At 46.4% G+C, this 121,896-nt stretch overlaps 1 protein-coding gene and 2 long non-coding RNA genes across 4 annotated transcripts; all 3 read right to left on the bottom strand.

The window, feature by feature from the left end:
• Positions 1 to 2,811: 2,811 nt before the first annotated feature.
• On the bottom strand, positions 2,812 to 29,536 carry EXTL3 (exostosin like glycosyltransferase 3). Its single transcript, XM_079298192.1, has 5 exons — positions 27,006 to 29,536; positions 9,702 to 9,829; positions 5,780 to 5,924; positions 4,530 to 4,658; positions 2,812 to 3,692 (listed from the first exon to the last, which is right to left on the bottom strand). The coding sequence occupies exons 1-5, from the start codon at positions 29,151 to 29,153 to the stop codon at positions 3,483 to 3,485; spliced, it is 2,760 nt and encodes a 919-aa protein (XP_079154318.1). The 5' UTR covers positions 29,154 to 29,536; the 3' UTR covers positions 2,812 to 3,482.
• Positions 29,537 to 32,904: 3,368 nt separating this feature from the next.
• LOC306798271 lies at positions 32,905 to 112,743 on the bottom strand. Of its 2 annotated transcripts, XR_013773311.1 has the most exons (5): positions 112,475 to 112,743; positions 91,995 to 92,069; positions 50,112 to 50,214; positions 47,857 to 47,917; positions 32,911 to 33,018 (listed from the first exon to the last, which is right to left on the bottom strand). It is a non-coding gene; the product is annotated as an uncharacterized lncRNA (long non-coding RNA). The 2 variants fall into 2 exon arrangements; XR_013773312.1 differs by lacking the exon at positions 47,857 to 47,917 and having other exon boundaries at positions 32,905 to 33,018; positions 112,475 to 112,736.
• LOC306798273 lies at positions 54,468 to 67,874 on the bottom strand. Its single transcript, XR_013773314.1, has 3 exons — positions 67,738 to 67,874; positions 67,178 to 67,256; positions 54,468 to 54,783 (listed from the first exon to the last, which is right to left on the bottom strand). It is a non-coding gene; the product is annotated as an uncharacterized lncRNA (long non-coding RNA).
• Positions 112,744 to 121,896: the final 9,153 nt, after the last annotated feature.

Here is a 121,896-nt window from a genome sequence, read left to right as displayed (position 1 = left end):
ACTTTTCTAGCCAGCCACTAGCCAGCTTTCCCCTCCCCTCTGCTCCTGCCTGCAGGATTGAAGCTGGGGATCTGCTTACCAACCTCAGCCTCCTGCACAGGAGAGGGACCAGGAGCATCCCGAGCCAGCAATGCCACAGGAACTGTCCCCAGAGGATCCTGGCTCTGGATGCCCGGGCAGGGTTGGGCAGGTTTTGCTGCTTTCATTGACAAACACCCAGAACGGGGCTGGGCTGTCCCTCCCCTCCCTGGGCTCTCCGTGAGCTCACCACGGACTCGCTGGGTTTGGCTCCAGGCACTGCCATCCACGAGGAGTCTGCAGCATTCCCCAGCAGCTCGCCTGCCCCGGGGAACAGGATCCCGGGGGTTTTTGGGTTTGGGGTGTCCCCGGAGCAGCCCCGCCCCAGCAAAGAGGCACCGAGACGCTCCCAAGTTAAACTCTCCATTTATTGGAACCTTTTACAAAAAACTCAACATTGTGCTCGTGTCGAAGGAGTGTTCCTTGTCTCTCAGTTCCTGTTGGATTTGAAATCCTGGTGCTCAGGGCACCGCGGGCACAAGGGGAGGGCGGGGGCCGTGGCACCTCAGTCCTATTTACAGTGGGAAAGGCCTCGCTCCGTGCCCGGGGGAAGCAGCAGAAATTCTGCAGGGGGGAAAAGGTGCAGCTGCCAAGAGCCCCTCCCAGCTCCTCAGGGCTGCCCCAGGGGCTGGGATGGATCACACAACCAAACCTGAGCTTCGGGGTGAGCCTGGGATGCCCCAAAAATCCCGGGAGAACGATGGGTGGGAGCAGGGAAGGATGTCTGGGGTGGTGGCACGGGTGGAGCTCTCTGGAAAAGCCCCTCTCCTCCCTGGTGGAGAGCTCAGGTCCTGTGGCTCAGGGCTGTGAATTCCAGCCCTGCACTCCAGGTGATGTTTGGGCTGATTTGGGAACTCGGCAGGATTGGGAGGGCAGCACAGTGCTGTGGGTGGGGAAGGTGTTCCTGCTGGCATTTCATTTCCTCACAGGATTCCATCCCTCCCAAGGCTGCTGCTGCCCAGCTATCTCCCTTTAGGAGCCTTTTCACCTCTTCACCCCCCATCCTTCCCCTTTAGGGACACTCAGCAAGGGGGAATTCATCCCATGACACCCAGAGAGATCCCACAGGGACACAGCACAATGGACAGGGGGATCCTCCCAACAAAAAACCAGCTTGGGAGAAAGGCCAGAGCCTGGAGGAAGAACAGTTGGATTTGCTCTGCTGATCCCTGATCTCAGCTGGCCTCCAATCAAACACAGCAAGGGAAAGCAGAATTCCAGCCTGGGCTCCCACACTGAGCATCCCCACCCCACTGGGCAATGGCAACACTTCCCATCCCCCCCCTGCTCCCCCAGGCTCCCTCTGGAATTTCCCTGTGGATTTTGGGAAGCCTGAGGGCTCTGAGCAGTGCCTGTGCCTGGATAAAGTGCAGTGCATGCCCACACCACTGCAGAGCTGCCCCGGGCCTGGGCTGTACCTGACCATGGCACTGCTGCTAACGAGCCCCTGCTAATGAGGGAGCAATTAAAGCCGTGCAGGAGCTGCTGAGGGCCCCTGGAATGCTGGAGCTGGCACATTTCCACTTCTGCAGGGCACAGAATCCTTCCAGGGCCTTGCAGGATCTCCCATGGCATTTTTAAGGAGCCTGTGACATGTGCTGTGTTTTGGGGATCTGATGTTAAAGCAAAAAGGGAATGGAAAGGGGGAAAAACCATAGGAGAAGATTCCTTGGTCTGTGTTGTGCTGCTGGTGAAGGCACAAACCATGGGCTCTGCTGGGGACTGGCTGCTCCTTCCCTCCCCTTCCCATGGGGAAGTGTCAGTGCTGATGGAAAAACCTGGGGAGGAGTTTGGAGAGACCCCAAAATGTGGTGCAGGAGGGGCTTGGACCTTGGGAATGAGCCCAGGAGCTGCTGCTGGACCATCCCTGCTCCCACACACCAGGGGGGACACCCAGGAAAAGCAGGGACATCGAGGTGACACACAAGTGTCACCTTCCCACCCCCCCAGCAAGAGCTTCTCCAGGCTGCTCACAAACATCTGGGATGTGCTGAGGGAGAGCTGTGCCCTTCCCTGCTGTGCTGCCCTCATGTCCAGCTGCCCTGAAGCAGGATGGAGCAGCTGAGCTCAGGGGTGACAGGTGTGACAGCATTTTGCTGTGGGAGAGAGGAACCAGCTCCTAATCCATGCTGTGAATGTGATCCCAGCAGCATCACACACTGGAAAGCTCCTGTTGGGATCAGACCTGGGACACAGCCTAAAGCCAGGGGGTGAGGCTGGGCTGGGGTTAAGGCAGAGCAGGAACTGCAGCTCTGGCACACCCAGGCTGGGCTGAGCACAGAGAAGGGTCAGAGCACTCTGACAGGTGGATCTTCCCTAAGCCCCAAACACACTCCCTGTCTGTGGAGGATCAGCAGGACAAGGGAAAAAACAGAGAGAGCAGCAACTGAACCCCCCAGGCTGCAGCAGGAGCCAGGAAGGACCATCCAGGCCAACCCTGCCCCTCTGCAGGAGCTCAGGGTGGGGAGCAGAGCAGAGCAAAGGGCTCCTCACCAGTGACACCTGAGAGGCCTCAGCAGTAGCCACAGGGCAAGGGGAGCCAGGGTCTGGTGGGTGGGAAGGGCTGTGCCACGGGAGCAAGGATGGGGACAGCAGTGGTGACAGGAGCTGCACCCAAACACCTCCAGCCTGGCCTGGCTACGGTCCCCTGGGATGGGCTGAGGGGTCCAGAGGGGGAAATGGGCTGGGGACAGGGGAGGGAAAAGAAAAGAAAACAAAAAAGCGCCTCAGGCGGCAAATCTAAACCACTTTCATTTTAAATAACAATAATTAGAATTAAAAAGAATGGCTGCCCTTGGCTAGCAAAGGGGCAGAGCCAGTGTGGCCATTCCTCAGTGTACAATCCATGGGAGTGTCCTTGGGATCCCATTGCCTGGGTGTCCTTGCAGAGCCATGGGATCCCATTCCCTCCATGGGATCCCATTGCCTGGGTGTCCTTGAGAAGCCATGGGATCCCATTCCCTCCATGGGATCCCATTGCCTGGGTGTCCTTGCAGAGCCATGGGATGCCATTCCAGGAGCCATGGGATCCCATTGCCTGGGTGTCCTTGCAGAGCCATGGGATCCCATTGCTTGTGTCCTTGCAAAACCATGGGATCCCATTCCCTCCATGGGATCCCATTGCCTGGGTGTCCCTGCAGAGCCATGGGATCCCATTCCAGGAGCCATGGGATCCCATTGCCTGGGTGTCCTTGCAGAGCCATGGGATGCCATTCCCTGCTGTGGGAGCACAGGGAAGAAGGGCAGTGCCCATCCCAGTCCCGTGTGTGAGGCCAGAGCCCAGAGCAAAGGGCCCCAGACAGCAGCTCCTCCTGCAGGCTGGGCGTGTCCAGCTGCTCCCAGCTGCTCCCAGCTGCTCCCAGCTGCTCCCAGCTTCTCCCAGCTGCTCCTGCTGCCTGCCAGGCCTAGATGAACTTGAAGCATTTGGTCTTGTCGTGGGGCAGGCGGGTTTTGAAGAGGACCGAGTCGACGCGGAACTGCGTGTAGAGCAGGGGCATGTACCCGTACACCTTCACAAAGAAGTTGATGCACTTGTGCCGCTCGTGGAAATGGGAATCGTCGTGGGACAGCGCCTGGGGACAGCCCGGACAGCGGAAGGTCCAGCGGGACGTCACCTGCCAGGACAGGCAGAGGGTCAGTGCCACAGTGCCCAGCCCTGCCAGGGGAGAGGGGACAGAGGGAATCCAGCGTGGATTGAACTGGGTGGGAGCTCAAAGCTCATCCAGTGTCATGGGCAGGGACACCTCCCAGCGTCCCAGATTGCTCCAACCTGGCCTTGGACACTGCCAGGGATCCAGGGGCAGCCACAGCTTCTCTGGGCACCCTGTGCCAGGGCCTCCCCACCCTCCCAGGGAACAATTCCTTCCCAATATCCCATCCAAATCTCCCCTTTTCCAGTTTGAAGCCATTCCCTGTGTCCTGTCCCTCCATCCCTTGTCCCCAGTCCCTCTCCAGCTCTCCTGGAGCCCCTTTAGGCTCTGCAAGGAGCTCTGAGCTCTCCCTGGTTCCTTTTCCTCTCCAGGTGAGCACCCCCAGCTCTCCCAGCCTGGCTCCAGAGCAGAGATCATCTCTGCCATGGGCAGGGAACATTTCACCAATTAGGTATTTCAGTCTGGTTTATCCCTATGTGTTGGGTTGCTGTGTCCAGCAATGTGTGTTCTGCCACCATCTCTTGCAGCCAGCTGGGGCAGTGCCCCTGATCTCCTGGCACATATTCTCTGCTCATGGGCCATCTTTAAACCAGCTGGGCAATCATCTTTATCTTCCCACAGCCCATCCTCCCTCCAGGAGATATCTCCTGTTCATGGCCACTGAGTCCCAGTGCATGGCTGATAAAATTCCATCATCCCATGGGAGATGCTCCAGCCAGGGCAGGAGCCAAGCAGACACCTCTCACTTCCCAACCACTTCTGCAGCAGTGCCAGCCCTGGGCCAGCCCTGGGCAGCTTTACCTTGATGGGAGGTTTCCTGGTGAGGTGGGACACCAGGAAGTTCATGGCGATGTCCTCGCAGTTGATGTACTCGTCCACCATGTCGCGGATGGCCTGGGGCATCACGTAGGAGTACAGGTACGCGTAGTACTGCAACAGGGACAGGCACAGCACAGTCCCCAGTGCTCCACAGGACACACTGGGGACACTTGGGATGTGCCTGACTCAAAACTCAAGGATCCCAATGGAGACATTCCCCATAAGGGAGTTAATCCCAAGATCTGCTGTAGCTGCAGCAGCAGTATCTCTCCCACAGCCCCCACCCTCTCCTGGAACATCAGAAATGAAGGAATGGGGGTCCCAGCCCCTTCAGATCCTGCTCTCTGCTGCTGTGGATTCAGACTGGCAGGAATAGCCCCTGAATATCCCTCCCAGGGCACTCAGCACCAGGTTCTGGCTGTGTTTCAGTTTGGAGAAAGTGAGGGGACAGCATGTGTAGGGTTGCAGTACAGGATGTGTCCAGCAATGTGTATTCTGTCCCCATCTGTTAAACCAGCTGGGGCAGTGCCCCTGATCTCCTGGCACATATTCTCTGCTCATGGGCCATCTTTAAACCAGCTGGGCAATCATCTTTATCTTCCCACAGCCCATCCTCCCTCCAGGAGATATCTCCTGTTCATGGCCACTGAGTCCCAGGGCATGGCTAATAAAATTCCATCATCCCACTGGGAGATGCTCCAGCCAGGGCAGGAGCCAAGCCTTTCCTACCCAGACAAAAACTGAGATTTGGAACACCAGAGCAGCCTTTCCACTGGATTCCAGAGGAAAACTGGACCTTCCCACATCATCCCTGCACCTTCAGAGGAAACTGCACCTTCTCCAGGAGCACTGCTCCAGCTGAACCACATCTGCCCCTGCAGGAGGATGCAGCACCATGGAATGGGACTGTGCCACCACCCTGACTGACTGACTGTGTCAGCTTGGATTCTGACTCTGGCAGGGTTTGGGACTGTTCTTTGTAATACTGTATTTCTATTTTAATTTTCCTAGTAAAGAACTGTAATTTCTAATTCCCATATCTTTGCCTGAGAGTCCCTTAATTTCAAAATGATAATAATTTGTAGGGAGGTTGTTTACACTCTCCATTTCAAAGAGAAATGGCAGACACCTGTCCTTCACACCAGGACACAGCAGCAGAGAGCTCCCCCATTTGTCCATAAAAACCACAACCCCCCAAATCTGCAGTGAGGGGCAGCCCCAGGGAGTCTCACCTTGTGGAAGAAGGCAGCACCAGTGAGCACCATGGAGAGCTCACAGGAGTAGTTGGAGTTGTAGAGCCAGGACTGGTGGGGCAGGTCCCAGGCGTGGTAGCGGCCCGGGAAGCCCACGATGCGATCCCTGGCCTCTCTCCACACCCTGCAAACACAAACTGGCCCTGAGACACACCCCTGGGAGCCACAGGGGCTGCAAGGGATGGAGGGCTCTGCACATAAAGGAGCTTGGCAACTGCTCACCCAAGGAATGCCCAAAGGGTAAAAAGGGAAACTGTTAAAATGTGCTCCTGTCCTAGAGCACAGCTGAGCTGCTTGTGCACAGGGAAAGGGCTCCTAATCCATGGATTAGCCATTTTGTAGCTCATAAGGGCTGTTCTGGAGGGTTAAAAAAAAAAATCAACAAACCAAGGGCAGATCAGCCTGGGAGGAGCCCAACATCTCGTGGCCTCTTCCCCAAATCCCTGGGATTTTCCATGTCCCAGCAGCTCAGTAAAGCCAAGATAACATCAACCTCCTTTAAGGAAAGCTTCAAGGCCAGGCTGGATTGAGCACCCTGGGATAGGGGAAGGTGTCCCTGCCCATGGCAGGGGTGGGACTGGATCAGCTTTGAGGTCCCTTCCCACCCAAACCATTCCAACACTCTGGAAATTCCATAATTCTGTGAAAAGCTGCTGAGGTGCTGAAGGTCTCCAGAGGGAAGAGCTGGATTGCCAAAGCAGCAGCTCCTCATCCCAAACTGCAGCTTCCCAGGCTCTGGCCACACAGGAAAAGCCTCCAGGGCCCTGAGTGCCTCCCTCACCCCACCACATGCTCCCAGTCCTTGGGAATGAAATCCTGAATTCTGCAGCTGCAGCTCAGAGAAATCCCCCAGCAGAGCTGCAACACTGGCAGCAATAATTAAGGAAAAAGTCAGTGCCTGATGCCCAAGGTGGGAAATAAATCCAGCTGCCACAGGCTGGGGTGCTGCCTTCCCTTGGATCTTCAATCCCCCCTCCCTGCTGCTCATCCCCAAGCTGTGACTCCAGACTGCATCAGACAACTCCTTGTGGACACAGAAGGGTTTTCCTGGGCAGAAAGTGTAATTTTGGGGTTTTTTTCCCCTGATTTGGATGAGTTTCTCCCACAAGCCCTGTACTGGCAGAGCTGCAGGAGAGCAGCTGAGGAGACTGAGAGTCCCTGAGTTTTTCTTACACTTATGGAGCACAGACATGTTTGTTGTTCAGTCCTTCACTCCAATTAATGAAACTCCAAGATAATCCCAAGGAATCAACAGCACCAGCAGCTTCCCTGGCTTTGCCTCCCCCCAGCACTTGTTTGCTGCAGCTCCTGTCAATCCAGGATGATTGCTTAGAAAAGCTGAAGTTGAAACCATTTATTCCCTTTCACTTCTCTTTGCTTTCCTATGAACATGATGCTTTTTCCTTCCCAGCTCAACCACAAAAATCAGGATTTCTCTGGAGAATCATTCTGGGGGTGCAGAAAGTGGCAAACAGGGCAAAATGATGCTTTTGGCCCCAAGAATCAAAGCCTGGAGCAAAGTTTTGACAAAGCACAGTTGTTGTGGGCAGAGGTTCACTCCAGTGCCAAGGGAATATGTTAACACAGGGAGTCTTTGTGGGAACAGGGTGTCTGTAAGCAGGGATATGAGTGAGAATAACACAGGGCACTTAAAACCTTCATTTGATGTTCTCCAGGACTAATCAGCAAAACCTCAGACAGGGGAAGGAAAACAGAGACCAAAAAAGGGAGAAAACAGAACAAAAAAAAAGGGGGAAAAAAACAGAACCAAAAAAGGGAGAAAACAGAAAAAAAAAAGGGGAAAAAATAGAACCAAAAAATGGGAGAAAAAAGAGAAAAAAAAAAAAAAAGGGGGAGAAAACAGAGACCAAAAAAAGGGAAGAAAACAGAGATCAAAAAAGGGGAGAAACCAGCCCTGTTTGGATAAAGAGCCTGGAGTGGGCAGGGAAGGGAAGCCAGGAATTCTCCTCCTGCACTTTAATCCCTCTCACACCTCGTTTCTCATCTCTCTGGGGGAGCCTGCTGGGTTTGCAGGTATTTTGTGCCTTTGAATCCTCCTCTCAAGCAGGTTTTGGCCCCCAGAATGGCAGTCCCTGCTCCTGGTGCCATTTCCAGTCCCCAGCAGTTGCTGGCAGGGAGGGAGGTTTGGCTGCAGGAGCAGCTGGAACAAACCTCCCCCAGCAGGACCCCCCCCCCTTCCTGTGATCAGGAAGATTTTGCCAGGGAAAAGTCAGAGGTTCCTCAGAGAGACATCAAAATGCAAGATTTGAATTATAACCTTTGAATGAAGTTTATTTATTATTTTTTATTTATTTTAGTTTTTTATATTTTTATATATATTTTATATATTTTGTTTATTTACTATTATTTATTTATTTTATTATTTTATTATTATTGACGTTTATAAAGCCATTCATACATGATATAGAGGTGGAAGTTTAAGTAAGTTTAAGTAAGTAAGCATATATTTAATGCCTTAAGAAGTAAAAGCCTTAGAATTTTGTATGGAAAACTAGTTTTAATGACAGCTCAAAAACATAGTTTTTAGACATAATAAAAATATAATAAAAATACTGCTTACATTTTTCAGACATAAAGGATAGGCCATATGTGTAGATTATATGTAAACTTTTGTATTATGAAACTGGAATTCTAATAGGTTTAGAACAAATGTTTCAGAATTGTGTTTTTAGCTCACTGGGTAATTTGTAAATAAGAATCTGTGTATTGGAGTGAGAGTTCTCTCACTCTCTTCCTCCACCATCATCACCATCACTAACACCACATGAGGAAGAAGAGGAAGAAAAAGAAGAAAAGAACCAAGGAAGAAAAGACCAGGGAGTCTCTGCCTCTGAGACTCTGTGCAGGATCTGCCTCTGCTCAGGACTCTGTTCCAGGCTGCAGTTCAGCCCTCTCAGGAGCTGCTTCTGCTTCTCATCAGGACTTTTCTTCTGTTTGGGACTTTTCTTCTATTTGGGAATTTTCTTCTATTTGGGACTGTGCTGAAAGCTTTTAGCACAGACTTTAACACTTGGGACTCTTTGTGTTTTGAGACTGATGTGCCTTTGCAATAAACAACTTTATAGCAAGTGCTGAGCTGTTTTGAAGATATGAACCCCTAACAATCAGTATTAGGTTGCAATACAGGATGTGACCAAAAGTCTGTATTCTGTTAAACCAGGAGGGGCAGTGATCCTTGTCTCTATGGGGGATATTCCCTGCTAATGGGCCAGCTGTTAAAAACCAGGTGGAGAAATCATCTTTATCTTCCCACAGCCCATCCTCCCTCCAGGAGATATCTCCTGTTCATGGCCACTGAGTCCCAGTGCATGACTGATAAAATTCCATCATCCCACTGGGAGATGCTCCAGCCAGGGCAGGAGCCAAGCCTTTCCTACCCAGAGAAAAACTGAGATTTGGAACACCAGAGCAGCCTTTCCACTGGATTCCAGAGGAAAACTGGACCTTCCCACATCATCCCTGCACCTTCAGAGGAAACTGCACCTTCTCCAGGAGCACTGCTCCAGCTGAGCCACATCTGCCACTGCAGGAGGATGCAGCACCATGGAATGGGACTGTGCCACCACCCTGACTGACTGACTGTGTCAGCTTGGATTCTGACTCTGGCAGGGTTTGGGATTGTTCTTTGTAATACTGTATTTCTATTTTAATTTTCCTAGTAAAGAACTGTTATTCCTCATTCCCATATCTTTGCCTGAGAGCCCCTTAATTTCAAAATTATAATGATTTGGAGGGAGGGGGGTTTACACTCTCCATTTCAAAGAGCAGCTTCTGCCTTTCTGAGCAGACAGCTGTTCCTCAAAGCAGGACACAGCAGCAGGAGGGCAGGGCAGGGCAGGGGAAGGCAGGGGAAGGCAGGGCAGGGGAAGGCAGGGCTCACCTGAAGCCAAACATGATCTCGTCGTGGCGCAGGTGCGCGTCGTCGTCGATGGACAGGATGGCCTCGGTGTCGATCTGGTCCCAGGGCAGGAACCGGTTGTTCAGGCTGTTCTTCTCCGTGCGCACCACCTGCGGGGCGGGGGATGGTTATGGGGCTGTGGGGTCTGGGTTGGGGGTTTGGGGTTGGGGGTTTGGGGCTGTGCTGCTCCTGGGATGGGGAGGGCTCTGAAGACACAAAGCATCGGCTCGCTCCAGCAGCAGCTCCAGGAATTCCCCTCACCCCCAGCCACAGACCTGTAAAATCCTTCTGAACTTCTCCCTCCTCCAAGAGTCATGAACAGAACCACAGGGTTGGAAGGAACACATCAGGATTAGTGGTCCAATCCCTTACTCTACAAAGACACCCCAACAATCCCACCCTGTGCATCCCTGTTTTGTCCAAATGCTCCTGGAGCTCTGGCAGCTTTGGGAATGTCACCATTCCAGTGCCCAAACACCCTCCAGGGAAGAATCTTTTCCTGATGTCCAGCCTAACCTTCCCTGGCAGTTTCACACCCTGGATCCTTTCCCCTGCTCTTACACTTTCAGCCTCCCCTGGCTGATCCAAAGTCACTCCATCCATCCATCCCACATTTCCCACCCCATTAAATCCCCCCAGCATTTCCCTGCCTCTGCTCTGAATAATCTCCATTTAAAAATTAAGCCCAGCCTGGTGAAAAGACCAAAGCAGCACAGCAATAGAACTCCATTAAATAAGATTACATCTGATCCCACAAAAAAGCCCACGCTGAAACCATTAACAGTGGAAATATTTGTATGGGGATCTGCATGACAGATGGGATGATTAAATTTCCATGGAAAGCCAGTCTTGGAGCTTTCATCTGCTGATAGCTCTGGGGGGATGGAATATTCTGCAGGAATGTTGAATATTTCTCTGAAAAGCCACCAAAAGCACCAACAATTTACTGCAGGTGAGCAACTGGGCTGTAGAAAAGCAGGGTCAGAGCTGAGCCAGCAGCATTCCCACCCCAGGAGCTCTGTGGTTTCATTAGGACATGGAAAAAGCAGGGACAATGTCAGCACAGGAATGTCTGATCCTGCTCCTTCCCGAGGTGGAGAACATCACAAAGCTCAGCTCAGTGTTTGGTTTGGCTGAAGGGTTATCCAGAGCCAGCAGATGCTCCCAGGGGGGGCTTCTCTGCCTGGGAACTGCTGGAAAAGAGGATGCAGGAATCAGGGTGGGAATGGGGGGAGGAGGGAAGCAGGAGAAGGCAACTTCACACTCTGTGTCCAGCTCAGGGGTCCTTGGACAGGATCTGCTGGAAAAAGAAAAGGATCCAGGGAGAGCTCAGAGCCCCTTGCAGAGCCTAAAGGGGCTCCAGCAGAGCTGGAGAGGGACTGGGGACAAGGGATGGAGGGACAGCACACAGGGAATGGCTTCATACTGGAAAAGGGGAGATTTGGGTGAGATATTGGGAAGGAATTTCTGGCTGTGAGGGTGGGGAGGTCCAGAAATGGAATGGAATGGAATGGAATGGAATGGAATGGAATGGAATGGAATGGAATGGAATGGAATAGCTGTGGCTGCCCCTGGATCCCTGGAAATGTCCAAGGCCAGGTTGGATGGGGCTTGCAGCCCCCACCCCCTGCCCTGGGTGGGTCTCACCCCCCAGAAGAGCCCAGAGGTACCATAACCAATCCTCTCTATCCTTTTTCAGACACTGAGGTCTCAATCTTTCCCATCTTTCCATCATTTCAATGACCAATTTTGCCACAATTTTGTTCCTTAATGGTCTCAAGCCAAGAGCTTTGTCAAAACCCAAGGGAAGATGTTCCTTCAGCAGAGCTGAGAGGCTCTGGCAGGATAGGGAGTCAGCAGCTCTCATTCCCAAGGAGATTCACACAGTGAGGAGGACACAAAATCAGCCAGAGAACAGCAAGAGAGCCCAGCCCACCATCAAAACACCAACTCCCCTCCCAGCAAGGGCTCCAAACACTGAGCAGAGCACCAGGGGTGGGACCTGCACAAAACCCAACCCAAAACCCAACTCAGAACTCCCCAGACTGTGCCCTGCTCACCTTATTTTGGTTATTTTTGGCTTTTGTTTGGATTGATTCTCTTTCAAACACTTTGCCATCAGCTAAATGCCCAGTGCTCAAACCATGAACCTCCTGAGCAGTTTGAAAGGTTTGGAGACACCTAAAATGCCTCCAAGCACCCAGCAGACCACATATTTCTCTTTTTAGGAAATCTGTTCCAGGTGATTCCAGGGATTGGTTTGATTCAAGGAACACAAAACCTCACAACTCCCTAACATCCATTTCCTCCCAGTGCTTTGTGTTTTGTTGCTCACAGACAAATAGATCTTAAAAAACCTGAGAGAAAACTAAACCAGAGCATAAATCCAGAGCCTGCTCAGCAATAATGTCCTTTTACCAATACTTTAAAATACATTTTTATACATAAACACAAAAAAAGAGCAGGAAAATCGATACCTTCCAGCAATCTCCTTGCTAGTGAGGCTTCACACTTAAACCTTAAATTAAATGTCACATATAATTTGATGGTGGAAACATGAGGAATGCCCGTGCCCTTGGAGAAGTTTTGACAGCTCAACTTAGAACTGGATTGATTCCTGGGCAAAGAGCAAACTCTGCAAGAAACCATGAGCCTCATTGCTCATGGCAGGTGTCAGGGAGGGGGAAAAAGGCTGAAGGATGCCCTTAGGAGAGCTGGATAATTTGGGGAGACAGTGAATGAGCTCTCCCACATCCTCATTCCCAGCTGAGCTGGTGGCTTCCCATCCTCCTTTCCTTCTGCCAAGGCTTCTCCAGCTCTCCCATGTGCACATGGGGGAAAGAAATCAATTAAAAATCAGCCAATCTAGGCTTAGTAGAGGTCAGGGAGGGCTCTGTTGGAGGACTTTGGGAGATGGCAAACTCCAGGGAAAGGGAACAACGAGTTCCAAGTATTTCTGAAGTCACCCTATCATATATATTTAATTTCAACTCCTGGTTTGGCCAAATCCAGGCATGTTTTGATTAAGAAATTTGCTCAGATCAGTACACAGACTGAGATCCACCAGAATCTCTTCCCTCTACACACCAGGCACAAGTGCTGGGATTATCCACAAGACTCCCTGGAAGGAGGGAAGGGTGTGCAGATCCATGGACAGAATAAATCACATCCTTTATTAATTACCATGGCCAGCTCCATTCCCACTCTCTCAAGCCAAGGTGTGAGATCAGACTGGCACTTGCTGCTCTGCAAATGCAACCAGAGATGGGCATGAGGAAGACAAAACTCTGCCTGGTCCCACCAAACAGGGAAGTGAAGCTTTTTTGGAAGTGAAGCTTTTTTGGAAGTGAAGCTGTCAGAATTTTTGCACTGAGCCAAGGACAAATGTCAGACAGGGACAAAGCACACAAAGCCTCAGGCTGGGGAAAGAGGAGGAATTTCCTCATGGAAAGGGTGGGTGGGCATTGGAAGGGGCTGCCCAGGGAGGTTTGGAGCTCCCATCCCTGGAGGTGTCCAAGGAATGACTGGATGTGGCACTCAGAGCTCTGGGCTGGTGACAAGGTGGGAATCAGTCACAGGTTGGACTCTAAGGACTTTTCCAACTTGATTTTGTGATTCTCTCAATATTCTGGCTGCAGCAGGAATTCTGGCACTGGATAATTACACACCTGAGGTTCCCTTTGATCCTGATGTCCCTGAGTTCTGTCTCATTTCAGGAGAGAAGAGGCTGATCCCAGGCACGTTGGCTCCATGACAAGCAGCCAAGTTCTCTGCCAGGACAGGTGCCAAGGGGCTGCTGTCATCACCAGAAATGCCACCCAAAACCTCTGCAGCCCATTCCCAGTGAGATGACATTGGAGTCAATCCCCCAAGTCCAACCACATTTTAAATTCAATTTTCTCAGTGTTTTACCACTACCTGTTCTGGGCAAGCTGAGCTGCTCCACAAAAGCTGGCAGGATCACTGTGGCTCTGAGCCCAGACCTGAAATCTGCTTGGCTGCCCCTACCAAGGACAAGCATGGAGGTGTTTTTTGAAGATTTCCAGCCTCACACCCAGCAGTGCTGCTGTCCTGCCCTGCCCACACAGAACCTTTTCCCTCCTGCCAAACTCAATCCCCACCATGAGAAAACCCTCAGAGGGCAGAAATCCATCCAGCTCCTACTGGCCAGCATCCTGCTTTTTCCAAAGCCCAAAGCACTGATCCAGGTCTTTGGCTCAGCTAGGAGTTCTTCATTTCATGAGAAATAAAATAACCTGACTTCACACACGAGGCTCCTCCCAGCACATTGCCAGGGAGGAGATGGGATGACAGCATGGCATTTCCACCAGAGCCAAGCCCCTGGGATGATGCCTTTCCTCCCCAAAACCACTCTCTTTTTTCCTAACACAGACCCAAAAACTCGAGGAAATGAGTCTGGCACAAGGGACTCCAGGGTGTTTGTGACAGCTTCCCAAATCCAATGGGAATTGCTGCCCTGCACTTTGATACTGTGTGAGCAGGGTGTCAAAACTCCTTCCAGACAGAGAAGAGCAAGCTGGCATTTTGTAAAAAAAAAAAAAAAAATTGGATTTTTTTGGCAGTGTTTGTGATAATGAATGTTTAAAAAACTTTAGAGGTAAAATCGCAGCTGCACAAAAAGCAGCTTGAGGTGTTTGTTAGGATGATGATATTTGGGTGTTGGAACACTCAGATCCTGATTGTGTTTGGTTGCTGTGTCCAGCAATGTGTGTTTTATCACCAGCTGGGGCAGTGCCCCTGATCTCCTGGCACATATTCTCTGCTAATGGGCCATCTTTAAACCAGCTGGGCAATCATCTTTATCTTCCCACAGCCCATCCTCCCTCCAGGAGATATCTCCTGTTCATGGCCACTGAGTCCCAGTGCATGGCTGATAAAATTCCATCATCCCACTGGGAGATGCTCCAGCCAGGGCAGGAGCCAAGCCTTTCCTACCCAGAGAAAAACTGAGATTTGGAACACCAGAGCAGCCTTTCCACTGGATTCCAGAGGAAAACTGGACCTTCCCACATCATCCCTGGAGCTTCAGAGGAAACTGCACCTTCTCCAGGAGCACTGCTCCAGCTGAGCCACATCTGCCCCTGCAGGAGGATGCAGCACCATGGAATGGGACTGTGCCACCACCCTGACTGACTGACTGTGTCAGCTTGGATTCTGACTCTGGCAGGGTTTGGGATTGTTCTTTGTAATATTGAATTTCTATTTTAATTTTCCTATTAAGGAACTGTTATTCCTATTCCCCTATCTTAGTCTAATTCCCCTATCTTAGGTCTGAGAGCCCCTTAATTTCAAAATTATAATAATCTGGAGGAGGGGTTTACACTCTCCATTTCAAAGAGAAGCTCCTGCCTTTATTGACAGACACCTGTCCTTCACACCAGGACACTGATCTGTCAATAAATGGGAATGGCTGGGACCACAAGCAGAGGGAGATGCCTGGATGCAGGAGGATCCACAGGGGATGTGCTCCTCTCCTGACTGCTCTCTCCTCACCATTTCCAGCTGGTTCCCAGCTTTGTTCCAGGTCTGGGTGAGTCCCAGGATGTGGCTGGAGCTGTGTGTAGCCAAGGGGGATATCAATCCTCACCCACCCCATAGAAATCCTCTGGAATCTGCTCCCTGGTTTGACTTGATGGCACCAGAAATATCCATTTATCTCAGCATCCATCCCAAAGCTGACACTTCCAGCAGGATGTTTCCTCAGTCGTGCATTGCCTGAGGAGCTGTCCCTGATTTTCACACTGGTTTCCCCTGGCAATTCTTCACCTTCTTGTTTTCCCTTTAATCCTGCCTTGTAAAGATGGATCAGGAAGTTGCTGTTATCCCCTTTCTCATGTATTAATTATCCCCTGCTCCTTCCTCTTCACCTTGAAACAGTCTCAGCCCCTCCTTTATGCCCTGAACCTCCAGCTTTGCTACCTCCACCTCAGAGCATTTTTAAAATCTGAATTAAAAGGATTTATAGACTATTTTAAGACTCATCTCCAGAGGTATGAGAAGGGTATTTAGTTCCAAAGCCATCCAAAGGCAGCGCACACTGAATATAAATTGGCAAAACAGATGCATTTTAAAAATACCTGTAATTAAATAATGCAACATAAAACCCAGCATAAATTATCCCCTGCTGAGAACAAAACCACACAGGAAGATACTTTTTTTTTAAACTGGTGCTGTGTCCATGCACAGAAAATGTGCACACACTTGGTCTCCCTTTAAACTCCTCAGCTGAGATCAGTGGATCGCTCATCTCCAAGAGGAGAAAACAGCTTGAGATACAAATAAATCTGATTATTTATTCATTTTCATACAGGAGCAGCTGTCACATCTTCCCAGAGAAACTAAAAGAGAGGGATGCTCCTTTTAACATTAAAGGGATGCAGATACTTATTTTTATTCTCTGTGTGCTGGCTGTGCAATTAGAGATGCACATGGAGCTGGCTGTCCAATTAGATTTATTTTACAATTAATTGTAATTATTTGGCTCAAAGAAGGTCCCTGGGATAACACACTGTCATGTTCCAATACTTCCACTGCTGCAGCTCATTCCTTTCTCAACTTCCTGAAATTCCTGTGTGTGCTTTTCATGAAAGCTCACAGGGAAAACTGCAGAGTGCAAAGCTCATGATCCAACTTCCACTGGCAGGTCTGGGATCACGAGCCAGCTGCTGTTTGCTGGGAAGCCAAGAAAAGTCATTTCAAGAAGAAAGAGAGTTTTGATAATGATAACTCAAATTTTTAGTTTGGTGGGTTTTAGTGGGGGTTTTTTTTGGGTTTTTTTGGTTTTGTTTTTTTTTTTGTTTTTTTTTTCCAGTGGAATAGGCAATTCCCAAAAATATGATCATGGAATCACAGAATTGCTAAGGCTGGAGAAATCAAAGGTGATCAAATCCAGCCATTCACCCATGATCCACACCCAGCACATCCACATGTTTTAAAACCACCTCCAGGGATGGGGACCCCAGCAGTGCCCTGGGCAGTTCCAGTGCCTGAGCACCCTTTCCATGGAGAAATTCCTCCTGAAGTCCAACCTGATGTAATTTGAGGCTGTTTTCTCTCATCTCTGTTCCCTGGAGCAGTCCCTGACCCCCCTGGCTGTCCCCTCCTGTCAGGGAGTTGTGCAGAGCCACAGGGTTCCCCTGAGGCTCCTTTTCTCCAGGCTCAGCCCCTTTCCAGCTCCCTCAGCCTCTCCTGCTGCTCCAGCTCCTTCCCAGCTCTGTTCCAAACTGACCCTGGGACTGGAGGTGGCCCAGCAGTGCCCAGCACGTGCCAGGTGTGATGTCCTCACAGATGTCACAGTTCTTTATCCATGCTCTCTCCAGTTGCAGCTGCATGGACCTGTTTTCACCTGGCAAACCCTGTCTTGGTATTCAAGGACTGAAAATTCCAATGGAATTCTGCCCAGCCTAGAAACAGTCCCAGATGCCAGAGCTGAAATACCTCAAGGAGATGATGGAAGGCAGCAGGAGTGTCCCCAGGATGGATTTATCAACTCTGAACTTCACCCTCTGTGCCACTTCTTCCTCTCCTTGGCTGCTTCAGTGGCAATTTTAACAGCAAAATGTTGTTGTGATGAAATGGGGACACCTTCCTCACACTGCCTGTACCAAACCCACTTTGCTAATATCAGGTAAAACATAGAGATGTCATTTGGGACCACTGTTGAGAAAGAGAACACACAAAGAGACAGAAAGAGGGCAGGCAGCAGCTTCTGACTCCATCCAAAAGGTGGAATGTTACTGCCTGGAGCTCAGGGATGAGGGATTCAAACCATTTGTGGGAAGCAAAAACTTCCCAGACTGGGAAATACCAACAGCTCAGGAATGGATGTGTGCAGCCAGTGGAGCAGATCCCACCCTCCTGCTTCAGATGTGACCCAGCTGAGAGCCAGGAGGCAGCAGGAGTTTGGCTGAGCCAGCTGCAGACCCCTGGAGCAGAGAGAGCCTGGGGAGCAGAGCAGGGTGGAGTGAGCACTGCTCTGAACCAGCTCCCATCTCCTGGATCTGTTCTGGGAATCACAGGGAATGCACCAGGCAGGGCAGAGCTGCTCAAGGAACTGACTGGGAAAGCCTGGCCTTATGTTGGCAAAAATACTCATTTTCCTTGTCTGCCTCAGTTTCCCAGATGTTTCCCAGTGCACTCAGAGCTGTATCAAGTCAGGTACAAATTCCTTGTTATCCTTGGAAGAGCCAAACAAGAGCCCAAGAACAACTCACAGACTGATTTCAATAAACAAGCAAAACCCCAAAATTTCTGAAGTATGAAAGCCCAGATCTCCCTTAGCCATCACCAGCTAACTCCTGCACTTCTGACTCCCTGGGAAAGGCACAGTGCCAGTGCTGACAAATCTGGCAGCAAATGGACTGGGAGCTCAGGGGTGGCTCTGAGAGGGGCTGTCACATCTCATCTGTGAGACAGGAGGTGGCAAAGTCAGGAGGGGGCTCAGCAGCACCCCGAGGTCTCCTCCCCTTGCCAAGCCATGCAGCACCAGGTCATGGCATGGGAGGAAACCCAGCAACTTCCATCCTGGAGACAAAACTGCACAGCAGAGAGGCAGGGAGGAGCCAAGAGCTGGAAATCCAAGGGCTGTGATCCCAGGGGATTATTGGAAAGACCTTTCTGCTCACTGAGTGAGGCAGAGCTTATCTTTCCACACTTTGCTCTTTGGCTGATGGCCCAGCTGCTTTAATTACCCCAGGATTTCATCAGTGCAAATCCTCTGTGTTGTTGTGCAATTACTTCTCTTCAGCAGGTTCCTCCTGGGGATCTGTCAGCCAGGATTTCCACCACAGCAGGAAAACAAAACACCTGGCACAGCAGGTGCCATTATTTGTAAATTTGTTCACATTGGTGCATCTCACTCTTTGGGATGCATCACACCCATGGATGCTCTGAGATGTTTCCAGCATTTAAAAGCTGCTCTGACCCATCCTACAAGAGCTTCAGTGCAAACATTTGTATCTGAGGGCATCCAAATGAACATCACAGCACAACAAAGGGAGCAGGGAATTGGAGTCACACTATAACTCACTGAGCAGCTACTAAAAAACCTGGAATATAAACTCTGATACAAGCAGAGCCAAGAGCCATCAAGTTTGCAGGCAGGTTATTGTTTTGATGGGAAGAGGACAGTGGATTTATTAATGTTTATGTGGCTGGGAGCAGCAACCATAAAGCACTCAGGCTCATAAACTCACTTTTGGCTTCCAGGTTGATTCCAGACCAGAATCCTTCAGGGGACTTCTGAGATGAGAAGGCTGAGATCTCACTGGGGAAGCTCTGGGTGAAATGAAGATAGTTTCCCCAGTGAGAGCTCAGAAGTTGCCAGCAAGCCTGCCCTCAAATCCATCACAGAGGGATGAGAGCTTCTTTATGGAATGTCAGAAGAAAAGAGCTGTCCCAGTACCCACACCATGATCCCCAAATTGCCATTTTATCCCTCATTGTTCCTGTTGTTCCAGGAGCACAACTCACTGAGATCTGCAATTTCCATCAGCTCAAACAGCAGATGGGGTTGGGATGTCCTCCTGAATGTGGCCAAATCAAGGGAGAGGAATCTTCCCCAAACACACAATTTTCCCTCCAGGTGGCAGATCCCAGATGGGTTTCTGAGGAATTTCCCTTTGATTCTAGACTTCAGTTTCTGGATCCTAATTGCTGGAATCCTTTTTTAATCCTAAATCCTGCTTTACCTGGTCCATGCCTCACACCTGCCCAACACTCTACCAGAGGAGCAGAGAACTCAAGCCATGGACAATGCCATGTCCTTCAAAACTTGATTTATCCCAAGGTTTTTAATTGCTTCAACAAAATCCAGGGGGGAAAAATACTTCCATCAAGAGGCAGTTAATAATTAGTGCCAAACACATGGTTGGGATGAATCCAGACTTCCAAAAACACCTCCCACAAGTCACAGTATGGGTTGGGAATTAAGGACCAGCAAGTGTTAGAAATTACAAAGATCACATAAATGAGTCACAATTCCCAACAATTCCTTTTTATAAATTTCCAATAAAATCAACCTCATTAATACCAGCATTTGAAACCAATTTGCTTTGTCACCTGCACTCAGAGCAAGAGGAAAATGAGCCCTGTTGGAAAGAATTATCCAGTTTATGGCTGTTCTGAAGCTTTCCTTATTCCCTCTCAGCTCTGTCCTGTCACAGCCCAAGGTGGGGCTGTCCCTTGTCACAGAGATAAGCCAGGCTCACATAAACCAGGCTCTGGGCAGCTCAGAGATCAAAGCCATGATCAGGCTGGAAATGGAATTTCCCTGCCCCAAATGCTTTCAGTGTTGAGAATAAAACCCATTTCTCCTCCCTTCACAAAGCTCAAACCACTCAGAGTTCTGTTCAGATGAGCATCCAGGAAGCTGAAGATATTTGGATATCTCATCAGTGTTATCTGGGAAAACTGAAGCTTCACCAGATTTCCCATCTTTCTGCTGTTAAAAAATCTGGGAATAGGTGAAAACACCTATTTGGAGACATTTGGATGTTTCAGTGACCAGGTGTGGCTTTCTCTGTGCCTCAGTTTCCCTCTATGCCTTTAGGTGATGGTCCTTTGGCCAATTTCAGGAGAAGGAAAAAAAAATCCTCACTTTTCTTAACAGGACTAACATAGATTTTCATTAATTAACCAAATGATTGAAATACATGGAAGTGTCTGAAAACTACTGATTTCCCCCCTGGTTTTCTCACAGGCTGTGAAATTACATGCCCTCACTGTCAGCAGAAGGAAAAGCTCCATTCTGTCTGGGTGCTTGCAGTGAAACAATTGCAGTGAAACAACTGATTCCAGGGATTGTGGAGACAGGACAAGGGGAAAACAAACTGCAGCCCTTGGTTCTGAATCCAGCTACTCCATCACCTGTTGTTGGCTTTTCACAGGAGATGAACTTTCCCAAAAGTGCAGGGAAAGCCAGGTGGAGAGGAGAACAGTCCATATGCCCATCAGGCTTTAGCACCAACCACTGTTTGATTTTATGAAAATGGGCAAAAAAAGCATCCATGAGTTTGGTAAGAGAGCAGCTTCCTCAGCAGATACAGGTGGGGAAAGGGGAAGGAAATGTGGGGAAAAGGGGCAGGAAACTGCTCAGGAGGTGGCTGCTACTGCCAGCCCATCCCAAAACTTGGGAGTGAATCATCCCCTTCTCCTTGAGAGCTGCAAGGTCCTTGCTGATGGATCCACAGAGCCTGGGGAGGCATCTGGGAGCTACATCAGACCTGCAGCAACAAGTAGTGATTAAAACCTCTCTCTAACCTCATATCCAAGAGGAACCTTCCTCTTTGCAACCTCCTCATGTCCCTCTTTGATGTCCCAAAGCCCCACGAGCTCCCTCCTGTTCCAGCAAACAGAGATTTTCTTTTTTTCCTGTCTATTTCATACCCAATTTCCTGACCTCAGTGAGTCCTGCTTGCTCCTTCCCTCCTGTGCCAGGGGATCCATCCGTGTCTTGTGGCACAGCATCAAGTTATGGCCACCCTGGGAGACAAGGCTGTCTTCACAAATAAGGCAGCCTGTGCAGAATGCACAATCAAATGGCTTTGCACAGCAGAACTGCTCCAGCAGGAGAGATAAAAGCCTGGGAAGAAAGGAAATGCAGATATCCAGGCTCTGGGACTTTATGGGAAGAAGGGCATAGATTGAAGTGAGGTGGATGTCAACAGTCAGTTCCATCATAACAAAGTCACAGAGGATGAAAAGTAGGTGAAAACAAAAGGAAAAAAGAGAGAAAATCTACCCACATCCATTCTCCCCATGCTTGTTCCAGTGTATGGAATAATTTGGGGACATTTGGTATTCTGTTGGTGTTTAAACAGGTCACAATCCAAACCCTGAAAGCAGCAGGAATGCAGCCCTGGACAATCAGTGTGGGTTTTGCTGGAGTCAAGTCCTGTCCTGCTGCTTTTGTCCCCCAGCAGTTGGGACAGGGAGCATGTGAGATGCACAGGCAGCTTTTGAGGTGATGTTTAATGGCTCCAGCACAGGGGATTGGCCCCTGTGACACCTTCAGGCTTTCACATGGGACAAAACCCACCCAATTATGTCCCCAGCAGCACTCAAGGATGCTTCCCTCCCTTGATTTTCCTTTCCAACACCCCAAACACTCTCCCTTCTGCTCACCAACCCCTTTAGCTGCACCCTGAGCCCAGGAGACTTGGAAAGCTGGGGCTACAGGAAGGTTTTCTCTGTGGAAAAGCCACCCCAAACCAGCACAGGACATGGGGAGAGTGAAGGGCTGTGTTTAGGCAGCAGCAGTGAGGGCTGGGAGGGTGCTGGAGTTAATATTCCAAGTGCAAATTCCGAGGAGTCGGCACTGCTTGTTCCATTATCACGCCTCGCTGCACCTCTGCTCAGGCCCTGCAGTGACAAGCAGCTGCATTTTAGGATTCACAGGTAAACTAAGCAGCAAATTTGTTCCTTCCTCTGCTGCTACACAATGGAAAAAAAACCCACCTATGGAGATGGTGAAACTCCCAGGGATTTCAGGACTCAGCACCGGCTCCGTGGGCAGCAGGTGGTGCTGCAAACCCAACAGCAGCACTCAGGCATTTCTATGGAGCATCTCCCTGCCTTCCAAAACTCACAAACCTTGAGCTGACAAACCTGGGATGCACTGGGATAACCCTGGTGCACTGAACACACAGTGTTCAACCCAGGGATGGAGCAAATCTCCCGTGGGAAGGGACTCGGTGCTAAGGAACAGGGATTTTCTCAGCTGATTTTGTGTCAATTGTTCCTTCTGGAATTCTTTCTGGAGCTCAAAGCAAAGTTGTGTTTTTCCTCATTTGGAACACAAGCTTGTGAGGTAAAGTAAGGAAGGAGAAAGCAGGATAAAGCTGGGATTCACCAAAGAGTTTCTGCAGGTGAGTGGGCCCAGAAAAGCACAAGCCACATCACCAAGGAAGAATCTGGTAAATGCTGAATTACCAACTGAACCAGACCCTGAGCTGGTATTTAGGAAGGAAAAGGATTGATTGAAATGGTGGGGTTGATCAGCAGGGAGGTTTTATTCTCTTTTTTAACTCCTGGTCAGTGTGACAATCTCACTTTGGCTCACACACACCTCTGCAGCTTATCTCAAGCTGCTGGTTAGTTTGGAAGGTTGGTGGTGCTTTTATCAGAAAACCAAGCTTGAGGATCCAGCTGCTTGCTGAAGGGCAAGCAGAGAAGCTCATTCTGCCACCATGGCCACCAGCCTGACCAGGTTCTGTCCTCCTCCTCCTCCTCTTAGCCAGAAGCATCACCTGCAGATCCTGCTGTGCTCCTTAAAATGGAGACACAAAAAGCCCTTGGAGTCTTTCTGCTGGAAAGGATGTGCAAAGCCCAGACATCTGAGCTTCAGAGCCAGCTCAGCACAGCACATTTCCACAGCCCAAAGAGAGGGGAAGTCAGGACAGCATTCCCTGCTCCTGATTAATAAATGCCATTCAAGGGACCCATGTGCAGCCCAACAGGTCTGCAGACCCGGATTTGCCATTTTCCACAGATGATCCCTTTTTAAACAAGCAGCTAAATGGAATCAGCCCTCTCAGCCAGCCACCAGGCCAGCAAAAAGGACTTTACACCACTGGAAGTGGCTGCAGGGATCAAAGGCAGGGACTTACTGTGGAACAAAGCTGGAGGAAGGGATTAGTCACTGCTGGCAGCCACAGGAGCTGGCACTGAACCCAGCCTAAGTGCTCAGAGAGCCTCCAGCACTCCCAGCCTAACTCAGCCCTGAGCAGGAGCAGAAACCAAACTGCTGCAGGGCTTTTCCAGCCACTGAGGGCCCTCACAAACCCAGCAGAGGGAGGGGAGCTGGAAGTTCTGGCTGTCATTTCTTAGAATGTGAGCAGAGGTTGTGAAAATAATGCTTTGGGCTAAATAAGGTTTAGCCTCAAATCACAGAATTCCAGAAAGGTTTGGGTGGGAAAAGACCTTAAAGCTCACCCAGTTCCACCTCTGCCATGGGCAGGGGCACCTTCCACCAACCCAGGCTGCTCCAAACCCCAACCAACCTGGCCTGGAACATTTCCAGGGATCCAGGGGCAGCCACAGCTTCTCTGGGCAACAAAGAAATTCAGCAGTGGCTGTCATGTGGCTGCTGGAACTGGAACAGTCACACTCTTCCTATCCTGGGGACTTCTCCTAAGGCAGTGCTGGAGATACAAACACTTGGGAAAAAGTGTGTTTTTGAGCCTGGCAAACAAGATTTCTCATTCACAGCCTTTGGGTTTTGCTGCACTACTGATTAAAGTGAGATGGGAAGAGTTTTTACAGCTTTAAATGTGAGGGTAAAGTGCCTGCATCTGTTCCAGGGGCAGCCCTGAGTGACTACAAACAACTTCACATTACGTAGGATTTCCACCTACTCACTTTGGGCTGGGGACAGGGACAGAATATTTGATCAGATTCTTGTGCAGCTTAGGAATCTTTCTGGCATTTTAGTAAATTATGCCATCTATATTTAAGTCAAAAGGGTTTAAAAAAAAAAAAAATCAAATATATTCTGTAGCCCTGTTTATCTCGTTATCCATGAAAGATTCAAAGTTCCAATGCAGCTTTGAGCTTGGCTCTTGATTAATTCCCAGCCCACCAGGGAAAAGAAATCTGCTTGGGAGGGCAACCCCCAAATCACAGTCAAGCAGTTTGCAAAAGATGTTGCAAGGAATTCATCAATAAATAAAGTTGACACATGGAGTAAGGAGAAGCCCAACCCTCCTTTGGGGAATTCAGCACAGAGCCACACATTTCTTGCCTCCAGCAGGCCCTGGTGGGGTTCAGGACTCTATTTTGCTTCCAAAGGCTCTTAATGTGCTACACACATTGTTTTGTCTCAATAGCTTGTAATTTATATAAAATGATAAAAAGTTTGGGTTGGAAGGGAGCTGAAATCATCCCATGCCATGGGCAGGGACACCTCCCACTATCCCAGATTGATCCAACCCACCCAACCTGGCTTGGACATTTCCAGGGATCCAGGGGCAGCCACAGCTTCTCTGGGAATTCTATTCCAGGGCTTCCCAGTGGCAGTGAAGCCATTCCCTGTGTCCTGTCCCTCCATCCCTTGTCCCCAGTCCCTCTCCAGCTCTCCTGGAGCCCCTTTAGGCTCTGCAAGGAGCTCTGAGCTCTCCCTGGATCCTTCTCCACCCCCAGTTCTCCCAGCCTGGCTCCATGGCCTCCTCTGGACTCACTGCAGTAGCTGCACATCTTTCTGCTGCTGGATTTTCTTCAGTAACCTTCTGGCCTCAGGTGCTTTGATCCTGGATCATGCTGGCACACGTGTGCTGTTCCTGGGAGTCACTTCAGTCACACCCCAAACCCACCCTCATCCCCTTCTCTTCTCCCCTCAAGTGTCCCCACAAAGCTCTGTGCTGAACATGGAGCAATTCCTTGCATCCCAAAGTTACTGGGAGGTATTTGTTACACAGAGATGCAGCACCACTGCCAGATCTGAGAGAATTGGATATTCCTCATCAAAAGAGATTTTTTTTTCCTCATAAGGAAATCAGAACCAGAGCTGCTCACTTTCTTCTGACCCTGGCTTGTGTCTCCTGCCAATCCCACATCCCCACCTGCCTCTTCCACATCTCAGCCAGCAAGGCTCCATCAGAGCCTCCCCTCTGCTCCCAATGCTCTTGTCACCCTTTTTCCAGAGCAGACCTTGGGATTTCTCACTGTCTGATGAAACCCAGGGAGGTTTTCCATCATTTTCACACCAAACTATCCTTGTAGATGAATGGTACAAATTCTCAACAGGATTAAACAGTCAGTCTGGAGACTGGTTTAGCAACAGGTGGATGGATGCCTGGAGGTTGCTCAGCCTTCACCTTGCTGTGAGAAATCCAAGATTTGGGCTCTCCTGAAAACTGGCCACCAGCAGAGTGTCACCATCCACCATCCCAGAGCAGGAACATGACAATTCCCTCCTCTGGAACCACACAGATCCCAATATTCCCCATGGCACATCCCCCCAGAGCATGGCTCAAAGGTGACACAAAGCAACTCCTGTGTGTCAAGTCCCCAAAAAACCAGCAGGGCTCACACACAACAGATGTGCAGATGAGAACCAGGTACAAAAAGCCATTATCTTCCATCAAACAGAAATGTATTTTTCTTTCACAAATAACACCCATTAGCAGCTCCAAGGAGAACAATCCCTGCTCCCAAGGAGGACAGCAGTTTTTTTGGCAGACACAATACCAAGATTTTGTAGAATTCACAGGTTTAAAAGGACTAATGTGAAAGATTATTCTGCAATTAACCAAGCAATTTTCTCTCCTCATTGTTCCCAGACCATAAGGGTTTTTAAATGTGAGCAGAAGGATTTATTCATCACAATAATAATAAAAGGAAATATTAAATCAATGAATCTCTTTGCATGCAGCATAAAGCTCACATTGCTATTAAGCTCAGTAGCATCCTGTCACATAAACCACATGCAGTTTGTGTATTTAAGTGCCATCTCCCTCTTTTATTTTTCCCTTCCCTGATTTGTAAGGCATTATCCTTCCATTTGTCCTCTAAACACAACCAGATTCAGAGCACTCACTGTTAGTTCTCGTTAGTGGCTCTGCTCTCTTGCTCTCTTTATGAGCAGAGATTTATATTTAATTTTAATTAACAAAGGCCAATGAAGAAAATTATGCTGGGATGGCAGGAAAGTCCTAAAATAAATTAAAATCTGGGTATAATACATTCCTTACAAGTCAATGCCCAAGTGAGTACGTTTTCATGGGTCTGAAAATGAATGTTGGTTTTTGAACGTGTCACTTCTTCAGTTTGGCTGAGAAAAAAAGAAAAAATATCAACCCAAATATATGCAAAAAGTCAGCTACAACCTTGGGAGCATGGAAGCTCTCACAGTCACATCAGCTTTGGCTTGTAGTTCCTTCTCTTGTAATATAAAGTGAGAGGTGAGTTTTTGCAGTTGACACTAATTCAGTGGGCCCCTCTTTTGTTTTAATAAAAAATTCATCTGCCAAAGTGCAGAAACTGTTACTACTTAGGTATTTATAAGGTGTCAAGTGTCCTCACAGGGAGGCACTTAAAGAGCCTAAGCAAAGATTTCCAAGGAGCAACAATCTTTTGGCTTTAAGCACCAAAATTCACATTAGTCTCTTCAAAAGCAATTCCCATTCTATGAGTGCTAAATACCTGGCACCTCTTGTTTTCCTCCACTGATACAACATCCAAACGAGGGACAGGCACCTTCAAGCACCCCCTGAGCTGACACAACTCCAAGGTGCAAACCCCACTGAGAACAAGCTCCATCTGTCTTACCATGATTGGGACGCCAATGTCTGGCCACAAGAGATCCTCAGAGGGAAGCTTGGGAGAGTTCCACACCACCACCACTTTATTTAAGTAGGGGAGGCCATTGAGCCTTTCCAGGGAGTTCATCAGCACTTCCTCCCGCTCGTAAGTCAACATCACCACCGTGAACTGCTCCCGAGGGACGTTGCCACCCAGAGCAGCCTGGAACTCCTTGCCAGAGCCACCTGCTCCTCCGCCAATGGGTCGAAATCCAGTCCCAGACCCCAAAAATTTCGCTTCTGATGGTAAAACGGGGTCAAAGGGGGTGTAGGGGAAGAGGTGGAAAGGCCCCGGGGCAGAATTCCAATTCCTGTAGATATCCATGGCGGTGAGAGTGAAATTGCGGAGATACTTGGGAGAGGCGTAGGGTGGCTCTGTTTCCACAGGCCCCAGGTCCAGGTCACCATTGTCTGCCATATTGGGGTCTGTACCAGCAGCTTTGCCAGAGCGGTGGGGGATCTCCACGGCGGGCTCTTCTCGGATAGGAGCAGCCGGGATTTGGATTCGAGTCCTTATGATAGCCAAGACTGTGCTGAAGACGTTGTCGGAGGTGGAGAAGTAGGTCTCCCACAAGAAGCGGCCCTGCCTCCTCATGGCGAGGAGATCGTTGTCAGAAATGCTTCTCAGAAGGAAGTGCACTTCTGTGATGCGTGGCTTTGGTATAATTAAGGCTGCCTCGTTCCACCGGATGACGTCGTTGTAGGGTAGCTGAACCTGCTCTCCGAGAACCACCGGGATGGCCCCGACTTCCAGGGCCTCGAACAGTCTCATGGCACACCCGGCGGAGATCACTAAACGGGTGTCCCCGGGGGTGATGATCAGTGCAAAAGTAGAAAGCTTCAGTAGCTCTAGTCTGTCGTCCCTTTCTCCACACAGAGCCCACTCAGTGGGCAGACTGGCCTTAGGCTGGTTCTTACAGGTGAACTCCACCAGAACAAAGTCCAGCTTGCTGTCCTGAACAGCCTTCAGGGTGGTGATGATCCGGTCGTCGTAGTCGGCCGGGGCGTTGCCTTCGATCTCCTCTTCGAAGGAGCGAACCTCCTGCAGGCTGGAGCGCAGAGACTCGATCTTCTCCCCCTGGAAACTGAACAGGTACTTACGCTTGACCGGCACCTGGGGGGGGATTTCTAGGAAGTTGGGCTCGGACATGGCGTGGACCAGAGGTGACACCACGATGTCAAAGCCCGGCCGATACTGGGCGTCGTAGAAGGTGGACTGGGCGATCATGGCCCGCCCCGTGCTGATGTTGTAAATTAAGTTCTGAGTTTCCGACTTCCTCGACAGATTGATGATGAGATGGTTGTGCCCATCAGTCCTCCAATATGGCAAAGAGTGCAACTGTTGCTCTAGTTCAGTAGGTTTTGGCATTACGGGCTCTTGCATTTCCCCCACTAAAATTATATACACACAAGCAATATTTGCATTTTCAGTAACATAAACGTTAGTTCTGACAGTCGCCTCAAAGGCCTGTTTAATTAAAGGGTCTAAGGAACTACCAAAAGGGTAATCATCACTGTTGTAGACATAGACCGGAAAGCCAGATGTCAGCGGGCAGCGTGAGTAGTCAAAGCAGTTGTGCAGCCTGCAGTTCCTGTTGGACTTTGGCAGGGGCAAGGCGGCATCGTCCTTGTCCGGCAGCAGCCGGATGGGCAAGGAGAGCTTGGGCTGGTTCTGAGCCATCAGCTCCTTGTAGGAATGCTCAGTCTGACTGATGACGTTCTTCAGCTGCAGCAGGTCCTGCTTGGCATTCTCAATGCTCTTCTTGCAGGCCTCGATCTTCAAGTTGAGCTTGGCGATCTCGCTGTTGAGCTCCTGGCGCTTGGCCTCCAGCTGGAGCAGCTCCTCGCTGACCGACTCGCGGATGCGGCACAGGTCCTGCACGTGCTTCACCTCGCACAGCTCGTTGCCGGCGCGCGGGCCGAAGATGCGCTTGCCGGCATCGTCCGCGTCGTCGATGGTGGTCAGGTAGTAGTGGGCGATGAGGGGGAAGAAGACGAGGATGACGAAGAGGGTGAAGCTGAGCCAGGTGAGCCGGATGCGGCTGGACCACCTCAGCACCCAGGGCTGGCCTCCGTTGCCCACTCCCCCATTGCGCAACATCGTATAGCCGCTCATGAGTCCCCGAGCCCCAGTCACGTTGGATCAGTAGCCATAACCAAAGGAGTTCTTACAGCAACGTTACTGTGCCCGCTCCGGGAGAAGCCAACGGAAGGGGAATTTCATCTTCCTGCCGCAGGTGCGACTTCTGATCCCGTCAGACTCCAGCATTGACCTCGCCCACCCCCAGCCCACCCTTGCAACCTCAGCTGGCAGTGTCACAGCGTTGTCATGGTGACTCAGAGTCACCACCAGAAGGAAAAGGCGGCGGGAGCGAGCCGGAGTGGACGGCTGCTGCCGACATGCTGCATTACCATGCCATCAGTGTGCAGAGGCAGCAGCCCTGCTGCAGGAGGAGCCGAGGCAGAATCGCTCATCGCTGCTGGGAGGGTGAAGCTCTGCCATCCTACAAGAGAACAACCCCACAGTCAGGCACACAACCAAAACAACCTGTTAGTGACCTAGGACACGGTCAGATTTAAAAGCAATTGTCCTATGAGGTGTAAGAGCCCAAACATGGGTTCATCTGAAGTCACTCTAGTTCTGGTTACAATGCATTTGATACTTTTTTTTTAGAGCATCTTAAAACATGACAATAATTAATATCTTATCTATAGCCTATTATAACTACTAGCATTATCATATTCATGTTACTATTTTTTTTCATGTTACAGTTTAAGCTAGAAATTGTTTTTCAGGGTTTTTTTTGCAATGGAAAATGTTGAGATTTTTCTTTTTACTTACAACATGGCTTTTTTGTTTACCTGTAAAAATCCTTTTGCTTGGTAAAAAACACCTTTTATTTGAAGTAAATGTATTTCTTTGCTTTCAGTCATAAGAACTCCTTCCAACTCATTTTACCTTTTAGCTTTTTAGTTACCCAGTAAGACTGACTCAACCATTTTTTTCTTTTATATCAAAAATTACAGCTGTGGCTGCCCCTGGAAGTGTCCCAGGTCAGGCTGGATGGGGTTTGGAGCACTATGGGATAGTGGAAGGTGTCCCAGCCCATGGCAGGTGGGACTGGATGAGTTTTAAGGTCCCTCCCCACCCAAACCATTTTATTCTATGAAATTCAGCTCTGACTCAGCTCTAGGCCAACAGATTTAAATCTAGGCCACATCAATCTGCTGTCACTAGAAAAATCTCCCTTTTTATTGACATCCTCCAAGGTACTGAAGTTTCTGGGATAATTCTTTCATCCACTGGACTTCCCACATGACTGATGAATAGAGAGCTGGGCTTAGCACCAGCTCATGCACAGCCTCAAGAGAAGCTCATTCATTTCCGTTTCAATTTTTAATTAGAAGAAAGTCATCCACGCTGGTGATGGTCATTTTTCACTAAATCTATTTAATGCCTTTCATCTACTCATCAAGAATTCCCAGAAAGAAGGTGAGGAAGTAAATCTCAGCTGAAAGAGAGATCTGGAAATGGGCCAAAAGCAAAAAAAAAAAGTTCACCTTAGAGCAGAAGAGAGAAGTCAGGAAGAATTTTTAGTGTTGTACTCAAGTGCACATCAGAGAAAATAAAGGGGAAATTTGATTTTTAGCCATGAAAAATCATCAGAAAGAGAGGAAATATGTGGGGTAATAAAGTACAATCCCCAGGCCTATTGTTACACAGTCATTTGTTGTCACTAACTTAACACCCCATGATTAACTGGGATTTCCATCCCCCCCACCAATGTGACCCACAACCCACAGCAGAATGAACACTTAAAACTAAGGCAGATTTGAAATTCATGACATTGGCAAACAGCAGTGGTGTAAATCTCAGAAAGCCAGGAGGATAAAGGGGCTAAAAAGTCAGCAAAAAGGCTAAATCTGCTTTCTTGGATTTTGGCAGCACATTGCTGTGGGCAGATGGGAGGCTCCAGCCCAGCAGCAGGATTTTAGCAGGCACCAACAACATGCAGCTGAAGACAAAAATAATAATAATATTAATTTCTAAAAAGGTTTTATTTTATTTTTCTTTATTTCCCCTCCTTTTCAGGCCCTCTGCAGTGAAGCTCATGCTGTGTGTATGTGCCAGTCCCTGCAATGATCCTCCAGTTCCCACCAGTTTTCTGCAAACAGCTGGCCAGGAGATGAGCTGCCCTAATCATGCTTTTCTTGAGGGAAATGCCAAAGCACACACTCCCTTGAACACCACAGAATCTAAAAATCAGCTTAACTTCAAGGCACACGTGGGGAAAACAAGCTTTGTTAGTTTTTTTTTTTTTGGGGGGGGGAGCAAACCCTGCAGGGATCAGAAATGTGGACACATGGACACGTTGCTTTGGGCTGGTCACAAAAAAATACAACCCTAAAGGTATGACTGCAACAAAATCTTATCCCTTTGTGGTTACTTTGATGATTTTTTTTTTTTTTTTTTAATGAAATGGCAAACTGGACTCTCTAAAATGGCAACTGGGGTCTTTGAAAAGCCAAATCCATCACCCCACACCTGATCCTCAGCATTTGTTCTTCCACCTAATGCTTCCAGTGGTTCCTCTGCTCCTTCTCCTCCTTGTCACAGAACAAAATTCATCCTCCTCACCTCAAAATGTGGGTTGTGAATTAAAAGTATCTGTATGTTTAAAATTCTGAGGTTGCCAATGGGACTCAGTTGCTCTCTTAGAAAACACCACATGGGAAAGAGCAGAGCAGGCTGAGGAGAGATTTAAAATTTAAAATGCACCACACGTGGCTTGGGATTAGTTAAAAGTGTGGACTGTCAGTATGAAATATGTGCTGGTGATAAAATGAGCACTTTAGACACACTGCTGGACTCTTCTTCACTATTAAGACTTTATTCCTCATCAACTCAATAGAGCCTGAGGTTGTCACACATTGCCATTAGGAGTTATAAAAAAAAGACAAAGTAAAAACCCAATCTGTGTTTTTTTGTCAAGAGAGACTTCAGGGCTGTGTTTATCAACCCAGGGGAAAAAGGCTGCTGATGCCCATCATTCCCAAAAAGAAATCTGGGAGGAGGAGAAGCAGGATAGCTGCTGGGCTTTCCAGTCAACTCATCCTTTCCACTCCCAAATTAAATTCCTCTCCCATTTCATTCTTTAAACTTACCAAGCTCCACACTGAAAACTCTTGTTGATGTTATAGCACAGTGATGCTGCCTGATGGAGCTAATTACACACACACAGAAAGAGGCAGCAAGAGCTCTTAGGAGATCAGAAGATCAATAATTAGCAAATGCCAACCTGACTGAATTCTCAGGTTTTGCACACTGCAGCTCCTTCTCCCAGGAAACTCAGCTGCTCAGAGCACATTATAAAGCTCAGGCTGTGTTCCCAGCTTTGCTCAGCTCCACAGGAGGCACTCCCTGTGCCAGTGAAGTTATGGGAATACCTGAGGTTCTCCCTCATTTTGCATTTCTAGAAATAACCTGGCTGGTCTGATCCATGAGTGTTTGTGGAGTCATTACTCTGCAAATGTTCAAAGATTTGAGCACACCTTCTCTTCCCTGCTTACATCTCTGTTATCCATCTCCCTATAGAATTAGGGAAATATTGCTTCTTTTTCAGCACATTTATGAACAAATCCTGGAAAATTTAAATTTATGGTCCTTCAGAGCTCAGCAGATTAATGCACAACTATGAGGCAGAACATGGTGGCACAGATTTAGCACCTGCTAAATCAGAATTCCCAAATTCTCTGTGTGTATCCATACTCATCCTTACTCTCTTTCCTTAAGAAATGAGGGGTCTACAGTGTTATTACCCACAAAGTTCTGCTGTGCTGCTCTCCTGGAGAACAAACCCACCTGTGCCAGCTCCCTCCTGGCAAATGGACAAGAACCTCAGGGAGGGTGGAAGTGGCTCTCCTGCTTTATCTGGGCTTGGAGAGACACCTTCTATTGCCAAGTCTCTTTTTCATCAGCACTAGGAATGAAATGAAAGAGAGGAAATAAAAATACAGTGTATTCTCCCCTTCAGAACAGGCTGTAGTGGAAGAAAACAAATTCCAAACAACCCTTCAACAATGATAACTTTCTATTGCCTAATGCTCTCAAAGGGAAGGATTACATCCCAAATCTCCCAATCACTTTGGGAACAGCAGCAGTTGAACAAGCAGAATAAATTTATCAGGTGTGTGCTTTAAGGTACAGTTGGTTGAGAGCAGATGGAAAAATCACTCTGAAATGTTTTGCATGCAGCAGCCTTAGGGATCATCCCCAGGGATTTGTAGCATCTCCAGAGCTCCCAGGTACAGAGCAATTCTGAGATCAGTGCTGTTACCTGCACAGGTTAAAGGGTCTGTCATCTGGAAATTCCAGGGATAAACTGCATCCCTGGCTTTAGGCAGTTTGATCCAAACCAAGGAACATTCTGCATGTTTGCAGCTCCATGCAAAGCCAAACCTGCTCCCAGCCCTGCTCCTCATCCACATGGGCCTGTGTGGGGTAAAGGGATCCTGGAAAAATGCTCCTCCATGTGCTCACTCTGGAAAAGCAGGAAAACATGTGCTGAAGAAAGCTTTGGAAGTGGTATTTGAGGAGCTTTGAGTTTTCCACCCAAGTTCTTGAGGATGAAGGGTGCTCAGCCCTGTCATCACAGCACACAAGTCATGATCTCCTCTGTCCTCCCAACTGCAGGGAATGATGAGGGAAAAAGCAGGAACAGATCAACACCTGGCTCTGAGCAGGTGGAATTTTGGGGCTTTGGATTATGGATTGGTTTACACCACAGCAGGTCTGGTGGCAACAGGCAGGGTTCAGCTGTTTCAAAGGGAGAAAAGGATCATCCTGCCAGAGTTTGGAGGGTTTGGGGAAAAAGCTTTAAATAAGATTTGAAGGAGGATATAAAAGGCCAACAGATACCCAAAACTCACTGGACAAGGCCCAGGTTCAGACACAGCTCCTGCAGGAGTTAGCAGGGTTTGGGGAAAGAGCTTTAAATAGAATTTGAAGTAGGATGTAAGAGGTCAACAGACACCCAAAACTCACTGGACAATGCCCAGGTTCACACACATCTCATGGTCCCTTCCCACCTAAATGATTGTGTGGCTCTGTGTCCAGGCTCCCAGGTGGCAGCAACTCAGAAATGAGGAGGAACCCAGAGTTCAGATGTGCTGGGCCTGCCCCCAGCTCTGGCACTGCCTCTCTGCAGCACCAGGGGAGATCAGCACCCTCAGGCCTCCATCTGTCTCTCCACAAAGCAAAGGTGACCTCAAACACTTCAAGGCAGAGTGAAGATCTGGCTCTCAGCTTTGTGTTCTCAGCAGGGCATTGGGGTGAGGTTGTGCTCCAGGAGATGCTCAGTGTTGAGGAAATACAGAAACCTCTCCCCCAGGTGCTCACAGGTACCTGAGCTCTGCCCTCTGCTCCTCAGCCAAGTGCTTCACAAACACTCATTTATTATTCTGATGAAATCCAGGAGACAGGAGAGCCACATCCTCTGTTTTTTAGAGAGCAGGTAATGGAGGTGTGCAGAAACAACTTGCCCAAGGTCACTTGAGAAGCTGTGCCAGCTTGGGATTCACTCCACGTCTCCTCATCCTGTCCACAAGACCATCCATCTCCCAGCCTGCCTTCCTCCAGTGGTTTCCTTCCCCAGTGCCTTTCAGCTTTTTGCATAATGCATTGTGAAATCTACTTTACATATAGAGCTTTTAGCTCTTAAATTTATTATTTAGTGTTGTTTTCTGGTAATAAACCAGTCACAGTGTTTTATTTATTCGTCCAGGCTGTACACAAGCATTTCTGAGCTCAAAGGAACATCCAGCATAGGAGTAAATCCTTCTGGGTTCTGTGGGATGGAGTGGCAAGAAATTCTGGGTGCCAAGTTCACCCCTCTCCTCTCCAAAGTTCAGAGGGCAGAGTTTTCCAAGAAAGCTGGAAAATCCCTACAACCACCACGGGTGATGTTGCAGTGCTCACCACAAAGTGCTGAAGATATTTTGGGACGTGGGAAGCAAACCAAGGATGCTCCAGGATGCAGTGGCACAAGCTTTTACTTGCTTCTAAAAGGGATAAATTAGGTGTGGGAGGAAGCAAAGCATGTCTTTGCTTTTACCTTGAAGTAATTAATGAGCAAGAATTCTCTTGAGGTTAAACCACATCCAAGAGCCCCATCACATGAGAGAAGCATGAGGAGGTCAATTCCAGGCAGGAAGAGAGGGCTGGTTTCCCAAACACTGACTCCCTGAGACAGCTCAAATCCTTGGTATTCTTTGTGGTTTCCAGCCCTAGATAGCTCAGGCACGTTATTTTCCCCAAGGCAAAACCACAAGCCTCTCTCACCTCCCTAAAACACCCTCCTTGCTGCTTCCACAGCAGGAAATAAGCACGTGGCAGGTTCAGGCTCCTGCTCTCTGACAGAAGCTTCAGGTCATAATTAAGCACAAATTTAAAAGTTTCATTGTCCTGGGTAAGTTATAAGGAAAAGTAAATACTGCTTGGAAAGTACAGAAACACAGAGAGTGTTTAACAGCATCACTCAGCAGGGTGGGTCTCTATGGAAAATAATCCATCTGTGTGGGGGTTATGGGAAGTTTGCCCCTTTCCTGAACACAGGGAATAAACCAGTTCTGGAGACTGAGCACCTCCATGGAGGGGCCTCTAACAAACATGAAATCACTCAGATGGTTTTTTGTGCACCTCAGGGGGCACAAGGAGGCAGCTCAGCACTGAGTCCCCACAGCCCAGGGACAGTGAAGTTCACATCCAGGGAAAGCCAACACAGACTGGGAGCCCTGGCTGCTCCATCTGAGGCTCAGTGACAATCATCAGTGCCACGTGGTTTATTGCAAAACAAGCTGAAAATTCAATTCCCAGAATGGTTTGGGAGGGAAGAGACTTTAAAGACCATCCCACTGCACCCCTGCCACAGGCAGGGACACCTTCCACCATCCCAGGTTGATCCAAATTAATCCAACCTGGCCTGGGACACTTCCAGGGATTCCACAGCTTCTCTGGGGCCTCACCACCACAATTCCTTCCCAATATCCCATCCATCCCTGCCCTCTGGCAGTAAAGCCATTCTCTGTGTCCTGTCCCTCCATCCCTTGTCCCCAGTCCCTCTCCAGCTCTCCTGGAGCCCCTTTAGGCTCTGCAAGGGGCTCTGAGCTCTCCCTGGATCCTTCTCTTCTCCAGGTGAGCAGCCCCAGCTCTCCCAGCCTGGCTCAGAGCAGAGGGGCTCTAACACTTGTATTTTCTCTGTATATCTCCATTTCTCCCTCCTGAGCAAAGCTGAACCAGTGCTTGGAGCAACCTGGGACAGTGGGAGGTGTCCCTGTCCATGGCAGGGACAGGGAATGGGATGAGCTTTAAGGTCCTTCCCACCCAAACCATTCTGGGATTCTATAAAACCTAATGAAGGTCCCTGCAGGACACTCCTCTACACAGGACTTGCAGATGTGCACGTGGCCAAACACTTCAAAACACACTGAGAAGGCAGAACAGGGCACCTGAGGTTTGTGTGTGTGTGCCTAACAAAGTCATTAAGCAGCAGCAGAGTGGATGATAGGAGATAAGCAGCAGCACAATCCATGGTAATTAAATTCCTACAAAGCACTGCTGCTGCTTGGATTTGGGATGCTGGATCATGGATCATTCCACACATGCTGTGCTCTGTCTTGTCACTGGTGCTCAGTGCTTCCCTTCCAACACAACAAACAAAGCTTTTCTCAAGCTCTTTCTGGCTGGACAAGACCAACACAGGCAGTCCTTGGAAAAAGCAGGATGGGAGATGGCAAACTCCACTCAGCACCTGCATCCAGCCTGGACACTGCTCCTACTAAAATGGGAAGGTAGAAAATATCCAGAAGCTGCTGCAGGGCAGATGCAGCAATAACAGCAGTTAGGAAGGGCAAAGTGACACTGTTCTGTTTATTGGAGGGCTAAGAGAGAGGTCAGGCAAGGAGGGATCCAAGGAACTTGAGCAGAGCTGGAGGTGAAGGAAGGAATTAACTTTGCAGTTGCACAAGGTGGATTCAATCATGGAGAGAGATGAGATGGGTTCTGCAAAGCCACGGGTTATAAAAGTTAAGCAGAGGGTTAGATTGAGCCTGCTGAGAAATAAATTGATCAATTTAAGACCTACTCACCAAATATTCAATAATGCAGCAGTGGCCAAAGGAGGTCTCTGCTCAGGGGCAGCACCCTCCTGCCCCAGGCCTGTGCTTGTGTTTCACACACATGGCCACTTCTGAGAAATGCTTTAGAATCCTTCCAGTTCAGAGGTGACTCTGCCTGCTCCCAGGGCAGGGGATATTAGGAAGAATACAGCAGGACTCTCAGTTTAAGGGCTGCAAACTTAATGAGCAAACACAGCACTTCTTTTGACCTCAAAAATTACGTTTTAGGATAAAAGAGAGGCCTTAAAATAAAAAATAAAAACCAATGGCACTACTGCATGGAGCATCTTCCTTAGCATCCCAGAGCAGATGTGCTGCACTCAAAATGTCTTTGTCTATTAAAACTGTGTCAGCTTCAGAGACTCCAAAACTCCCTGTGGCATAAACAGAATTTCTAATGAACAGCTGCAGGATACAGGAGTGGCCACACAAAATGCAGCTGCTGAGATCGTTTTCTTTGCCCCCCTCTCTCACCAGCTTTTTTCCTGCTGTCCAAATCTCATTTCCACCCATCTGGGTCTCTCTTGTCCTCCCTCTCCCACAGCTCTGCTGCATCATTTTTTTCCTTCTGCACCCTCCACATATCTCCAGGTCCCAAAGAACCCTCCACCTCTCTCCTGCTGGAGTTTTGCTGCTGCTCACACCAAGGAACTGCAAAAGGGACAATTAAGGAGAAAAATGTTATCATGCCAAAGCCTGTAATTCCAGAGAACAAGAGCAATCCTCAGGGAAGGATTTATCCTGTGTAAATTGAAACTCACTAATAGATTTTTTAGTTTCCACACCAAAGTTTGTGTGAGCTGGGGGAGCACTTTGAAAATGCCTTTGAAACCCAAAACCTGCCAAGCTTAAAGCTTGGTCCAAATGCACTTTTCAGCTACTCTCCCAAACCTAATGGTGTCCTCTTAGCTGGAGAAAGAGCTGGAATGATTATTAATTTTATCAAGTGCTTGTAATGGCCCTGCAATTCTCAGCATGGTATTTGGAGAAAAATATCTGCGCTGTCAACGTGCCCCCATGAGTTCTGGGAACAGCAGCACAAATGAAGCTGAATTTTTACTGTTTGATGCTTCAGTTTTCCATGGGGTTCTCCAGTACCCCATAAAGAGCCTCAGTTCCCTATTTTCAGATCATTTATACATTTGGTGAGCTCCATCTCTCAAATTTGAGTGCAAACAGCTGATGGATTCCACAGTTATTGGAAGTCTAACAGGTAAGAGCAGATGCCAAAGCCTTGTTTTATTAGAACCCTCTAAGAACATTAAAGAACATCTAATGTTAAGCAGTGTGTCTTTTTAAGGAATTTTTTATTAACTGGTATTGAAGATGAAAGCCAATTAATACCTTGTGGCTTTGAGACAATCTGTCTGCTGCAATCACAGCAAGTCCAAATGCTTCAGCCACCAGTGGTGCTGTCACTGAGCACCTGAAAGCAGCCAAGTTTATGCAGAGTTAATGGTTTAACAGCTTCCCTGGACTGGCAGCAGGATGTTCAGGACAGAGCTTGGGAGGGCTTTGAATAGTTCACATCAGAAACTGGATTCCATGGCCAGGAGGGAAAATTCCCAGAGAAACCATGGGAATTGTGGATCACCCAAATAACCCTCACCCTGCCCAGCACAGGGTGGAGGGATTCCAAATGTCAGCACAGAGGGCACATTTGGGAAGGCTGGAGCTCCTTTGGCTCCCAAATGCTCCAGGCAGGAATCTCCAACATACAGCAGCTATTTTTGTAGGGAAGAGAGGCCAAATGTCCTCAGAGCAGCTCAAAAAATGGGTCACAGTGCCAGCACAAGGCTCATGCAGATGAAGGAACTGCTTCCAACACAAGCTGCTGTCTCCCAGCCATCATCCCAAAGATCAGGCTGCTTCCAACTCACAGAGCTGGTTCCAGCTCACTTCAGGGACACTTTGGAAAATCGATGCTGAGAGGTGCTAATGGATGAGCAATCCACAAATGCCTCTTCTGGCCATTCACAGCAGTTATCATGGACAAAGAGGCAGCCCCAGCATCTCAAGCTGTGCCATCTCACTCTCATCTCAGCGATTTTTTTTTTTTTTTCTGCCAGTTGCCTGAATTAGCCTGGGAAACTTTTCTGCTGTTAAATATCAGAGCTCAATGGAATGTTTTGTGTTGTCCAAATGTCTGCTGGACTTTGGCATCTCCTTAATGGCACTTGGAATGGAGTGCCAGGAATGCTTTCCTGGATCTGAGCTTGTGTTGCTCTGTCTCCATCAACCTGGCCTTCAGGTGAGGTTGGAGCATCCCAGCAATGATTTCTTGGGTATATTTCAGTATGAGGTTGCAATATTTGTTCTGCCTTAGTGCAGGAGAGTGAGCTTAAATAAGTGTACTGAAACCAAATTTCAGATTGGCAGTGGCACCTCTGACAGTGGGGAAAATAATGGTGGAAGCCACCAATGGTTCTGATTACACAAAATTTCCCTTTCAGCCTCAAACCATCCCAGAGTGGGAATTTTCTTTTGCCACCCACAGCACAAAGGCTGCTGGTGGGCAGAGTAAACACCTGATGGGCAGCCAGGAAAAAGGGGAGCCATTCCCAGAGGCTGGGAAAGCTGCTGGCAAACCCAGCTCCACTGTGAACGTGCCACACCAAGGCATCAGCCTGGAACAAAGTCATTAGCATGGGCACAAAATTCACAACTCAATTTGGCCTCTGCAGAGAATCCAAAAAAAAATATTAGGGAAGCACTAGGATGGCTGTATTAGATCAAGCCAATGATCCATTCACTTCAACCCCTCACTCCTCATTTCCAGCTGCTTTGGTGTAAAATAACCATAAATCAGTCATGGAATAATTTATTCAGGACAATTTCCCCCAAACCATTAACAAACAGGAGTTGTAGGAGCCCTTGAAGAACAGCAGCTGTCCACTAAAATACATTTTTTCTAAGCCATCAGGAGAGCCTGAACTGTTAAAAAAAGGGAGGGAAAAGGAAAGGAAAAACACACCAAGCACTCAGTGTCACAGCTTCCTGCAGCAGCAACTTCCACAGATGAGCTCTGCAAGTTGCCCAGAGCAGCTGTGGCTGTCCCTGGATCCCTGGCAGTGTCCAAGGCCAGGCTGGATGGGGCTTGGAGCAGCCTGGGACAGTGGAGGTGTCCCTGGTCATGGCAGAGGATAGAATGGGATGAGCTTTAAGGTCCCTTCCCATAAAACCATTCTGGGATTTAAAGGGATTTCCTTTCACCAGCTTCAAGCCCAACCCCTCCTGGTTCAGTCCCTTCTCCTTTCTCCAGCATTACACACATCCACAGGGATGGGGATGACAGAACTCACACCCAAATCACAGCAGAGCCAAAGGAACAACAAAGTCCTAAAGCCACCAACAAGAACGAGAAGTGCCACCTTACCTTCTCCCAGCTGCCTGACATCCCACCACATGCTCCTCTCTGCACCAGGCAGGACAAATCTCTTCAATCCTGGCAGCCAGCAGAGTTGGCAGGGAAGCAGAAATACAAGGATCTTACTGCCAAGGGATAATTTCAGCACAAATCTGCACTTCTGTTATTGTCTCTCCCTTCCTGATGGACACCCTGATTCTCTAGCACACTCCTTTTGTGGAGCAGCCCTCCCTCTCTTTTATCCAGCATCCTCTCTAACATCTTTGTTCTGTTCTCATTCCACTCATTTCCCAAATTTGTGCCTAGTTTCCTTTTTTTTTTTTTTTTAATTGCTCTCAATATGTCACTCTATATTAGTCAACAGCAGATTTATTTAAACGTGTCAATGCTGTTGCTTAGCAGATCTGACTGTGCTTTACCATTTCAGCCTCCTTCAGAGTCACATGTTCCCCTTCCCAGAGCTCCCCAGCATGTTTGGATCACCAGAAAGTTTGAAGAAAACAAAAATAAGTCTGATTCTAAAGACAAGCCACTGGTCTGCCTGGGAAAGCTTCAGGAAAACAAAAAAAAAATCACTCCAAAAACAACCAAGAAAAGAGATTCTGCCCAAAAACCCACAAGATTTTACTTCTCAGGAAGCACCATCAGGTTCTGGTTTTCTTCCATTTTTCTACCTTTTACCCATAGGAACCCATCAAGTAAATGATCATCCAGAGCTTTGGAAAGGCTCTGATATGGAGCCAGTATCAGCTTTCCCCTGCAGCAGCTAATTTTAGGAAATGGCCTTCAACAACTCTATAAAAGGCTGGGAACACCCAGGTGAGAGCAGTTTCTGACATTTGAAATGAGATTTGGGTCTTTGCTGAGGCAGACAGAGAAGATAATCCTGCACAGGAGGTTTTCTGCTGAGGCTTTCTGAGCTCTCAGATTTGGTCACTGCCCCCAGATTCCAACTTGCACATTCACAGCTGAGTAACTGGAGAGCCCAGTGGCTCCAAGCAGCATCAGCTTCTCACATAAACTGTGGCACAGCTGTCCCAAAATGCTGATGGAATCATAGAATCATTAAGGTTGGAAAAGTCCTCTAAGATCACTGAGTCCAACTGACAACCCAGTGCTGCCAAGCCCACCCTAAACCCCACAGGACAAAATTCTTTACAAAAAGGACTGAGCAAAACCAAGAAAACATCACCCTTCTGCAATCCACTGAAGCAGAACTGTCCCAAACTCCCAAAGACCCCAGAACCTGTTGTGTGACCACTGGCAGTGCCAAGTCTGCACATTCACAGAGGGCTCCAAGTGTGAGAGCATCTCCAGGGCTTGGCTCCACTCCAACTGCATTTCCCACATTGCCCTAAGCCAACCTCATCTTCTGCCCCAGAATTTCCACTCAACCACCACCCTGCATTCCTCCTGGTTTAGAATCCCAGCCTGGTTTGGGTTGGAAAAGACCTTAAGGCTCCTCTCATTCCAGCCCCTGCCACCCCCTAGATCAGGTTGCTCAGGGCCCCATCCAACCTGGTTTAGGGGGAATTAAATCCCAGAAACTGATGCCATCAACAGGATCTCCAGCAGCTGCTATTTCCACACTCAGAGTGCAGATCACATCCAAGAAACCAGGTTCACAACCTTGGGAACTGATACCACAACCTGAGACAGCCCAGCCACAGATAAATCCCACAGCAGGACCTGCCAGAAGGGCTGCTGATGGGTTTCCAAAAATAACCCAGTCCCCTTGCCATGGTGCCTGATGTCCATTTACTTACAGCCAGCTAAAAATAGCCCTCCCCATTCAGGATGGATGACAGAAGTGAAAGGAGCTCATCACTCCACAAACACAGGACTAAAGGAGATAAAATACTTTGGAAATGCAGCACAGGGAACAATCCCACTCTGGCCCTGAGACAGCCAGCTGGATGGGCCTAATGATTCTTCTGCAGCACCAGCTGTGATTGAATTTATTTCCATTTGGTGTGATTAAAAAGAAAGAGACAGATAAAAGGGAGAACAAAAAGTCCAAGATTTCAAAAGACACTAAAAATAAAATAGTTTGTGTGTGCTTGGCACCTTACCTTGACAATTTTTATGTGTCAGCCAAGCTCAATAACCCAAAAGGAAGGCACAAGTAATTTATAGGTGGGGAAACAAAGGCATGGAAATGTTAAAATACCAATTCAATCATCAATAAAATCAACAGCAGGACCAGGATTAAAGGGCAGGTGTTCCTGAGGCCCTAAGATCCCTCTGTATTTAGTCTTCATGGAGCCATTTTAATTGTTTCCAGTGCCTGGCAAGTGCAGATCGATGCTGAGCAGTTCAGTGGCTCCTCAGGACAGTTCCAGTCCATTTATCTGATCAAAGGGAGCCCCTTTGCACCTCACAGGGAAAAGGCACTTCCTCAAAATTCAAATGTACAAGTTCAGCAGCAGGAGGCCTGAAATTAATCCCTTTATTTAAACATGAACAACTTGAAGTGTCTCTAAGCAATTGTAAAGGCTTTATTAGGGAAGGCAATGAAAGCTTGTGAGCAACCAAGTCAAGAGGAAGCCAAGGTTACCTGCACTGACTTTTTGAGTATTAATTTTGACAGCACAAACTCACTCTGCAGAGGGTTTAGCTGGAATAAAAAGGATAGCAACACCTGAATTCTATGGGCAGGGATGGATGGAGCAAATCCTCCTGGAATCCATTCCCATGGCCATGAAGGGTGAGAAGATGTGCTGTGGGCAAACTGAACCTCATTGCTTTGTCATCTGAAACCATCCTTGGCAGATGTTGATCACCTTGAGGGCAGCAAGGTTTCTGATGTAGTCTCCTCTGTGGATATTCAGCAGGAAAACCAATGGAACAGGAGCCTGGAGAGCTGCTGGACCCTCCAGCCCAGGACAATCCAACCTCAGCTGGACAAAGCCTGGAGCAATCTCATCTACCTTTGCCATGAGCAGGACACTGGATTAGAGACTTCCAAAGATCCCTTCCAAACTTGTTTGTTCTACAATTCAAAGAAATGCCAGAGAAAAGGTGGAAGCCTTTCCTGGAGATACCTGAACTAGATAAAGCTGTAATGGATCATGAAAATAACTCTTTGTAAGCTTCTCACTGGATGTATGAGCTGGTGGCAGTGTGGAGCCTCCCAGCATTTACCTCAGGACACAGGAGTACATCTCTTCAATTAAGACATTTACACCACTTCCACACTAAAATTCAACGTGTTTTAGTGGCATTGTAGGACTTAATACTTGTAGGAGGTGATAAAACATTCATGAGAGCAATGCTGTGAGATTAAATGGGTCAGGCTGGCATTGAAAGACATTTAAGGGACTTCTTTTAAGGAGCAGCTCTCTGCTCAACCACTACACAGTCATTTCCCCAAATCTATCCATGTCTCCAAAATGCAGAGAGATACACAAGGTGTGCATATCCCACTCTGGATCCAGTCTGGTTGCTGCAGTGGGAGAAAAAAAGCATGGATTAGATGCTGTCTGAATCACAGATGTCACCAGGTTTGATTGGGGTTTTTTTTAATGTCTGTACTGGAAAGTAATTATTGAGTTTCACCAAAGTCAAAAAGCTGCTCTCAGGTTCATTTCCCTTTCAGCTGCTCCAAGAACTGTCTTGCCAAAATCCATAGAAGACAAAATCTATAGTTCCTAGGATTCACATTTTGAAACGGCTCCAAATGCAGAGCAAAGGTTTCACCTTTAAGACACTCCTGCAAAAGGCACACAGCTATCTCCCTGACTTTGCTGGTCCTGATCCAGATGGTATAAAAAAAAATCCCAAAGCACAAGTGAGTTTTTTTGCTGACCAGGATTACCTGTCTTAGTATCAGCATCCTTCAAGGACATGGTCTAACACACCCGAGTGGAAATCACCAGTGCTGGATGCAGTTCCCTTAAATCCTCTAAGCCTCTGCTTCTCTGCTGGAACAGCTAACTGCTGATAAACTCACTTTCACACTATTTTCACAAAAATGAAGGTCAGCAAATGATTAGCTAATTAAATCTGTCACATAATTCTCAGGCTGATGCAGAACTCAAGGCAGCTCCACGGAGCAGGGGTCAGCTGCCTATCCTGAGGTGGGAGGGCTGTGGGGTCACCAGCCCTTGGTGACAGATTCCTCAGAGCCACATCCTGCAGCAAGCTGTGTTTTGCAGCCTCTCCAAGCCCTGCACCCACCTCAGCAGAGTTTGTCCATGTTTAGTGACAAGTTCTTGGTGGTTTTGGTGCATCCTCTCCTCCTCCTCCAGCAGCTCAGAAGTTGCCCCTTGCCCAGGGTGGTTTTGAAGATGAGATGTTGCACTGATCAATTCCCAGCATCTAAAATGATCCTGACTCTTCAAAGTCACTCTGAACAAACATAACAATCCTGCCTCCAAAACCAGTCTCTGGTCTTGGGAGGTTGTTCTGTTTTGAACCAGAGGAGGGCAACCACACACATTCACAACAGGCAGCATCCTTCTGCCTAATACAGAAAAATGCACTTTGTTCCCATTCCCCATCACCAGAAGAGTTGTTTTATCTTTCCCATTCTGCCTTATTTATGTCTATTCCCTTCTTTGGGATATTTAAAGAGCACCCCCCATACAGACTCACAGAATTGCAGAAGGTTTGGGGTTGGAAGGGACCTTAAAAACCATCCAGTTCCACCCTCTGTGATGGTCAGGGACACCTCCCACCATCCCAGATTGCTCCAACCTGACTTTGGTCACTTCCAGGGACCCAGAGGCAGCCACAGCTTCTCTGTGCCAGGGCCTCACCATCTTCTGAGTAAAGAATTCCTTCCTAAAATCCAACCTAACTCTGCCCTCTGTCACTTTAAAGCAGCAGAGTATATTCCCATGCTGGAGAGAACCTGAATTCCTCATTCCTCCTGTTCTGCAGCAGCTCTGGCAGCCAGAAGCCATTGACCTTATCCAAACTGTGCCACTGACCTAAGGAGAATTCAGCAATCCCAGCTGGAAGCAAGGAAAGTGCTGGCTAAAAACAGCAAAGCACTGGGGATGTTTTCTCCCTCTCATCTACTGCCTGTCCTGCTCACACAAACCCTTCAGAGCTTGGATCTGTTCTCCTGCCAATTTTGAATCACAAGATGGACATGAAAGGGTTTTATATCTTGAGGGAGAATATCCTGCAAGTAACACCATTCCTCAGTACTTGGCTGGAAAAGGCAGGGAAAAGCAGGAGTTTGTGGAAGAGACTCCAGGTGAGAGCTTTTCACCCTCTGCCTGTGGACATTTCAACAGCACAGGGAACTCCAGGGTGAGACACAGGGATTCACTCAGTACACAAAATAGAAATTCAGCAACCCCATCAAGTCCAGTTTTTAAGGATACTCATTTCTCCATCATCATTATGCTCTGTGGTAAAAGGTACTTCATGAGCTCAGCTAATTTGGGATGCTGTTGTATCATCACCTGATGTTGATAAACTATTATTAAAGAGGGGAAAAAAAAAAGAGGCTTCTTCTGCTCTGGCCTGGGTGGTTTTCAGTACCATAATCAGTAAAAAGGGGAAGAAGGAGCTCTGTGGTTTTGGTATGGGATGCTTTGGTCCCAAGGCCTGTCCTGTGGCCCAAATCCAACCAGTTTCATGCTCTTGAGCCTTCTCACCTGCCCAAACACTCAGGCCAGGCTGAGGTGGTTCCAGCCTGGATGAGGGAGTGAACAGAGCAGCCCCTCATATCCCAAACCTGAGCTGTGCAGCTGGGAGCAGAGCCTGGCCCCTGGCTGGGGAATCCCACTTTTACACCACTCCATGGCATTCAGTAACAAATCAATCCCATGAATTTGGGGAGGGTTATCACTCCAGCATGCATAAAGGAGATGCTGAAGTGACAGGGAACTTCCCACACTTTGTGGGGATAATAAAAACCAGCAGAGCAGAAAGACATCCAAAACATCACTTTTCAAAGCAGCAACAGATTTTTCTGTCAAAGGAGAGATTTCACAAGGATGTCTTGGGCATGGGTGGAATCATGGCAAAACAATTGAGCAACACCAGAGGCACAACACCATTTCTCTTCTCTGAGTCTTGAAAAGCTTTCAGGAGACTTATAAAATTAGAGCTGCTTATGTTGAACATCTCAAAGGGAAAGGGAGGCAGAGGAAGTGTTTCCCCCATGCAGCTCTCCAGCAGCAGCTCCTGATTGTACTCAGTGGGAAACAGCAGCACTCTCAGCACCTTCCCTCCCATCCAGCTCCAGGCACAGGGGAAGCTCAGAAATTTGCAGGATTTGGGTCCTTGCTTTTGTTCCCCTCCCCATCCTCCCTTTGACAACCAGGGATGGAAAAGACTGAGGAGAACACAGCAATTAAGGAATTTGAAGCCTCTCTAGCAGCTACTCTGAATGCAGGCACATGAAGCAGCAGGATTCTGCTGGTGACATTTGGACCACAAATGAAGTCCCCAAGAGTAATAAACAATCAGGTAAAGGAATCTGGAAAGAAATTACCCAGCACACCTCGTCTTCCTGGCCCCCATGAGATCCATATAAAATGTGTTAATGCATCTGATTATGATCTAAATTATGTACAGAGGCTCCTGCCAAGCACTCTGTGAAGTTTCTTTATTGTTAAGTTGGAAGCTGTTTAAGAATGGTCCAGTCATCATGTTACAAATTAGATTTGGGGGAAAAAAACATTTTCCTGCTTTATTGCTGGCTCAAAACATGGGAGAAGATGAGGATGTGGGTTTTCTCTGCTGAAGAAAGAGCAGGAGAGTGGGGACAGAACAGCAAGAGCCAGTCTGTCACCTGTCCTTTACTGTCACCTCAGCTGTGTGGCTTTACTGCACCCACACATGCCAGAGAATTATTGCAGTTTCAGCCTTCTACAGATTTTTTTTTCCTGGAAGTGGGGTAAAACCCCAAGGTGCTCCCATGTACACTCTCCACAGACCCAAAAACTTTGAAATAAAGGATTTTGGAAGAGTTCTGCTGAGAAGGGCTGGCAAAACACCATATGAGATTTTCCTCACACCTGTGCCACACCAGAACTGAAGTTTTAAAAAAACAGAGACACACCCCTCCCAAGTGTAAATTCAAATTTAGCAGAGCACCCATAGTTTTAACTGCAAGCCTGACAGCCTGACATGTGCAGAAAACTCCCCCAGCCCAAGCTGTGCTGTCTGGCCAAACCTTTGCTTCATGGATCAGCATCCTTCCCTCTGCAGGGCTGGATTCCCAATCAGAAGCACAGCCAAGGTCACCTTGCTCAGAGGAGCTGGATTTTAAAAGGAGGGTCCCTAAACTTATTTAAAGTCTTCCATCCATTACCTCTGCCCTTCCAAGCTCACAGCTGCAGCCACAACTGCATAAATCTGGACTAAGCAGGGCCCTGTGGAAATGAAATAGGATATAAATAGTTCTTGCAGGTTTGGTTTGCTCTATATATGTACATAAATCATATACACACATATATATGTCAGATATGTCTGCACCTCATTGAATCATGGAATGATTTGGGTTGGAAAGGACTTTAAAGATTGTCCCATGGGCAGGGACACCTTCCACTACCCCAGGCTGCTCCAAACCTGTTCAACCTGGCCTTGGACACCTCCAGGGATCCAGGGGCAGCCACAGCTTCTCTGGGAATTCTATTCCTCACCACCACTCTTAAAGTAAAGAATTTCTTCCTAATATCTCATCTAATCCTGCAGATCAGCAGGAAGTTAGGGATAAGAACTACCATTTCTAGCCACTGTGGTAATGTAGTGGTTTAAACACTCAAAAAATGCTTTAATGTAGGATCACAGGCTGGATCCCAGCCAGGCAACAGCACTGCTTTTAAAGGAGTATTTATCTCCATAAAACACTTCCTAAACAACGTGCTCAGTGCTTGAAAATAAAGCTCTTGCTAAACAACCAGATTTTCACCTGGAATTCTGCATGTTGGCATTCTCTGCTGCTCCAGGTAAGTCTGATTCCCTTACACAGCATGGTGATTTTCTTTTTAAGAAGAAAAGGAATTTTCTCTTTCAGTTTAACTTTGAGGCAAGATGGAAGACCACAGCCTGGCCTCAAAGACATGAGATCTTTTGAACTCCAAGTCAGCAGGCTCTCACAGGAGCTGAGCTCGAGGGCTGCTCTGGAATAAATCAAAAAGGATTTACTCTTTCACTTCAACAAGGCAGGAAAAAAAAACTCCACAGATGCACAGATAGGGGGGATTGGAGGTGGGGAGACAGCTAACAAGTTTTTAAAATATAATAAAAAAAAGGCAACTTAAGAATGCCATGATGGTTTGATAGTCCCAGTCCCATAAGCTAAACACCATCCTGCATGGCTGGATTTCCTGCAGGAAATCACAGGCACAGTTGCTAAGCCTGCTGGAAGCAGTTCAGCCCAAGAATACCCAGAGCAGATGCTCCAAGCACAGCTCACAAGGACAAGGAGCTCCTGGAGAAATCCTCTGACAGGGAGTCAAAACAGAGGCTTCAAGTGGCCATGTGTCACTAGAGATGCAGAGTTCATGGCCAAAAGGGACCTTGAGAGCACCCTGAGGTGCTTTGTGCTGTACCACACAGCCCATCACACTTCATCCAGGTTTTCCTAAGAGGAGGGTCAGGTTTAGCAGCCAGATTTTGATTTGAGTAACTCTGGTGGCTCCCAGTCACAATCCACGTGCTGCTTCCCCTCCAAAACTTCAGACAGAGCAGCTTTGTGCAGGATGCTACTGCCTCATGGTGTCCTTGTGTCCCTGTGCCAGGAAATGCTGTTCCCTGGGACAGGCAGGAGTGACTCCTTTGCTTCACTCTTGACACCTTTGCTGGAGCCCAAACTCATCAGCACTTTTGACAATGCTCCAGAGCCTGAGTTTCCCTGAAAGAGCTCAGCACAGGGCACAAAATCTCATCCTCTGGCTTCCTTACAGGAGTGAGAAGAAAACTGGGGAAGGAGAAATGTGCTGCTGGCAGCAATTCCAGCCTCTGCAGTGAGATTGGAAGGCTCCCAGGCAGCCACACACCCCCACAGGAGCTGTGATCAGCACCCATGGACTAATCCTCACACCTCCATCACAAAGAGTTTGGGGACAAGAATCTGCCCTGAAAATGATGCTAAAAAGAAAAATGTTCAGAGCCCAACTTGTGCCTGAGCTGTGTGCAGGGATTTGGATCCTGAGGCACCCAGACACTGAGCTTAGACCATTAGTGACATTCAACACTGCTTTTAAAATCAGAATTGAAAACTGCTGAAACCAGAGGATTGTGAAATGCTGCTTCTTCCTTTGCCTGCAATTCTGCCAAATGAATTTGGCTAAAACTTTCTGCAATTAATGGATGATTAAATGAAAGAGTTGATGGCCAAAAAATATGTAAGAGGCTTGATTAAAGCTCTGGAGGTGACACTGTGCTGGTCCTGCCCTATTTTTACAAGCTTTCCTCATCTCACCATTATTTCAACTGGACCATGGGGAGGAGGAGAGTGTTGTAAGAAGGGTGTGAGATGTTTTGGTAAATTATGTTAAAATCCAGCAAGGGAAGAAGCAACTTAATCCTGGGCATGCACTGCAGTGCTCCTTTGTGCTTTACCTGCTGTCCCTCAGCTCCTTGGCTCAGACCTGTCCCACATCTCACATCAGCTCCTTCACCACCTCTCTTCTTCCTCCCAGTGCTGATCTCAAGGGTTTCCCTCCTGTTGAACAGAAAAACACAGACAAAAGAACTAAGTAATGCATGGCCTCGAGGCATTGTGCAAGAGAGACACAAACATTCCTTCTGGACCTCTCCAAACAGGGATTGAGCAACCTGGGAGAGTGGAAGGTGGAACATGGGCATGGAACAAGATGAGCTTTAAGGTCCCTTCCCTCCTAAACCATTCTGGGATTCTGTGATTTGTGACATGGTCTAAAGCCTGCACACTCCCACAGGTTTGACAATTTGGGCTGCAGGGGAGTAAGGAAGGGTGAGGGGCATTAAAGGGGGAATCAGGTACAGATGAGACCAGCTGGAGAAGGGATATTGCAAATCTAAAAGGTGATCAGTTCTGAGCCTGCTTTCAGGCATTCTCAGCTCACTTCACACAAAATTCTTCCTGCACAGCACCTGATAACTGACAGCTCTCAGCTTACAACCATGCAATCATTCCCCACAAAAACATTAAATAAAATCATTATCTCCACTGTTCCATAAGTGCCAAGATCCATGAGGATCATTGCAAGCCACCCAGCCTGACCTGCTCCATGACACACCACCAAGCCCAGCCTCAAACCCAGCAATTCCCACCAATTCTTCATCCAGCTTTTTTTTCCCTAGCTCAAATCCTCTCTCAGCCACACCTCTGCTTCATCTCAGCAGACAAAACAGATTAAAAAATTAAAAGGAAAATAAAATACCTTTTGTTAAGAAAAGCTGGAGGCTCCAGGATTATCCTGCAGGTGACAGTTGGCATTTCCCTTTGTTTTAAAAGAAAAAGGAGCATCCACATGCTGCCTTCATCCTCTCACAAGCCTCTGGGACAGCAGAGCATCTCAAGCTCCCTCTCCCCACCCTGATCTCACTAATGAGTTCCATATTCCAAACTTCTCCCCAGTCTCAGCTCCCTGCAGGGAGTCAGGGCTGGTCCTTGGGAGGCTGGTGCTGCTTATAAAAGCTGCTTCCATCCCCTTCCATTTCAGCTGGCAAAACAATTCCTGAGTGCCCACATCTTTGGGATGCAAAGAAGGAAACACATGGTGATGGGAGCTCCTCTCTCCTGGCAAGGCTCCATCCACACCCAGCTACAAAATGTTTGTACAGACAAGAACAGCCAGGACCCTTCTACCCCCTCCTTGATTGCAAGTTCTTCCCAGAGTTCTGCAGGAATCATGAGTGAAGATTTCACAGCTGAGGGCTTCATTTCACCATGAAATCTCCACTTCAAAGCTCACCCACGCTGCACGAGCCCAGCATCTGCAAAGCCCTCACTGCCTCCCCCAGGTCTGGGGATGTTTTATTGGCAAGCTTGGAATGCTGACAGTTTACTAAATAAAAATCTGATTTTTTTTTTTTCTTCTTCAAAGCCACCAATTATTTTGAGTCCCTAAAAGTCCAGCCAATTGGGGCAAAGGAATCAGAGCAGCTGGCAATGGGATACCCAAATCTATCAGTCAAAGAAACCTGAGAGACACAGAATTGTTTGGGTTAGAAGGAACCTCAAAGATTATCTAATTTCAACCTTCCTGCCATGGCAGGAGCACTTTCCACTAGAAGAAAGCTATTTATTTTCTTTTTTTTAAGCTCAATTTGAATGTAAACTCTGTAAAACATCAGGCTCTTTGTAGAATAAATGCCACTTTATGATTAAAGTGAAGCCCTTGTCTAATAAACATTATATAATAATTATGATATAAAAATTCCAGCATATATTAATATTTTATTCTGATCACTGTCATTAAAGCAATAACAGCACCCCAGCACAGGCTCACCCCAAAAAAAAAAAAGGGGGGTGGTTTCTCCCTACTCTCCACCAGAGAAAAGGTAGCAAGTCCCTGTTGTAACTTCATTTTATATTTTATTAGTTCTTACAAGCCAGCTATGCTAAAAGGTTGCACCAGTAATTTAAACTGCAGCTGTCAGCAGAAGTGAAGGACATTGTGGGATACATTTTATTCCAGCTCTTTTATAGCCTGGCTCCTTGGAGTGATTCAAGCAGCTTAAGGATTTTAGAGGCACTGTCACAACAGTTTCTGGCCCTTTGCAAGCTGCTATTTGAACAAAAAAAAAAAAAAAAAAAAAAAAAAAAAAAAATTACCCAAAAACTCCAACTTTCAAAGAACTGGCTGGACCAGCAGAAGCTGTTCAAGACTCAGCAACTCCTGAATGCCACCAAATTGTTCCCTCCCTTTCTGCAGTGTTATTCCTGATGGCAGAAAGGGAGGGGGATCCATAAAGCAGGGGAAATGCTGATTTCTGCAGCACTGCCAGAGCACAGGAACACACAGAACCTCGTGGTGACTCTCCCCAGCATCAGGAGCCAGAGTGTCACATCTGCTGGGACACTGCAGGGCAGGTGACAAGGTGGGGACAGGAGCACAACCAGGCTGGCACAGACCCAGCCCAGGAAAGCCTCCAGCAGTGCTGGCCAGAGGAGAAATTGTTTTGAAGGTTCCTCAGACAGCAGGCACTTGTCCCAGCAGCACCTCAGGGCTCTGCTGGACTCTTCCCTACAAATGATCAAAAAGCAAATTAATTCCTTGAAGTCAGGGACAGATGTTGGTTTTCATCCCCATGCAGCTGCCCCAGACACTGCAGGGCTGCAGGGGAAGAATATCCCACTGCTGAGATGTCTGCTGGCTGCCTGCCTGGCACAGGACTCCATCCCAGGTCCCATTAAGGAAACTATCCTGGAAAAACAGGGAAATGTTGCTTTGTGGGAAGGTGGAATGGACAGAGCCATTCCTGGTCAGACAAAGGGTGTGACTGAGCCTGGTGTCCCCTTTGCTCTGCAGGGTGCTGAGCTTTCCTGAGGTCCCCATCTCCCACCCACACACAGCAAGCCATGAAACACATGAGGGTCACTTATCCCAGCTCTTGGGGGGCTGCAGAGAGGGAGATCCAAGGCTGACAATCCTGGAAGGGCTCCCAGGGCTGTGGGGTTACCTGCACTGATCCTCAGCATGGAGAAACACTGCTGACCATGGGCAGAGGAGAGAAATCCTCATCCTCACCCCATCCAGCCTGGCCTGGGCACTGCCAGGGACCCAGGGGCAGCCACATCTTCTCTGGGGATTCCTCCTCACCCTCCCAGCCAAGAATTTCTTCCCAATATCCCACCCAGCCCTGGCAGCAGATTACCAGATGATGCCACACAAGTATTGGAGCAGGGACCTGTCCCCCTTCAGCACATGCAGACACTGCCAGGAGAGCTCTATTCAAGCTTAAACTTGGTTCTCAGAGCTTAAAGTCTGTGAGGACAAGCAAAACTTACTTTGTAAAGAAACACATTTTAAGCAGAGGGAAAGTTCTTAAATCTGGACCTTGGGATTTTTAAGTTTGGGACATGTTTTAATGTATTTAAAAAAATAATTTTCAGGTCAGCTTTGATGCAGAGTTGTCTGGAAGGGGAGGCTGTCAGATGGTGCCTGAGCAAGGGAGAATCTGTTCCCTGGCCATGGACTCAGAGCCCTGTGAACCCCCCATGGCACCTGAATATTCCATGTTTGTTTCCAAGCCCCATGGACACTCCTTTGATGTGGTGAGCTGCAGCTCCTAAAGGTCTCTGGAGATTACAGGAATCTATGTGATGTGGATAAGGAGCCTTCCTTCCTTTGAAACAGAACTTTGCTGTTGTTATTTTTTTTTTAAAAGAACATTTAAATTGCTTTTTTTTTTTTCCTGCCTGATGCAGAGAGCAGCTGTGGAGAGATGCCCAGGAAGGCTCCTCTGCTCCATGGGGAATCCAGCCCTGCTTTTACACACATGGTCTCCTCCTGCTTGCTGCTCCAACATAAACAAATAAGACCTACATCCTCCTGGAAATTAAACCCAGCCTCTCAGATATGTACACAGATCTCCTCCTGCCCTGCAGGAAATTGGGATGGAGAATTTGCAGCCCCAGGTGGCCCAGAGCAATCCCTGTTCATGGGGGCTGGGAAAGGCCAGGAGTGGAACACACAGCACTAAATGGCATCTTGGGATATTTAATGCTCTCAGTTTTCTTTCCTGACCTCATCTTTTCACCAGCCAGAGAAATTTGTCCATTTTCCTCTGCTTATCCTCACAGTGTTCACCAAAAAGCTTTTTCCTTTACTCCTGGTCACAAAAACATCTCAATCTGCTTCCATTTCACTCTTCCCTGACAATTATCTCCACTTGCTTCCCCATTTTCTCTTTTTTCAAGGCTCTTATCCAGGCTGGTTTTTTCTTTCCCTCACCTGCTGCACCACCATTATTTTCCCCACTGTCAGAGGTGCCACTGCCAATCTGAAATTTGGTTTCAGTACACTTATTTAATCTCATTCTCCTGTACTAAGGCAGACAAATATTGCAACCTCATACTGAAATATGCCCAAGAAATCATTGCTGGGATGCTCCAACCTCACCTGAAGGCCAGGTTGATGGAGATAGAGCAACACAAGCTCAGATCCAGGAAAGCATTCCTGGCACTCCATTCCAAGTGCCATTAAGGAGATGCCAAAGTCCAGCAGACATTTGGACAACACAAAACATTCCATTGAGCTCTGATATTTAAGAGCAGAAAAGTTTCCCAGGCTAATTCAGGCAACTGGCAAAAAAAAATTCTAAAAAAATAAAAAAAAATCAGGGTCCATTAACTGCATTTGCTCCTGAATTGTTTATGCACAGAGGTTACCCAGCACATTAATCCTCTAGAAAAGAACATGTAAAGCAGAGCTGGAAATAAAGGAGTGCTTGGGAATCCTGTTATTATGAGTGGGATAACACAGGAGGGGTCTATGGGGGGAGAAATCCCCACAAGAAAACTCCAGAGAGCCCCTATTTATATTCCACTTCAGCAAACAAAATCCCACAAACAGGGAAATTAAGACCTGTTGTTGCAAGCAGAGGGAAAGTCAAAGATTTTATACTCCTGCTCTGAGAAAGGAATTTTATCAGCTTGGTGAAGGATAAACTGTTAGTTTCTTCCATAAATCTGAACAAAACCAATTGATTTTCCAGAAACAAATTGGGAAATTATCCCCTCTGGCCCCAAGAGCCAAGTCCAAACCTGCCACCAAAGTTTATCCTGTTACTTCACAGATTTTGCCAGGCTGGGTTCAAACTCATGATCCAAATTCAGGCAGGTTGGAGATGCCCTAAAAGCTGCTGAGTCACCAGAAGGGAAAAGGGATTTAAGGTAATAATTGACCTTCCAGTGAGCAGGAGCCTGCACAGCAGGCAGGGTGTAAGTCATTCTGGAAATGCTCCACTGAGAGCTCTGGGTGTTCCCAACCATCCACCCCAAAGCCACAATTCTCCTTTCATGTCTCTTGACCTTGACCTCTGGATGGCCAAGTGACCACTGAAATCCCAAAGATTCCCTTTCAAAAGCCCTGAATTCCCTCAGCAAGCTCAAGTCTGCAAATTGATGGAGATGCACAGGGATTTCCAACTGGGAAATGAAAGTGGATAAAGAAAACAGGACATCTGCTGTGGAATTGTTACTCCTAACATCTATCAGCAAGGGGTAACAAAAAGACAATTTACCCAATATTAAATTAAATATTGGGTATTAGGAATAATTTCTTCCCCAAAGGAGTTGTCTAGCCCTGGCACAGCTGCCCAGGGCAGTGGTGGAGTCTCCATCCCTGCAGGGATTTAGCAGCTGGGTGGATGTGACACTTGGGGACACTCTGAGGTGGCTTTGGCAGTGCTGGGGGATGGTTGAACTCAATAATCTCAGAGAAACCTATTTGATTCCATGATTAGGACTTAATTTGAGAAGAAAGAAGGGTATTTCCCCCCCTCCCCTTATCTAACTCAGAAAAACTTTATTGAAGAAATCACTTTGCACACACTTCAGGGGCTCAAGACATTCAGGGATAAAAACTGGACCTTCAAATTAAGGTTCTTTGTGTTCCTCTTCACCTGAGCCAACAGCTGGGGATATCACAAATCCTTTTCACCTTAAACCAGCTGAGTAGCACAGAGAATTAGCATGAAAGTGAGGGATGCTCAGCAGGGGTAAATGAACTGCTACAGAGAATAACTGGAGGCACATCAGAATCAGCCTTGGCACTATTCTTCCTTCTCCAGCAGAAAGAACACACAAGTGGCAACAATCCCCTTCCAGAAAATTGTCCTAACTCTCAGTCCACTGCCAAAATTCAAAAGGAACTGGTCCAAGCAAGAATTTCCAGGATTTTATGGTGCAAAACCACCCTCTGTTCCACGAGGGCATTTTGCTTTCACAGCAGAAAAGGTGTTTTGAGATTTTGTCTTCAAGAAAGGCAATGGAAACTTCCTTTGCTCACTGCCACCAACCTGGTGTCACCCTCTCTGGATGTCAGCATTCCCACAGGTAAAGAAAAAGCAAGTTCAACCTCCAAAGATAAATCCAGAGGCAGCAATTCCTTCCCTTCCTGGGAATTTGCTCCAGTGATTAATCCCAGCCCATGTCTACCTTTCAATCTTACAGCTTCTCCCCACCCTCTCCCAGAGAAGAGAGTCAAGTTTTGGTTTCTCTCCTGGCCTATAAACACAGTGGAAAAGTTTCAAAGTTCAATTCTATAGATATTTTCACCCTGACCCAAAAGCTGCCCTGCTGCTCCTTCTGCAGGATCTCCAGCTTTTCCCACATCTATTTTAACACAGGGATATCTTAATAAGCTACTTGAACAGTATTTTCAGAAATTCAGTTTTTGGAGTGAAAATATCCTTTGTTCCTATTTCCCAGCTCACATGCCCATGGATGGCATTAAACACTTCTTATTCTGGGAACTGGGAAGTGGATTTTGGCTGCTCAGTGCAACCACAGGTACCTTTGCACAGTGGCTGCTCCTGGAGGGCTGAGCCCCCTGCCCCAGACACTGCTCACTCCATCCTCCAGTTTAAAAATCCTCTGGATTGCTCCAAATCATTTATCATATCTTGGAACAATTTATTTCTCTACTGGTGTTGTGAACTCCACAGATTTTCTTGTTCTCTGTACTTGATGAAAATCACAAGGGCCAGGATGCTGCTACTCTTAAGAACTCCCATGATCACATTTACAGCTTTATCACAGCTTTTTCCATGACTTTATTTCCTATCCTGATGAAAAAAGAGCAGAGACAGGGGCTCACACGATTTTCATGACAGCTCTGATGCTGCCTGGTCACACAAAGATGGATTTGTTCAGAGCAGCAGACAGAGAACCCACTCTTCCCCTATTTTACACTTTTATTTCTTTTCACTATGGACAAGAGAAAATTGATTAAGCACAAGAAGCTGACATTAAAAAATGAATCTGTTTATCTGCTTTCTATTAAAGAAAAATAACCTAAAAAACTGGTAAATCTAAGTGTTTGCCCAGCAGACAAGGCAAATCATCCTTCATTTACTCTCACATTTTTCTGCTGCTACCTGGAACTCCTGCAGGCCTTTGTCACCACAGTGATGTTTAATTCTGTGACTTCAACACGTGCATTTTGTCACAGGCTCCATCTCCAAGTCAAGCAGGTTGGTTGCTGGTTTGGTTTGTTACACAAGAACATCTCCTGCACTGATTCCTGCTGGGTTCACTGAGCGTGGGAGAGATGTGTGGTCATCTCAGCCACTGTGCAAGGAAAAAATTCCTGTATCAGGAAGACAGCTCCAAAATACTCTGTGATTTGTAAAAAAATTACTCTGTAATCTGAAAAAAAAACATCATATTTGTTTTTCTTGCAGGTCACCACCACCTCCACCAAAAGAAAAACAAGGGTTTCCATCCCCACTGTCCCCTGTGAGGCCCCAAGGCAAGAGCCCAATGCACCATCCCCCCCTCCAGCCTGGATTCTTAGAGAAATACAATTTCTACAACTGGGTTTTCTGACACCTCTTTAAAAAATTCTGAAGCTCTTTCAACCCATATTTGGCCAAGGATGAAGTTCTTAAGGTTGTGTTGGGTTGATGTGTCCAGCAATGTGTGTTCTGCCACCATCTCTTGCAGCCAGCTGGGGCAGTGCCCCTGATCTCCTGGCACATATTCTCTGCTAATGGGCCATCTTTAAACCAGCTGGGCAATCATCTTTATCTTCCCACAGCCCATCCTCCCTCCAGGAGATATCTCCTGTTCATGGCCACTGAGTCCCAGTGCATGGCTGATAAAATTCCATCATCCCACTGGGAGATGCTCCAGCCAGGGCAGGAGCCAAGCCTTTCCTACCCAGACAAAAACTGAGATTTGGAACACCAGAGCACCTTTCCACTGGATTCCAGAGGAAAACTGGACCTTCCCACATCATCCCTGCACCTTCAGAGGAAACTGCACCTTCTCCAGGAGCACTGCTCCAGCTGAACCACATCTGCCCCTGCAGGAGGATGCAGCACCATGGAATGGGACTGTGCCACCACCCTGACTGACTGACTGTGTCAGCTTGGATTCTGACTCTGGCAGGGTTTGGGATTGTTCTTTGTAATACTGTATTTCTATTTTAATTTTCCTAGTAAAGAACTGTTATTCCTAATTCCCATATCCCTGAGAGCCCCTTAATTTCAAAATGATAATAATTTGGAGGGAGGGGGTTTGCATTCTCCATTCTCTTTCTCAGCAGACACCTGTCCTTCAAACCACAACAGGCACCAACATTGTCCTTCCACAAGGACAGGAGCCCCAGAGGATGGGCAAGGACAGGCAGCTCCTGCTCATGAGGGGATGCCTCAGATTTTAATATATCACAGAATGGTTTGGGTTGGAAGAGACCCAAAAGCTCATCCAGTTCCATCCCCTGGCATGGGTGAGACACTTTCACTACCCCAGGCTGTCCCAAACCCCATCCAGCCTGGCTTTAAACACTTTCACATTTTTATACAGGTATACCTATAGATACATATGTATTTTCACATACAGGCACATACAGAGAGGGCAAGTCACACTGAATTCCATCATCCCTGCAAAACTAAAGCCAGGATTTTCAAAACCAATGCTCTGGGAGCAGCATTTCTGAAGAGATTGTTTCCAGCAGCTTCCCCAAAATGGCACAATCCATGGGAACAAGGACAGGATCCAACCTGAGTGTGATATTCAGTGATGATTAAGAACACAGCTTTCCTCCCTCCCCTCCCTCTTAATTCCCTGCCCTTATTCCCTCAGTGTTTCCAAACTGGCCCAGCTTTGGTGGATTTTTATGGGAACTGCAAATGAGGTATTTGCCAACCATCCAATCATTGCTCCCAAGTGCAGAGGCACCATGACTCAAATTGGTCACCCTGCCTTTATTTGGATTACTTTTTAATTTTAACAAAATTTATTTTCTCAGTCTCATCCTCCAAAACAGCTGAACAGTTTTCATTACAGTCCTCCCAAAAAGCAATGAGTTGGAATGTTCTATCTGAAGTTTGGCATAATATGAATAACTGAGAACAGGATTTTCAAACACAGAAAAAGCTTAGGAATGCCCCCATTCCCCTGTCCCAGGTTAAGAACATCCATCAATCCCCTCTCAGGGCTCTTCACCCACCTTTCTCTGATGGTTTGCTTTGCTGCAATACCCAGTTTAGGCTGCCTGGTCCTTTGGAAAAGACCTCAACACTTTATTTGTCCATAAAATACACATCAGTGCAGCTTTGCACTCAAAACCATCCATTTTAACCATGAAGGTATTGGTTCCTCACAGCCACCCCAACAAGTTTTTAAAAATTCCCTTTAGATGCTCATGCACAGGCCACCAGCAGGATTTCTGAGCAGACAGAACATGAATATGTGTGTTGTGATACATGATTCACATTTCCATAATCAGGATTTCACGTTACTCAAAAGCAATTTGATGTTTGGTTTGGGTTGGCTTTTTTTTTTTTTTTTTTTTCCCAGTCTCCTGCAAAACCTAAAGCTGGGGATGAAGGAGAGGAAGGGCAGGTCAAACACAGCCAGACACTGTTTTTACATGATCCTTGCCCAATTCTATTTCTCCACAGCAAAGAAACAAAAAATTCCCTTTGACAAAAATCAAATGGCACCATAACCAAGCCCACCATGAATAATAAGGAATGAGAAGGGGAAGGGATGGGGCAGGAGGCTGATAGGATCTGATGCTGTCAGCTCATTATTTGAGGCAGCCTGGGCTCCCCATGAGGTCCCACAGAGCATTAATGACTTAATCAAGGGACCTCCCTGGGGCTGAGGGAGATGCTTATGAATAACAGCATCAAATCAAAGCCTGGGAAATCAGTGGCACCCTATGGAAAATTGATGGGATCAGCTGGTAAATTCTTAAGCCTTTAAGTGGTGCCTCATACCAAAAAATTGCCCTGACTCGAGCTGGAGGCATAAGGAATGCTAAAAAGCCAGAAGTGAGGAGGTGGATTCAAGAACTCTGCAGAAAACTGATGCAAAGATATCAAAGAGGTACTTTTGGATAGTGCCACGAGGGACAGGACACAGGGAATGGCTTCCCACTGCCAGAGGGATGGGACAGATGGGATTTTGGGGAAGAACTGTTCCCTGTGAGGGTGGGGAGGTCCAGAGAAGCTGTGGCTGCTCTGTCCCTGGAAGTGTCCAGAACCAGGTTGGACAGGGCTTGGAGCAACCTGGGCTAGTGAAGATGTCCCTGCCATGGGCAGGGAGTGGGATGAGATGATCTCCAAAGTTCCTTCCAATCCAAACCATTCTGGGATTCCATTTGTGCACATTGGGTTGCAATGGAGGATGTGTCCAGCAATGTGGGTTCTGTCACCATCTGTTAAACCAGCTGGGGCAGTGCCCCTGATCTCCTGGCACATATTCTCTGCTAATGGGCCATCTTTAAACCAGCTGGGCAATCATCTTTATCTTCCCACAGCCCATCCTCCCTCCAGGAGATATCTCCTGTTCATGGCCACTGAGTCCCAGTGCATGGCTGATAAAATTCCATCATCCCACTGGGAGATGCTCCAGCCAGGGCAGGAGCCAAGCCTTTCCTACCCAGACAAAAACTGAGATTTGGAACACCAGAGCAGCCTTTCCACTGCATTCCAGAGGAAAACTGGACCTTTCCACATCATCCCTGCACCTTCAGAGGAAACTGCACCTTCTCCAGGAGCACTGCTCCAGCTGAACCACATCTGCCCCTGCAGGAGGATGCAGCCACCATGGAATGGGACTGTGCCACCACCCTGACTGACTGACTGTGTCAGCTTGGATTCTGACTCTGGCAGGGTTTGGGATTGTTCTTTGTAATACTGTATTTCTATTTTAATTTTCCTTGTAAAGAATTGTTATTCCTATTCCCATATCTTTGCCTGAGAGCCCCTTAATTTCAAAATTATAATAATTTGGAGGAAGGGGGTTTACACTCTCCATTTCAAAAAGAAGCTCCTGCCTTTATTGGCAGATACCTGTCCTTCAAACCAGGACACACAGGCACACAATTTCCCAAGTTAAAAGCACATTTTTTGTGTAATTTCATTTTCAAGCTGAACCATACAGTAACTTTACAGTCACCAAGCTCCTCGTGCACACTCAGTGCTGCAAAATCTGCAATGACCTCAAATTCTTTACTATTAACATATTCTCCATATTAATCTTCCCCAAATGATCCATACTGGGAATTTATGTATGACTCAGTATTAAAATGCACTGTAACTGTGTCTCTGAGCATGTCATGGAGTTTAAATACAGGCGAGCAGAGGGCATTAAGAGGCTGCTGAGAATCATTTTCTAGTACATTGGAAAGGACAAACTGTTTTTATGAGTGTGTGTTTTACAGTCTGTTTTTTCAAATTAAATCTAAAATAGTTCCCAGATGGAAGCTGTATCATTCCAACTTCAATCTAAGGAATATTTTGGTTTTTAATTTTTTTTTTTTTTTTTGAAGAGGCAAAACTTCAGAAAATGTGACTCCACTGAAAGGCCAACAGTGTGTTGTGCTGTTCTGAGAGGACTCAGAGACACAGTGAAAAAAACCTTGAGACATTTTTCTGAGCAAAGATTTAAATAATAAGGAAACAGTCCTAAAACAGTAGCATCAAAGTTTGTCCTTAATTCCACAATGAGTGCATCAGACTGTGAAAAACTTCTATACAAAGCTCCAGGCATCCACAAGACAGCTGGAGAAAAAAAGGATTTCCTTGCTCACTGTGTTCTCAAGCAGCTCTCCTTCTGCAAATCAATATTTCCCATTATTTTTAAGTATCCCATATAGCTGTAACATGGCTCTAACACTCTTCCCAACTCACAGCACCTCCAAAGCTGGAACTCAGCTTTTAGTGAGCATCAGGAATGATGCCTCAGCTCCTCTCTGATTCCAATGCTGGAGAGGTGATGCAGACCCCTCTGGTTTTGCCAAGCAAACTAATATTTGGAAAAGCAGAGAGGAGATGCTTGGAGTTGTAGATGAGGGTAAAAGTGCAATCAGCACTTGGCTTGATTTACATCTCCCACTTATTTGTAATTTGGTTTGGAAAAACATAGGAGTGGTTTGATTACAGGACCCCAGGGATGAAAAAAGCAACTTCCAGCCTGGCTGCTACAGGATAGGAAGGAACAGGGGGGGAATCCTTCCAAACACCTGCTCTGCCACAATGCAGAAGGAATAACTCCTGTTCTGTGCACACTGAGTCTTGGTCTTGCTCTCCCTCCAGCCAGGATGGCCTCTCCCAAACAGCTCCTGGGTGTCCTGGCCATATCCCAGGCAGGAAACCATCAACAGCAGCCAGCACTGCTCAGAGGGTCACCCTGCAGCCCTTGCCAGAGCCAGATCCCCAGGGATCACCAGGGAGCAGAGTGCAAACAAATGTGCTTAGAAAGAAATGCTTAGGAGGAACTAAAAGCAGATCCACATTTCCTTTACTCTCATTTCCTCTCTGTGCTAATGTTGTCCTTACTCCAGCTTCTGGCTCCAACCCCAAACTTCTTAAACTCCTCATCCATTATAGAATCATGGAACATCCAGAGTTGCACCCACAAGGATCTCAATCCAACCTCTAGCCCTGCACCCCAACAATCCCACCCTGTGCCTCCCTGAGAGCATTGTCCAAACCCTCCTGGATCTCTGGCAGCCTTGGGACTGTGCCCATCCCCTGGGGAGCTGTTCCATCACTCTCTGGGGGAAGAATCTTTTCCTGATATGCAACCTAAACCTTCCTGAGACAGCTCCAGCCATTCCCTGTGTCCTGTCTGTGCTCACAGAGAGATCAGAGCTGCCCCACTGTTGCCCCTCAGAAGGAATTATCCAGCCACCCTCCCTTCTTTTTGACATCCTCCCATCCACACCAAATCCCAACCTACATTACAAAATTCTGCTGAGCACAGAGATCCCATTACAGCACATTACCAAAAATGTTGCTCTGCTTTGCAGCTTAGAGAGGATTGAGTTTTGCCCCAGCTCACTCCTGTCAGTACCATCAGGAAAGCTCCACTCTGCCTCATGGGGGACAAAACCATTCTGGACAAACTGGAGAGCTGGGAGGGAAGAATTTTGATTGAAAAACAATCTCATAACTGGGTAGAAATAGTGCTGTCAGCAGCAGCCAGACACACCATGCCAGAAAGAGTTATCCCTTCTCCAGACAATTTCAGGCAGCACAGTCAGGAGTGGCAACACCAACTTATCCCACGCTTGCTCCCTCCTAAAATCAATTTTCCAGCCACACATCCATAGCTCATGTGCCAAGTGGCTGTGCCTTTGCTGTACTCACAGCTCTGACTGCCCTCTCCCTGGAGCTGGGATTAAACACAGACATCTCTGAGCAGGGATCTTTCCCCTCTCCATGTCTCACTCTTTGCTACCAGAATCACTGAACAGCCTCTTGAAAACCCCAACCTCACGTGAGGTTCTGCCAGCAAGCACAGCACAAAGCACAGGTTTTCATATTAATTTCTGCTCCCTGAAAACCCCAGGACACAACAAGAGCAGAATAATAATACCAATTACTGATATTTGATGCAGTCATTTCAGAGCCAATTAACATAATGAACCTCAGTCTCTTTCAGATAAGCAATCTCAGAGCTCTCCAGTTAAAGGTGAGGGGCTGAAGCACAGAACAAGAATGTTAAGCACTGATTGTAGAAATGGAATTGGGAAAGATTTCTACACAGTCCTTCTTCCAGATATCCACCTCCCAGGCCCTCTCTGCCTACACACACACCAAGGAGCACTTGCAGTATTTTTTATCTGTGTTTTGATGGCACACTGAGGGATTAGAGCCATAACAGCTTTTTATGACAAAGCTCCTGAGCCCACCCAAGCCTGGCAGCCAGAAATTTGGAGGAAAACAAGGAAAGGAAAAATCAGCAAGTTCTGGGTGAGAAGCAGCACATTCCACCTGCTGCATGATAGAGAATTCCCTGCAGCAGAGGAGGAGATCCATCCCTCTCACAGGGAACACACCTGGAGCCATGTGTGCTGTTTGCTCCTCTGCAAAATGTGGCCACAGAGCCAATGAAGGACCCACACTTGACACACATTTGTGACACTTCAAATCATCCCAGAACAGTCTGGGTTGAAGGGACCTGAAAGATCATCTTGTCAATGACTCTTAACAGCTTCCACATCCCAGTTGATCCAAGCTCTGTCCAACCTGGCTTAGACACTTCCAGGGATCCAGGGGCAGCCACAGCCTCTCTGGGAATTCTGTTCCACCCTCACAGCCAGGAATTCCTGCCCAATATCCCAGTGGCAGTGGGAAGCCATTCCCTGTGTCCTGTCCCTCCATCCCTTGTCCCCAGTCCCTCTCCAGCTCTCCTGGAGCCCCTTTAGGCTCTGCAAGGGACTCTGAGCTCTCCCTGGATCCTGCTCTTCCCCAGGTGAGTGCCCCCAGCTCTCCCAGCCTGGCTCCAGCCCTTGGAACATCTCTGGTGCCTCCTCTGGACCCACTCTAACAGATCCACATCCTTCTTGTACCAAGCATTCCAGTCCTGGAGGAAGAAAAACATCACACCAATATTTAGCACACTAAGTGCTGGGGAAAGAGCTTATTTATGGCTTCCCTGAAGATAAATCTTTCTGCTCAATCAGTTACAAGACCATTTGTGGGGTGAACATGAGAATTCACCATGGATTTGGGAACAACAGAAGTGCACTGAGCAGGGCAGTGGGTGCTCCCTGTCCATTTGGGATAGCCTGGATTTCTCCAGCCAGACATGGAGCTCAGAAAGCCTCAGCAGCCCAGTCTGACCTCCCTGTGCCATGGCAAAGGGATTTGAGGGTGGCACAGCTCAGGTCACCAGCATGGGAACAGGCTGATAAAGCCACATCACAGTAATGTGGATTTCCTGCTTTTGAAGCAGACAAAACCGTTTCAGTATTTTTTTCTCTTCTTAGAAATTAACTAAAAGTGTAGGTACAGTGAAAGCAAACTGCATGAGAATGAAGTGAAAAACACAGGAGAGAGAAAAAAAAGAATGGAATCAGGGTGAATGAACAAACTGAACATGTCTCCTCATCCTCCATTCCTCATCCAGGACACTTCCCTCCTTTGCTTCCATCACAAATTCCATTTCTCAGCTCCTACACATTTGTCCTTCTGTCTCATCACAGAAGTGCTCCAGGAGATGCATTAGGATTTCTTCCTGAACTCTGTATAGAGTCACCCCAAATTGCTGATCCTTGCTGAAGCAAAGAGACCTACAATAATCACAAAAATCAGGCAGCCCAAAAAGAACAAACCATAAACATGAAAGATCCAAAACACTGGCTGGACTTTACCCTGACACCTGAAGGGCACAACCTGCCCATGGGAGGGGGTTGGAACATCTTTAGAGTCCCTAAAAACCCCAAATCTGTGTTTCCATTATTCCTTCTCTTGGGCTGAAAGGTTCCATCACATTTAATAACCATAAATCTTACAGTTTCTTAAATAATACAAACTGTAGACACACAAAATGTGAGTCTAAGCTTGTGAAATGAACAGAGTTTAATGCACTAAAACTCATCTCTGTCACATGGAACCAAAAAATCTACCCCATAATCCAGAAGAGGATAAGGACCAAGGATGGGTTTCAGTGAGGATCAAATTAACAAATTGATGGAAATAACATGAGGTTTGATTTTTAGCCAACAAGGTCACAGCAGTACAGTCTGAGTGTTGGAATGGCCACAGCTTTGCAACAGCCTGGGATAGTGGAGGTGTCCCTGCTCATGGCAAGGGTGGAATGGGATGAGCTTCAAGGTCCTTGCAGACCAAACCATCCGAAATTCTAAGCTCAGCCATCACCTCCAAGCTGTTACATCAAACAGCAAACAGGAGTTTTGATGTTTATTTGGCTACAGACTAACAAGGAGCCAGGCTGGACACGCCCAGGGCTCTTGGTTATTGCACCAGAAGCACCAATTACCAGAACTTTGAGATACCTCAAAGGCACTAATTAGGCCAATTAAGGCAAGAAAGAGCTAAATGACTTGCCCAGGGCCACAGAAGCAGTGACCAAGTGGTGTTTAGGAGTCTTGTTCACAGCCCTGTTCCCTAAGCCCTGAGAGAACCCCCACAGACCAGTTCAGGGGGGCTGTGGGGTGAGAAAGTCCTGCTGCAGCCAAAACCCATTTATTGCCCTGTCCCTCCCTCTCTGCCCACAAACCCAGAGTTTTTAATGAGTGATTTCACACTAGATGTACAGCTTGGCTTTAACCACAAAGAAACCAATCACAAATCCCTCACCCCCAGGAATGCTGCTGAAGGTCCATGCTCCTTTGTGAGTGAGCAAAGCTACAAACAGGAGGATAAAACTTTCCATGTGCTGCAGCAGAAAGCACTGCCAGGGATGTCCCAGCCCAACCTCAGGAACCTCACTGTGCCAGGTGAGGCACAGTGACCCCACAGTTTCCTTGGGAAAGGAAGCAAAACAGGGTAAAGCTTCCAGGGCTCCACTGCCTATGACTCAGGGCATCCTGATACTCCAGCTGCCCTGGAGATGGGAATAACTAATTAATCAAGAGTCATGGGATTGAAATGAGCAGCTAGATATTTTGGGTTAATTTAATTACTTCACCTCAAAAGCATCCCAAAGTTCCAGCAAGAAGAGATTCCCTTCACAGCATCCCCCAGAACAGCAATACTCACACTACCTGTATTCCAACCCCTCCTGCAGCTCCTGACATCTCCAGCGATTCCAGATTTCCCTGGGAGAGGTTTCTGGCAGCCTCACTGGTTTTCAGTGTTAGGATGTAATAAAAAAGGAAATTCATGAATTGTCTGCAGCAATTTGAGGGAGATTTGTGGCCATAGCAACATTACTACAATCTATGCTGCAGGGAACAAAAGGCACTTTGATCACGTTCTTCCCACCCTCCCCACCACACCCATAAGGCTGGAAAACGCTGTCCAGACACTCCCCAGATACCCAAATGTGCCCTCCCACTGGCTGCCCCTGACATGAAGTCACTGATAATTTAGACTGGAAAAATGTGGAAAATTTGGATGTAGAGTGACTCTGGACCATCCAGCCAGACCATCCCAAGCAACCACCCTAGACAGACCATGCTCCTGTGCTGCTTCAGCAAGGGGACAGTGCCTGGTTTTCCCAATTATCCACCCCACAGCTCCCAGTGAGGAGCCTGACAGCTGACTGGGCTGGGGAAGAGCTGAAAACATTCACTGTGCTGGTAACAGAAAATAAACAACTCACCCCAGGTTTATTGCTGTGGCTGCCACGTGGCTGCAGGTTCTGTCCCTCACTGCATTTCCTTACTCTGAAATTCATCCAGAGTATCTTTAGGCTCAGACAGTCTCTTGCAATGCTCTGGTGCCATGTTTAGCTGGGGGGTCACTGCAGGCTCTCCTTTAATGCAAATAAAACAGGGAACCAAAGCACTATGGAGGAATTAATCTAACGAGCTGCCTGCTTGCTCCCACAGGGAAGATGCCTCTGGAGAGGCTGGGCTGCCCAGTGAGCTGAAGGCAGAAATTTGTATTAATGCTCTCACTATTTTTAGCTTCACAAATCAGGGAGAGCTGACTTGTGCTTCCTGCTCCCAGCCACAACATCTGGGCTCTTTATGGTCATTCAGGCTCTTTTTTCCCACAAGGCAGAGCCTGGAATGTGGCAAGGTGGAGCTCTGGGAGGGGAGGGGGCAAGAGGCAGCAAACTTTCCAAATTAGTAGTGCAAAGCAGAGGGCTGCAATAATTCCACTGCTGGGATAAGTGAGCAGCAGTGATTACAATCTGCCCACTTCATTTGGCCCTGCAGTTTCTATTAGAGGCACAGTAGGAGGAAATTCTTGTAGAGGAGTTAAGGGTGTCGGGTGACTGGGGTTTGATTCCCAGCTGGGCCTCAGATCCTTCTGTGCAACCTCAGGGAATTCTGCTGTTCCCTGGCTCACAGCATTCCTTGGGAATTCACCAGGGAGCTCATGGGTCACAAACAGCAGCTGAGAGGAGAAATACAACTAAAAGCTACTTCCTGTTCTGCAGGATGTAAAGCATCTTACAAATCTGTTTGTAAGGAGACCAAAAGATGTAAGTACTACACAAAATTGATGGATTGGTATTTTCCAGCCATCCTGGTTTTATAGGAAGGAAAAGGCTCAGCCTTGCTGAGCCATTCCCATAATCCCCATGCTACCAGGGAATCTATTTGAGAACATATGTCTTGATAGTCTCCAAAGATGATCTTGGGAGACAGGAAAAATTAATCATCTTGTGCTGCTCTGACTTCATAGCTCTGGCTCTGAAATAAAATCAGAGCATGGGAGCAAGAAATGCCAGGAACATACAAAAACTCAAACTTGAAGCTTAAAAAAAAAATTAAAAAAGGCATTGAACCCCAACAAATTAAACACAATAAAAGAATGAAAGGATGGAGGAAAGGTTGCTTATTGCTGACCCTTCAATCATGTAGCTCTGAAGTTTGGGGGTTTTTTGGAAGAGAACATATTCCAGTACCCAGAACCTTCTGCTGGTTTTCCAGACTAGGGGCAGTTCTTTGTAAAATAATCTGAGTCCTCAAAATGAAGGCCAAACCAAATTAATAATGAAGTTCCAATCCAAAATTGCCCAGACAATATATTAACCCTCACAGGGGCTTCAGCACCAGGGAAGCAACATGGGGTAATCTGCAATAAAAGTTGCTGTAGGAATGGGAACTCCTTGCCAGCATTTTCTCCCATCACCTTCCCCTATCCAGACCCAGCAGCAGCACAGGGATGCCCTGAGTCCCTCAGCACATCTGTGCTATGGGATGGGTGGCTCAGAGCTCTAGAAGAAAGGCAGTGCCACAGCAGCAGACTGAAGTCTCCCTGTGCCATTCTGAAGGCCAAACACGTAACCCTGAATAAAGCAAGAGGCCAGGAAGCAGCCCCAGAGCTCTGCTCTGCTCTCAGGGGGGAGTGTCACCAGCAGCACTGCTGCCACTGACCTACTTATCCCCACAAAAGGGCCACAGACACAGGCAACAGCCCCAGCTCCTGTGCCTGCCTCCCACAGCACTGAAATCTCTCTGGAAAATGAACTATAAGGAACACAGAACAGGTGGGGCCTTCCAAGACTGCTCCAGTTTTCCCAGAAAAAAATTGCTATTTTTGCCACTGTGTTACACAAGGGCAGAGTTTAGGAAATCCCATTTGCACCTCTGCCTTCCAACAGCAACTTCTGTCCAATAATCTCTTACAGAAGGCTAAAACCTTTCTGCAACCATTCCAGGAGGAAAGAGCAGACAGGATTCATTTTTTTCAGGAGGAAAGCTTGCAGAGCTGCAGGAGTGTTTCAAAAAATGATCATTGCCACTCACCAATGTGAACACAAACCCAAGGATGTGGGAATGCTGAGGAGAAAGAACCCAAGCAGAGAGCACCATCCCACAGCTCCAGCCAGAGTCAGCACCTCAGGGATCCAGGCATGGAATCAGGGAAAAAAGAGAGCAGAAGAGCCTGAGCTCATCCATTTGGCAGCTCAGGAACACACCAGATACAAGCAGGATACCAGGATGAGCAAAAACCATCACAGAGCTCTGACCAATCCCTTTGGGGCACCTGGTGAGGTCTGAATCAAATCTGGAGTTGTGGCTTTAATGTGAGTCATGTTCAGAAGTTCAGTCCTGAAGGAAAGCTTGCAAACAGCAAAAAGAGACAGAGAGACAAGGTGAGACTGACTAATTTAATTAATTAACTTAATAGTGCAGTCAGCAGGAGCAGGGCAGTGATGGTCCCTGATGCCTGGCACTGCTGGGGCACCTCCAGCCCTGGGGACACTTCTGGGACAAGGACATGGAGCAGCTGGAACTTGCTCAGGGAAGGGAACAGAGCTGGGGAAGGGGCTGGAGCACCAGGAGAGCTGAGGGAGCTGGAAAGGGGCTCAGCCTGGAGAAAAGGAACTTGTGGCTGTGCACAACTCCCTGACAGGGGGGTCAGGATTTCTCCCAGGGAACAAGTGAGTTACAAGCACAAGAGTGGGAGCCCATCAGGTCCCTCATTTAATTTTCAAGGAAAGAACTTCAGAAACTCATCCAATAAAAGTTTCCTGAACAGCAGCCATGACTTCTGAATCAACACTGTGGTAGCAGATCTCTCCTCTCTCCCAGCTGATGGTGTGATGGCTCTTTCCTTGCCAAACACCTGCTCAACGAAGTGAAGCTGAAGCTTTAGAGGCTGAAACAGACTCTGCAAATATGTGAGCCCTCCATGCAAATGAGCCATTTGTGCAGGATTCACACACAGCAGCCTGAGCCTGCTTCCTTGAGCCTCCATGGACCAGCAGAGAGGCCTGGGTGGCTCCTGGGGGTCACTGAGCCAGGCCTTGGTGGCTCCTGGGGGTCACTGAGTCAGGCCTTGGTGGCTCATGGGGGTCACTGAGCCAGGCCTTGGTGGCTCCTGGGGGTCACTGAATCAAGCCTTGGTGGCTCATGGGGGTCACTGAGTCAGGCCTTGGTGGCTCATGAGGGTCACTGAATCAAGCCTTGGTGGCTCATGGGGGTCACTGAGCCAGGCCTTGGTGGCTCATGGGGGTCACTGAGCCAGGCCTTGGTGGCTCATGGGGGTCACTCTCAGACAGTGAGGCACAGCCTTGGTGGCTTCTTGGGGATCACTCCAAGCCAGAAGGCAAAACTTGAACTCCAAGAGCTTCACTCAATCCTGGATTCTTCTAAATCCTTGTTCCTCATGGCAACACCAGAGTGATGATGGAGAACAAGCACTGCAGACAGTGCTCATGGAACAAACCCTCCAGAGCTGCCAGAGCTCCATGCCCCAGTCTCCGGGAGCTCTGACACTGCTGCTGTTTGGAACTGCTGCAAGGTGTCACTGAGCAGGGCAGGGACAGGGGCTGCCTGACATTAATGCCATTAACTGCCTTCAATTACAGCACAGGGGGAGCTCCCTGTCTGCTTTCATTTAGTGCTGCACACTTCACACAGCACAGCCTTCTCCAGAGGCTCTGCTGGATTTCACACAGAAATAATGTGTTGGGTTGATGTGTCCAGCAATGTGGGTTCTGTCACCATCTCTTGCAGCCAGCTGGGGCAGTGCCCCTGATCTCCTGGCACATATTCTCTGCTCATGGGCCATCTTTAAACCAGCTGGGCAATCATCTTTATCTTCCCACAGCCCATCCTCCCTCCAGGAGATATCTCCTGTTCATGGCCACTGAGTCCCAGTGCATGGCTGATAAAATTCCATCATCCCACTGGGAGATGCTCCAGCCAGGGCAGGAGCCAAGCCTTTCCTACCCAGAGAAAAACTGAGATTTGGAACACCAGAGCAGCCTTTCCACTGGATTCCAGAGGAAAACTGGACCTTCCCACATCATCCCTGCACCTTCAGAGGAAACTGCACCTTCTCCAGGAGCACTGCTCCAGCTGAACCACATCTGCCCCTGCAGGAGGATGCAGCACCATGGAATGGGACTGTGCCACCACCCTGACTGACTGACTGTGCCAGCTTGGATTCTGACTCTGGCAGGGTTTGGGATTGTTCTTTGTAATACTGTATTTCTATTTTAATTTTCCTAGTAAAGAACTGTTATTCCTAATTCCCATATCTTTGCCTTGAGAGCCCCTTAATATCAAAATTATAAGGATTTGGAGGGGGTTCACATTCTCCATTTCAAAAAGAAGTTTCTACCTTTATTGGCAGACAGCTGCCCTTCAAACCAGGATAAATTGTTAAGGCTGGAAAACTTTTCCCAGATCATGAAATCCATCCAGCATCACCACAGTCACCACTAAACCACCTCCTCAATTGCCACATCCACACATTTTTAGTGACTCCAGCACTGCCCTGAGCAGCTGTTCCAATGCTTTACAACTCTTTCCATGATTTTTTTTCCCCCCTCATATCTAACCTAAACATCCCCTGGTGCAACTTGAGGCCATTTCCCTTGCACTAAAACATTGCCTGGGAAATTTCATATAAAAGAGGCAATTGTTTGGAGGATGGTGGGAATTGGATCAGCTGGGGGTGTTCACCTGGAGAAGAGAAGAATCCAGGGAGACCTCAGAGCCTAAAGGGGCTCCAGGAGAGCTGGAGAGGGACTGGGGACAAGGGATGGAGGGACAGGACACAGGGAATGGCTTCACTGCCACTGGGATATTGGGAAGGAATTCCAGGCTGCCCTGGAATAGAATTCCAGGGAGGGTGGTGAGGCCCTGGAATAGAACTCCCAGAGAAGCTGTGGCTGTCCCTGGATCCCTGGAAGTGTCCAAAGCCAGGCTTGGAGCAGCCTGGGATAGTGGAAGCTGTCCCTGCCCATGCTAGGGGGTTCAATGAGATCTTTCAGGTCCTTTCCAACCCAAACCATTCCATGATTCTGCCACAGACAAAGCAGTTTGTTTTTTCAGCTGCATTTTTTTCTGAAGTATGGCTGCAACAAGAAACAGATACACACAAAAGGCAACTGAAAGGCACTTAGCTGACCTAAATAATGGTAATTTCCTGGAAATTTCACTGAAACTACTTGGGAGTTTGCAATACTTCAAGCAATCAACATGCAGTGCTCCACAGATAAAAGCTGGGGCTTTCACTTCCCCATCTGAGACATCACTGAGAAGCACCAGCTGTGCAAAGAGAAGAACCACAACACTGAAAATCTCAGATCTCCTTTTGATTTTCTGTTGCTTCTAGAAGGAGGCATTTCCAGCTTGCAGAAACTGTGAAGAAGCACTAAAGAGAATAAAACCAGTTCCTTGCTGTCACAGTCCACAGAGTCCCACATGCTTAAAATGAGACACCCAGGAAAGGTGCACATGAAATGGAAAGCTCAGCATCTTTTATAGGTCTGGATTCATAAAATGGTAACATTTTGTTCAGAAAAGGAAACTGAAATGGGAATTTCATATCTACTTTATTACACTTTTGTGTATGAGCCTCAGCTGTGCCTGGTTCTGCCAACACAAGATGTTTGACATGCCTCAGATATCAATACCTAAGAAGTTTCAATATTTGTCTTGGATTCCTCCAAAAAAAAAAAAAAAAAAAACAAAAAAAAAAAAAACCACAAAAAACAAAAAACAAACAAACCAGTTTTTGTAAAGTTTAAAGTTGTAACCATGGGATGAAGAAATAGAATTAGTGAGCTATCACTATTGCTTTTCAACTTCTTTGCTCAGCAAGAGAAAGCAGCCTCATTCTCTCTCCCCATAACCTTAAACCATGTGGGATTGCATTTTATAAATTATTTAATGGATTAAAACCAGACAAACTGAGAAATTTACAGCAAATTAACTCTTTTTTGATGCTGAGGGAGCCTTTGGATGGTGCAGATTTCCATCAGCACTGCTTCCCTGAGCCACCTCATGAACAGAAGCTGGAGGTTTTTGCTGATGTAGTTTGGATTTCCCATGGTTTAATTTCATATTAAAGTCTGGACACACTGGCAGAGAAGGGAATTTGGCATGGTGACACCAATCAGAGAAAAGTCCTGTGTTGTGACAAAATTAAAGTTTTGAGACAGGACTACTTAAAAAGCCTCTAACAGAGACACTTTTATAAAATCAGAGTAGAAAAATTAGAAAAGGGACAATCCTGCTATGTGGAAACACCAATTATTATGTAGAAATTTCATGCCAATATTAGTGTGAATAGAGATGGCCCCATGGGCACCATCCTAAAAGTGTCCCTAACCTGGAAGGGGGCTCAGTTCCCACACAGAGAGGTGACAAAGGAAAATCAGAGGTTAAATGACAAGGACAAGGACTAAACCTGTATTAGTGAGTTAAACCAAGCCAGAGTGGACCCAAACAGTCCAAGATAAGGATCCCAGGCTGGGACCAAGCTGTCCTGATTTTGTGAATGTTTCTTTGGGGAAACCCCCCCAGTGCCCCTGCTCATGGAACTCTGAACAGGAAGACACCAAATCCTCACAAGAGAGGAGATGAAGTGGCAGCAGCTGCTCTCCTTGGGATCTTGCCACACTCTGATCCCACCACAAGAACAAAGAGCTCTCACTGCAAAGGTCCTGCCAAAAGCCACCATCAGTGACTGAAACACTTTATATTGTAAAAGATCTGAGAAATTTCTGTCTTTGAGCACTTCTGGAGACTCTTCAAGCTTTCTCTGCACTGCATATTCCAGCACCAGCCTGAGACAACTCAGCTCCAAGGGAAGCAGCTTCTGGCTTCTAGTGAGACCAAAAAAACTCTCCTGGTTTAAAGAAATTCATCAGTGAATCCAATGCTTTTCTTCTTCCCCAAATCTCTCTGAAACCAACACAAAACTGAAGAAGTGCTAAGAACCAGCACAATGTCCATCCCTTATCAGTAGAGATAACCAAGGGGGCCTTACAGGAGAGCTGGAAAAGGATATTTTACAAAGGCATGGAGGGAAAGGACAAGGGGGAAAGGCTTTGGGCTGAGAGAGGGTAGATTTCAATGGGATATTGGGAAAGAATTCCTGGCTGGGAGAGGGGTGAGGCCCTGGAATAGAATTCCCAGAGAAGCTGTGGCTGCCCCTGGATCCCTGGAATGTCCAAGGCCAGGCTGGATGGGGTTTGGAGCAAACAGGGATAGTGGAAGGTGCAACAGGACAAACTTTAAGTTTCCTTCCACCCCAAACCAGTCTGGGATTTTATGATTATCCACTGTGCTGAATTCAATGCCAAGACAATAATTCCTGATGCTAATCAGAGCTCTCCACATCCAAATATCATACAGGCAAGATCCAAGCTTTTGAAACAGTCCCCACATTTAAACTCAGTAATTTATTACAATTAAACTGCAGTATTGTAATTCAGGAGGAAAGGATGATACTCAAGGTAAAAGAGCCAAGGTCTAGTTTTAAGAGGGACTTTTCCAGAGAGAAACTGTTTAATTTGTGCTTGAGAGCAGTGGCAGGTCCCTCTCTCCTGTTCACACTTTTCCAACACCATCTGCTCGAGTTCAGCTCAGTGCAAGTGTTCCTCTCCTTGCAGGAACTGGGGAAGGAACAAGATTTAAAAGTCAATACCTACAAAAAAGAACAGCAGCTTGAGATGAGGAAATTGCCTTCAATTTCATTTATCCCAAGGACCTACAAAAGCAGCAGCACACCCCTTTGCTCAAAGATCTCAGCACTTGTTTTCCCACTTTCCTTCCTCTGTTCATTGATTTTACAAGGAAAACCAGCAGCAGAGCTTTTGCCAGGAAGGATGAATTATGTGTGCAGATTCAAGAGATTTAAAGCAGACTTGCACTGAAATCTGAGAATCCAACTGTAAGCAAGATTTTTCTACATCTACAAGGAAGAAGCATTTTCCATAGGAAAATAGATCCATGAGCTGCCCAAGCTTTCATTTGGACCATCTTTAAAACCTTTACACTGCACAGAAATGTTCTTTTCATTGTAGATTTCAGAAAGAATAAAATTAAAAACAAAAATTGAAATTTCCTACAAGCATCCAGGGAGTTTTTCTTCTTTACTACTTTACTGTGCTAGAAAGCCAACAGTGTTTGCTTTAGAATAAATTTTCAATTAAAACTGCTCTGCAAGACTCAAGGCATGTTATTTTATATATTTCTAAAATTTATATTGTTTATATATTAGGGAAAGCATTTTTTCCTTGGTGAGGGGTGGATTTGCTGGGCTCAAACATGAGCCCAGGGTCAGTGACACAAATACTCAGGGTCCAGCCACTACAGAAATGGGGAATAAATCAAAGTAAATCAGAATCCCTTTGAAAACAGCAAAAATTCTTAGGTCCTACCCCAGCTCTGACTTCACTTAGTGAAAATGAATCCATTTTTAACTAAAAGGGTATTAATCCAAGGGAATTAGTCCAACAATACAAAACCTCTACTTGCAGAAGTGACCTTCTTTCCAATTACCTTAATTTTAACTCTGGAATTCAGACAAACCTTCAGGCAAATTTCATTCAGAGCAAGAACTAAATTTCAAAAACTTCAAACAATTGATCCTGAGAAGCTGAATTCTGATTAATTTACCTGTGTATCCAAATGCAGATGAGCCATAAACCTTGCAGCACCCTCAGCCCAACTTTTCTGCTCCCAGACCAAAGTGTGATGCTGCTTTTCCTGTCAAAAATCACTTTTCCACCTCCCAGAAGGTTGAATTTCCAGAGCTGTGGATGCTGAGCTAAGGCTCCCAGATCCTGGGAATGGGAAGCATTAAATGATGCTTAAGGCCATTAAATGTGTGTTGAGTGCTGGAGCCTGGAACCAGCCATCAAAGGAGATAAAAACCTTCAACAAAGGATTTCCAGAGGAAGCTTCTGTTAAAATAAAGTAAAAATGGGAGGCTGGGGAGTTGGAAATATTAAGGAATAACAAATCTGTTTTCCAAGTTCGTTTTACTGTGTTGACTCTGCTAAGTGAAAAGGGCTGCTTAAAGGGAGTGAATGGAATCAATCATAGCAGTTCAGGGAAAACAGGGCCCAGAGGAGGGGGGGGAATAACTTCAGAAATGCCAGTTTGCTCAAAAAAAAAGAGAAAAGGCCACTGAGGCAGGCAGACAGTGAAGAGGTCTGACACTAGGAATGGATTTCCAGCTGATTTTTAAAGGGAGGGATGGCTGAACAGCAGCTGAAGTTTCTGAGACACAGTTAAATCTGTTTCTGAGCTCAGTTAAATCCAGTCCCCAAAAAGGTTTAGGATGAGACTGAACTGAACAAGAGGGAGAGATTGGAAAACCTCCTCCCTGCTGTAATTAAGGAATATGTAAGGAAACAAATAATGACAAACTTGCTTGTTGATCACCTCTGTTCCAGGAACAGAAGAGCCCCAGAGTGAAGAGAAGCTAAAAAAGGAACATGTGCTGATGGCTCCCAGTATTTGGAGAGAGAGCAAATATCTGCCAATGACACACAAGGCTGTGCTTCTATGACAACATTACAATTTCCCAGATGTAATCCTGAGCTTTCTTCAGGTGATGAAGGACTAGTGGAAGATCAACAAATCCCTTAAGAGAGGGAGTAGGAGCCTCATTTTTCAGCAATAAAAGCAGAGGATGACAGAGGCTGGAGAAGCAGTTTGCTTCCCAGTGCAGGGACACAAATCAGTAACTTGCCTGATGCTCATCCTGCTCTGCTCATCCATAGCTGGGAGGGTCATTAGGGCACAGAGCTGCTCTTCAGCAGAGCTCAGGGTTACAGAAACAAGCTCTGCTCACATCATTGCTCTTTTTGCCTTTCTTTTCCTCTTCCAGGTTTGTCCTCACTTGTATTCAAAGAAGCTGTGGCTGCCCCTGGATCTCTGGAAGTGTCCAAGGCCAGGGCTTGGAGCAATCAGGGACAGCAGAAAAGTGTTGGGGTGGCACAGGATGGGATTTAAAGTCCCTTCCAGCCCAAACCCTTCCAGGTTTCTCTGATTCCCCCACCCAGGGTTGCTGGGCATGAACAACCAAGATGCCTCAGGGGACACCTGCACTGCCACAGGTATCAGACATGGAAGAGGAAGGGAAAACCCAACCCTTCCAAAACAGGCAGGGAAAGCAAAACTGATTTCCAAATATCAAGCAATATTTCCTGACATTTTCATTCCTCAAGGAAACATCAAAAGCTTTTTAGCCAAGAAGGTAACTAGAAAACCTCCCCCAGCTGAGAGCAGCACTGGACACCATTCCCAAAGGACACAGCAGGAAAGGTGCTGCCACAAGCTCAGATCTCAGCAGCTGCAAAAAGAACAAATGATGATCAAGGTGCTCAGATGGGCTCATCTCAGTTTTTAATCAAAGCTGATTAAGTGGTCACTCACTCTAAGATTTTTCCATTCCCCCTCAAGCCCAAAGCAAAGGGAGGCAGTGGTGGATCTCATCCCAGTCCCTGGTGAGGAGGGAAGTGCATGCACCATGGTCAGATTGATTCTTTTTAAAACCATCACTGACACACTTGGCAGCATTCAGAACTCTCATCTGGGAAGATGAAACTTGCTCCATTTGACGTGGGAGTCCCATAATGGAGCTGACACTGACAAACAAGGACACAAATCTTTGGCAAGTCACAACTCCCCCCAACCTCAGTGAGAACCAGGGCTATTAATTTCAATTTGGAGCATCAAACCCCTCAAGCCAAAAGCACCAGGCAGAGAAAAACCACATTTTGCTGTGTGCTCTGCGATTTATGACCTGGAATTTTAAGAGGAGAAGAGGAGTTCTTGTGCTGCATTTCATTTTTCTGCCTCTAAAACCCCTGCCAATAACAACAGAATGTCCCTAAGAACCAGCTCCCTTCCCAAAGGAACAGCACACAGTGGGACAGAGCCCAGCTCCTTCTCCCACAGCATTATTCCATGTGAAGGGCAAACAGGTTTAAGTGCTAAAGCAAACAGAGTCAGTTTTAACACACAGGTTGATGAAAGAGCTACACAGCTGCTCTTGAAGTCATTTCTTTGTAGTCTTCATTCCCACAGATAATTATGAGCTTAGAGGTTCCAAGATTTCAAATGATCATTTGTGCTTCCTTCAAGTATATATATAAATAAATAAAAAAATATTAAATCTCATATGCTTTTTAAGTCAAGATGAATGAATCCTCACAGAAATAACAGTAATGGTCACAGTTACCTGAGTGATGCTCAGATGTTCTTCTGGTTTTGCAAAAAGGTTGAACCTCAACCTGGCTAGAACCTGGAACTATTAAATTTATTAATTCATAGGGGTGATATTATTGCCTTGGAGACTACATAGGTACAAGCTTTGCTTTAAAAGTAGATTTGAGAAATATTGATTTTTAAGAGGATTTCACAAAGCACTGTTAGCAATAAAAGTAGCATTTGGGAGAACAAAGCTGCAAGTTTTAACTCTCCAAATGCTGTAAATGGAGAGAACCAGGGAATGCAGGAATTAATCTGGTTTTTCACATCCACCTTGAAATAAGAAATGACAGTGCATAGGCCAGCAGATCTCTCTGGAGTGACTGGTATTTAATAAATCATGGCAGTGTTTTAAAAAGAGATACAAAAACAAACCAAAAAAAGACACTAAGACCAAAACTATTTTAAGAATAGAGAGACTAAAAAAAACCCCAAAACCAAACAGAGCTACAAAAAAAGAGCTACAAAAGCAAGACCATAACATGAGACAGTTTGTGGAGGAAATGAACAGGTTTATCCTCTCCCCCAAATCTGGACAATACACTAGATTTTGCACAGCCATTGAAAGGGGAGAAGGAGTAGGGGGAAGAGAGTATCAGAATCCAAACAAGTCACAAGGCATCAACAATCCCTTGATGACAGCAGAGTAGTTTTTGTTGGCACAGCTCACGACAGCTGGAGGAATAATTGCAATGCTGAGCGAGGCTGCTGAGAATATTTTGCTTCAGAGACTCAGATGAAAGATGTTATCCACAAGCACTTTGCAAATGTTAATTAAACCCACACAGCCCCCTTTTTTTTTTTTTTTTGGCAGATCAAGAAGTATTTATCCCTATTTTGCAGAGAGGGGAATGAATATATCAGGCACTTTTAAGTTAAGGTTAAAGCTGTTATTTGTACTTAGGAAGTGCCCCACAGATAGAGCATTAAAAACACAAATTAACCTTCCCAGCCCAGCACAGCCAGGATGGAGCTGATCCCTCTCACTTCTCTCTGACTACTGTCCTAACAGAAACCTTGGCTCTGCAGAAAAACCAAACTCTGAGGTTAATATGGGCACTACAAACAAGTTTTAAAACAGCTTGGTGAGTTGGAAAAGAAAAAACTCAAACCAATTCTACTGCTGCTCCTTTGGTTTTCCCCTTCAGTGGTGAAAATCATGGAATACCCTGAGTTGGAAGGGATTCATAGGGATCATTGATCCACCCCCTGGCCCTGCACAGACACTCCAATAATCCCCAAAATCCCTGAGAGCATTGGCCAAACACTCCTGGAGCTCTGGCAGCTTTGGGGATGCCACCATTCCCTGGGGAGCTGTTCCAGTGCCCAAACACCCTCCAGAGAAGAACCTTTTTCTGATTTCCATCCCAAAGCTCTCCTAACACAGCTCCAGCCATTCCCTGGGTCCTGTCCCTGTCACTGGGAGCAGAAATTGGAGCAAGCTGCAGCCCCTGATGAGTTTCCCCTCAGCCTCCTCCAGGCTGGACAAGCCCAGTGATCTCAGCCCTTCCTTGTAGCTATTCCTACCATTCCAAACAAGCTTCCTATTCCATAAAACACCACTCTCCAGCAGTATAAAACACTAATAGTGTCAACTGAAGCCAGAACAGTGAGTTAAAGCAGGCAGAACCACTGAAACAAAAAGGAGCATCATTACAAAAAAAAAAAAAAATACAGAGTATTTGAGGCACCTACACTAGCAGGGCAGGAGTACCACTGTATCCTGGAAAAAAAGAGCTTTTCCTCAGAAGAAAACCACTCCATTATTTGCTAAATTGACATGGAACATTTGGTATTTAATAGGGGAAGGGTCAGTTTGTCAGATCTATAAAAGAGTAGCTGAGAACATCTGCAAAGGTCAGGAAGAAAATGCATAAACACACATGTGAACTAAAACACCAAAATACACAGTGGTGGCCAATGCCATGAAAATAAGCAAATTTGGAGCTCCTTCCTGTAAAAAAAAAAAACAAACAAAAAAGAAGCAACTGATTTAGGATATATTTCAGTTGGAAATACATTTAAGGATGCAGAAAAGGAAACCTAAGAGTAAGAGGAGCACTTTCCAAGACTTGCAGAAATGCTGTGGGACAGGGTCCCTCCTGCAGAGTCACACCCAAAGGCAGACACTGATTCCACCACAGTGTAACAATGGTTCTATAGATCTGGAATTTATATTTAATTTATTTTATAGTGTAACCCACAGGGCACAGCACACAATTCCCCACCCTGTGCCCATCAGGACACTGTCCAGAGCTGCATTCAGCTTTTCCTAGGCTAATCCTGTTCACACAGTACAATGGTACTACAGGCATTAAAATAATGTTTTAATGTAGTTTTTAGTTACCAAGTTAAAGTATTTTGGCTCCTAATTCCATCTGTGTCCTTGGCTTCTGGTTAAATTAAAACTGCACACAGTGAGGTAGATATTGAGACATTATTAAAGGTGCTCTGCATCTGCAGCAATTCCCACAGAAATGTATTTGCAGTCCACTTCATCTTGATGACAAGGCTGGAATTAGGGCAATTCCAGCTGGGAATTATTGCTGTGGTTTAACACAAACTGCAGTGCAAGGCAGCTGCACTGACCTTTCCTGGCTGCTGCTCTGGGGTTTTTCCCATGAACTTTGGAAAGGTTTGGACTGGTTCTGCTCCAGACTCCAGGGAGAGGTGTGAGGCTCAGCACTGGAGGCTGCAGGAGTCTCCAGGCAAGGGCCAGGGGCCAGGATTTGTTATTCCCTGCTTTCTGATAAAACACCCAGCACATTTTTGGCCTTCCCACATAAATCCATATTTGTACGGCTGCCAGTTTTTTATCCCTTCCCTTTTTGCTTTTTTGGTTGCTTGGTTTTAAACTTTGCCCAAGGTTACATTCAGCAAAGGCTGCTTCCTCAAAATACAGCATTAAACACACTATCACATTAACATCTGGAAATCACATTTAAATCCTTCTTGAAAGTGAATGTTTTGTAAAAAAAGCCCCAGCTGAGCAGAAAGCAGAGAATTTTTGCACCACATCCCTTTGCAGGTGAAGCATTTTGCACAAGGCCACCTTGCAGCTGTTGTCATGACCTTCTAGAGATCAATGTCCCCACCTGTGCTCAGCCTCTCCTGGGGGAGCCAACACCACACACAAAACAAGCATCACTCCATAGCCTGGAATTTGACACTGGGTATAAACAAGCTCAAAACCTTCTACATCAAGTACAACCTGCTGCAGTCACCCACTCTGAAATGGCTCAGAAAGAGCCCAGCAGCTGTTCAACTAATTCCCTTTTTTCCCACCCAAACTAATGTTTGGAATCTGCACATCTCTGACTAAAAGCCACTTTGTAACTCAGTCACTGCTTGTGGCCTTTTATCGTTTTCCTTTGGGGGATCAACACTTTCCATAAAGTTAAAGGTTGGGGTTTTTTTCAGCACCACGGCATCATCTGTATTTCTTATTTACAGAATCAGACATCATCTGTAATTAATATTTTCAGTAACCCCTCTGCTGGCCCTTCACCTCTGTTTGCACCCTGCAGCTGCTCAGGGATGCCTGACAGGGCCCCTTTTTGCAGCTCCCATGTCCAGCAAATGTTCCAGACAAACAGGAGACCATTCCAGATTATCCCTCACAAGATTTAATGACTCTGGAAAGATCCCCAGGGAAGGATGTTTACTGCCAATGAGCTCCATTAAGTATCCAACAACATCCAGCAAAAAAAAAAAAAACAGCTAAACATTGGGGTTTTAATTATTTTTCAAGCTGGCTGTAGCACATACAACATGACAGAGTGTGTGCCATACAAATGGCCTGCCCACAATTCTCTGCATTTTTTTGGGGACTGTCAGCAAAGGAGGAACTTTACTCAGGATTACCAAGCAGGAGGAAAACACTGACTTTTGCCCCACAAAGGCAACAGGGAGAGAGAATGAATGAAGGGAACACCTTTCAGACAGTGAAAGGATGTGAGTTTGCACTGTTACCCAGCTGATCTCATGGCCTGGTGCTGCTGAAAAGAGAGATCTCCTCCCCAGCTTCCAAGCCTGAATCAGGGAGTTAGGCTGGAAGGAAACTGGATCTGTATCAGTGCAAAAAGATCAGGCTGGGAGCAAAACCTTTCCTTCCAATGCCAGCTTGCCATGAGATCAGTTCAGCTACAATGCACAGCCACACTCTAAATTTAGAGAGCTTGCTAACTCTAAAGTTCTATCCCACGTCCATTATTCCTCTCCCAACACAAGAATGAGCCTTGCTATTTTAAATGCTTTTATACCAGCCTTGTGCTCTCCACTCTACAGGAGCACACATCAATTGTGGATAAAGTGGTTCAACTTTGGAATGTAGACAAAAAGTGAGACAAGGCTAATGGTGGTGAAAGACAGGTTGCCAGGGGATGGAAATGATCAGAGATTTAAGAGGAAAAGGGGGGAAAAAAAAACCCTATAGATAATTTACCTGTGCTTGGGTCACTGCTCATTAGTGCTCTGAAGAGAATCACTTCACAAGTTATAAATTAGGCTGCTCTTGGCTTACTCCCTTATTATCCAGCTCAGGCAGCAGCCAGGAGCCTTTCACACACACGGGATAATGGGAACACTTACTCTGAATAAAGTGAACAGAGGCAAAGGAAAAAACAGGGGCCTTCATTTGGGCAGGAAAAACTGTCAGGAGACCCAGCAGTTTAACCAGTCACTTCTCTGTCACTCTGCATTTCCTCCTGTTCCAGAGAAGGGAAAACTGCTCTGAAAACAAATTCAGGCCGTGCAGAAGTTGTTTTCTCCTGTTGATATTTCCATCTACTCCCTGCTGATTTGGGATTTCCAACAGACTTTTTAAAAGCTTTCCTATTCAGGCTGAGCTCCACTCTAAGAAGTTTCTGGAGAGATTGTTCAAGGCAGACATCTAAAAAACTTTTAATTTTGGTTATTAGGCAAAGCTCACTGTTCAACAGCACATAGTGAATTTCTGACTCAATTTCTTTATCCTTTTGTAATCGTGGCTTGAAGAAAATGCAGCTGTAATACTTCTTTAAACATTCATGATTTTTTAAATGTATAAAAATAAAATCCAGCACATTGTAATATACCAGTGATACCAATCAGAGCTGGCAAGTACAAGATCACTCTTTTCCCACACACCTTCTAATCTCCTGCTTATATCTCTGATCAAATAAACTCATTATTTAAAAGTGCTCTGGTCTAAAGGTTAACAAAATCCACAACTCTGGAACAACAAAAGCCAACTTTGCCCAGAAAGGCTGAGACAGCCAATTCAGCCCAAAACTTTTGGCAGTTTTCCCTCCTTAAAGGATGAGCTGTGCAGCTGCAGCCCTGCCACCAGCAGCAGCCTGACACTTGGCCTTGCTCTCAGGATTCCATCTCAGAGGCAAAAGCACATGGAAACAAAGACACACTTGGCCAGTGAACCCAAGAGGATCTGTATAAATTAGCTCCCTGGAGACCTGACAAAGGCTCCTTTCCCTCCTCAAAGGCATCAGCTCTGTGATGCCTCACGGTGAGCACTCCAGATGGAATTCAAAGGACTCTAAATCTGTCCACAGGGAAAGGCAGCAGCTGGATCAGCAGGATGAAGCAGAGAGTTCAGCAGCCCCACACAGGAGATGGGAGGGAAAAGGGAAGAAGTAAATCCTCCTTTCCTTAGGGGCAGTTTCAGTGCACTGCAATCCCCTTTTACCTCTCCCAGGTTAAATCTCTCCCCTAAAAATGCTTTCACTGGGTACAGAGGGCTGTAATGGCTCTGATCTCATTGCACACCCAGCCCCACTTCCCCCTCTCTTTACAACAGTGTAGATAGCAATATGCAAAACAACAATCTGACTCTTCATAAATGAGTATCAGAGATTCAAGTCCCACTTTTCTAGGGAATGGTCACAGCCCCAGGGCTGCCAGAGCTCCAGAAACATTTGGACAGCACTCTCAGGGATGCACAGAGTGAGATTGCTGGGCTGTCTGTGCAGGGGTACAATTTTATTTTTTTTTTTTTTTTTTAGTTGAAGCCTGCCTCAGAGGCAGAAGTGAAACCTGTTCTGGCCAGGAGCCTCCCTGGCAAGATAAAGCTGCCCCCCTTGCTCACCACTCTGGACCAAGAAGAATTCCTCTTCCAAAATTTTAAGCATCATCTTCACAGCAAGATGCCTGTGACTTCCACACCAGCCTTTCTGCTGCCTGTGGGAGGCACAGATCTTGGCTTGCTTTTAGCTCCTGAGTCACTTGGGAGCTGGGAACAGAAGGAATAAGTATCCTTCAGTCATCAGCATCACCAGCTAAAAACACCCAGAGAGCAGCAGGTCTGAGAGCCACAGAGTGCAGGAAGCACGTGACAAAAACATCTCCAGCAGTGAAAAATTTTAACAACCTTGTTATTAATGCTGAACAAACAACAACACTGATTCCCACTCTTCCTTTGATTTGCAACAGGAGGAGGAAGAAATAAAGTTGTTCAAACAAGAACAGCTGTTACATCAATGCTGTATAATGGAGTTTTCAGCATCCTGTTCTCAGGAGAGCTGTTGCTGTTTGAAGAAGAGTTCTGTCTTTTCAAGAGGACTTCAGAACCTCAAACACCAACCTGCAGCTAGATTTTCTCCCTAATCAGAAGTCAATTATCCTGCTGAGTGATGACAGAACAATTCACAAAGTAAATCTCTCTCTTGTAAATCCTTCTCTTATTGGGGTGCTCTGTGATGGAGCTGCACTGGGAACTTCCTCACACAAAAGCAAGGAGGATTTCACTGGTGCTTCCCACAATTATTCCCTCTGAACTGGCAGGTGAACCCTCAGTGTAGTAAAAGCTTCACCTGACAACATGAGCTAATGCCCTTTTATCCACAGCAGAAGCTCCCAAGTCTTTATCAAGTTTGAAGAGATCTAGAGTTCACTCACAGAATCAAACTTGTGATACTGCCATTGTTTCTCACTCCTGGAGGATCCTTTTAATAATTTTAATCATTGCTAATAATTTTAACCACTTTGAAATAGCTTTATTATACTAAATAATTACTGTAACATTATCATATCACAAAGAAGTTTTTATCTGTTCTCTTTTATTTGTTCATTGCTGGATTCTCATCCCAGCACTGTTCCCTTCCCAGGTGTCTGAGGTCAGATAAACTGAAATTATTTCCAGAGAGGACTTTCAGTATCTGCTGTTGGATAAATGAAACCACAAGCTCTTAGAATTGGAAAGGACCTCAAAGCTCACCCCCATAGTGGCTGGGTTTTGTTATTTAACAATGAACAAAACAGCAAGGCAGAGAGAGAAGCAGGGAATTATTAAGATTGGAAAATCATGAAAATCCAACCATCAACCCAGCACCACCACACCAGGTCCTCAAGTGCCACATCCACACATTTTTTAACATTTTCAGGGATGGTGATTCCACCACTGCCCTGGGCAGCCCATTCCAATGCTGGACCACCCTTTTCATGAATAAATTTTTCCTAATATCCAACCTTAACCTCCCCTGGTACAGCTTGAGGCTGTTTCCTTTTATGTTGTCACTTTACCTAGGAGAAGATCTGACCTCCACCTCCCTACAACCTGCTGTCAGGGAGTTCTGTGGAGCAAGAAGAGAGCTGGAGAATTGCAGCCCTGCACTAACACACCATGGAGGATCTCAGCAACCTGATGGCTTTGACCTCACTTGAGCTCTTTCCCTCTAACCCTCTGTGTGATCCAAGAAGAGCTGGGAGCAGAAATGAAATAAAACACACAGACAGTGAGTTATTCTCCCCAAATCCAAAGCAGCTCCTGGGAAGGGAGGAGAACAGGAGCCAGGCTGACATTCCAGGCTCAGCATGCAGGAGCACTCCAGCACATACTGCTGGCTTTGTGATGTGCCACAAAGGGAGCCTGTTCCAGCTCCCCCATTACACATTGTCCCACCCAGCTTCTGCTCCCAGTTTCAATGGCTGCATTAAATGGAAAAGTCCCCTAGCTGATGGCATGAGCTGGATTCTCCGTTTCCCCTGCATGGCTGGATCACCACAGGGATCCAAACCTTCCCTCACTCCAAGCTGATCCAGGAGCTTTCCCCTACATGGAGTCTCTCATCACCAGAGATTTGCTTGGGCAGAGCAAAATTCCACCACACAACTCAGCATTTTACAGGCCCTTGCCACACTGGCTGTATTATTCAGGCAATGTACTAAAAAAAGGCAAAATAGAAATAAATAGATGCAGTGTTCCAGTGCTGTCCAGGAAGAGCTGACCCTTCATTCAGGGAGATCAATAACTGCTGCATTTACACCCTCCAAGGCCAAAAATAATGCTGGAAGCACCAGGAGAAACAGCCAATTAAGCTGTTTTTCTCCCAAGCAGATTAAAAATTACTCTCAATTTATTACCTTACTAAGCTACAGCTGAAATTATTGTAGTAGGCTGGCTGTGGGCTGGCAGGCATACACAAGAGTAAAAGAAGAATGAGAAAGAACCATAAATATAAATTTATGTCTATATATATATAAATTTATGCATATCTAGATATAAATTTATGGAAAAAGAGAGAGAGATGGATAGAGGGATGGATATAGAGAAGAAATACTAAAAAACCTCCATCCTTCACCAACAAGCAGGGGTTGGGACACACCCTGGGGAGTGACAAAAAAAAAAAAATCAACCTACAGTTTCTGGATGTATTTCTCTCCCTCTCTCCTCCTCATGGTGTCCAGGACTGGTTGAGGCACTGGTGACACATCTTGGCAGGCCAGGTGAGGCTTTGGGGAGCTTTTGGTGTTTTATTGATAAAACTGATTGTGCTGCACAAACTGGCTGCTTCAGGAGAGCTGCTACAAGGACTTGGTCCTTTGGCTTCCCTGTGCAGAACAGGAGCACACACAGACCTGGAGCTCTTTGGGGTTAAAGGCAGGAAGGAAGCACTGGGGAAAGCAGCAGAAAGAAAAGCACAGTGGTGGAAATAACAGTGGAGGTGTGGAAGATAAACCTCAACATGGCAAGAACTGCTCTGGATGGTCCAGGGAGCTGTGATTGAGTGCTGAGGAAAACATCCAAGAGTTCTCAGCTGAAGAGAGGCCCAAGGTTCCCAGGCTGCCCACAGGGCAGGGCTTTAATCAGCCCTGGGGAGCCCTGACTCACCTTAGGGCAGCACAAAAGCCACAGATCTGAGTCAGGGCAGAGAGACAAAACCACAGACTTGTCAGCCCCAGGCAGATCAGGCTGCAGCCCTGGTGTTAACACTTTAATCACATCGTGTTCCACTTCTGCTTTTTGGAAGGCACTAATAAAATAAATTCCTTTTATGCAAAGCAGAGGAGATGTCCTTGCAGAACCAGAACCTCTATGATGACTCTGATTTATATTGATCTAAATATGACCAATTTTCTATTTTGATATCATTTCTTAATCAATGCACAGGGGGAGAGGGTTGAACACCCAGAGTGTTTCTTGTCCTCATTTAGAAGGTGCAGTAGGCACCAGCAGCCATTTAGTTTCACAAAATTGCTGCAGGATACAAAGATCCATCCCATATCCTGGCTGACAGCTTTAGCACAAAGCCACACAGCCCTGCCAGGGCTCCTTGTTAACAATGTATTGTTCTAGTGACTCAGTGCACTGGAATGCTATCAGGTTTATTCATAGCTTTTCTGATAGAATTTTTAGATTAGACACACAGATCTCTGCTTTTTAGAGAAAAAAAAAAAAAGATAATAAAAGGTTGTGGCTTATTTTTACATAGAGCATCAAAATCCCTGTGTTCTTTTCTATGGCTAAACATACAGAGAATTGCAGCAGCAAAAGGACAGGACCTCAGAAACCAAATGTTCTTTCAATCTTCTAGTAAGAACACTTAAGAGGAGAAAAAATGACCAAAAATTGGAAATAGTGAATCTAGTGAAGATGGTCAAAAACATGGAGCATCTCTGTAAGAACTACTGAATCAATTAGGACATTTTACTCTGGGAAAGAAGCCTCTGACAGGGCACACAGTAGGGATTTACAGAATTTGATACAATTGCAAATGCCAGTTCCCCAAACATGAATTTATTACAGTACACGAGCTGGCAGTAGGTGCAGTTACCAAAAGGAAGTGGTTCACCACACAAAGTGAAACTTTGAAATGCCTGGACAGAGGCTGAAAGAACAGAGGGGTTCAACCAAGAGCTGAATAAACTGATGGCAGATGAGGGCTGGAGACAGGTCAGATCTACAGCTCAGGTTTTTTGCCATATTCTGAGTTTTTAAGAAGCAGACTAAAGTCTCTGAGGAGAACAGCAGCAAGAAGAGCACAAACCCTCCTTGCCATACCCAAGTGCTCTCCCCCAGCCCCTTCTTCATTGCAGCAAAGACCAGAGGAGCCCCTGTGAAGCACAGGAAGCATCAGACCCATGCTCCTGTTCACATGGATGGTGCCACATCCTCACAGGAAGGGACCTGCACAATTTGCCTTTGCTGCCAAGCCAGGAAGCCTCAGGAGGTGTTGGAAAGATGAGTCTCCTGAAAGTATTTTTAGATTCCAGGCCCAACCCAGTTATTTAGTGTCATGGAGAGAGTCTTGCATAAGAATGGCTGGTTAAGGAGCCCCTTGAAACAGGTTATTTTCCCATTCTGCTCCATGGCAATCACAGACTGCTTCCAGCGTCTCCTCTATTCCAGCTCCCTGCCAACAACAGCCTTTCCCTCAGCTATCTCCCACTGACCTAAATTCACACTCCTTGCTTTAATCACAGCCTTCCACCCCTAAAAAGGACTCCAAACCTGAAATCCTTGTCTCCTACATTCATTCCTCCAGCCACCAAGCCCACTAAGCCAGAAGGGCTTCTGAAAGTCAATGCTGAACCTGCTGCACACCACAGCAGTGTAATAAATGTTGCACAGGTCAAAATGATGTCCTGGGGGAAACCTGTGCTGCCAGTGGCCTTGTGCAGACAGCACAGCTGTCAGCCTGAGACCTCCTCCTCCTCAAGATATGCAAAGGGAAGGAGAATTCAATGGTATTGACTGCTTGCAGCTCCTGAAGTCAGCAGATGTGGCTCAGAGCACACTCTGGGATCAGAGCTGTCGATGGCACAGCAGCACCATTGGTCGATTCTTGTGTTTCTTAGTGTGAATTTTCTTGGGTTTTTTAAGCTGAATGCCTCCTGGATTTTTCCTGATGGAAAATGGCCCCAAAATTTAATGAGTTTCCAGTGATTTCTGAGGAAAAATAACAGTGAAAATGGGCAGGCAGAATATCCGGAGGAAATGTGAGTTAATATGGCCCCAAACACCCAACATTACCTGAAAAATGGACAAAAAACTCCTGAAATCCATAAAACAACACTTAAACTCTGCCAAAATTCCAAGGATTGCTGGGAAAAGCATCAGGAAAAATCCAGGAGAAATTCAGCCAAAAAAAAACCCTGGAAAAATCCCTGAAAATTTGCACTAAGAAACACAAAAATCCTCCAGAAACTGCAGAAAAAATGGTCAGAAAAACCACCAATATCTCTACTAAAAAACCAAAAATGGCCCCAAAATTCAGTGAGATTCCAGGGATTTCTGAGGGAAAAACTGGAAAAATGAGTGGGCAAAATATCTGGAGGAAATGAGAGTTTAAATGGTCCAAAACCCCAAAAATCACACAAAAATAGTCCAAAAAAAATCATGAAATCCCTACAACAACACTTAAACTCTGCAAAACTTCCAAGGATTGCTAGGAAAAGCATCAGGCAAAATCCATTGTTTGTCCTCCCAGCTGCTACTCCCAATTTTGGTATTCACTGTTTGATTTTTCATAGGAGCTCTGCTCCAGCTGAGGGGAGTCCCTGCTGTGTTTGGCAGGGCACAAAGATTTCCTGGATCCACAACAAGAAATGCTGCAATACACAGGAATAGACACCTGAGCCCAGGACATCCTGAATGTACTGCTCAAATAGGGGAGAAATGAGGAAACCATAAATAAGTTTGCCCCTCTTTCCTTTCTTTGCAGAATTTCTCTGCCCTGCTCCCTGGATCTATCCACACCAAGGTGATGACACAACCCAATTTTTAAATGCATTATTTCATCCTTGACTTTGGTTAATGAGCACTTTCAGTTTCAAGATTCATCATCCCACATTATCCTTAGGGAATCACCTGCTAGGGCTGTCACAATAAACTCAATTGCTGCAGCTCCCACACTCACCTGAATTTTACAGCCCATACTAGAGCATCCTCCTGGCTTCCAGACACATGTATCAGGCAATTCTTTATTTCAGTCTGGCCACACCACATGGGCCAAGACGTAGCAATAAATCAGTATTTACTAGCTCAAGTATTTACTCCCTCACAGCAGCAAGTTCTAAGATGTTTGCAGATACCTCATAAAGCACAGGCTCATTATTACAGCCCATAAACATGCATGCAAGACATTTTAATGTGTAAAAATTCCCCATGAAATAAAGATTTTCTCCTCCACTTTCAGGGCCAACCTGCCATCCTTACCATGAACTGGACAATGCTTTCCAGTGTTTTTTTTTCCTGCTCTTTTCCACCCACCAGTCAAGCCAAGGCTCATTTGGCTGATTTCATAGCACTCCTTTATGAGTAACCCTGACATGTGCCATGGCAGGTCCCTCATCCACGCTCCTCACTCAGTTCCAACACCTCCAACAAGGCTGGAATAGCTCTGGGAGCATTTCCACTGCAGCACAGGGAGTCTCAGGTGACACCTTTAGTGTTGATTCCTCACAGCTCTGAGCAGGTACCAGATGGAACTGCAGCAGTTCTCTGCTCTGCCACTACTGGAAGTGGGATGAGGACACAATTTATCACTTCAGATAAAAGGAGCACACTTCTCCCAAAACAAGAGTTAAGCCAAGGAAACTTGTACTTTAAGGAAAACACTGTCCAAGTAGGCAGGCTTAATGCTGTGTCCCAATGGAAGCAAATTGAGGCTGACATCAGGCACTACAGAAAGTTTTATTCCTGAAAAATGAAGGTACTCACTGTACACAGTGATCAGCTGGCAAACTGGAATCTGTCCCTCTTCTGCAGCCAGCTCTCTACTCATCTGTCTGGAGCCTGTTAGAGAGAAAAAAGAGCTGTAAATAAAGACAAAGTGACCAAACTTTTTTTTTTTTTTTTTTTTTTTTTTTAATCAAGAAGTAGGCCAGCTAATCAATGCAAAGCAGACTTGCTCACCTCTCCAGCTCTGAGGTCAAGAACTCAAAGCACCTGCAAAGCTCTCAACAAAACCTCTCAAGCAAATGCTGTGATGCTTGAAAACAACTACAGCACAGGCTGCCTCTGGAGGCTGTCAGGTCAGACCTGATCCAGCCCAGGAAAAAAGCAAGGTATTTATACATGAGAGCAGCAACACCAGCTTCCCAAAGGCAGTTACTGCAGGGACAGTGAATCACAGCTCTTTGTGACATGCCCTGGTCCCCAAAGCACCATTACACATGCAGGGGAACAAATGTTTCTGCAGACACTGTGCTGAAGGGTTACTTGGGCTCTGATCTGGAGTGCACCAAAGAAGTTCCCTTGAATACATTTGTTGTTTCAAGACACTTTATCCCCTTAATGAGGCACCACTGAAGTTGTGCTTAAACCCATTTTGATTAAGGAAAAGATTATCCATAGAATTGCCAGGCATGCATGTTGGTATACATCACACACAGAGCAACTGTGCTTCAGGGAGACATTAAATCCCTGTTCAATTAATAGAGACACCTCTTAAAATGAGCATTAAATAATTCCCCACAATGGAGCAAGACAACTGGCTACTCCAGTAAATTGGAATAGAAATAACTTCCCATCTCTCCACCAACAAAATCCCAATCAAAGCTTGCCCTTAAAACAATAGGTCAGTATGGAGGGATGTGGGGCAGCAATGTTACTACCTCAGTGCTATTGTGAGCTTATATTAAAAGCTCTTCATCAAAAAATTAAATTAAATGGATGCCTTTCATGTTTATCAATAACAGAGCTAATGGTTTTTATGTAAATGCCATTACTCTCAGCCAGATCTGCAAGTGACTGGAGCCACATAGACCCATCTCCCCTTGCAAGAGACTCCCTTCAGGCAGCCAATCTAAATGCAAATTACAATCAAATGCAAAACCAAGAGTTTTCTGGATGATACTGAACACATAAAACTAGGGACAAAGCAGAGATATTTAAGAACAGCCCTTTTCTTCTGGAAAGAACCTCCTGATCTCACATTGCTTTTCTATCCTGAACATATATAAAAATTAAAGTATCATTTGGTTCTCATTTACAGTTATATTATTTACCAGCTTCCTCTCTTCTACTGCCTTCAGTGTGAAAAAAGAAAAAGAGGGGAATCTTCTTCTGGGAGAGAATCACCTTTCAGAGATGTTTCCCCCACTACAGGAGCATTCCATCAGCAAGGATATTAAATCAGAGTGATAATAAAGCCCCAGTTGAATTTGCCAAGAACAAACTGCACTTCCACATTTTCAGGAGGAAATTTCTTCTTGGAATGGAGCTGTTTTGCAAATGAAGGGAGAAGGTGTTACTACAGGATGGTTATTAAGAGGCACAGACACCAAACTGTTGTCAGCACAAGGAGCACCATGTTCCTGCAGCATAAAAAGCTTCTTGAAGAACTCTTAAATCCAACCCCTACCTGGAGCTCAGATCCAGCCAGGACTTTGTCAGCTCTGATTAAAACAAGGTCCTAATGGCAAACCTGAAAAGAACAAATCTTGGCAACTGTGCTGCTTAGCAAGGAGAAGGCACAGAGGAGAAGCTGAGATTCAAACAAAGGGTAAAAAGGTGATAACCCAACAATGGCAGAGTCTGAGTCCCCATGAGGAATTGCTGTAACTACCACAGGCAGCTCCACACCAAACCTCCATTCCCAAGAGGAGCACAGGTCCTTGGAAAGAGGCTGCTAATTAACAGTGAGGCTGAGAACACATTCATTACATGGGTGAGGAGCTGAGCACTTTGTGTGTGTGCTGCAGGAATACTCACAGAGCAGAACCTGGCTCATTAACATGAATGACTGCAAGACCACTGCTGGATTTTGGGATTTTTCCAGCAGGAAACCATGCAAAGGGGGAAACCAGAGGGACAACACAACCCAGCAGGTGCCTGGTTTGCTTCTCTGGGTATCTGGAATTAAATAATTTATCATTGTGCTCCTGTGTCTACAAGTGAATGTGCAGCCTGCAAACAAAGCCTTGATAAATCTGAAAGTTTGACTGCCTGTGGAAAGAGATCACCAAATTAAAAACCACAGCCCTGACAACCTCCTCTCAGAAACTTTGCTCATGGGCCAGCATTTCAGAAAACTCAACTTCATCTGTTCTGTCCCACAGGTCTGTTGGTCTGTACACAAAACCTTTGGCTTTCAGTCCTGGAGTTGCTAAGGCTCCCTTTTTCTCCTTCCATTAAGCTGGTGGGGCAAATTTTGGGTCTTTTCTAGCAAAACCAGACTGAGACCCCAATTTGGGCCTTACACTGACCATGCAGATCAACCCAATGAGCAGTAAGAAAAGGATGAGGCCCTTCCAAAACAAGTAGATCTTTTTATTTTTTTTTTTGCCTTTTTTTTCTGTCCCTGCCAGAACCACTCATGATTTCACACCCAGCCACAACCATGTGTGAGCAGAGTCTGATTTCACAGCCATGCTCTGACTTCAGCTGTCAAACCACAGCCTGCAGAGCTGAGCTGTTCCTGCAGCAAAGCCATTTCCTCCCCAAGCCCCCAAAATCAGAGACAGCCACACATCCCCAGCCTCCACCCATTTAGCCAGCAAAAGGAAGATTTTTGGTGGCAAAAAACTTCCAAGCATCACTTGAATTTTGTGATTTTGCAAAGGCAAGGAACAAAACTGGAATTATTTCCTTTCCTAACAGCTCTTGTTTTTTGCTGTGCAATTCACAACTGCACTAAACTTACTCAGCACTATAATTTTTCCTTCTCTTTTCTGTCATCACACAGCCCATGACTTCACTTGCTAAATCCCAGGGTTTTCCCTTTGCAAAGGTTCAGGTTTATGCACAGCAAAAAGACTCTTAAACAGTCTTTTCTTATTTCCTTTTGTCAGAGGCTTCAGGCTATGATGAATGTGTAGAAATGCAAAGCAGAAGTCTATACAAAAAGAAGCCAGTGTGTGAGGTGGTTTTGTCTTATAAAAAAAAAAAAGAAAGTAAGGATTGATTTATGCCTCATTAAAGAGCTCCAGTCTGCATTTTTATTAGATATATTTAGACACCAATGGCTTTAAAAAAAAAACAAAATTAAAAGCAGTTATATTCTTAACATATGGCCCTGGATCAGTCCATGGATATAAATGAAAGTGGGCACAGCAGATTCTCCAAACATAGGCATGGAAATCATTTTAATGGTGCACATGACCTATAAAATGTCAAGCAACACCAAACCACACAATGGTGTGACAGAATTCAGCTACTGCAGGGCTGTGTCTTGTCCCCAGTGCTGGCATCAGCACACATCCCTGTGAATATCACAGCTGCTGCAGGAGACTGCAAAGGGAGGAGAGTAATTCCTGCTAATGAACTCAGGCAAATCATGCAGCATGGTGGAGAAACTGAGGCACTGAAGAGGCATCTTTTGCTATAATTCATTTTCTATCACAAATAAAACCCAGACAATATCCCAGCCATCAGTTTCTTCACTACCAAGTGTCCCTGACAACATTGCTGCAGCCCAGTGTCACCCCCTCCTCACACCCTGCTCTCTATCCTACAAAACACACAGCTCCAAGAGAAAACTGATTTCCAAATCAAGAGCCAGTGCAGCTAATTCTGGCCTGCCCAAAGCACTAATTACTAATGTAAATGATGCCTCCCCAGCTTGATGGCAGTGATAAATGATAGCCAACCATGTGGGCAGAGACTGGCACTGAACAAAACAACCAGGCACACCCAGAGCAAGCATGTCCTGCAACCACAAAACACACATTTCTATGCTCTACGTGGGCAGCAACTGCTGTCCAGAATATTTTCATAGCAGAAACTGCACTAGGAAAAAAAAAAAAAACCACCACAACATAAAAAAACCTGAGTACATTCCTCCTCAGTCAGAGCCAGAACATAAGAAACAAGCAATATAATTATTTCCACACCAGAAGGAAAATAAACCCAAGAACACACAGAGGGAAAGAAACAAGCCTCCAAAGCAGATCTGCAAAATAGTTCAGGGCTTCTGTGCTGGGCTGTAATTTCCCAGCACAAATCAGGGGAATAAAAACTATCAGGAAGCCAATTCTGGGGTGATGAACACCTCAGAGGCACAGCACCCCCTCCTCTGCCCCTTTCCCCACAGAATGGGTGCCCAAAATCCTGCCCATCCTTCAGCACCTGCCCACATTGCATTTTGCCTGAAATGACCCTTTTTGGTGTGGCCTCTGGTACAAACAGCAAGAAAAATATTTTCTGGCCTTTTCTGCACTGAGCAGAGAGAGCATCACCAGTGACTGCTGGTCCCACCTGTCCACAGGTGCTCCTCCACAAGAATTCCAACATCCCAAAAAGATTCATTTGGTGTGTCCAGCCCAGGTTCCCCAGCTGGGACAGCACTGGGGCCAAAATCCTGGAAGCAAACAGGAGCTCTGTGCTGCATGCAGACAGTGGAAGCAGGGCTGGGACACACTCACTCTTCACAGATAAGTAAAAGTACTTTAAGGAGAGCTTTTTTTTTTTTTTCCCCTTCATTTTGTTTTAAATGGCTGAAGAATTTCCTCTATGAATGCTCCCAATTGTGGCTCACGCTGAGTTATTTTTAAAAGCACAGAACCAGATTTTCAAGGCCCTGAATGAGGAAATGCAAAGCTTTTATTAAGCAATAATAGCCCAGACAATGGTCACAATTTCCCAAGGGTCTGAACACGGCAGCTGACAATGAGCTTTATTCCTCCACAAAACCCCCTTCACAGGCTCCAAGGGTTTGCTTTGTATGATCCAGGCTCAAGTTAGGGAGTTAAAACAGAAAGCTCCCTGGTCGTTTTCAGTGTGATTTCCTCCACCAATGCACATCTGATCAGAGATACAAAAATCACTGGGAAAAGGAGCTGTGCAGTGTCTCATTCCTTCCTTTGCCATCAGGACATCCTTCTTTCCCTTGCAGATGGATCCCAGCTGACAAACTGGCTAAGAGTGAAACAAAACCTTCCAGCTTTCTTCATTGATACCTGAACCACTTCACAATGTGGTTGGCTCACTAAAATACTCTTCAACCTCAGACCTGCTACCATGGGGTATAATCAGATCCAGTGGCCACATCAGCTCTTCCAAGCAAGAGGAAGGTGCAGCTTTGAGGAGCTTGTACAGTCTCCAAACCCACCCAGCAGCCAAGTCTGGCCTTGCAAAGACCCAGTTTCACTTCAGCAATGCTGGCCACAAGGGATTCCCAGCACACCTGAACCAGCAGGACTGGCTCTCTCTGCAGCCAGCATGAGCAGCAGGCACTGCTGGAGCACAGAAAGATTGGTTTAAAATGTCTGCTTAGGACAAGATGAGCTGTGCTACAGAAAGGGGTGATTTTCTCTGCTGGTTATAAAGCAGACTTCCAGAAAGGGAAAAAAAAATTTAAAAATTACTTGATAAACAACCAAGATCTGTAGAAAACAGTCCCAACTTAAATATCTCCCACACGAATGCTGTCCTCACCTTCAGCAGAAAAGCAGCTAACACCATAAATTTAGGAGCTCTTCCAACCAAAACAAGTGTAATTTCTATCCTCCCACCATCTCTCCCCTTCCCTGTCCCACTGAAAGCACAGTGTGGCTGCACAACAAACCGAGATTACAACTAAAGCTCTCCAACAAGAACTGAGCTCAGGTTCAATCTGAGCACTTCCCAAACTGCTCTGCCACACAGCCAGGAGAGACCACAGCAGCTCTTTCTTCCATCATTAGCACAACCTCCAGGGCTTGTGGAAACACTTGCTGACCTTCTGCAGATCTGACAGTCACTCCATAACCAAGAGAATTCGTGTGCCCAAAAGGAGAAAATATTTCAAACCTCTTCAGAAACACCAGCAATTCTCCTCCACCACAGCTGCACACCTCTGGCACCAGAGGTGAGACCTCTGTGCCTGCTCATAATGGTAGGGACAGTGGAAAATGCTTTCAAGTTTATCTACAACTTCCTGGAGGAAAGGAAAAGGTGGTTTTGAGGATTAATGAATAATATGCTTCATCCTCCTTGGTGTTTTCAATCAGCCATAAGGCAACAGCCTCCACCATCCTTTGTCTTTTTTACTGTAAACTTCATGGTCCCTTCACTTAATATAATCCCTGAATTTGCCTTAAAATGCTACTGAAAAATAATTGTGAAACTGCTGTGTCCAAGCAAGTGTGCAGGAATTTGGGGTATGTTTAGAAAATGGATGTATTTAAAGACTGAGGATGCCAAAGGTACCAAGATATTGGCACTCAGAGAATTCACAGCAGCACTTTTTGTGCAGCAACATCTGTAAATCAAAGCACATTATTTTCCACCCTCATAACCAAGAGATTTGCTAGATTATCTCGAGCTCTGTCTGATCATGACAGACAGAGCTCACTGAACCTCACTGCAGCTGCCTGAAACACTCAGGCAAAGAGTCTGAACAATGAACTCAGCCCCTTCAGCACTCACTTCCAATCAGGAAAGCTCTGGGTGGGATGAGGAAAGAGCCCCTCACAGCCAGAGGAGTGGCCACAGGTGACAAATGTGCTGCTTGGCAGAGGGAGGATCAGGCAGGCTGCAGTCAGTGAGAAACCAGAGAGGAATATGGTGGGGAGGACAGACAGCAGAACTTTACAAGGCAGCTTTGCCAGCCAGCACAGCTTCAATCAACAAGCTGCATTTGCAAGGCCAGACTCCAAAATGCTCCTGAGTATCCAATCATCAAACCCTTGCTTAAAGGCACACCATTACAGCATGGAATTGGGCATCAGCTGGCTGAACTAATCCCAGCCAGATGCTAAAACTGCCAGCAAATAGGTCAGTAATGCATCCCACAGCATGCAGGCTCTGCAGTGGGAACAGTCACACACCATCACTCCTGCACCTGTACAATGAGTTTGAGAGGTTCCTCCCAGCTCCCAATTCATTTGCTAAATATTTCCTTCTGTGTTTTGGGGGAAGGGAAGTCACTGCCCACCTCATGGCCAGGAAACCTTTTCATTGCTGCCTTTCCAGGTGATGTTAGGCAACAAGTAATTCACTCCTACACAGGTAGGAGCAAAAATGCCCTTGGGCATTACTGACAATTCCAGATTACTGCAACCAGAACAGAAATCAGATTGTGGAGATTTTATTAAACAACTCTGCAAATTACTTATATCAAGCAAAAAGGGACAAGGTTAAGCTAAGGTTCCTTTTCTGCTCTGCCCTCCACATCTGCCTGTGAGAGTACACACAACAAAATTAAATACAGCTGTTCACTTTCAGATGCAGCACAAGAGTCATTTATTAACCTACACAAGGTCCAAGCAGGTCCCTCCAAAAGCATGGGCTGGGGATAAATTATTCCAGGTACTTTTTAAGACACTGCTCTCAAAAGAGAGTGGTGACAGATGCCATCTTTGGAAAGATTCAGGGCTGGATCTTACTGAGCCTCTACTGCCAGCAGTGACCTTTACAGTAACACAATAAATATTTTAGCATATAATGAATTTGCTGCATCACATTTTCTCTCTGAGCTATTGAAGATCAGCCAGGAACCAATCGATTGGAGGCACAAAGCTCCCATAAAACTGAAAGTTACAATTGAGGACTTACTACCTGCAGCAAAGTGTTAAGGGCTGAAGAGTAAAAAGGTGTTGGAAAAAAAAAACAAACCAACTCATGATCTCTCTATTTACATCAACATCCATCAGATTCACTGGTCTCAAGCAGGACTGGCTCTGAAGCTGCATCTTTATTGTTTTCAATTCCAAGATTCATTTCTGCCTGCAACAAACCTTTCAAAAATAACCTGAAAAACCCACCAGCTTCCCAGAAGTTTGAATGGCAGGCTTTGGAACACGAGGGAAGCTGTGTGGTTTAGCTCCAATTTTGCCATCAGCTCCTTTGGATCACTTGGATTTCTTCAGACACCTCCTTGCACCTCCAGTTCTTTGCCTGCTTGGAGGTGTCAGAGCTTTGTCATTTTGCAGCAGCACCTCAGGAACACGTGGAGCTGTTCACCTGCAGAGGTGAATACACAAAGACAGCAGATGCCAAAACCCCAACCAGCCAGATTGAAAAAAAAAAGGGGACAATCTCATTTTCAGAAGATTTAGAAGAAGTATCCCAGGATATGGCAAAGAACCAGAATGTGGAAGATCATTTCATGACATCTCTAACAGCACACAGTTAACATCACCACCTCAATTTTTGTCTTATGACCTCACTCATTATCTCAATATCTTTACAAATATCTTTAAAACACACCCCCTTCTCTGTCTCCACCAAGTCTTTCCTCACTGCCATATAAGCCCAAGGCTTCTCTTTCCTCCCCTTGAGCTGTAGGCAAGGTAAGATCTTAATTTCCTCTACCATCTGCAATGAAACTGCTTCCAACACCCGTGCCAAACAAGCTGGAATTACACCACTAATTTCAGCTTAGTCAGCTCACCCTGCAGACTAAGTCAATATTTGACAGATATTTAGCAAAGACTACAATTTATTTAAATTCAGCACATCAGAAGAGATATAGCAGATATGAAAATCAGCAGGACTTGCTGCTTTGGGGGGGGGGGGGGGGGGGGGAAAACACCAAATAACCAGATTTCTTTTGACTGGGGGTTAGGGGTGGAAAGACCAATTTCCTGAAATCAGCCCTCCAAAGCAGGCCTGCTTCCCCAGGAACAACCAGCATGAGTGAGAACATCTCAGCTTTCAGAGAGGCAGGGTTGCTAAGGCAAGCAAACAAAAGGCTCCTTGTCTGCAGCCCAAAGCTCCTCAGCACATCCCCACCCCTGCTGGAGATGGGCTGGTGCAGCCCATCCAAGGAGCTCCAGCTAAATCCAGGCTCCATGGCCAAGCTGTGCCCCTCTGAGCAGTTTGTGTTTTCCAGTATCTTCCCAGCTGCTGCACAGCTGGCAGGGAGCAGGGAAATTCTGAGGAAAAGGACTGATGTGAAAACAATGCCAAAGAGGAAGGAGTCAAAGCAGCAAGCAGAGTGTGGGGAATAAAATCCTAATAAACAGAACAGATCGAGCACAACTCCACCATCAATTGCAAGTGGCTCACTGCTCTTAGTTTTCAACCACAGAAAAAAATAAACCATCAGCTGCAGGACAGCCCCTCAGCTTCCCAGCCCGAGTTTTTGTGAGGTTCTGCAACCCAGCTGTCTGAAAGCAGCACATCCCAGCAGATCTGGATGCTGTGAGTCAGCTCTCCCAGATGTGATCTCTCCCCAAGTGCTGTTTTCCAGAGCAGCATCAGCACAAGGCTGAGAGGAAGAAAAACTGCTGAGGTCACCTCACATGCCAGGCTGGGTAATGACATCCCCAAGAAAACAGGCTCCCCCCAGATTGGGACAGCTGTTAAGATGAAGCTGCTCTGAGTTTGAAGATGGGCATTTTTTGCTTTTCAATAGAAAAAACCAGAGAAGATGGAAGCAATTCCTTTATCTGTCACTCCTCCATCAGCACAGGCACAAACTGCAGCTCCTGGATGTCTCTAACCCTGTTGTGTGCCCTGGTTCATCCTGCTGGCTGGCAAAGTTTCCTGTGCTTACACAAGGCCTGGGAAATGGTGCCAAAACTGAGGATTAAAGGAATAGGTCAGAAAAATTCCAATAAACAGACCATCCCAGGGAGGAGGAGGAGGGGAGTGTTGATCCAAACCTCCTCTTCCCCAACCAGCCAAAGTCCCCTCCTGTCAGTAGAACCAGAGCTCCCACCAGCAGAGAAAGTTGCTCATGAATTTTTTTTTTTTTTTTAATGTGTGAAAATTAAATGCTCCTTCTTTTGTATAAAACTGGCTGGGAGAGGAGAGCCCAAACACCAAGTAAACAATTCATAGGCAGCCCAAACCAGCTGCAGAACAAGGAGTCTCCCACCCAGCAATGCCCCAGGGACCCTGCAGAGAGTGAATCTTGCAAGCTCCAAATTCAGAATAAACCCTGTGCTGCAGCTCAAAGGGATGGCTCAGGATTTTAATTCAGGCACAAAGTAAAACTTAAAACCCAAAAGATGCATATCAAGGTTTATAGCAACAAAAGGTTTACAGCAACATTTTCTCTTGCCCCTGGACAAACTCTTTGGCTGCAGAGGCTGAAGGAAACCACAGAGTGTGGACACACAAACGTACCCTGCATTTGAAAGCAAAAAGAAAACAAAGCCCTGGTGAATGTGGGAAATTAGAAAACCTGACAGATTTCACCCTGGTTTATCCCCTGGCAAATTAGCTACTGTTTAAACACGGAGCTTGGGCATTACATCATCTGTTTGCAGGGGAGGGTTGTTTTTTTGTTGGGTTTTTTTTTTTTTTCTTTTTGAAGCTAAACCATTCTTGTACTCACAGCTTGAGGAACACTGTTCATTCCAAACAGACTCAACTAAATGAAGGGGTGGATCAAGCTTTTTGCAAGGAACCCTGCAAGCAGGGAAGCACACACCTAAACTGCTTTGCAAGTTCAAACAGTAAATGATCTTATCTAGAATTTAGCAGGAAATATGGAGCCCCTCAGGTTGATCTATTCAGGTGCAAGGATGAAAAATCTACTTTTTCAAGTTGGGATGTGCAAAAGCAGCCTGATGAGGAGGCTGAAATCACACAGGCTGCTGCTTACTCAGCTCCAGATCATTGTGGTTGAGTCCCATTTGAGTCTCCAGTCATTTCTGTCCTCTGTGCAAACAACTGCAAGTTTCAATCCTTCACTTCACCCACCTGCCTTGAGGGATCAGCCTGAGAGGAAGGGAAACTCCAAACTGCTGGACATATTTCTGGCATCTGTTGTCTTCTTCCAGCTTGGACACTCATTTTGGAGCCTTCATTTTGTTCTTGATCTCCACCAGTGCAATTTTCTCCAGAGCTGGCAGAAGCTGAATTTTGCAGCACCTGCTCCTTGGCACAGCTCTCACAGAGTTTTTTTGGGGTTTTTTTGGTGTGTTTGGAGGACCAGGCTCTCACAGCCTCAACAAGTGCAGCTCTACAAAGCACACTGAGCAATGGGTTCTCATGTGAAAACTTGAATGCTGAGAGATTTCACACAATGTGGTTTTCTGACCCTTCACTCTCAAGGGTTTGTCAGATTTTGAAGTGGGAAAATGCCAGATTTTTCAAAAGGGAGAAAGGAAGAAGCATTGGTCTCATCCCTGAGAAGAGCAGGTTTCACACAGAGTTGGTGTGGAGCAAGGCTCTCAGATATTGGACATTTTCCTACATTGGGCTCTGACCACAACCCTGTGGCATTGAGGAACCAGATTTCACAAAAGCTCTGCTAAAACTTTGTAAAAAGAAAAAAAAGAAAAAAAAAAATTTTTTTTTTCTTTCCCTAAACTTGGCAAAGTTCTATGATCTCATCACATTACAACCTGAAAAAGATCAAAAAAAGCAAAGAAAAAACCCAAAAAACAAAATAACACAAAATCAAAGGAAACCCACAAATAAAACCAACAAAAAACCCACAGACCTTTCATCATCACATCCCTAGACATTCAAAAATACAGTGAGAATTTTCTTCCTCAAATAAATAAATAAATACATATGTATTTTGCAATAATAACCAGGATTAGCAATTCTGGCTTAAAAAATTCAGGCCAACAACCCCATCAAAAAGTTTCAAAAACTTCATCTGTGGAAGTCCTGTCAAACAGAGCTTAACCTTTCAAAAAAAGCAAAAACAGTAATGCACAGAGAATAACAGGCTTTGCTGTCAGAATGTAATTAAAAAACCCAAAACAACTCAATTTTTGCTCTATATCAAGATTGCCAGGAGCTGATCTGGGAGAAAGTCAAGCAAACAAATTTTCTCTCCTATTTTCCAAAAGGTCATTTCAAACAATTACTAAAACACAGTACTGCAAACAACATATGCCAATTCTTTTTTGCCTTTTTTTTTTTTTTTTTTTCAATTTACAAGATAACTTTACTGCTGCAGTTATTACCTGGAAAGAATAATAATCCCAGGGATTGTGTAGCTGATTAAATAATTGCAGGAATTACCAAGGACCCATTAAAACTGCATTTCAAAGAGAATTGAGAACTGTTTGTTTCTTCTTCCTCTGCTTTTGCATAACAGTTCCCAAAACAGGTCTCATCTGCAGCTCAGCTTGGGGCCAGGATGAAGACATTCCTTCCCATTGGGCAGGAAGTAAGAAAAATTATTAATTTCACTTCTCAAAACAAAAAGGCAGAATTCATAGCAAGGAGACAGGCAATAAAAAGAAAGTCTGAAAAATTTGTACCCAATACACATTTTTCCAGTTGTCTCACTAGCAAGAACCTTCCAAAAGTGACATTTTCTTTTGTCAGTGCCACTCCAGCCCCATTGACAGGAACTGCCTGTGTCAGCACAAAGCTCTGCTGCACCCAGCAGCAAGGAGGAGCTGAAAAATGAGCATCTGATTCTGGTGACCTTCAGAGTCACACACAACAGCCAACTATTCTTGTCCATTCAGCGTGTTCGTGTGGAGCTTCATTAAATCTCCCTCCTTGGACCTCAGCACACTCTGGGGCTGCAGGAAGATAAAAGCTCTGGGGTGGCAGCAGGGCCAGGGCAGTGCCTGTCCCCTGTGCTGGGCACCTCCAGTGCTGGGGACAGCTCTGGGACAAGGACATGGAGCAGTTGGAGTGTGTGCAGGGAAGGGGCTCAGCCTGGAGAAAAGGAGGCTCAGGGGGAACTTTTCCTCTCTGCAGCCAGGTGGGATCTGGCTCTGCTGCCATGGAATAGGGACAGGAGGAGAGGAAGGGGCTCAGGCTGGCCCAGGGGAGGTTCAGGCTGGATAACAGGAGGAATTTCTTCACTTAAAGGGTTGTCCAGCTCAGGGCAGTGGTGGAGTCTCCATCCCTGCAGGGTTTCACTGCCATGTGGATGTGGCACTTGGGGACATGGGTCAGAGGTGGCCTTGGCAGTGCTGGGGGGTGGTTGAACTCCATGATCTCCAAGTGATTTTCTAATCTAAACTGTTCTCTGAACCCCCTCTAAGAACACTCCAGCATGAAACCTCCCAGGGCACCAGCTCTTGCCTTGTGCTCCCTACCACTAAGGGGACTCCCCATCTCCTATCAAAAATCCCTCAAGCAGTTGGATTTTCAAACTGAATCACTTCACTGAGGCATCATCTGAAAGACAGGGACTGCAGGCACCAAGGCCACCCCTTTCTAGCAGCAGGTTGTGAAATGAGTTCAACCATGTCACAAATCTCAAATTCAGAGGTCAGTGTCAACAAGTACCAGGCAGTACTTCCCTGCCTCACAGACACTCTGTGATACACTCAGATACTATGGAAACGTTAACCTGTATTTCCTGAGCAGTTGTAAAGCACAGAAGCACGAGGAGGTGACAAAAAAAAGCTTGGATATAATCCTCTCTCTCCTCAAAAGACTCCACATAAATGCACAAACAGCCTGAACAGGGAGATCTCTTGATGCACATACAACAGCATTTGGTAAACAGGCTAAGAATAGGTACAGGGACAGCAAAGTGCCCCAGCAAGACTCCCCTGCACAGGAACACCGAGCTCACAAGAAGCATTCCCAATACTGCTGCTGCTTTCACCAGTTTTGAGGAGAGGAAATTTGCTTTGGTTCTTTTTGTAACACTTGCTCCATTGCATTTGTCAAAGAGCTGCCACTCTGTGTCCAGGAGAGCTGCTGGAACCCAAGGCTCTGGTGTCACAGACTCACGTGGAAACGGGCCCAAGATCTGGCTGCAGATTGCAGGTCACTCCTTCCCAGGCAATGGAATTATACAGAGAACACAAGTCAGAGCAAAGCCTGGGTCATGCTGGTAGAAACTATCCATGAAGATGCTCCTGGCACTGCCACCTGAGCAATGTCATCTGGAACACAAGCTCAGCAAAAGCAAAAACATCTCGTTTGACAAGGGAGAAATAATTCTGTAGCTTGGCCTTTCTAATCAAAATCATCATTGTCCTAACAATGTAAAATTCATTTCCAGAGAAAGAGCAGGTCTGATCCTTGAGGGGTGGGGGGAGATCAGCTTGTGCACAAAAACCTTGAGATATCTGCCAGCTCCAGCTCAATCGTTACTCCTAACTAACTACACCCTTGAGACACTGGCAAAAGGCTTGGTGCTATTCATCATTGCCACAAAGTAAAAACAGCCAGAAAACCCCGGAGGCAAATGCAAGAAACCAACTGCAAGATTTCTTTGAATCTTTTTTTTTGTTACATTTTGAGTTTTGTTTAAAATTCTCAGATTAACATCAACAAGGCCACTTTGCAGATGTTACTGATTTACAGCTGTTTTAAAGGTAAAGAGTGTAAGAAGTTTGCAGACTACGACAGAATCCAGCAACAAAAAAACCAAAATGCTTCTGGGTCAATCAAGTCTGACCTGCTCTGCTGGAAGGGAACCACCTCAGAATCAGCTCCACTTTCTGCTTTTAGCCACCCTACAAGATCACTACAAGGCCAGCTCTCTCCTTTCTCCTTGTTTTTGGTTCGGATTCACCGTTAACAGCTAATTGTCAGATGCCACAGTAATTAGTGGCACCTTTCCAAGGCATCCATCTCTGGCTGCTTTTCGATAGCTGGCTCCTCCTCAATCCCCACATTAAAATGAAGGTACACAAGGTAGGCAGCAGATTCATTTACAAGGTCTTCCCAGGAGAGATGCCTAAGGAAAGAAATCTTAGCTAAACAATGCATGGGTTGGTCTTTTTCCTTCTGTTTGCTGTGGAAGTGCTATCTTTATTAATTATCTGAGAACGATGCTAATCTATTCTGTGACATGTATTATTAGATGTACAATGCATTTCTGGGAGTCACTGGGCTCCTGTATCACACGGCCAGCACATTACCTCTAAATGAGATCATACAAGATCATGCTGTCCTGATTCTGCCCACCTGCTGCTCACACATCACAGCTTTGATATCAAAGATTTCTGACCTATTTTACTTGCAGACCCTCACGAGTTTCCCTGCAGACAGAAAGGCTCTGCTAGGGAATTCAGGACAGCTCTGCTTGGACTTTGCACACCCTTTAGAAAGGGGCTCACAGCATTGCTTTATATATTTTTAACTCTGAGGCTCCTCACTTGTTTGGCAGCTTCTTCTTGTCACAAGCTCCAACGCTTCCACGCCAACCTTTTCCAGGCATCATCTGCGTGTCAGCAGCACTCCCCAGCATATCCTCCACTCCACACCAACACAATCCAGAACACATCACACCACTGAGTGCCTACACAGAGCAGACCTGCAGCATAATGACTTCCTCATGCCTCTAATAGAAGCACTAAAAGGCATGTAAGAATCCCAGCCCGATGTGCTGGGAGAGAGAACAAAGATAAAGTGATGTGCTCAGGCCCAAAAGGTGGGGAATATGGGATGGGGAAAAGGAAAGCTTCTCTTCATGTTGGAAATGTGTTGATGGGATAACATGATGGAAGAGGTTGGATGGTTTAAGTGTATTGTTTTTATAAGCAGTTTCTAATTTCCACCTTAATGTCCAAACTTGAACTCATCATCTCTTTGTCTGGAATTATTACAAAGTACCCAACCTGTCAAGAAGTGTTGCCTGAGGAAGGCAGTGCATTTCCTGCTCTGTGGCACTGTGGCCTTTAAACAGCTACAACTCACTTCCAGATGAATCCATCGATGCCAAATATTCGGGCTCAGATTTGAGATGACTTTGAAGGGCAGCACTGAACAGGAAAACAGCTCATCCAGAGGCAGATGTTGGAATCCACACTCCAGGCAATGCAAACTTCCTGTTTTCAGGAAGGAAAACAAACCTCAGGCTACCTGCACTGTCACTGTCCCACAGGTGTCGTCACAAGTCAGATGAGAAGATTCCTGGAAGTATTTTGAACCATAAAAGAAAGCATTTTATGATACAAGACAGGTAAAAGACCAAGCAGGTGGGCACTGTGCAAAGCAGGGGAATAAAAATATGACTTATGCACTGGGAATGTTCTTGACATTTTCTAGTAGAAGAAACTTGAAAGTGTTTCTTGGAATCCGTGGGTTAATCCCATGTTCTGATACCACTCTCAGGCAGGCATTTGCATTAGAAAAGTGGTACATTTCCTTAATGCACCGAAATTCACAGGGAAAGGGGAGGGCAGAGAAAACACAAACCCTGACACCAGGCAACAAGATTCCAATCATGTAAGAGTGTAAGAGCAGAAATTCTTGTTAAGAATACGTGCTTTAAAATAGTCCTTATTAGTGGCTGCAGATTAACTGCTGGTTTGAAGGTTTAGGGTTCTATCCCACCCTAAAAAAACCTTCAAGAGTGATTTGATTGATTTGCAACTCAATTTTCTATATTTCACTCAATTTTACCCTCGAGGAACAGATCACCTTGCAGTGTTATTGGTTATGTCAACATAGCCCTGAGAAACCATTATCCATTTACCACTAATTAGCAGGGACAGATCATCAAATCCCAGAATGGTTTGGGCTGGGAGGGACCCTAAAGCTCATCCCATTCCATCCCCTGCCATGGGCAGACAGTTTTCTCTATCCCAAGCCCCATCCAGCCTGGCCTTGGACACTTTGAGAGAACCAGGGACAGCCACAGCTTCTGTGTAACCTGTGCCAGGGCCTCAGCACCTCCCAGCAAAGAATTCTTGTCCTAAAATCTGACCTAAACCTGGCCTCTTTCATCTGAGATGGATTAGTCAGACCTCTAAACTGCTCTTGCCGGTAACAGGCATCAATTAACAAACAGCACTGACTTCACAGCAACGGGGATTTCAATTTGCACTTCAAAACTGGCCCTGCAAGTGCTGTAATAACATCAATTTACCTGGTGGGCCAGCACTTCCTACAGCCAAGCAGCCCTGGGATCGATGAGCTGCAAGCCACAGAGCTGCACATGCTTCTGTCTTTATCCTTCCTAAACAAACCCCAAAACCTCAAACTGGCTTTGCACCTCTTCTCAGGCAGCATCCACCATCTGCATGTGCTGAGCTGAAAGAACCCAACTCAACCACGACAAGCCCCAGTAATCAGCACTTTCGAGGGTTCTGCAAGAAGAAAATTCTGCTTTTCAGGATTGCAGCCCCACAAGTGCAGCTCATAGCCTGGTTTTAGCTCAGCAAGCACAGCCTCTGCCTGCATGGGCTGTAAGAAACAACTGGAGGCCCCAGCTGCATCCCCCAAATCCCATGGGAATGCTTCAAGCCACACAGCAGCAGAGATACATTTTTGTTTTTTCAGTATAGAGTGGCTTATTCTAAACAAGCCTATGAGTTACATTTGTCTTTTTCACATGAAAATAAGACAAAAGACACTGATATTTTGCTTGTTGGGTGGTTAAGATACAGCAATCACACTCTGGGTTTCACTCATCCCAGTTAGAAGCTGCTTCAAAATGCTCACAGTTTGCTCCTTCTCAAAAAATAAATGTATTTAGCACAGATTGCAGTAAAAATCTCTGGTGATGGTGCCTTCCAGGTCACTGTTTCTGTGGGGTCTCCAAAGCAGAAAAATTGTCTCTGGACCAGGAACCAACTCACAAAGGGCTGCCATGATCTTGGCATCAAACAGGTGACATCTGTGGTTAGCTGCAATTCCCAGCTTGCTGAAAACATTACTGTGGGCAGCACGAGGAATGCCCTGGGAGAACAGGCAAGGCAACTGGGAGAGTCAAAGAGTGAGGAGAAAAAAAAATCAGGCAACAGATTGCAAGGAAAAAACAACAAATCCACACAAAATATAAATGGCCAGAAAGGAGAGAAACAAGCTAAATGCTTAAGTTTTTTGTAACATTTCAAGAATTAATAGTCATGGGAAACAAGCTCAGGAAGGGCTCTGGATCCCCATAAACAAGCAAAACTTAGGAATGCATCAACAACATCCAACTCAGCAGCTAAATAGTCCCAGAGATCCACAAATATTCAAGGGAAAATGGTGATGATGATGATCCTTCCCAGCCCATCTGAATAGCACACAAATACAGACCCAGCCTAAGTGAAGGCAATTCAACAATCATGTTCTACTTGTTCCCAGCATTTGTCTGACTTGACAACTGCCAAAATCCATCATCACGTGTAAACAAACATGACAGCTAACAGTCCCCACTTGAAAAAAATCTGAGAATTCCAGAAAGCTGCTCTGCACTTCCCTTCTGCAACACGACATCAAGAAGTTCAAGAACTGTCTGTACCACAGCTGAGTTGCTGGAAAAATCTGCTCAATGAAAGCAGGCAATTACCCCAGCTCCAGAATCCCTGAACACGCATCTGAACCCATCCAAACTCCCATTTCTGGAAAGAGAAATGGAAAAGCAGAGGCATCCCAAAGGCCTGAGTGGGTACAGATAACACTGCATGATAACAACTGGGCTCTCAGATGGTACATGAAGTTAAGGGATTTGTCAGGGGGAGATGAATCTCTCTCTCCCCATCATCACATAATCAGACTGCAGTTCATTTCTGATGCTATTTCTGCATAGAAACGACTTGGAGATTACTCAGTACTTGATAAAACCCCGCCAACCCACGTTCCAAGATGTTACTATCTCGGATATCAGAGATTTCTCCATGAGAACAGAAATATCTCAGATAATCACCTGCATGTGACACTCCTCTAAGGAAACAAAGTTACTTAATCTTCTTCACACACATGAGCACAAGAAACGCAGGCACTTTAAAGGCAAGTTATCATATCACTGTATCAACACACTCAGGCAAAAGCAACAAGAGGTCAGAAACTGGTCAATGTTTGGATTTTAACACGCACACAGCAACAGAACAGCTTATCTAAAGTGCTTCTCAGCATCTCTGTGAATCCTTAGTACCACCTGAAAAATTTCCAGCCCCTTCAGGTTTATGACCAGCATAAAGGGGTATTAGCCTGGAGGCATTAAGTTATTCTAATCGCCACACAGGTAAAATTTTTGGTAAAAACCCTGCTGTTTCTTGAGCAGGAAGAGACCTCATGTGGGGAAAACAGCCGGGCAAAAAGAATAACACAGATCTCAGCAAATAACTAGCAAGTAAGTCACAGCAATAATTAGCAAATAACTCACAGGAGTGCAATACCAGACATGCTGAGAAGCCCAGAGTGAGGGCAGCCTCATCCTCACAAGGCAGAACCCCAGGGATAACTCAGGCACTGCCTCAGAGTGGGAGGAATGGGGCTGCACTGGCCAGGGTGCTCCCTGAAACGCTGGGGATCCAAGGAGGTCTCAGGATCATTGCTGGATGGACAAGCAGGAAGGCTGGAGCCTGCCAGCAGCACCTGGCACCACCTGCCATCACAGCCCTCCCACCATGAGGGTCCCCAGGCTTGTGGGGACCCCTCCACAGTGTCTCTCACTCGGTGAGACCCCCCCTGCAGTGTGACATTGTCACAGTGCTTCTCACGCTGTGAGGTGAGGGACTCCCTTCACAGCCTCACCAGCCCTGAAGGAACCCCCAGCCCTGAGGGAGCTTCTGCACCGAGCCCTCAGCCTGAGCGACCCCCTCACAAACCCCCAGCCCTGAGGGACCCCCTCACAAACCCCCAGCCCTGAACGATCCCCTCACAAACCCCCATCCCTGAGGGACCCCCCTCACAAACCCTCATCCCTGAGGGACCCTCTCACAAACCCCCATCCCTGAGGGACCCCCCTCACAAACCCTCATCCCTGAGGGACCCTCTCACAAACCCCCATCCCTGAGCGACCCTCCCCCACAAACCCCCAGCCCTGAGGGAGCTTCTGCACCGAGACCTCAGCCTGAGCGACCCCCTCACAAACCTCCAGCCCTGAGCGACCCTCCCCCACAAACCCCCAGCCCTGAGCGACCCCCTCACAAACCCTCATCCCTGAGGGACCCTCTCACAAACCCCCAGCCCTGAGCGACCCCCTCACAAACCCCCATCCCTGAGGGACCCCCCTCACAAACCCCCATCCCTGAGGGACCCCCCTCACAAACCCCCATCCCTGAGGGACCCCCCTCTTAGACCCCCTCAGCTCTCAGGAACCTCTCCCCACCGTGCCCATAGCCTTGAGGGATCCTCGCTCACAGCCCCCAGCCCTGAGGGACCCCCACTCACAGTCTCCCCAGCCCTGAGGGATCCCTCTCGCAGCCCCCCCAGCCTTGAGGGACCCCCATCAGATTTCCGCAGCCCCCGCTCACGGCTTCCCCAGCCTTGAGGGACGCGAGCTCAGAGCTCCCCCGGCCCTCAGGGACCCCGCGTCCCCCTCCTGCCCCTCAGGGACGCCCCAGCCGAGCCCCCCCCACGCCGCCGCTCCAGGGGGCTTCCCCCGGACTGTACCACTCCCGCCTTACCCGGCCCCACGGGCTGCGGCGGGGGGGTTCCGGGGGGGGGTGTTACCGCTCTCCCACCTTCCTCCCCCTCTCCCCGTGCGTGGTACGGTCCGCTCCTACCTCTCGGCGCCCTCACTTCGCCCTCCCGGCAGAGCCGCGAGTGGCTGGGGGGGGAGCCATAGCCGCTGCCTCGTTTTCCTGCTCCGTTCGCCCTCCCCTGCTCCCCCCCCACGGGCCGGACACAGTTGGTTTATTCCGAGAAGCCGGCCGGTCTTCTCCCCTTAAACCGCTGGGTCTCGCACGTCTTCGGCCATTTCCGACCGAATCGGCGGAAGTTGCCGAAGTGGCGGCGGAACTTAACGAAGAGAGGCGGCGATAGCCGAAGCGGGGGCGGAGATAGGCGAAGCGGGGGCGGAGATAACCGAAGGGTTGAGGGCGGGGAGTAACGAGACTCTCGCCTCCGGAACCTGCCGGGAACAGCCGAAGCTTCACCCAGCTCGGCTCTCGCCACTGCGCACGCGCGCCGCGCCCGGCCGCGTTTTCCCGCCTAAAGGCGGCCGCGCGCCCCTCGCCCCTCGCGCCCTCCGCTCCCCTCAGGGAGGAGGCGCCATGTTGTCAGTGTCCGATGCCGCCTCGAAGGGGCAGCCGCAGCCCCATATATCCTCCTAAAACCCCATCAGTGCCCCCCTGGAGCTCAGTCAGTGCATGCAGTGCTGTGTATCCCCCAAAAACCCCGTGAGGATGCCCCCATGGAGCCCTGTCATGCCACAGCCCTATAGTGATGTGGACGCAATGGATGCTGCTGACCCTCCCAAAAGACATCCAGGTGCCTCCTGGCAAAAGGGGTTGGGAAAACAACTGTATCAGTAGATATTAAAACAGCTCTATGATTTGGAGTTTGTTACAAAATTACACGCAGATACAGTGGAGGGTTGGGTGAGCAGCATCAGTGCTTAAATGTTGTGAAGTCAGAGGAGCCAGGTAGAAATCAGCGACTAGTACCAAACATAGCATGGAACAGACATTAACTGAAGCAAAAATGGGGGAAAAAAAGCAGTTAATAAATAAAGGGGAAGGGGAAAGTAACAGTGCCAGCATCTTCTCACAACAAAACCATGTCCCACAGGTCCAGTCCTCTGTTTATGCCTTCTAATTTTAAATATTAGGAGCTCCATGAAAGGCATTTGTATCTATGGCAATGAAACTCCACACCAAAACACACAATATACCAACTTTGGGGGAATTAGAGAGTTTTTCACAGGAAGAAATGGGGGTTTATCTCCAGGAGTAAAGAGGGTGGTGCATTTCTGTCTGAAAAGCTCCAGGAATCTCAGATTTAAAACGGCAAAAAAATCACTTTTCCATCACTCTGTACTTTTTAACAGTCATTTACACGTGTGTAAAGAATGCAAGGAGAAACTAACTTTTATTCTGAGATAAAAAAAAACCAGCCAGGGGTGAGGCAAGGGCACAGGTTGCCCTTTGATAAGAAATACAAAATCCAATCTCGCCGCGGGGAACGTGCTGTACGGAAGGGCAGGAATAGGTACTGCAGCTTCAAAGGCCGGGAGAAACAATACTTTTTTCTATGTTATCAGAACCAAAATTAAAAAAAAAAAAATATTGTGACTATGGCACAGCATAAAGATTAAATTAACATTAGAATCACTTAATGCATATTGTCCTACCACACACATCTGTTCCCACTGTGCCCCAGCTCGGGGTTTTGTGTTCCACCCTGATCTACTTGGAGCCCTGCAGGAGGAAACAGGGAGACAATCATTCCCTTCAGGTCCTCAATGAGCAGCAAACACCAGTGGGGAATGTGCATTTCAGGGACAGCTCAGGAGAACAATTCTTCTCCCAGCTCCCAAAAGAAATGGAGTTGTCAAAATCAGCAGCTGGTCTGGCAAGTCTCCCTTTCAGGAAGTGCTGTCAAGGCTGTTCTAGATTATATTGACAAAGACACCTTTGCATTTAATCCCCTTCTCTGTGTGTTTTCCCTTCTTCCTCGAACAGGAATTGGTTTTAAAGAGGAGTTTTCAGCTTCCTTTCTACCAAGTGAAAAATCCACTGCTCCAGTGACTTCTGCTTATCCTAAAAGAAAAAATACTGTATTCAAAAACTCTAATTTCCCACCTTTTCTGCCATCTGGACTTTTATTTCACATATCCACATAAAATTTCCACATCAGAAATGGACCCTAAAGGGCAGGATCTATAATCTATCATTAATAATTATTTAAACAAGAAAATTAATGGCTGATAAAATTGCTTGACACTTTCCTGGCAAGAAAAGGCCTTTTGCTCCTATCAGCTTCCAAACCTGTTTTCCCAAAGGAACAGACACAATCCACATTGCCAGTCCTGTTAGAGACTGGAAAACTCCATGGTGACCTTGAGCTGAAGCTGACAGGGTGGAGGACTAAAAACACTAATCCTGCTGTAGGGAAATGTAAAGCAAAGCCACCTAAAAAGCAGCCACAGTTTAGATTTTGGCCTTCTGATCAACTTTTAGGAAGAAATTCTTCTCTGTGAGGGTGGTGAGGCCCTGGAATAGAATTCCTAGAGAAGCTGTGGCTGCTCCTGGAAGTGTCCAAGGCCACATTTGGAGCACCCTGGGATAATGGAAGATGTCCCTGCCCCCTGGGTGGCACTGGAGGAGCTTTAAGGTCCCTTCCAACCCAAACCAGTGTGGGATTTGCTCACAAAACAACTTCTTTAGACAGCTCTGTATCATTTCAGGCTGAGAACCTCCCTTGTATTTATTAATCTACACTTGGCAGCTGCAGCTGAACACAGTGAATGCCATCACACCTTTGTGTACTCTCCACATAAAAGATCCCCAATTCCCCTCTTTTCCTTATCCACACCACATTCCCTCTTCCTCATCCCATTTCCTCCTGAGCATGTCTTGCATCCTGGTGTCTCCAATCTGCTCTGAATGACACTGAGTCACTGCAAGCAGGTATTAAGGAATTTCAGAGCCAGCTAATGCACATTTCCATGGCACACTTCCATGACCTTAAATAAACCTCAGAAAAACACAGAACAACCATGGCAGGGAGGACCCTGAGCTCTTGGTACATCTTTTTTAATCTCTTTCTCCTCCCTTTCACAGGAGACTGCACCAAGGTTGGACCATCTGCAGATTTTACAAGTTCCAGGGAATGCACTCTTAACCTCAGACACTCCTCTTGGATTTCATAGGATTCAGCCACTTTTTAGCCCCAGGGTGCTGTAGGTGCTAAATAGATTATCTACATCTCTCAGCCACTGTGGAACAACTCCACAGCAAATCTCAGTTTTTAATCCTGCTGAGACTCTGACTGCTTTTGGCCATCAGGTATCCCACAGCTTCACGAGAGGAAATGTTAATCTGAAATGCTGGCCAAACTCCAGTTTAGGTAATTATATTCTAACAATTTACATTTTCCCTGCAGTTTTTTTAATGGATATGGAATTTTTTTTTTTTTCTTCCCTGACTTTATGACATAAAAGCAGCAGCCTGGTCGTGCTCCTGCTGTTGGAGCAGCTGCCAGGCTTTGCAGCTTTAGTAGCTGCATTTCAGTGGTAGGTAAAGGCATCTCAGTGCAGTTAAATAAAACCCTTTGAAGACCCCATGGACAAGAGGAGTATTGTAACAATACACCCCACTGCTGGCCATAAAGCATGGCAAGGGCTGGAACATGAAATGAAACACCCAGGAGCAGTATCTGCTGGCAGGAGCAGGAAAGGAAAATGGACACACAGACCCTTCCCTCCCAAATCCTAATTCTGCTTTGGACCTGGTACAGCCCCAGCTGGGATCCAAAGAGCTAACACAATGAACTGTCAGCATCCTGCACAGAGAGCAAAAGAAAATAAGCTTATAAAAATAGTAGAAGCTTTTGGCAAGATGCTGCAGGACACTGCCTGGTGCTTAAATGGGATGAGGAAAAGAAATGTCTGTTCCCTTGTTAATGAGGGCACAGTTCCTGGTTTTATTTTAACCTGGCTTTGTAAAAGAAAAATCATTCAGCAAGAAATGGAGTAGAAGCTTTTGTTTGGGGTGGAATATTATGGATCACACTCTGGGTATGTCAAATTGCATTGCCACATGCTTGATTAGGGACAGGCATCCTGGATAAATTAATTAAATGACTGTATTATTACAGAATCACATAGTGGTATGGGTTGGAAGGGACCTTAAAAATCATCTTATTCCAACCTCATTACCACAATGCTTAGTTTATAAAACCATTCATAACCACTCTGAGTTCTTTTCTTCACCAGAAGCTTTCTAAAAGGCTCATTTCCCTATTTCAGCAATAATTATTTAAGTTCTGAGAGATGAAGACAGTGGTGACAAATAAACCATGAGATACTGGATGGATACAGACACTTTTCCCTCCTTCCCAGTATGTCCCACATCACTGTCAACCAAAGCCTGTTACCAGTACTAGGTGAGTCTGTTTCACAAGTAGTTGGTTGATCAAAATATGTTTTTCCCCATCCCCAGAATGACCAAAAATCAGTTTCAGTGTGATGGGTCACTCCTGGCTTTGGTGGAGCTGGATGTGGTGGGAGAGGGTAAAGGTAGAGCAGGTTTCCCTCCCCTTGGTCTGTAACAGCTCACACTAATTCCAGACCAATCCTGCATCAAAATAAATTATCTAAAACATATCTAAATAGAACTTATCTACAGAAATATATATTTTTTTAAATCCCATTAAGAAACTCCTGGAAATTCCATGGACTCTTGAGAAAGACAGAATCCAAAGCAGGAAGCAGCAGCCCAGCCTGGTGGCAGCCAAGCAAAACTCTGACTGGGTTTTGGCAATGGCTGAGCAGTGGCACAAAATACCAGCACTGCCTCTCTCCTCAAGGCTCCTTCCCCTGCATTTCTGGAAAATTCCCTTGAATTCCTGCAGTATTACAGCTAACCATGCTTCCTCTTCATCTCAGCACAGATGCTTTGAAGTTTTCCAGAGATACCCAAGGAAGAAGACACATCCAAATACCTAGACTAGCCCCAAACTCCACCCTGGAACAGATGTTCTAAATACAGGCACATCTGGTAACCACTGGTATGAAAAAGCTGGCAGGCATCAGCTTATTCTGCTCTACTAAATATTCCATCATTTGAAGGATATTTAAACAGAAGTTAAAAAGAAACAATTGTTTTGCTTGTCTATAACATAATCCCCAAACACTTACATATTTTAACTGGGGCATAGCTCAGGCATTACAATCTTGTCTGACCAAAAGCACTTTTTTTTTTTTTTTTTTTTTAATTAAGCCCTCACACTGTCTAAACTTAAATTAAAAGTGAACTGTATACCAAGCAGTTGGGTAAAGTACAAAAGCATCATTTTCAGTGTGTGCTTTGTTGTACCAGGCTAGCAGACTCGAGGCTGGGATGTTCCAGCACTTCAGTCCACACAACTGGAGGGGCCTTGACAAGCTTGAAATGACTGGGGGAGCACAGACTCTGCTCACACAGACCTGTGTGTTTAGCCAGCTGTTCCATTTCTCCACAAGTTCAGCTCCCATAATGTAAACCAGGGATAATTCTTCCTTGTCAGGAAAATAATCTGCTAGAAATTATCATCATCCTGTAGTAAAGGCAGCTGGGAAACACATCTGCAGGTGGCTGGGGAAAACACCCACCCTCAAAGGCTCCCTCCAAAGTCAGCCCTTGAGCCTGCACACTCCTCATGGTCCCCCCAAATCCACTCCCAAAACTCCATTTAAATAATCTTCTGGGACATTGTTCCACAGTTTTTTCTGTGAGCTGAGTGAATCATCTGCATTTGCTAAAAATCCAAAGTGATAGCAGGCATAAAAAGATCATTGTGGATTAGAGTCACTTTGGGAAAAGGCTGTAAAAGGCTGTCTGCTGGGATTGTGCTAGAGGTCCACTGGAGACCCCACCATCGAGTTTGGATGTGTGCAGAGAGCTTTTAAAAATGGCTAGAGAGAAGGAGAAATACTCCAAGGAACTGGCTGATAAGGGAGTCTTAAATTGCAGATGCAGAAGGAAGAACAAATACCAACAGTGGGGCTCTGTAAGTCCAGGATGTAAGAGCCAACAGACCTCAGAACAAAACAGGCACTGAGCAAACCAGAGGTGATTCTGCAGGAGACTTTTGGCAAATAGTGAGGGTGCTGTAATAAAAGCTGCTTGTGATCACTCAATTCAAGCCTATTTTCCACAGATTGACTCAGTTTAAGCAAAATAAAAGCGGGTCTGCAAGGTTTTCAGTTTCAAAAAGTTGAGGTAATTAAGCAGACTAGTTTGAGAGGCTGAATGGCTGAAAGGCTCCAATGAGAAGACCTTGAAACCAAAAAGAGAAAAAAAACCATCTGCCACTTGCATCCTGAATAGAGAGAGTGAATAAGAAGCACACGTGGGGAGTGAGGAGAACACGCTGGAAATTGGAGATAGTCAGGGTCAAGCCCCCAGGCTGAATAGAGATGCTGAGTGAAGAGAGCATAAGGGTGAAAGGAGGGTGAGCTCTGACATCCTACAGCCATGTCTGAAAGTGCATCTGAAGTTCTCCTAAACCACAGACATCCCATATTTCTCCCCTGGAATCATGAAAACCTCCAGGCAGAATATTCCTGCTGAAGGACAGAGGGTGGGGAAGACTCAGCTCTCAATGCCAGACAAGGCTGGAGAACTGAGGCTGAATCAGAGCATAAAAAACATGGAAATCCTGAGCACAAAGTGCCCATGAAACCAAAGTTACACTGTGATAAAACAGCCTGGCACCCATCTTAGATTAAATAACAACAGCCTTGTGACATAAAGGCTCTTGCTCTTATTTATTGGGATTTTAGTAAAGCAACCAGAAATCTGGGGACTGTTTGTAGATGGGGAAAACAGCGATCAATAATAAACACTTGTGTACCTTAAGTGCTGCAGCTTTTTAAAAAAGCACCTTGCAATGATAAATAACAATAAATGATTGTCAGCATTTGGAGCAGCATCTATTTCAATGCCTAACTTTACTATCCCAAAGGCTTTAAGTTTTAAAAATCAGATCTCTAAAGTAGCACAGGGCTGCTGCCAAAACCAATGGCTAAAATAAGGAAGCAGGTGGCAGCTGCTGCTTTTTCCCTGCTCAGAAGGTACTTCCTTTCCACAGTTCACCCAATTCAGTTATTAATGCATTTGAAACAGAGAAACCCCCACTCTAAGCTGAATCAAAATGAAAATATTTCTTAAAATGTAAACCTTCCATGTTTTTTTTTCATACCTGCAGGATTCTTAAGTGTATTTGCAAAAGCACAGGACTGGAAATCCAGAGTCTGATCCCTTAATACTGAAGCCAACCACATTGCATAATCCCATTAATACATTTATCAGGCTCCATCTTCACAGCAATCAGGTTTTTAGCCCTTTACACAATTCCCATTAGGAGGCTCTTCAAGCTCCTCCCTTGGTCTGAAGCTATTCTGCTCTTTTCCAGCCTAAACTTTGTCAGAGCCTTTTCTTCTTGTGCCAGAATTGTTATTTAACTTAAAGAACTCTTCTCCCTCTGTGGTATTTACACCAGTGTATTTATAGAGAAGGTATCTAATTTTTCTCTGCCTTTTTTTTTGTCACCACCTCACCATCCAGGTTCCTTTAACCATTCTGGGATCCAGATTCTCTGTTCTCCAGATCATTTCTAGCAGATGCCCTCAGCTGCATCATTTCCAGCTGGAATCAATCTTTCTCCTATGGCCAAAGAATGCAGAATGCATTTTAAGCAATGCCTGACTAAAACCTGTTGCAGTGGCATTCACATTCCTTGTCAGTAGTGGGAATAACTAAGTTGACAAATGTGATCCCAGAATGTATCTTTATCATCAGGACATCACAATATCCTATGGATGATTAATACATCCCAATTCCCACACAGAACCCCCAGCTTTCTATCAGAGTTTGCATTGCAAGAACTCACATTTGCTTACAGACAAATGGTCCCAAAGTCAGTCATTCTTCTTCTTTGGATCTCCTGTTTTTCCTCTTTTGATGACACCTCCAAATCCCATTAATTTCTACTCTATCATTAGTCAATACCTTGATTAACACCAGGCTTGATTCCAGTCTGTGAGGAACACTTTTGCTAACTTGCCTGCCAATCCTTCTTCAACCATCCTGCCTTTTCTACCTTTAATACAGGATTTATTGATGCAAAACAGGAGCAAAATGCTTCAATTCTGATTGATTTAAACTCTCTTGCTTTGCATTTTTTGGTTTGGTTGCTTTTTTTTTCTTTAATGAAAGGCTGATTTTTGCTGGTAGAGAACAACAAAGGCATATTTCTCCATAAATCATGCCTTTGCCTGAACTGCAAAGCTGTCCTATTTTTACAGTTGGGCATCTGTAAAAATTTTAAAACTATGCAAGTCAACACATTTGATGTTAAAAATGGTAAATGAAGTTTTCTTAATGACTAGTCTGACTTTCTCATTGTACTTCGAGTTTATGTCACACATTTAAAAAACAATGAAAAAGACACGTCCAACTTGTAGTTAAATAAAATTAAGCTAAATGTGCTGAATACATAGTTTAAATTAAAACAAACTGGTTTATTGTACAAAGAAATTCTGCAACCTATAAATAGAACAAACTTCTACCTATTCAGCATGTCTTCAGGTTTCCAGAACTTGAAACAAAATTAATTTCTATTCTCATGCAAAGAGCTGACGTACAAGTAAAATGAAAAGTGGCAAAAACCACTTCACTAAACATTTTCTTTAACCCACCTGTCAAGGAGAGGACACTCACCCAACCCAAACACAGCCACTGTCCTCCTCCCATCCCTTTTTCCCTCCCCATAAATCCATGCCCACCCAGGAACTGCAGAAACACAGCAGAGCAGTGTGAAATCCCACCAGCACAGGCCAGGAAGCTTTTCCTGCTGCAAGTCAAACAGAGCTCAGGAGAGGAGCAAACAGCAGAATAAACATGGGAGTCACTCCAGCTGCTGTGGGAGGGTTTGACCCAGCTCTGCACATCAGGAGTTATCCCAGCAAGCATTACCTCAGTATCAGCCTCACAAACTTTCTTCAGCTTCCTCATCAGAGAGGAAAGCAGAGAACGTGATGTTATTGTCCAAATCTCCATCCACCAGTCCTGAAGTGCTCTGAGCTCCTCCAACACGTGGCAATGCTTTTGTTTAATCAATACCAGTATTGGCTCCCAGGAGTGCAAGAGCAAACAACCATTTGCCCTTCCAATCACAGCAAAGTTCCCCTAAAACCACTGCCTATTTTGAGACTTCAATTCAATCAAATTTAAGGATGAAGAAAAATCCGCCCTTTCTCCCACTACCAGTGACAGAACAATACTATGCTCTGCCTTTTTTTGGCTCTTTTTTGTAATTAAAAATAGACTGAACTTTAGAAATGTTATTGCACTTGAATCAGTAGAATAAAGTGCATCATAAAAAGATGCCACTGGGATCGGTTGAAGCCAAGAAAATCGAAAAACGTTTCAAAGGAACGAAGCCAAAAACACAGAAGCAGATTTAAACTCGGCGCCTGCTGTGGCAGGAGGCCAGGGGG

This window comes from Erithacus rubecula, assembly GCF_903797595.1.
Source record: "Erithacus rubecula genome assembly, chromosome: 2".
Classification (NCBI taxonomy): Eukaryota; Metazoa; Chordata; class Aves; order Passeriformes; family Muscicapidae; genus Erithacus; species Erithacus rubecula.
The sequence above is the reverse complement of the archived record's forward strand: the minus strand, read 5'-3'. Positions and strand labels throughout refer to the sequence as shown.

What these genes read in the sequence shown, in the direction of transcription:
- EXTL3 (XM_079298192.1), bottom strand. Translation starts at nt 29,153, where the DNA reads ATGAGCGGCTATACGATGTTGCGCAATGGGGGAGTGGGCAACGGAGGC. An exon ending in GAGATCATGTTTGGCTTCAG is followed by an intron (nt 5,925 to 9,701) that starts GTGAGCCCTGCC and finishes TTGTGTTTGCAG; the next exon opens with GGTGTGGAGAGAGGCCAGGG. An exon ending in GTGCTGCCTTCTTCCACAAG is followed by an intron (nt 4,659 to 5,779) that starts GTGAGACTCCCT and finishes TCCCTGTTGCAG; the next exon opens with TACTACGCGTACCTGTACTC.